Here is a 108527-nt window from a genome sequence, read left to right on the forward strand (position 1 = left end):
CTCCTTCCTCAGCCTCCTGAGCTGCTGGATTACAGATGGTCACCACTGCACCCAGCTCAGGGACACAATTTTGATGTGTATCTTGATACATTTTTTTCTATATTCATATTGAAAATGAAAATATATAAATAGTATATAAGGATAATTTTTTATTATAAAATGTTTAATATTATTCAGCCACTGCATTTTTAAACTTAACTATCATGTGGAGTTTCCTTTAAGACACTAATTTATATCTTATCCAGTGATTCTCAACTCTTGCCATACATTAGAGTCAAGCAGAGAGCTTAAAAAAAAAAAAAAAAAAAAAAAAAAGAAAGCAAGAAGTTGCCAGAGCCCCATCCCTGGAGATTCCAGTTTAATTGGTTTGGGTGGGGCTTTGGCATCAGACTCTGAAGTTGACTGTGATGTGTAGCTACTTAGAACCACTGATTGAAGCAATCCAAACAGGATGCAAATAGCTACAAGCCTGAATTGTCCCGGTATACACTTTCCCAGAAAGGCCTTCCAAGAGGTTACATCCCTGCTGATTAGGGAGCTTAAGGAGGCCCATTAGAAGTTTTAAGTTGCTCTGGAAGATTGCCTAGCAGAAAGGAAATTTGTTTCATCTCAATTCATGTTGAAGATAGTCACATGACTGCTACTAGGACCAGGACTTTCCTAGGCCATATAAGTGGCAGTGTGTTGTACCAAGGCTGGAATTATTCCAGAGTTGACTAAACTCTAGCAATTTGCCCTTCCTTGCAGAAGGAGGTTACCTTAATCAAGCATCACAGGATACCACACCCAGACCTTGTTCCTCCTCATTTGGCACAACTACCTTCTAGGTGGGTGCAAAAACTTGTTTGGCCTCTCCTGTTCTGAGAGTTTTCAAACCTCCCAACCAAGCTCCTGTATCTGTCCTGGTGATAGCTCCACTAATGCCCAAACATTTGCATGATTGTTTAGTTTTCTTCACACTGCTACACATTTGAGAAATATTTGAGAGAACAGTAGATAGAGGCAAAAGATAGGCGAGCTGTGGAGGTTTTTGGTCTACATTTAATATTTGTTTTGGTGAGGAAAAACAATTGGCAGGCAGTGATTATTATGAATTCTTCTGAAAGTTCTGCCTTCTTTAAATGGTCTCTCCTCTTCCCAAAGCATTTAGTTCATCAGAAGTTATGAATGACCAGAGAGACCATTGAAATTTTTTTAGAAGTTTATTTATTTATTAAGTTTTTTAAAGTTTTAAGTCAACAGACCCTGTCAGGTGTATGATTAATATAGCTGCCATATCCTGAGTAAAGAAATAGAAAGGTAGGCAGTAAGAAAAAAACGCAGTATCAGAACTGTGGTCTTTTTCTTTTCTAGCTATAAAACTGCAATATTTATTTTTTAGATTAAATATTTTTCCCACCCAGAAAATAATTGTCGAGTGTTTCGAGTCCTGGTAAATGACTCAATTGTTCAACCAAATTATAAAACAAGAAAAAACGAAACCCTCAACCACGGGCAATCTGTAATGCAAGGTGAAAGTCAGAGGTGGGACTGTACCAGCTCTGGGTCACTGGGGCATCTGCCAAGGGAGACCGGCAGCTCTGTCCAACAGCTGGAGCTTGGAGCCTTGCAGCTGCCAGGCTCCTCCCGCTCGACGTCACGGGAGGCGGGACAGCAGGCAATTGGCGTTGCACGGAAGCTTGAGCTGCTCCAGAGTCCGGGCCGCGGAGGGGAGGAGGGGGAGAGGGAGAAATTGGTCGTGGATTTTGCTCCGGCTCCAGCTGCTGCTCTAGCGCTGAGAGATTGCCACTAACCCCATACCCCAAGGCAAATGGCTGGCTCGGAGGCGTAACTCGCCTTCACTCTTCGGATCTGTACTTGGTTCTTTTCTTGCACCTTGAAATTCATTGATCATCATGCTGTGATGTGTGCCCGGGGAGAAATTGGTAAGAGTGAAAGAGCAAACCTTTCTATTTCGCAGCTTTCTGCCTCACTGCTCTCTTTCTTTAAGTCAGTCTCAGTCTCTCTCTCTCTCTCTCTCTCTCTCTCTCTCTCTCTCTCTCTCTCTCCTCTTCCCCTTCCCTCTCTCTCCCTCTCTCCCTCTTCCATTCTCTCTCTCTCTCTCCCTCTCCCTCTCCCTCTCCCCATCCAATCATGTTTAGGTTTGATGACAGGGCTCAAAACTAGAGTTCTGGACTTAAAAATGGAGGAGTGATTGCACCATTTTCAGTTATTGGATTTCTCTAGGGAAATTATTTGACTTATACTGAAAACTGGTTTTGGTAAGAAGGTAAATCATGCAGACACACCCGTTCACACACATTCTTTTCGAAATCGAGCCCTTTAAAGTCATTTTGGCTACTTGCCCCAAAAGGTGATGAAGAGGAAAAGTGTTTAGCAATTTAGAACAATACATAAACCATGGACTGATTGTTACTTGGGAAGAAAAAGGTGTTTGCGTTGCAACTTGCTCAGAAATAGTTTTGAAACCATATTCTTTCCTGCTAACACTAACTTTAAGAACTCAGTTGTTATCTGGGGCGCCCTTCATTTTACATTATAGAACATATTCTTATATTTTTACTATAAACAGCAGAGAGATGGGTTGCACAGTGAATTCCTGAGGTGGTAGTGACTTGGGACCATGTGCCTTTGGAAAGAATATATTTAAACTACACATATTCATTAAGGCATGCTGACTCAGGTATTTAGAATGTGATCTAAATAAAACCAAAGTTTCTTCTTGCTTCTTTTCACAAGAAGATAGTTCTTTTCAATTTTATAGGGTCTGGGCAGTTCTCTAACTCTAATCAACCTTGAAAAATGTACCAACAAAGGTAGGGATTCCACCAGTATTATTGTATCAGTCTAAATTAGATGAGGCCAAATTTAATTTTTACCAACATAAAAAAAGTCTTTGTTGATTTGTGAAGAGTGAGAATTGTAACACATGATCATCTTAACAGGATAACTAATTCAGTGACCCAGGCGAGCCCACACTTCAGTCTATTTCCAAAGGTAATAACAGCTTTTTCCAGACTGTTTTTTTTTTCTCATTATAAATGTATCTTACAAATCTACATTAAGATAGTTTGTTTTTATCAAGGTGAGATTATACTATACCTGTTGAAAAACATGGTAACAGCATTGGAACAATCTATTTAGGAAAAAAAAACATTGTAACGGTTGTCACTTGTTACATTTTATGCAAAACAAATGAAGAGTTTAAACAGTTTGAAACAGGATGTGGGAAATGTTTGACCTTGGCTAACCAAAAATGAATACTTTTCATACTTACTGACTAAACAATTGAATAGCATATTATTTTGATATTGTCAGTAAAATGAAGGGAAATGCTCAGAATTGGGTTATAATTGAACAGAATGATTCATTTGTTAAACAAATGTACCTTTTAGAATCAATTTTAAAAATTAATACTTACAAAATGTCCACATGCTGTGTTTTATTTATTGTCTACTTTAGTTGGAAATTGTATTTTTTTTAATGAAGACAAAGAAAAATGCTGTAAGCAAGACCATTTGGGGACTCTCAAAACAAAACACATTGATGAAGATAAATTTAAGAGATTATCATGCTTAAGAAAAGGAGAATCTATTAACTTCAGGAACAATAATATGTATGCTGGATGCTATCACCATACCCAGTTAATTATTACAGCAACTGAACAGCTTTCCTTATCATTTAGCAGAGGATTATTGTATTCTCTTGAAAACATTATTGGCTCCTTATTCTCTTTATTTCATTTCAGAAAAAAAGTCTTTAGCCATAGAAACAATACTATTCTTTGATCTGTGAAGTAAGAAGTAGTAGTGATACTAATTTTGTAAAAGTTGTGGCCTTAATGGAATAACATTTAAGGTGTTTAATGAAGGGTATATTAATACAACTATATGAGGCAATAATATGGTAATAGGTTTTAAAACCTGAGACTATTCATAGGCTTTGACTCAATGACCCTGGTTCTAGGAATATACATAAGAAAATTATGTGAATTCCATTTGAAGATTTATAATTAGATCATTACAGTGTTACTTACCTATAGCTTGAAAAAAAATCAGAAACAGCCTATAGCAAAATATTTAAATAAATTAAGTTTTATCTCTTTATATACATAAAATGCAGATACCAAAATAATTTTGAAAAAAAAGTTATGACTTGGAAACATGTTACAGTATATTGAGTGGCAAGATCAAATACCATATATCTTGAATGTATAAAGTATGCCTTTTAAAGAATTATATATAAGATTCAATTAGTCAATAAATATTTATTAAGCTCTTAAATATCATGGTTATAAATTAAAACATTGAGTAAGTTCCTGTTTGAATATAGTTTCTCTTGCATTAATAGGTATATTCATTAATATGTCATGTACTAAAATACACACATACACATTTCTAGGGGGTAGAGTTATAGATTTCATTTTCTTTTTTTATATTTTTCCTGATATTCCCAAGTCTTCTATAGCAACTATTACTTTTATAATCACAAAAATACCATTTTCAAAAGTATCTCCAGAAATACCGTAAGCAAAATCAAAAGACAAAGGCTAGGCTCTATACTTAACCGCCAGCATACCCTTTTTAAAAGACATTAAGCAGTGCTTTATAATATTGCTGTGGTTTGGAAAGTGTGTGTACTCCGACCCAAGTTCATTTATTGATTCCTAATCACTAATTTGATAGTCTTGAGAGGGGGGGTCTTTAGAAGATGTTTAGATAATAGGGCAGAAGGCCTCATAAATGGGATTAGTGCCCTTCCGAAAGAGGCATAGAAAGCTGCCTTGGCCATTCCCTCATGGGAGGATATAGCAAGAAGGTGCCATCTAAGTACCAGACAATGAGCCCTCACCAGACACCAGATATATTCACACTTTGATCTTGGGCTTTCCAGCCTTTTTTTTAATTATAAGAAACAAGTCTCTGTTTTTTTTTTTTTTTTTTTATAAGCCACCTAGTAATTTGTTATAGCAACCCTAAATGGACTAAGACAGACAGATGAACCCCCTTGTAGAATTGACCCCCAATGAGAAATAGACATAATTTGGCAATTCACAAAGGAAAATAAACTGAAAATTTTCAAGGTTGAGGGAGGGGCAATGTTAACCTCTCAATCATCAAAGAATATCAGAATAGCAATAATTGTGTCCCCACATTTGCACACATCATGTTAGTAAACATCGAAAGCAAATCGAATTGTATGAGGTTATTAGGAAGACTATTCAATGATATAGAAAACTATTCTGATAGGGAATATGAGAAATGAAAAAAAAAAGAAAAGAAAAAACAAATTGCAAAATGATATTGTAGTGTTAGAAAAACAAAATCAACCTATGCACAGAAGCTACTTTAATGGAGAGGAGCAAATGAAATATTAACAGTACTTTCGTTTGGGTGGTGAGATTTTAGGAAATTTATATTTTTCTCATGGTATTAATCTATAGTTTCTAAGATTTTTGCAGTGAATATATTTAGTTAACAGAGGGGAGAAAAAGCCAATCTCCTAATAAAACAATCTGTCCTGATATGAAGAGCACATAAATAAATATCCAGCCCCTTTTATAGAGTTCCCACAATCTCCCTCATTACATTGTAATTTTATGTCAAGTATTATTATTTCTGAACTATATTTGCTGGTGAGAACATTTGGACTAGAGGGAAAGCCACAGGCAAAGCTTGATTCTACTCACATTTGCTCTTCTGCTCCCAGCTATTTTCTGAAATAATAAGCAGGGTTAGATTAACTAGAGTTTAACTTCCCCTTCATTTCCTGTTGATCACATCTGCTGGGATCTGATGCTGATAGGCCTTAATTAAATACTTCTTAGTTGATCTTCCTGAAGTTTATTTATTCAGTTTAAGGCCTTTCTGAATGAAGATGGTAAATACAACTACATTTCTGTTAGTAAAACAAACTTAGAAGTTTTCAACTCCTTAACATGTAAGATGGATTGTAAAAATCTTAATCTCCTTGGTTATAAGAAGGAAAGTGAAAATCAAGTTTGAACCATCCTGAATGTTGTGAAATCCTTTCTTTAGTTTATAGTATTCATAATTACTTAGCATGATTTCACAACATTCTAATTTACTTTAATTAGACTATAAAGTATTATAGAAAGTTATAGTTAAACATCATAATTATAACACCCTCCCCCCTTTTTTCTTTTGGTACTGGGGAATGAATTTAGGGACATTATATTGCTGAGCTACACTCACAGCCCTTTTATTATTTTTTTTGAGACAGGATCTCACCAAGTTGCCCAGGCTGACCTCAAAATTGAGATCCTCCTGCCTCAGCCTTCCTAGTCACTGGGGTTTCAATTATCTGCCACTGTGCCCTGCTATCCTTCTTTTCTTTACTAAAAACTGTGCTAAAAAGATGCTCTCAGATGTTTTTGTCAGAAGTTCAACTTTCCTGTGATATCCTTTAGTTAAGAAATCAATGATTCTACCTTACCCAGGTAAAAAATTCCTAAATCTAAAGCATTATTACACTTTTAAGATCCCTAAAACAAGGACTAAAAGGAAAGGGAAATGCTCTCAATGGCATAAGGGAACTTTGAAAAAGCAATCGTCCCATACTAGCTTTCTTCTCCCAAATTGTCACATTTCATTTGAGCAGTGCCAGGAGGGACCATGATGATCCCAAATGTCCAGTCAGTCACATATTATTTTGTATGCTTCATATTTTGGGTCATGGTCAGGATAGGTGTGTTAATGATAGGAATATATGGATGAGGTATATAGGCTTAATGATGTAGGGCGATAACAGGCAGAGATCAGAAATGGCACCAACACAGGAGGCACCCGACCACGTGAGGAACATGAGAAGGTGGCTCATGCTGAGGCAGAAGGATCATGAGTTCAAATTTAGCCTCAGCAACTTGGTGAGGCCCTAAGCAACTTAGTGAGACCTTGTCTCAAATAAAAAATTTAAAAATGGGCCAGGGATGTGACTCAGTGGTTAACCTCTGGGTTTAATCCTTGATACTAAAAAAAAAAACGAAAAGAAAAAAAATCCACATTATATTCTCAAAATATCTCCAATGATTCCCTGTTTCTTCTAAACTAAGTATAAATTCTTCATCTAACAATTGAAGACTTTAAGATGGTTCTAATATAGATTCCCACTGTAATCTCCTATTAGTCCTTAATTTATATTTGAATTTCCAGCAATATAAAACTACTCACAGTTGCTTACAAAACAGTTTCCAGCCACCTTCCTTTTCATAATATTACTTTTTCAAAAATCTACAAGTAGTCTCTTCTATAGGGAATTTGGGTTTTTGCCAAGGCTCATTTAGATGCTCTCTCTGTCTCATGAGAAGCAGTCCTCTTTTCCCTTTCCAACCTCTGACTCCATACTGTGCCTTCTGGTAGGATTTTCTATTTCCCTAAATTCATGACTGCATGATTATCCAATTTTATCTTTTTAAATTGAATTGAGAATTTTAATCTCTTTCTGGGTATTTTTTATTCATCCCCTAAGTACCCAGCATTGAATGTAGGGCAAGGTAAAATAAACGAATGCTAAAAAGTAAACTTCTAAAACATAGAAGTTTTCACCTGCATTGTTCTCTGGTTTATTTCCTGTATCTATAACAATTCCCCACACAGCGAGGGAGCACAGTAAACTCCATTTAAAGGAAGGCACTGAGCATCTTCTGTGTGTCAGGTACTACATATTCCTTAATAAACCTCCATACAAAACTCTGTGACATAGGTGATATTTCATTTTACAATTTGGAAACAGGCTTAGAGAGGCTAAGGGTTTATGGTGAGTGGTCAATTATTGTGAATCTGTTTGCTGTTTTGAAAACAGCTAAATATAGTATCAGTACTTACTCAAAATGAATATATTTGGGGAGTTGAGTAGCATTGAATAAGTTGACTATTTATTTACCATAAATTCATTTTATAATTCCAGTAAAAATGATCAACTTCTTTTAATTACCATTAATAGTTTGACCTGTCCATTACTGACATTTATATACTAGTCATTCTTAATGTTCCGATCTCAGGGACAATTTAAATATGTATGTTGTGATAATTTAGTGATTGGCATATGTAATCTATACTTCCATTACGTTAAGTCATGAGATGAAGTAATTTTTAGCCATTGAGAAATAATACTTACCTATGTAATATTTATAACATATTTAAAGTTACTCCGTAATTTCCAAAAGCAAATTATTAGGTTTTAGAGGTTAAACTCTTCATCCATTATCTTGAAATAACTTTTCTACAGTTCAAACAAAATAAAGGAAGTAATGCCTGTCTTTTTCACTTATCCAGCAATGACATATACCTTAAAGAGAAGACATACTTCAAAACTTTAGTCTTGTCCTATTTATATGATTCATATTTATAGATCTGGGTAATATGTGAGAGACATTTAGAAAACATTTGATTTAGTCTATTGATATAAACTTTTAGTTTTAAAAGTCCATTTGGTCTTTCAATGACTGAGTTCTTTCCACTTTAGCTACAAGTAAGTCCACTTTCCTATTTCTTTTCATTTATCATTTCTTAACCATGTTATTATTTTAAAAAATTTTTAGAAATTTCAGTGGTTATTTATACAGAAAATAATTGTCCTATTTCTTCAGTATCAGAAAAGCAGTTTCATTGATTACTTAAATAGTAATACATACACATGGGTGGAAATGATTAACTGCATAAAGATAATGTTGAGTGATTATGAATTCATGGGGCAATATATTTATAAATTAAAAGAAAGACGTTCCAGGGTAGCTTTGGGTTGTTTAGGTTGATGGTTTTCAAAGTGTGGTCCCCAGACTAGAAGCATCAGTTTCATTTGAGCTTGTTAGAAATGCAAACCCTCAGGTCCCACTGCAGGCCTGCTGAGTCAGAAAGTGGGCAGGTCCTGTGCTTGGCAGAAAAGAGGTAGATACTGTGCTCTTACAAGCTTTCCTTTTGATTCTGATCTGTGGTAAGTTTGAGAACATAGACTTCCCGCAGGATCCTCAGGTGAGAAAGCCAGCGTATTCACTGGCCCACTTTTAAAGAACTGGTTTCTCATACTTCTGTATTATCCCTGGGCTGGCTGAAAAAGATGTTGTTTTAAAAAGTTAAACTCGTGAAGAAGCCAAAAGTGCAATGTTCGATATTTAAAGATTTGTGTTGCCTAGCTTTATGTTATTTACTTGGTGGCGAAAGATCTCCTTTAAAAGCAAAATTAAACTAAATACATTTTGTGTTTCATAGGAGAAAAGAGGGCGCTGTGTGTGTGCCCCTCTCCTTTGATCTTGGGTATATTTTTGGACAATGATTAAAAGAAGCAAATGTGACTCTTAAGACTCTCAGATTGTGCATGAGGAATCAAGTTTTCTTAGAGAAACTGTGCATGTTTATAGAGGTAGGGAATGATCTAGATTCCCTATGGGAATGACTGATAACTCTATATAAAATTAGAGCAGGGGTTAGGTGGTGTACACCCGTAAACCCAGGGACTGAGCATGCTGAGACAGGAGAAAAACAAATTCAAGGCCAGCCTCAGCAATTTAGGGAGGCCTTGTCTCAAAATAAAAAATAAAAAGGACTGGAAATGTACTGTAAAGTGTCCCTGTGTTAAATCCCTAGTACCCCCCAAAATAATAAATAAGCAAATAAAATTAGAATCCAATCATAAAAGTATTTTCATAGTGCATCTGTACATAGCATAGGCTATATTCTTTGAATACACATTGGATTTAATCAAATTGGATTAAATTCTTTATGTATCACTGGAAATTTTGGTTGTCTGTTTTCTTTACCTTAACAGTGCATGTGACGCTGAATGTGGTAATTTCAGAATATTATATATTGGTCATATTATGAAGATACTAGGAATCAGCAGGAGTCTTGAAGTGGGTTTTAAATTACAATTTGAAAATATGACCAATAAATTCTGACCCCCACTGACTTTAATGTTCTAAAGTAAAGAGCAATCAAGGTAATATTAAAATGTAAAATGGTCTTATTTATGAGACTTTGTGATTTTTTTGATATCTAGTATTGTATATGTCTTTCATAAGTATAAACATGTTTTACTGAAATAATTATCTGAGCTTTCTTTTATGCAATATCCTTTTAATTCTACTCTTAATTAATTTTCATGAATAAGACTGTGTCCCAGAAGTATCTAGGCATTTAAATACACTGACTTTTAAAGTGTAATGAGCTGTATCTATGAGATATCTTTTAGTGATTATCTTTTTGGCTAAAAGAATACTTTAATTGGCTTTACACCATTTATAATTACATTCAATACTTCTTGGAAAGAGCATACATATTTGCCTTTATGAAGGCCAAATTATCACTAATTTAGTATACATCAGTGTTCAATATTAATCTGATATAATATTAGAAACTACACATGCTACTTGTGGACTTTAGCATGAACATTTTTGGTGTTGCAGTAGGCTTGTCTTGCATAATGTAAAGTTGTTCTTGACAAACAAAAAAAAAATCAAAGAATTGCCTCCTCTTCTTGCTTCTTGAATGTAAAAGCAATACATTAGCCCCTGTATATGCTTTCTTCACCATAAGTATAGGTTTCATGATTATACACAGTAATAATCTTTTGATTGACTTTAGTATTCTTGATTAAAATGAATAACTGTTTTTGGATCCAGAGTAAGTTTATAAGCTGATGGTGAAAAATATAGATAAAATATGGATAGTCATTAAAAATATACTTAACATAGAAATCAGCTATTGATATACTTTCTCAAAAAACAAGTGTTGGGCTGGGTTGTAGCTCAGTGGTAGAGTGCTTGCCTAGCATGTATGAGACATTAAGTTCAATCCTCAGCACCACATAAAAATAAATGAATAAAAATAAAGATATTGTGTTCATCTACATCTAAAAAAAATTTTAAAAATGTTAATGTTTTTAAAATTATTTTATTCTAGATTTTCCATGTTAGCATGTTGTACATTCATAGTTGAGATCTGAATCATTCTTTAAATCTTTATAAACTTAATGCATTTTTGCACTCATTAAACATTCTCTTAAACATCACTTTTTAACAGCTATCTTATATCCCCATTATTTAGATGTATCACAATTGAATAGTTTCACTATTTTTAAACATTTGGGTTTTGTACCTTTTGTAACTCTGAGTTGAGCATCTTTCTCTTCAGGGCAAACAAGAATGAACATTTTAAAGGCATATTGTCTTATGGCTTTAGAAAAGTAAGAAAGGTTAGATTTCCCCCAGAACTATATGAATGCTAGTTTTCAGTAGATTTATGAAGTTTAAAGAAGTTTTTTTGCTACAATCAGAAACAAAAATTCTAACTCTGCCTAAATTACTTTTTTTAGGTTACTACTGAAGATAAATATTATTTTTGCCTATTTATTTGTACTATCTCAAATTCTGGATGTTTGTTCAGGCTCTTTTCCAAAGTATATTTTTTATTTAAATATTTAAGCCAGAAGTGAATAATTTCTAATATTGATTTTTATAAAATATTAACTCAAAAAGCTGACCATCATCATGGTAATAGGACTTGTTACAATGATACTGAAACAATAGGTCAGTTCCACAAATGAGCTTAACAGACTGAGAATTTTAAGATAGATGCGTAGTATCTGAATAATTTTTATTTTATAGGCTAATTATACTATCACATATGATTTTAGGAGGCATAAAAACTTGTATTCAAATGGAATAAATAATTTAAGACATATTTGTAAATTGTGTTTAGGAATAATAAAAGCCTACCTATATATGCATAAGGAATAAAATGGTAGTAGAGAAGGTAGGGAGCTATTTTATGTGAGCTGACATTATCTTGCTATTTAATCATAAACAAGCCAATCTCTCTGAACCTCATTTTTCTTATATAAAAAGTTACATATTTAAGGTTTTCAACAGGTTTAAATTTTTGAATTTTCTTTCTTTGTTTGTTTTTTATTTTTTGAATTGTCAGTTTTGCTTTTTTAGTAATTGCTTTAATCCCAGGGCCTTATGCATGCTAGGAAAGAGATCAACCACTGAGTTTATGTCCTTAGTCCTAAAATTCTGGTTTTCCTGAGCTTTATCATTTTAAAAATGATTTTCCTACTTAGCAGAAATCTTTTTTTATATTTTATGAGTTATTTTTATTTATATGTGATAGTATGTATTTTGCCATATTATACATACATGAAGTATAACTTCCCATTCTTGTGGTTGTTCAGGATGTGGAGTTACACTAGTCATGTATTCAAATATGAACATAGGAAAGTAATGTCCAATTCATTCTACTCTCTTTCCTATTTCCCTACCTGTGTGTTAGCATCTGTGTATTAGAGAGAACATTTGGCCTTTGTTTTTTTGTGATTGGTTTATTTCACTTAGCATGATATCCTCTAGTTCCCTCCATTTACTGGCAAATGCTATAATTTTATTCTTCTTTATGGATGAGTAATATTCCATTGTGTATATATACCATATTTTCTTTATCTGTTCATCTGTTGAAGGGCACCTAGGTTGGTTCTATGGTTTAGCTAATGAGAATTGAGGGGCTATGAACATTGATGTGGCTACATCAGTATAGTATGATGATTTTAAGTCCTTTGAGATATGCTAAGGAGTGGGATAACAGGGTCAAACTGTGGTTCCATTCCAAGTTTTCTGAGGACTCTCCATACTGCTTTCCAGAGTGGTTGTACCAATTTGCAGTCCCATTTATGAGTATACCTTTTTCCCTAAGTCATCGCCAACATTTATTGTTACTTATATTCTTGATAATTGCTATTTTGTCTGGAGTGAAATAAAATCTCAGTGTAGTTTTAATTTGCATTTCTATAATAGCTAGAGATGTTGAACTTTTTTTTTAATGTATTTGTTGACCATCGTATTTCTTCTGTGCTTGTTCAGTTCCTTTGCCCATTTATTGATTGTTTTTTTTTTGTTGTTGTTGTTGTTGTGTTATTTGTTTGTTTGTTTTTGGTATTAAGTTTTTTGAGTTCTTTATTTATCCTGGAGACTAATGTTCTATCTGAGATGCAGGTGGCAAAGATGTTCTCCCATTCTGTAGGCTCTCTCTTCATGTTCTTGATTGTTTCCTTTGCTGTGAAGAAGCTTTTTAGTTTGATATCATCCCATTTATTGATTCTTGATTTTACTTTTTGTGTTTTACGAGTCTTGTTGAGGAACTGGGTTCCTAAGCCAACATGAATGAGATTTGGGCCTATTTTTTTCTTCTAATAAGCACAGGGTCTCTGGTCTAATGCCTAAGTCCTTGATCCACTTTGAATTGAATTTTGTGCAGAGTGAGAGATAGGGGTTTAATTTCATTTTGTTACATACAGAATTCTGGTTTTCCCAGCACCATTTACTGAAGAGGCTATCTCTTCTCCAATGTATGTTTATGGCACCTATGTCTAGTGTGAGATAACTGTATTTATGTGGGCTTGTCCCTGTGTCTTCTGTTCTGTACCACTGACCTTCATGTCTGTTTTGGTGCTAACACCATGCAGTTTCTGTTACTGCAGCTCTGTAGTATAGTTTAAAGTCTAGTATTGTGATGCCTCCTGCTTCACTTTTCTCACCGAGGATTTGCAGAAATCTTATACTCAAACAATTAATAAGTGCACTTGTAATAGTAGACTAGCTAGATTTTTGGGTCTATTATATGTCTGATACCTTACATAAATTATCATGAACTCCTCGCAACAACCCTACAATGTGGATACTATTATTGTATTTTCCTGATGGGGAAACTGAAGGTTATAAGTCTCATTGGAACTCAAGACCCACCTGTCTCTTAAGAAAATGGAATGACTTGCTCTAACCCAGGGTATCTCAACAGCAGCATTTTTGACATTTGGGGCTAGATAATTCTTTATTGTGAGGGACTATTTTTTGCAGTCTAAAATTTAGCAGCATATCTCACCTATTGCACCACAATCAAAAGTATCTCCAGATATTGCCAAAACTAGTTTCACTTGAGGACCATTGGTTTAAATATAACCTTAGTCATCAACAGTCTAAGGGCAAATATAATTGTCATCTTTGGCAAAGGCGAGGTGGCTTTAGGTCATTGAAAGGATCAAGATGAAGTTGACCAAATAGACCTTAGCAGAGGACCCTGCTCATTCATTCAACAATACTGGTTGTAAATTGATTATCCTTTATTCTCAATATCTGTGATATTTGAAGAGCATTCATTCCCAAGGTGCATGTTATACCACCAAGAACCTGATTGACATTAATTAATTCATTTAACAATATTCCTGGTATGCCTGCTATGTGCCAAACATTGTTCAGTTACTGGTTGAAATAGTGAGTAAGATGGTCTTGTAGGTGATGCTGATATTAAATAATTTCAACTCATTTCCCTCTGTCTTCCTAATAATCTTTTAAAAGCTGTCTTTATAACTACATTCCAGTGTGTTTATCATGTTTTACACACACACACACACACACACACACAGTGCTTACCACACAGAGCTATAGTAAACATACATAGCACACCAGGAAATTTGTGTTCTACTATTTAAAAATATATTTGACTCTAGTTTTGGAAATTAGCACTTATCTGTGTGCTGGCTTGGTTTCGGATGTTACTTGTTTCTTCAGTGGGTCGTATCTTAAGCTCTTTCTGTGTTCTGCCTAAAACCTGGCTACACACACAGCAATGTTTATGCCATGGCAATTAATCTCTGAAGTATTTCAGGTAATGAGGGAACCCCATGAGTCAGCTCAGGGCGGATCCCTTTACCATGTGCTCATGTAGGGCAAGAATCGTGGGGTCAGTACAGGAACTTTGTATCACTTTGGTTTCAGTGCCTGGGAAAGGGCCTGACTGGCACATGGTAGCCTTTCAATACTTATTTATTAAACAAATCTAAGGATAAGAGGTCTCTGAACGGTGAAAATGATTTCACTAAGTCAATCTTGCTGAGTTTTTATCTTCTACTCCCGGAAGACCATTGAGGTCATTTAAGTCACTTTATTTACATTTATTAACCTCTCTGTGGGAGTTGGAAGTAAGAGTTAAATATTTATGAAAGCAGATATTTGAACAGATATTTGGAGGAAAAAGCCTGTCAAACCATATATGTGCATTCAAAACAAGGAGGTTTTCAACTACTGAAGAGAAGCTTCTGGCAATTTTTTGGAAGATCCTGAACTCATCACTGCTGGAACTGCTCTGGTGCTCAGAGTACTCATGCTAAATTCTCAAAATTTAAATTTATTTAAAATGCTACAGCAAGAACAGGAAAATTGAGACATGTCGTATAACGATTTCCATTCCAGATAAAATTGTTTTGGTACTTAAAGGGATAAGCATCTTTAAGCTGCAGAAAAACTATGTTACTGAGAAGAACGACTTCCCTGAGAGTTTTAGAACAACTAAATTTACATACCTCAGCTATTTTTAAAAAGAAGTTCTACTTGTTTTATTTCCTCTTATGTCTTCATGTGGTGGAGGCTGATTAGTGTCCCTTTTAGGGTTGCATGCTCTAGACCTTTCTGTGAACTAAAATAACATTAGCATACTTAATGAAAGCTGTAGTGAGATACCAGGAAATGCCTAAGTGAATTGTGTCACATCTAGAGCCAGTGTGTCCAAGATTGTTAAAGGTAACAGTCTCTACTGCATTTATGAGGGATGTTATTTTACTCTTTCATTCATATGCTCATCCAGCAAATATTCATCAAAAGTCTACTGCATGCCGGATACTGCTGTAGGCAGAGGCAGTATCAGTGGGGGGAAAAACACACACAGAAATTCCTATACAGATGAAGGAGGGAGACAGACAAAAGCCAAAACACAAAAGTTAATCATCTATTGTTAAGAAATGACATAAAAGCCATATGAGAAATAAAGCAGGGAAGGAGAATCATGGGAGGAAGGTCATAATCAACTGGAGGCTGTTACTACAATTAATGTGGAAACCCTGAGAGAGTTTAATTGGGAAAATGTCAGGGTCTAAATTTTGGTTTTAACAGGACAAGGCCAATAGCAGTCAACTAGGGAGGAAGCGGTTAGCTTCTCAGTGTATTTTTGAGGGAGAGCCAAGAGAATTGCTGATTGGATGGGGGTCATGAGAGGAAGAAGGACCCAAGGAGGGCTCAAAGGCTTTGGGGCTGAGCATCTAGAAGGGTGGAGCTGCCATCAACTGACAGGACTAACCTGAAGGGGAGCAGGTTTGGGGAGAGAATGGGGAGCTCAGTTTGATGTGTAGCTCTCTGGACATGAGCTGCCTCCTTGGCAGTTTCTGAGATGAGGTTTATACTGACTGGGGAAGGTTGGGTGAGGGCACTTGTTCAAGCTTTCTTTTGATGACTTGACTTCTTCAATAAAATGAAAACAAAGTCATCTGATGGAAGAAAGTTAGGTGCATTTCTCAAGCACTGTGGGCCTCGGTTTTCTCATCAGTAAATGAGGAAACAGAATATCCTTTTCGACAAAGACTAAAGTTAATGTATATTTATTCCCAGCAAGAACTTAGCATATCTCTGTAAGTGGTAGATATTGTTATGATCTTAGTTGTGTTGAATTAATAGTATCTTGTTAATATTGAATAACCAAATATGAAAAACAATTCTATCATTTTCATAATATACTATTTTAGGACTATCTAGTATTAACAAGGTCAAAACATAGTGGTAAAGATTGCTATCATCAAAATTTTAATAAATGTTTATTTTCATTTAGCTTTAAGAATAGATTAAGGTAACTAGGAACTCACTCATAAGAATGGGTGAGTTTTTTTTTTTATTATTAACACAGAGACATGTTTATTTATTTGTACATTTATTTGCCTTTTTACTGCCTTAAGTCAATTTAGAGCATAGACATCCACAAAAGGTGATTCATTTAGAGATGTGGTTCCTTCAAGAAAATATGAGATATGTTGAAAGAGACACATTAAATGCTTTCAGTATTGGAGTAAACCATCCAAAGACTGTATACATAAATCTGTATATAATTTATAAGTGTGAATATACTGACAGTTCCTAACTTCAAGTAGTTCAACTTCATGATTTTTTTTTTTTTTTTTTTTACTTTTTGGTGGTGCAAAAAGCAATAAGCATTCAGTAGAGACTGTGCTATTCTTCAAATTTTGAACTTTAAGTCTTTTCTTGGGCTATAGATACGTGATATAATCCTCCCTTGTGATGCTGGGCTATCAGGGAATAGTAGTAGTGAGCAGTGGCTCCAAGTCAGCCACAGAGTCATGAAGGTTAACAACCAATACTGCACAGTGTTCTGGATGGTCAGCCTTTCTTGGATGCAGGTATTCAATAAATTACACAAGGTATCTGTTACGGTTTAGATATGAGGTGTCTCCCCAAAGCTCCTGTGTTTTAATGGGAGGACTGTTCAGAGGTGAAATGACTGGATTGTGGGAGGTGTAACCTAATGAGTCCATCCAAGTTTGAGTGAGCTGACTGGGTGGTAACTGAAGAAGGCAGGGATGGCTGGATTAGGAAGGTCACTAGGGGCTTGTCCTGTAAGAGTTCGCCTTCCCTTCAGCATCTCCCTGCTTCTCTCTCTCTCTGCTTTCTAATTGCCAGAAATGGAGCAGTGTTTCTCTGTCATGCCCTTTCTCCATGATGTTCTGCCTCACCTTAGGCTCAGAACAGTGGACTGTCACTGTCTGTCACTGTGAGCCAAAATCAACTTTTCCCTCCTCCTGCATTGTTCTTGTTGGGTATTTTGGTCAGTGTTGCAAAGCTAACTAACCTGATATCCAACGCTTTATTATAAAATAGGCTTTGAGTTAGATGAACCTGTCCAACTGCAGGCTAGTATAAACTTATTGAGCACATTTAAGGTAGGCTAAACAAAGCTATGATTTTCAGTACGTTAGGTGTATTAAATTCATTTTCAACCTCAATGTTTTAAACTTGTGATGGGTTTATGCAGACATAACCCCACTGTAAGTTAAGGAGTATTTATATATATAATATATATATATATATATATAGATAGATAGATAGATAGATCTAATATTATTATATTATATAATTTATGATATCTATCATGAAATGTATAGTGTATTTAGCTATATTATATATGCATTTTTTATAGAAGCTTTATTCTCACATGAGGGGGAATTGAATAAGCTATTTATGTATGGAAATAGTAAGAAGAGAAAACTTTCCTAGTATAAAACAATGCATCTAGATGCCACAGTCATATTTGATTCCTCTGCTCTCTCTCAAAATAAACATGTTGTAAGTGAAAATTCTAATTTGATCCTTCATCATAAATTATATAAAGCATCTCATTCATGCTGTGGAGGGTTCCTTCCTTCAGTCTGAGGCTGGTTCTGTGATATTGAAAAGTATCTTTTCTTTTTATCTAGCGAACATCAACTATGGGGTCTGGCAAATGGTTAAGTTTTTCAATTCATGTTTGTGGAATGGATTAGGAATGAAATGAACTTGGCCTAAGCATTCTTTCTTTTTTGGCACGGTATTGAACCCAGGGCCCCTTAACTACTGAGCCACATCTCCAGTCCTTTTTAATATTTTATTTAGAGACAAGGTCTCATTGAGTTGCTTGGGGCTTCGCTAGGTTGCTGAAGCTGGCTTTGAACTCATGATCTCCTACCTCAGCCTCTGGAGCTGCTGGGATTACAATTGTGTGCCAACACACCCAACTCTAAGCATTCTTTTCTAAAGATGCATAGGTTCAATGTGCTTGAATCAAGTTGACCTTTTCCCAGTTAGGACCCTTAAAAATGACAAAAGTATAACAAATCTTTCATCAGTGGTAAAAGTATGACTTAGCTTTTTACAACCTTACATAACACTTCCTCTCATGATAACAATCACCAGTTAAAGTAGTTATCAAAGTAACTACCTTAATTCACGTTTTGGGTAATATATTACCCTTTCCTAGCCTCTTGAATATATCAAAAATATAAAATATACAAACTTATTGGTGTTTAATCCAAGAAGTTCAATTAACTGAAAATATTAAATAGCACTCAGAACTCCAGGGTGACTTTATTTGCAAATTTGATTCATCCCACCCAATGGAGAATACTGAGGAACATACAACTTGATTATTCAAGACCCGTGGTTTCCCATAAAATAAACTGGCCCTTGTCATCACCAAAACCCATAGTAAGTACATCACATATACTGTTTAAACATCTTATTTTCCAAAGCTTATGTGAGGTGAAGAAAAAATCTTTTGTAGCTAACAGGATATTCCTTATTAGAGGAGCCATCCAAATAAGCTACGTTAGCACCTGACATAGAAAAGAAACCAACGAAGCTATCAAACCATCAGTGAGACATCGTCCTTGCTGGTCAGATAAAGAATCAGTCTCTCTGAAGTAATAAAGTCTCTTAAAAAGAATGTTGGTCAGTGAGTCACTGATGACAAGATCAGAGAAAATCCAAGTTTTATCAAGGCTCATCTCTGATGGTCAGTCAAGGAGACTTTCATATCACGAATTTGCTATGAAAGAATTTCTATCCTGTACTCAGAAATGAGTTGCTATGAATTTCTCTATACTTCTTATTGACCTTGATAAGTAACTTCTCTGTCTCCCAAGGTTTTGAGCATATAAGAAATGAAATTTTGTCAGTGTTCTTTCATGTTGGTTGAGAAGGTAATAAGTTTGTCTAGGTCAGGATTTTGTTTTTCTTTGCTGAGATTTTGTGAATGTTGGTTGAGACTTGTACCTGTATTAAATCTACAAAATGATTTCAAACTGGACTTTCCCTTGTAGTTTATTCCAACCTTGGACATGATGGTCTGCTTGTATCAGCTGTTAAGCTGTTGGTCATAGCCTTTATTTATATATTCAAAAGAGTTAGGCTTCCCAACAATATGAGTAATATCTGATAAACTGTTCACTCTAAATACAACTTTATGTTTTGAAATAAAGCTATTTTTCCTAGAGACATGTTTATCAAAATGTGCTCCCAGGACCAAAAGCATCAGCACTGCCTGAAAACATGTTAAATAGGTGGGTTCTTGAGCTTCGTCCCTCACCTGCTGAATCAGAAACTGAAGGGGTAAGGTTCCAGAGATTCTGATGCAAGTTAAGTCTGAAAGACACAAAATAGAACATCTTGAAACAACTGTACATATGAATGTTTTTGACTTAGATAAGTAAACTCATGTGTATATTTTAAGTTGTTTGTTGGCTGGTGATGACCTCAGAAATTTTTAAATGCTAACTGGGCCTAAGAGAATTCATTATGCTGTATTTACCTTTGGTAATCTTCCCTGCTTCGAAGTTCTCATTAAGCATTCATAAGGGAAACAGTGTTTGAGAAATAAGTCTTCTTTGAAGCGATTTATGTACTGTAAGGAACTGATATTGTACTATATTTTGGGTACATTTTACTAGTGAGTGATTTTATTCTTAATATCTTCTAGAAAATATGTACTATAATTAAAAATAATCTAGTCTTGAATGATATTTGGTTCTATTAAATTTTATGTTTAGTTAGCATTGTATTATATATATATATATATTTTATAAAGATATAATTTGGAATCAATTGTATGCTTTGAGAAAGTTATAAAACCTTTTGGACCTTTTGTTTCTTCCTTTGAAAAAAATGGAAATCAAATGTTACACCAAATTGTAAAGATGAAATTAGATGACATGTAGAAAGTTTTGTAAACACTGATCATTGTAGAAGCATTGGTACTTGTTTACTAAGCAATGCTTAACTGATTTTATGCCTAAAATTGGTAGGTTATAGATTGTAGAATTTTAATTATAGCTTTCTCAGCATCTATAAATGAGTGAATAGAATATTGGGTGAAAAATTAATATCCAGCATCATGCAGACCTACTTTAGGGCAGCTGTTGATTATTTCATAGCTATTAATTATAACTTCTTCCTTCAAAAAAAAAAAAACTTTTAACTTAGTTTTTTTTTTTTTTTTTTTTTTTTTTTTTTTTTTTTTGCAGTGCTGGGGATTGAACTCAGGGCTTTGTGCATGTGAGGCATGCACTCTACCTGGCCCCTTAACTTAGTTATTAAGAATGACAAATTAACACATGTTCATTGTGCCAAAGGAAAGAAAAGCTAACGATTTGCTTTTATTACTTTTTTATTCTCACCATGAGGTAACAGATATTCATAGCCTGGTGTGACCTGTTGCATACCCGTGCTCTTACAGCTGCCTGCTCCCTGCTCTCCCAAGGGTATGGAAATGTATACACACCCAGGCAGTTTGTGTTATTGAGTGAAGCAAGCTAAGATCAGGCCAGTTCTAGACCCAACAAGGCAATAAGAAATAAAAATAAAGCATATGAAAGTGCAGTGCAATGAGAAATTCTTTGGCAACCAGTTGGCCTTTAGGTGCCAATGTGTTCCCTTTTCCAGCCAAAGAAGAGGCCCATGTCCCAGGGCTATTTTGACCTGGCAGGAATGAGGACATTTCTCACAACTGACAAAATTACTAAATGTTTTGATTTCCATCAGGATGGAGATGTTGAGATCAACATTCACTCATGAGAATCATAGGTCTTGTTTCTATCTTGGCAAATTTTATTCCCTAGTTAGGTTGTGACTTAAACTGTGACCTGTCCAAGTTGTCATTCTCACAGTCTTTGAACCAGATCAGTCATTTTGGTCATTTTGTCATTCAGTGTCATGAAAATTAACTCATTCTATTTAAAACTCTCTGTTATTTACTTTTTAACTTATGATTTCTAACAGTTATCAGTTTAGGTCAGTGGATGGCGATATGCCCTCTTTAATAGATGTATAATATTTCTCTAATGTGGATATATGCAACATGGTCAACTATTCTCCAATTAAAGGACTTTAATATTTTCATGGTTTCATTGTTGATACTACAAAAAAGAAAAGCTACAACATATATTGTACATATGTCCAAAGCTTATAGAAAATAAAGTTAAATTATTATGTTAATAGTTATATGTACTTTCAATTGATTACATATTATCAAATTTCTTTGGGAAAACATAGCAATTCACATTTCTATTGATAGAGGATTTGTTTCTCTCTATATCAGCCCTGGCTATAACTGTTCATTTTAATTTTTGTTAGTCAAATTAATAAAAGCAGCACCTTCTTTTTTTTTTTTTTTCAAAATCTTCAGAAACTTTATTTCACAGAATTGAAGCATTTCACTATGTCAGATTAAAAAATCAGGCAAACAGCTTGCATTTTTAAAATAGATCAGTTTCATTCCTTTTGTTCCATTAAAAACAATGTAAATACAAGCAGTCAGTACATCTTGCTGGTGATTGCTTGGTTTCCCTGATCCTTTGACCTTGTTCTCTCTCTCTCTCTCTCTCTCTTTTCTTTTTTTGTCTTGGCCACATGAGTAGAATGGGATTGGGGGTGAGGAAGTGATATGGCTATTTGTTATGATTTGTATTATTGCTTGTTTTTTCCATTCCCATTACTGGCAGATTTAAACCCTTAGTCCTGTAAGGCTTTTGACTAGTGTTTTTTTTGGGGGGGGCAGTACTGGTGATTGAACCCAGGAGTGCTCTATTTGAGCTGCACACCCAGGCCTTTTTTAAATTGTGAGACAGGGTCTCACTAAGTTGCCAAGGCTTGCCTTGAGCTTTTGATTTTCTGCCTCACTCTCTCAAGTAGCAGGGATGATAGTGCAACACCTCAAGCAGCAAGGTCAGCTTTTTGCATAGGCATTGCTAGGTATCTAGGAGACTGGTGCATATGGGGGTTAGGAGCCCAAGGCTGACAGATCACTGTTTAATGGCTGTCTAGACCATAAGAGAAATTAGCACTGGGGTCGGGCTTCTTGCTCAGTTGTGGAGATATCCTTTGGAATTAGGTTCCAGTTTTAAATCAGTGCTTTTGGAAGTGGACTAACAATTTTAAAGTGGGAAAAATATATAGTTCCACTATAAAGTGATATTGCAAATGGATGTCTGTCCCATAGAAATTCTTTTAAATATTAACAGATACTGATTGGCCTGGGCAGCTATGGGTTAACTAGGAAAGTGTCAACAGCCAGACTCAGTAAAACCAATGTAGTCACTTAATAGTTCCTTTAGCCTTAAAAAAAAGGAATGGTGAGTCAGAAAGATAAATGCAACCTTCAAACATGCAGCAGAGTAACTGTTAAAACCAGGTTCCCAGAGTGTGGAGCAAGACCCTGTATCAGAGCACAGCCCCCAGGAAGCAGCACCTTCTTGATAATTTTAATTTGCAACCTTCTAGTTAACGAGTGAGATTCAATGTCTTTAAATTCATTTGCTCTGTGGATTTCCTCTTTTGAAAATTACTTATTCATATTCTCTGCTCCAGTTTATTGGGTTCTTTATTTTTCGTTTAACTTTGAATACTTTATATATAAGGAATATTAAAACTTTGCTATTTATTATGTGCTGCCATTGTCTCTTGATTATTATGACTTTTGCTGTGATAGAAAGATAGATATATGATTGAGAGCTAAATTATATGTCCTTTATAAATTTCCTCTTAAAATAAGTTTGGCCCAGCTAACAATAATAAAAATATCATTATAAAATTTCTTCTAGTAATTTTACTATAATTTTTACATTTAAGTTGTTAATTTCTCTGGAGTTTATTAAATGTGCTATAAAATAGAAATTTAGTTTTCTTACTTTCAAGGTAAATGACTATATCAATTGTTAATTAAACAAATTACCATTTTCCCTTTTGAATTGAAATCTCACTTTTGCCATATATTGTATTTCCATTTATATGTAGATCTACCTCTGAACCTTCAGTATCAGTTTCTATTGCTGTATAACAAATTACCACAAGTTCAGTAGCCTTACTGATTGGTGCAAGTTCTGTGGTCAGAAGTCTGGTCACAGTGTGACTGAGTTCTTTTGCTCAGGTTCTCAAAGACTTAAATTTTCTCATCAAGAGGCTGTAGGAAGAATCCACTTTCAGTCTCTTTCAGGTTGTTGGCTTAATTCAGTACCCTTTAGCAGTAGGAATGAGGTCTCCATTGGAAGCCGCCCCCCCCCGCCCCCAATTCATAAGTATCACCAGCATCTGTTTTTTGAGTTGTATTTAATTTGCTAAATTTTGTTTTTGAGTCAATATTCATAAGAGAAATTGATCTAAAATTTTTGTGACAATTATAAACAAGTTTGCAAATTTATATTTTAGTAGTACATATAGGTATTTGTATGTTGGTGATAAATTATTGCTTTCAATGAGATATTTTTTTCTACCTTATTGTTGCCTTGCTGTGAAACTGTATTGTAAATTGGATGTACATAACATTTGATTTTTATTAATCACATACCTACTCTCTCTCTCTCTCTCGCATTTATTGAGTATCTTGGTCTTTAGCAACTATGAGATATCAGTAGTTATTTAAATTCTATATAATGTCATGGTAATAAAATGCTAACATCAACAAACTAAAGCAAGATATCCAATAAAAGGCATTCTGATTCTGCATTTCTGGGTTATGTTGAACTTCAAGTTACCAAACTCAGCCCAGGAGCACGTGGATCTTTTTGAACAGTTAATCTTTAATGGTGTTTTCCCATCATTAATCAGCAGCAAGTTTATTGGTAATCCAAATTTGCATATGATTTGTTTTCAACCTAAAAATGAAATTGGGTAATAATTAAAAGGTAGCTTTGTTTTCAGTAGTTTTAAGTAGTCATCACTGCATTTTAGTCATTGGTTCTCTGTATGACTTTGAAACCTGCTTCTATTAATTCTCAAGGCAAAACTCTATCAGTGGCAGAGTTTTATTGACCTGATGGTCAATAAAGCATGGGCTCATTTGGTTTATTAGCAGAAAATGGTAACAAGTCAGCTTTTAAGGACTTTGTCTAAATTTTAGAATTATGAATTATGTTCTTGAAAAATAAATCTTAAAAGGGCTTCACATTAAGTTGTTCTTTAGAGCTTTTTTATTCCAGGTTGCTAGATGTGCTCCTGGGAACAGCTGACAGAGAAGAGAAGGGCATTCTGTGCTTAGCTAGTTGGGTCCCTGGAAGCCTCTCCAGTTCACTGAAGAGCAGTTACCTACAACATGAGTTTGCCTAGGTGGTTGAATGTGAGTTAGAGTCTAAGAAATTAAACATAGTTTAGTATTTGAGTATAGTTGTATCAAGTATGCACAAATTCTCAGTTAATACTTATAAATAAATATTGCAGCTGAGAGAACATTTTTCAGATGATTTCGATAGTACTTAACTTTTACTTAGCACTCATTATGGATTGCACATTGTTCTAAGGGATTTAGGTATATTAATTCACTTGGTCTTTACAACAAGCCTTTGAGCAAGGTTAGCTAGTAAATGGAGGTGCCAGGAATTGACATTGGCATCTGGCCCCAGTGCCCTGGTTCTTAATCTCTACTACACAGCTTACTGATCTTATAAATCCACTAGCAGAGAAAACAGTGCTGTTCTTAAATAATCTTTCAGGCCAGGAGAAGAAAGTTCCTTTTTTTTAATAATTGCAGAATGATGCAATCATAAGTCCAAAGTGATTATTACTTCTCATATTTAGATCCTGTATTCCTATTTCTAAGAGAATGAAAGCCAGGCATGAAAGAAAAACTGGGGTGTTTTTATTTCCTTTTCCCACATTACCCCTTTTCTATAAAAATTCAATGATCAACAGACATTTGTTGATCATCTAATTTTGACCAAGTAATAGATACATGTAGAGGAATTGCCTGTTTCCTGACTTTGAAGAACAAAACTACCTGTGACAGTGTGCCTAGGGCAGTGGCTGAGCCATGCTCAGGGTTGTAATGAGGCAGAGCAGAGAATACCCCATGGTGTCTCCTGTGTGGACCCTTCCCAGTTTCCCTTACTTCAAGGTTAAACTAAAAATAGTCTAGAAGATGAACTGAGGCTAATGTGCCAAGTGGATATGGTTGACCAGCCTTCTGGAAAGAGACAGTAGCATTTGAAGAATTACAGACTGTGCTTGCAACATCCCTGATAAGACATTGGGGTACTAATTAAATTACATGTTCTTGGGTCCTGCTCTAGATCCTGTGAATCAGAATCCCTAGGGAAAAGGCCTGAGATACTATGATTCACAGGGGCCCCAAGGGAATTTTTAATGAAGGGAACTTGGGAAACAGAATGAATGGAATGAATATGTTTGTTCATGAACATAGTTGGAATGAGTTTTGGAGAGAATGGTGGAGGATGAGACTGGGTACAAAGGTCATGTCATGTCTTTGCTGTCTTTTGTGATTATTTTTCTACCTAATGGTAGTTACTTCTCAGGTATTAACAGGTACATTAAACTGAGTGTTTACTTAGACTTGAACAACTGCATTTAAATTGAAAGCAAAATTTTTAAAGTTTGTACTTCAGTCCAATGTATAGGACTCCACTCTACTTATCTATGACTTGAGAAATGCTGAGGAGGTGAGCAAAGAATAGAAGGAACATTGTTCACCTCCAGTGTGTTCTGTCTCCAAGTATGGTCTCATTTTATTCCTCAGTAGATGAAGTTCAGAGGCTAATTATATCATTCATAGCTAGTTAGTAATTATAACTAACAAGTGGTACAGCTAATATTTGAGCCTGGATCTATAGAACAGGAGGAATTTGATGTGTCCAAATGGGGTGAGCCTGATCTCATGCATGTGTGGAATATAAAGAAGCTGATTTCATAGAAGAGAGTAGAAGAGCAGTTACCCCAGTCTGGCTAAAGTGGGAGAGGAGGGTGCAGGGAGAGAGTGGTTAAATAGATAACAAAGTTACAGGTAGAGAGGGTGGAATGAGTTCTGATGTCCTTTTGCTCAGAAGAGTGACTATGCTTAACAATTTTGTATTGAATATTTCAGAATAGCCAAAAGAAGGGATTTTGAATATTCTCACCACAAAGAAATCATAAATGTATAAAGTGAAAGACATGCTAATTAGCCTGACTTGATTAATATACCTGTATCAAAACATCATATTGTACCCCTTAAGTATGTATAATAATTATATGTCAATCAAAATCAATTTTTTTTTGTTTTGGTACCAGGGATTGAACCCAGGGATGCTTGGTGCCATATCCCTACCCTGTTTTGTATTTTATTTAGAGACAGGGCCTTGCTAAGTTGCTGAGGCTGGCTTTGAACTTGTGATCCTCCTGCCTCAGCCTCTTGAACCGCTGAGATTACAGGTATGTGCCACTGCACCGGCCAAAATAAAAAGTTTTTAAAAATGAGTAAAATAGGGGCTGGGGTTGTGGCTCAACAGTACAGCCTTATCATCATCCAAAGAACATGTATGAAGACAGGAATTGGTGTCAACATACTTTATATACAACCAGAGATAGGAAAAAACTGTGCTGTATACATGTAATAAGAATTGTAATACATTCCACTGTCATTTATTTTTTAAAATAATCAATTAAGGGCTGGGGATGTGGCTCAAGTGGTGGCGCGCTCGCCTGGCGTGCATGCGGCCCGGGTTCGATCCTCAGCACCACGTGCAGATGGAGATGTTGTGTCTGCCGAGAACTAAAAAATAAATATTAAAAAAAAATTCTCTCTCTCTCTCTCTCTCTCTCTCTCTCTCCCCCTCTCAAAAAAATCAATTAAAATATATATAAAAAAAGATGAATGAAAAGCAAAAATAAATAAATAAATAAGCAAAAGAAAGGTTTTGTGTCCATCTACAACCTAAAAAAAAAAAAAAAAAAGTAAAGTACTCATTCCCTCAATTAAAATGCATAACTATGAAATTTAGAATTACAATCAGAGGTCATAGGAAAGAGTCTCTGTCATTTGTTACCATGTCAATTGTGCCCAGTATTTTGTTGATTTTTTCTTTTAAAAGAAGCTAATTGTCAGTATTTTATGTGAGTTTATGTCCATTTTAAAATGTTGGTTCTCTCTATACTTAAAAAAAATTAAAACAACATCTTTACCAACACCCTGACCAAATACATCATTGTATAGAATTACATATTTGTGCACTCTAGATTACATAATTTCCCAAGTCTAAACTTTAAAATAACATGAGTCTTAATGATTCTTAAGGAGGTATATCTTACTCTGGTTTGCTTTTCTTTTTCTTAGAGAAACTTTCCTGAATATTTACATGAAACAATATTAATAAGAGATTCTTTTCTCAGTACTGGCATACTTTTAACTTTGCTGGTTAGATGGAGAAAGAAGAAAAGACCACGTGTTCCAGGCTCTGGTGGGAAAGGTACAGGCCTCGATTGTATCTGGGAGGCTTGGTGGTGTCTTTTGGTGCCTTTTGACCATAAGTGTCTGTTTTCTGCACCTGTTGGGGCTGGAAACATGCATCTTTCCACTTCCTAGTACACTTTCACTTCAATGAGGTACCAGATGCAATTAGTGGCATACAAAGTATATAGAGAAAAATGTTAGTGGACCTTGAAACCAATTCCAGGTATCTTATGAATACGGGACAGAAAGAACAGAAAATATTTGTATGCATGGCAAATGGTAAGGGTCAGAACTATTTTGCAGAATCTTTGTTTTAGTTACAAGTATGTATGTAATATAGGTTGAAAGCCACTGATTTAGGGTAGCTATGGACCCTTGTATTTCTGCCCAATATAAAAGGATTTAATTAAACTGGAAATTTGGGAAGACTCTCATTATTTGTTAATTACCTTCAAACCAGATTTTTTCTTTCCAGTCCCATGAAAGCGCAGATTCTCTGTTTTGCTTCAATTCATCCTCTGATCCAATTATCAGTTTTCAAGAATGAGCAGCAGTGCTGATGGGAAAGAGTTCTTACAAGAGGCTGAGCTGTTGGGCCAGCTGTGGAGGGTAGGAAAAGGACTATTGGCAGCTGAGGGAGATACCGAGATGCTGGGGGTGGGAGAGTGAGCCAGCCCCAATTCTGTTTCCTCTAAACTTCCTTGAGAATGAAAAGGAGGAAGGAAAGGTCACCTAATTTTAAGGACATTGAAAAGGCTCAGAGGAAAGCAGACCTAGAAATAGTTCAGCAATTAAATGTTTTTCAGGCATCATGAAATTATTTCTTGGAAATCAAATGACTTAAGGAAAAACGTGGTTCTTGCCTGGGTCTGTGGAATGAGAAGCTAATTGGCTCTGTGAGTCAGTAATTTTGTAAGGGTGAGGTTATTAGTCATACACACCAGGAATTACCAGAAGTTAACTCTTCCCATATTTAATTAATCTTATGTTTGCAGTCTCAAAAAATCATGTTCTGAACTCTACAGAACCAAGTAGAATTTAGATTGTTGTATGAGACCGTGGACACTAGAGGGATACATATCCTTGTGTCTTAATAAGAATTTACTTTCAAATGAAAACTGTCCTCTAAAGTTTCCAGAAATAATAGCAAATTATGCTAACCTCAATCTTGTAAAAATCGTAACTTTTGTCCTAATGATCACCTAGTGAGTATGGTGTGAAATGCATGAAAAGCACTTAGTATTTATATCAACTACTTTCCTCTGCTACATGTTGATTAATTTAATGACATTATCTTATATCTCTATGCCAGAGGGGATTTTTGGATATGTTCTGAACTACTGTAATAACTCAAGTTGTCATTACAAGTTATAGCCAAAGGACTACACTATTTTTATATACTGAAGTGGAAAACAGGTTTTTCAAATATATTTCAGAGGTCAATCAGCATTTTACAAATTATAATGAAAAGATAGTGAGCATTAATTTGGCGAGTCAGTGGTCATTGATTTAGTTCTCTTTGTAAAAGTATTTTTGAGAATAAACGCCAAAGGACAGAGATATGATGGGGATAGAACTTTTTCTTCTTGGTCCTATCATTTGTTTAAGATTGCTAAGACTGATTTGATGATACAAGCTAGCTAAGACTAACTTTCTAGCAGGGGCACATATCGTGGGTTAAATATTCAGATACAATTACAAGCACTCAGAGACTGTTGTCTTCTGCCATTAAAAATGACTTTCTATTCTTATTTATTTTTATTATTTTGCTTCCAATTCATGCAGTTTTTAAAGATCTGATGGATGTTTGAAAGGTTATGATTCAGTTTTTCTTTCTGTAAATGCAAGGATAAAGATAACTGTAATCTCTTAGATTGCTTAAGGCCCAATGTATAATAAAAAGTTATACTAACAAGAATGGATTTAAAAAATATTGATTCACGAGAATCACTGGAATACTTGGATTAAATCTTCCGTTGCTGCTAGGTAATGATTTAGTGTATCAGATCCATGAAAGCTGGATGTAATTTCAATGCCCTATGGGGGAAACTATTAAATTCCTGGTTGGTATAAAACTTTAGGGAAAAGAATACTTAGGTTATAAACTTAGAATGAAGCTTATGAAGGAAGCAGGTTTAAATAATTTTCCCAAACTACTTCAGTGCCTTCAGTTCTGTTTTGCACCTGGGATTGCATTTTGATATTTCCAGGCCATCACCTCACCTAGACCCTGGGCTGCTGGAGAATGGGAGCTAAGTCTTAATCATCTCTGTATTCCTAATGTAGTGTGGCATGAAGCACATAGCCTAGATTTTCTCTAGGTGAAGTCTGTGGACACCTAAATCAGATTCCCACCTGTAAAGTTTTGTTAATTCAAATGCTCAGGACATACCCACAGATTTACTAGATAAGAATCTCCAGAGATGAATTTCAATCCAAGATAAGTAAATGCAATGGCATTGATAAAGCAAAGATGGAAACCAAGGCCCCGGACCCTGCCCTGCACATACTTTTATGATGTGCTCATTATCTGCTGGATGAACTTTTAGGGACGTGTGCTAAGTGCCAGACACTCTAGATACACAGATGAATGAAACACATTAATGGTCAAAACTTTTGAGTCAGAAAGATGTGGTTGAATCAACCTTAGCTACCTGTGTCACAGGATTGGCCCAAATATTAGGTAAGATAATATATGTAAAGGACTTTGTAAAGTGCTTGGAATATAGTGTCCTATGTTCATAAATGTTAGCCTCCCCTCACTTTTTTTTTTTTTTTTTTTCTGGCTAAAGAGCTTCTAGATGGCGCTGAATTTCCTGGAAAATAAGGAAAACTTGAAAATAAGGAAGGGACTATGGATCAGTTAGATTTTGTTTTATAATACACCATCCCCAGTTTGGGTGATATAGCATTTAGTGACTCAAGATTTGGTGGATTGGCAGTTTAGGCTGAGCTCAGCTGGAACAGCTCATCTGTGTTCCCAGTGTGTCAGCTGGACACATTCATGTGCTGGTGGTCTGCTGGAAGCCAGTGGCTCACCCACATATCAGCAGGAGTAAAGGTGGTAAACGAGCTGTGTGTTCTTCTCCAGCAGACTAGTCCAGGCAGGCCAGGCTCATGGAAGTGGCAAAAGGGTTCCCAAGAGCAGTGAGAGAGAGCAAGTCCTGTTAAGCAAGCACCTTTCAAGCCCCTGCTTGTGGCCTGGGTGTTGTCTTTCTTTAGACAAAGCAAAGATTATGGCCAGGGGATAGAAACAATTTTCAACAGGTAGGGTAAGAATTCACCTCCTGATGGACAAAAGGATGTGCAAAGGAAAACTTTGTGACCATTGTGGTAATCTACACAGAATGGATTGTATTGACTGCTCACTAGCCATTGGGCTTTAGGCTGGGTGATTTACATATTGTTCTTTTAATCCTTGTGGCAATTTCCTGGAATACATGGCATTGTTCTCATTTTATAGATGAAAAAACTGACAAGAAGTGTCAAGACTTAACATGAGCACACATTAAGGCCAAAGTGTTTGCTTCAAGTTATAAAGAATGGTCTTTTAGGTGCTATCTTTTGTTGCTTAGGTGATCAGATGATCTGGTCTATAAGGCAGACGGTGTGTGCTTTTTTTAAATAAAGACTTGTTTAAAATAAAGCTCCAAAGATGTGGTTTATTTTCCCAATTATATGTTGAAATATTGGATCATGTATTTATTTGGGATAGAAAAAGTTTAAAAGTTTGCTCTCCTTTAAGACTTCCAACCAGGCATGGTGGCACACGCCTGTAATCCCAGGTTTTTAGGAAGCTGAGACAGGAGGATTGAGAATTCAAAGCCAGTCTGAGCACAAGTGAGGTGCTTAGCAACTCAGTGAGACCCTGTCTTTAAATAAAATACAAAATAGGGCTGGGGATGTGGCTCAGTGGTCAAGTCTTCCTGAGTTCAAGCCCTGGTTACACCCCTCAAAAAAAGACTTCCCAGAAGCTTATTGGATGTGTGTTTTGTTTGCTTTTTGCCAGATCACCTACCCAACCTGGATCTCACTGCATCCTGGACATGACTGAGGTTTTCCAATGGGCCAGATATCACTGGCAGCAACTGATGGGTCACCGAAACAGGGATGATGACGAGAGGTCGTACAACTATTCCTCGCTACTTGTTTGTGGGTCCAAGTCCTCCCAGACCCCCAAACTGGCAGGAAAGCACCGGGTCGTTATTCCCCATCTCTGGCCCTTCAAGGATGAGTATGAAAAGTTCTCTGGAACCTACGTGAATAATCGAATACGAACAACAAAGTACACACTTCTGAATTTTGTGCCAAGAAATTTATTTGAACAGTTTCACAGGTACTGTTTTCTTTTTGAGAAAAAAAGAACAAAAAACTTAGAATGCTGTTCATTTTAGTTGACACATTTTTATTTTCATTTTCACCACACTGTGTGTTATTTAAGCCTAAGGCTTGTGACATCCTCCTTGGAAATTTGGGTTCAAGTCTGCTATTGGCATGATGGCCCCTCACATTCACCTAGCACTTTACAGTTGGTAAGATGCCTCTCTCTACCAGAGAAGGCACTGTTATTCTAAAATTATTATAGAATTAGGCAACTCCTTGTGGTGTAGCCAGTGTCCTGCCAGTGATAAATAGCTGACCAACGGCTACAGCCTTGTCATTTTCTCTCCCTTGCTTTAGTGTTCTTTCCATTAAACCATACTCCATTTTCATTTCACATTTTTCTTACTTCACAACATGGGGAAATAGAGTCCTGAAGCAAATGCGGTGTACGATGTTGCTATCTGAAGCAGTGACATAATTTAGTTTAATATGCATTTAAGAAGAGCTTCTGAGTTTACGCACCTAAGGAAATGCAGGTAAAAGCATTGCTCCTTTTCGTGTGGAGTTTTCAGATTAGCCAGGGACACAAGAATTATATACAAATGAAGAAAGATAGGGGAATGTGATGAGTGTTATCCAGTGCCATCATGTAGAATGGGAACCTCACAGAGAATCATAATACCAGTGTGAGCAATGGAAGGCAAAGTGGCATGTGACCTACTTCTAAGGGTGGGTGAGACATTCTAGCCTTAAGAGTGGTCTTCTCTGATAACACATAGGATCTATTCTGGGGAGCATTAAGAAATAGTGTTGGAAAGATAAGTCTAATCCACCAGAAGGGCCTTGATGTCAGGATAAAGAGGTGAGACCAAAAACTGCAGGCACATTTCTGAGCAGAGTAACATTCTCATGCCTGTATTTCAGTGTAATGTATAGATGGAGGGACTTAGGCAGAGAGTTCATTTAGGAAGCTGATGTATATAGCCAGGTGAGTTGTCATGGCAACCTGAACCTAGAACAATGTGGGACTGTTACTCTAACCTATTACAGTTATGGTGGGTTAGATGTGAGGAATCCATGAAAGGAGGAAAAAGTTGATGGGAACATATTGAGCTATTATGACAAGAAAGATTAACCAAAAAAGGAAAGACAGTTGTAAAAAGAAGCTTGGCTGGAATTTTTTTTTTTTTTTTTTGTAAATGTATTTGAAGTGGTATTGTGAGTGTAGAGGTTCTTAACATTTATGATTCATTCTACATACTTTATTCCCATATTTCATTCTATATATACTTCATATGCACTTATTCAACAGTGGTTGTGTTTGAAGTGCAGATGTGAATTTGTTGAATTACTGGCTTTAAGTATTATGGGTATTTATGTCTTCTATGGAGTTTGTAATCTAGTGTGTTTAATTGAAAACAAATCAGAAATTTGAAAAGTTCCTTGTAGATCTGGATATGGTCCACTTACAAATAATCAAAGTCACAGAAGAAAAAGAAAAAATATGAGTAGAGTATTCTTTTGAGTCATTTCATGGTCAATGGGAAAATATGTGATAAAAATTCAAGGGGCTATGCAAGATTGAGATTTTGGTTTTCTTTTAAACTTAAAATAAGGAACTAGTAGAGGAATATTTAAATATAAAACAGAGAAAGCAAAGAAGTTTCTGAATAATTAGGTTTTGAATAGCTTACAAAGAAATAGAAGGGTTACCCTCAAAGAGAAGACAAAAACCAAACAAACACCCTCAGGTTTTCCCACTTATTTGGGCCCTAGTTTGAATCTATTTGGTTATACAAAAGGCTAAAGAGTTAAAAACATGCTGACTCTGAATTTCTTCTATATTTAACTTTTAAAATAGAGAAAATAGTACTTCCTTGACACCTTCCTCTGCATATTTGGGTTGCAGGGCTGCCAATTTGTACTTCCTGTTCTTAGTCGTCCTGAACTGGGTGCCTTTGGTAGAAGCCTTCCAAAAGGAAATTACCATGCTGCCTCTGGTGGTGGTCCTTACAATTATCGCAATTAAGGATGGCTTGGAAGATTACCGAAAATACAAAATCGACAAACAGATCAACAATTTAGTCACTAAAGTTTACAGTAGGTAAGTGTAACTAGAGCTTCACTGAAGAATATATGTACATCTTTATATCATTTAGAAATGTGTTGGTTTTTTCCCTCCTAGGCGTGACCAGGACCTTTTTTTTTTTCCCTGTGTGGTTGTTATTGTTCTCTATGAATATTTCTTAAGATCCTACAGTGAACTTTAAGTCAGGTGTTGGAAGGAAAACAATAGCCTTTGTAGATCCAGGACTTCTATAACTTGTGCGCAGTGGAATTGAAAGAGACCTCAATCCATAAGAAGGAGAGCAAGCAAATTGTTTTTAGCATTAGATGTCATAATTTAGGATCAGAAATAAAATGAATTATGAAAAATAAGAGTAAACTTGAATGGATATGAAAAATAGGTTGGGATGTGAAGAGAAGAGAGGAGCTAGGAATTTTGGAGAAATGAAGAAAAGTGTTCCTTTTTATTCACAGAGTGGAGGCAGCCCATCACAGTAGCAGCAGCATCCACAGGAGGAAGTCCATTCAGGAGCATGGATATTATTAGAGACTTGCATTTTCAATATTTGTAAAATAAGTAGAAACTCTGTGTAATTAAACTCAGCTGAGGTGAGTTTGGTACCATGAGGTATCTTATATGCAGCTCCTGAGTTTTTATTTTTAGATTATAAGTCAATTTTTAGGGAACAATAAAGACATGGGTGTCTTGTCTGCAACCTTATAGGAGCCAGAGAGGAGTAGGCTAGGGAAGGCTTGTTGAAGAAGTGATATTTAAGCTGAAACTTGCAGAATTCTCAATATTGTTTATTATTAGACTTCAGTGGTTTTCACAACATTTGTTTTAAAGATCTATCAAGAAAACAAGAAAAGGAACATTTCTTTAAAAGATGATATGAGATTATGGGAATAATGAAAATTTAGTTCTACATTTTTCTTACACTTGTGTTTAATTAAAAGAGAACCAGGCCAGGAGCAACAGCGCACGCCTGTAATCTCAGTAGCTTGGGAGTCTGAGACAGGAGGATTGCGAGTTCAAAGCTAGCCTCAGCAACTTCGAGGCATTAAGCAACTCAGTGAGACCTTGTCTCTAAATGAAATACAAAAAAAAAAGAAAAGAAAAGAAAAAATAGGGCTGGGATGTGGCTAAGTGATTGTGTGCCTCTGAGTTCAATCCCTGGTCTCTGCCCCCCACCAAAAAAAGAAAAAAAATCTGATGTATTCTGTTAAACAATGGAATAGTAGTATAATGTAAGTTTGTAATTTGCATTTTAAAATCATAGAACATTTACAATAGTTCTATGAATCATTCATTAATATTTGATTACTTATAAAAATTCCAGGGATAAAGAGATGAAATGATTTTATAGGGAACAAAATCCACATTTTGACAAATTATAAGATTATCCAGCTAAAACCAAATTTGTCAAATGAAAAGAATACTTATCTATTTATATATATATTCTTACATATAAATAATTGCTGATTTTTTAAATTTAATTCTTTTTTTAGTTGTCAATGAACCTTTATTTTATTCATTTATAAGTGGTTCGAACCCAGTGTCTCACACATGGTAGGGGCAACCACTCTGCCTCTGAGCCACAACCCCAGCCCCAATTGCTGATTTTTAATATGAGTTTAGAGCTGATAATATGTGTTTAATTAACTTTCTAAGTTCTAAAAAGTTCTTTCTAATCTTGGTAAATGTGCAGCTTGGTGAAATTATATAAGCTTGCCAAATACCTACCTTCTTTGATTTTGAATGTAATGGTAAAACAGTAAGTATAGTACCTAGTACTTTGTAATGGCAAGAAAAGGTTAGCCATCAGGACTACCATTACAGATCATTCACAATTAGCTAGAGCTTTTGCATGCCACATCATCACGTCATTAAGCCACACTTGAGAACTTCTAATAACATCTTACTATTTTTTAGATATTCATATTGCCTAGTGGGAGACCTGGCATAACTAATTTTTTTTGTCCTTTTAGACATAGTCTAGATCTTTTGTAGATGATTTGTGCATAAACTGAATAATGAAATGCAATATTCTAGTCAATTATTTAAGGTCCATTCTAAGATTTTTCTTCATGATTGTATTTCATAAGAGACTTGGATGATTTTCTTTTCATCTATATTCTATGTAATTTACTTTTGTTTAGTGATATAGAAGAATATAGAGTGCTTATGTATTCTCAAATTGTTCTTTGAATAATTATTATAAGGCTATAAAGAAATAAAGGTAGGCTATAAAACCATGCATTGTTGATTTAAATATGCTTATATTCCTATGAAATGTAAAGAGTTCGTTTAGGAGAATAAATTATTTCTCAGAAAATTGAGTGTGAAAGTATAGAGCTATTAAACTTAGCAAGCTTTTGGAAGAAGCATATTAATATTTCTAGGCAGATAATTTGGTTCTTATTTGTAATATACAGTCTTTCACAAATGCTTAATTTTTATGGGTAAGGATCATTTGAAACAACCAACACCGCGGCAGAAATTAAACATTTAAACCTTATTACACTCCAGTTTCTAAAGGAAACCTCATTTTCTTAAGACTGCCTTTAAATTGGTAATCTTTATAAGGGTATAGGTCTGTTTCAAGTTAATAGAAATGTCTTGAAAATAACATTATTACTCATTTAACAAATTTGGGTGTCTTCTACATGGCAGGCAATGAGAAATTTAATTTGTGCTAGTCAGGTTTATGTTATCTAACAATGTCTGAGCTAATAAAAAAATTTTTAAAAAAGTGTTTATATAGGGACATAATTTTGAAAGTTTCAGTCCATGCTTGGTCAGCTCCATTGCTTTTGGGCCTGAAGTGAGGCAGCACATCATGGGAGGAACAAATGACAGAAGATACTGCTCACTTTCTGGCAGCCAGGAAGCAAAGAGAAAAAGAGAGAGACAGGGTCGAGGGTACAAGAAGTCGCTTCAAGGTGCACTCCAAATGAAGTATCTTCCTCCTACTAGGTCCCATCTCTCAAAGGTTCTACCACTTCCCAATAGTGCCGTGGGCTGAAGACCAATCCTTCAACACATAGACCTTTGCGGACACTTAATCCAAACAATAGCAAGATTTAAATAAAAAATAGATATATAAGGCCTACCCTCAAGGTACAGACACTATTTTCTGACCTTTAAAAATTACCGTATTGTTCATCATTAGTGATTAGGGAAATGCAAATCAAGCCTACACTGAGATTTTATCTCATGCTAGTCAGAATGACAATCATCAAGAGTACAAACAGTAAAGCCAGGTGCAGTGCTGCATACCTGTAATCCCAGTGACTCGGGAGGCTGATGTAGGAGGATTGCAAGTCTGAGATCAGCCTCAGCAATTTATCAAGGTTTTAAGCAACTTAGTGAGATCCTGTCTCAAAAATAAAAATTAAGGGCTGGGTTTATGGCTCAGTGGTAGAGCACTCGCCTCACAAGTCTGAGGCCCTAGGTTTGATCCTCAGCACCACATAAAAATGAATAAATAAAATAAAGATTTGTAAAAAATAAATAAAATAAAATATAAATAAAAATTAAAGGACTGGTGATGCAGTTAAATGGTAAAGTGCTCCTGGTTTAAATTCCCAGTATCTACATAAATAAATGTATTAATAAATACTGCAGAGGATGTGGAGAGAAAAATAACATTTTTACATTGTTTGTGGGACTGCAAATTAGTACAATCACTATGGAAATCAGTATGGAGCTTCCTCAAAAAATTAGGCATGGAACCACCATACAACCCAATGATACTATTCCTCTATATTTATCCAAAAGAATTAAAGTCATCATACTACAGTAATAATATATACCATGGTTATAGCAGCACAGTTCACAACAGCCAAACTATGGAACCAGCCTCGGAGTCCATCAACCAATCTATAGATAAAGAAAATGTGTGTGTGTGTGTGTATACACATACACAAGAAAATAAAATTGTTTTATTCAGCCATTGAAAAATAACTAAAACTATGTTATTTCCAAGAAAATGGATGGAACTTTAGAACATCATGTTAAGTGAAATAAGCCAAGCTCAGAAGGTCAAGGGTCATATATTTTCATCTCGTGTGAAAGTGAAAAGAAAGGAAAAGAAAGGTAGTGGTGGTGAATCTCAAGAAAATTGTAGGCAAATCAGTAGAATAGAGGAAAGGGACCAGGGAGGGAGGAGGAGAAGGAAAGGGGAAATAATAGGGAATAATATCAGCCAAGTTATATTGTTTTATTGTGTGCATGAATGACTATATAACAACGAATCCCACCATTATATACAACTATAATGTACCAATAAAAATGTTGAAAAATTTTTTTAAAATATAAAACCAGTATGTAAAATTTAAATTACTAATAATAAATTTAGTTTTAAAACATGAAAAAAATCATCATGTTGTTGATAGTACCTACTGTTAGCATTTTAGGATTATCTCATAAATCCATGGAATTCCATGATTCTTGAAATGAATGGAAATACCAGTGGCCTTCTATGTTAATTAACTTTATATGTGGCATTTTATAAAGTAGTGGTTCTTCACATTCACTTTATAGTGTAATTTAAACCACATTCTATTTGGTGTTCATCAGAAGTAATGGGAGCTGTCAGTGTACTATGGAGCCACATGCCTCGTTTCAAATACCAGGGTCACTTAGGAGCTGTGTAGCTTATGTCACTTAACACACCAGGGTCAATATTTTGTAAAAAGGGGGGGGGGAACCATAGTACATTCATAATACCTACCACAAACCACAGATAACAATTAAATGAGTAAAGGTATATAAAGCATCTCATAAAACCTAGCTGTTGTTGTGTCCAATGGTAACTTACTATATTAATTACTATTTGAGCCAGGCATGGTGGCTCATGCCTGTAATCCCAGCAACTCAGCAGGAGGATTGCAGTTCAAGGCCAACCTCAGCAATTTGTCAAAGCCCTAAGTAATTTAGCAAGACCCTACCTCAAAATAAAAAGAACTGGGGATTTGGCTCAGTGGTAAAGTGATCTTGAATTCAAACCCAAGTACAAAAAAAAAAAAAAAAGAGAATTTGAGATACATAGTTCATGCTCAATAGCTTCTACTTTCCCATATGAAAAAGTTAAATGGAAATTGGTTATATATCTTATATATTATAAATTATTTTTAGTATTTACTAGAAAAATACCTTAAAAATCAAAATGAGCTATTTGTTGAAAATCCCACCCTGTTCTATTTTTTTGTTTTAGAAAGTAAGAAGTAGAAACCCACATTTTCCTGTCTTTATCTCCCTCCCTCACTCCCCTTTACCAATTTCCTACCCAAGTGGAGTTACTGTTAAATGTCAATGGCATTGTCTTCTCAGCTTCTTCCAATGCTGATGTAGTAGAGCTGTTTAATATTGAACTCTTAAGAGGAAAATGGTCCTGGAAGCTTTCCTAAAGAAGGGATTGTGAGTGCCATGTTCTGACCAGTGAGAGTTACCCACAGCACAAAAAACTAAGTAGATGTAAGAAGCTCTAAATGCATATTTAGGCCCCAAGAGAAGACAATCATTATTCAGGAAAGAAACTTAGTCTTATTTCGCATGGACCAACATTTGTGAATGTTCAAAGTTAGTCAAACTTGCAGGAATTGTGGTTACTTAGTGTATAGTTGCCTCCATACTCTGCACTCTCTCATGCCTCCTGTCTTCGTTCCTCTGCCCAAGGATGGGCACCCTGACTGATGTGCTGTCCCTCCTCTCTTCACCTGATCATCCTTCAAAAAGGTGCAGGACCACTCTTCCAGGAGTAAATGCCTCCCCTATCTGCTTCCATAGTAGCTCTATTTACAACTCTCTTGTATGAAATTATTGTTTGTGTTTTCAATTTTTTGACTCTACATTTTTTATAGTGGGGACCATATCATTATCATTTTCATATCCTTAGCACCTTATATAATATACTAATGTCAGTATATGTTTATTGATCTAGCTATTAGGAAAATCAGCTATTTTTAAAAATTCAAAATGAATACCAAATAGGGAAAAATGACGTGAATTCATGAGAAAGTAGAAACTATTGAACATGAACTATGTATCTCAAATTCCTTTTTTTTTTTTTTTTTTTTTTTTGGTACTTGGGTTTGAATCCAAGGTTACTTTACCACTTTTATTTTGAGGCAGGGTCTGCTAAATTACTTAGGGCTTTGACAAATTGCTGAGGCTAGCCTTGAACTACAATGCTTTTGCCTCAGCCTGCTGAGTTGCTGGGATTACAGGCATGAGCCACCATGCCTGGCTCAAATTCCTTCATATTATAACATCCAAATCTTGACCTATTTTTTTCCAACCTTAGATTAAGAGGGAACTCACTTCCTTGTAATAGTAACCTGTCCATCTGTATTGTTAATGTCATTCCTTATTGTTTCTCTATAGTTTCGACCAACTTCCTCCATTCTGTCTTCAAATTTGTTTTAGTACTTTAATTTTTAAAAAATTTTAAAAATATTTTTATTTTTTAGTTGAAGGTGAACACAATACCTTTTATTTTATTTTTATGTGGTGCTGAGGATCAAACCCAGTGCCTCACACATGGTAGGTAAGTGCTCTACCACTGAGCCACAACCCCAGCCCCTCTGTCTTCAGTTTTATATCTTGACTTCTCTATCAGCTTCTTCCCTATATTCAAATTTGTGTTTGACTCACTTCCCTTACAGAGACTATTTTCACTCTTTATTCTTCTACAGCTAAACTCTAACAATGTTCTACTCTCCAACTTCAGATTGTTCCCTGATTTGCTGGAGGCCACACTTTCTCCTTCACTGCTCCCTAACAATAATTACATGTTATCAGCAGACCTTATAACCAGATCTGTAGGCACTTTGATTCTTTTTTTTTTTTTTAATATTGTTTAGTTGTCAATGAATCTTTATTTTATTTATTTATATGTGGTGCTGAGAATCGAACCCAATGCCTCACACATGCTAGGCAAGCGCTCTACCACTGAGCTACAACCCCAGCCCATGATTCTTATGCTACAAGATACCTCTGTTCATAGCAGCTCAATTCATATATAGCTAAACTGTGGAAGCAACCTAGATGCCCTTCAATAGATGAATGGATAAAGAAACTGTGGTATGTATACACAATGGAATATTATTCAGCGTTAGAAGAGAATAAAATCATGGCATTTGCATGTAAATGGATGGAGTTGGAGAATATCATGCTAAGTGAAGTAAACCAATGCCAAAAATCCAAAGACCAAATGTTCTCTCTGATAAGTTGATGCTAATCCAAAACGGGGACGGGGGGACATGGAAAAAATGGAGGAACTTTGGCAAAGGGGAGGGAGGGTAGGGAGGGTGCATGGGGGCAGGAAAGATGGTGGAATTATATGGACATCATTACTCTAGATATACGTAAGACTGAATATAGGGTATGATGCTACATCGTGTACAGCCAGAGAAGTAAAAATTTGTGCTGCAGTTGTGTACAATGAATCAAAATGCATTTTGCTGTCATATATACCTAATTAAAATTTAGAAAAGATACCTCTGTGGCCCTTAACTATGATTCCTTCCTAAAATTTTCTTCTCCCTTGATTTCTCTAGGATCACTTTCTCTTGGATCTTCTTTCACTTTTCTATCATCTTGAAATCTCTTTCCCTAAAGAACCTTTTATCCTTGTGTTCAACCCCAGGGCTGCAAAGACCCCATGCATACTGTGTACTAATCCCAAAGAGAGAACTTGGAGGACTCAATGGAGCGGTTTTGGACATTTTATTATTCACTTGTTCCTCTGCAGTGGCAGGCCAGGATGCAATGGAGGGCTGTACCCTGCCTACAAGCTGGGGAAATACGTAAGATAGGTTGCATGTCCACTGCAAGGTGGCTTTCTTAGATGTTTGTGAGTACATTTCTTTTCTTTACAACCTAGGTTACTTTGTTCAGATAATCTACCAAGGACTGGAGATAAGGGAAGTGGCAGCTCCCCATTTTCACCACATTGTTTTAGAGACCTTATCTCACTGCAAGCTTTCCTAGGCACTGATTTGTGGTTAACCCAACACCTTACCTGGTACCAGTTGTTCTCTGTATACTTCCAATTCTGAATCTATATTCGTGGGCATTAAATCAGAATGTTCAAACTGGTAGACATTTTTAAACTGCATATCCCTCTTCAAATAAAAACTTCTCAGAATGAATTTATTCCCTCTGTGATGCAGTTTCTTCCAAAATCTGAAACATGTTGGAAGGCAACATCAACCCATTATACAAATTAGAAACCATAGTGTCATTCTTGGTAACTCCTTTTCATGTACTAAGAGAACTTGGCTGTCTCTAGTACCTAAATATGTTCTGATTTTGTCTCTTGCTCATTTCTGTTGCTACTGCTTTCATTCTGATTGTCTTCATCCTTCTCTTGAATTATTTCCATGATTTTCCATTGGTCTCTTGGTCATTCCTACCGCTAATTCAGCTGCCACCAATAAAATGTGCAGTACTCCATTGCAGGAGTGAGTGAACAGAAGTAGCATCATACCCTTCCTGTTAACCTTTGGTGACTCTTTTTTTTCTATGGAACAGAATGCCTACACACAAGTATGGCATATAGGACTGAACCTTCAAATATGATTACTTTTCATATTCTATTAATTTTTTCCATGGAAGAATGAACTGGTATGCACATACTTTTAGGTAAAGTTTGATAAAGATGAACTAAGTCATTTATTTGCTTTTCTCCATAAACTAGCAAATTCTAGAGTCAAGGATTTCCTTTATTTGGATCAACCTGGTGGATTAGGTATTTAGGGAGGCTAGGTCATGAAAACATACTTCTTCATATTTATTTTGCCCATTGAGGTGATATTTCTTTAAATATCTAGTATAATTTGTAGAGCAGAAACATTAAAATATTTCTCTAAGATGGCATTTCCATTTAACCTCACAAATCCATAATTTGTAACATATAGGTTATATAGCTTAAAATATAACTATCTACCAGGATTTTTACATTGAATATGAATATTTAACCTCATAAATGTAATAGAAAACAAATAACTTTGCTTTTAAAATAAGTATAATTTTATGTCAAATACCAGTTCTTCATATATATCTAAGAGACAGTGAGGGAATGAGACAGACCTTTGAAACTATTGTTACTGGCATTTTATGTGAAAGGCCAGTAACAATAGTTTCATTAGCTGATTTGACATTCTACATTAGCTATTTCATTAGCTGATTTGACATTCTACTATATGATGTCCTCATTTTATACTAAGGAAAATGCTTTATGGAGCATAAAAAATGTCATTGGCCAGAAAGGTGTAAGAAGTTTGTACAAAGCTTTAATATAAATAGAGTATTTAAGGCAAGTAAACCTCAAAAGATGTGTCTTTCATCGGAAAAAAAAAAAAAAACAAGTACAGCATGAGAAAACTATACTTTGGCAAAGGATCAAATTTGCCATTCTCCTTTCTCAGAATCAGCTGTGTAAAATCAGGACTGGATCACTTTAAGCTGTACAGCCATCCCTCAGTGTCTGTGAAGGGAGGGAGGGGATGCTCAAATCCCTTATTTAAAATGGTATTATATTTGCATGTAGCCTAGGTACATCCTCCTGCATACATTAAGTCATCTCTAGATTACTTATAATACCTAATACAATCTAAATGCTGTATAAATTGTTGTCATGCTACATTTATTATAGAATAATGACAAGAAAAAAGTTGTATATGTTCAGCACAACTTTTTATTTCTAGCAGTTTTGATGTGTGGTTGGTCGAATCCACTGAAATAGAAGGCTGATTTTGGATCTATTCAGTGATAATTAGAGATGTTAATATGGTGGCATAATTATTTTTTTTAAATATTGTGTTTTATTTAATTATACACCCTATCTGCCAGATGGGCAGCTCTCTGAGAGCAGATAATATGCCTTTGTACCCTGTTAGGTTCCTGACCAGAGCAGCATGCAGGAATTGCTCTGCATGTAAATAAATGCATCTACTGTTAACTGTGATTTTATTAGAATTGCACTCAAAAGATGTAAAATTTCAAAATCTCACATGAATAAAGCACTGAAAACTATGTTTTAGTGGCTTAAGTAAACTTTCAGGTGAATCATTTGGGGAATTTAGGTTTTACCAATTGTGTAACTCCCCTTTTAGTATTTATTATGCTAAAATTCATCTTGATACTTTGAACATAATTTAAACTATAAAGTAAAATTTTAAGAAACAATTATATATATTTTTGGTTTAATATTATTCTTAAACTTTGTTTTTTTTTTTTTTTCAATTTTAGGAAAGAGAAAACGTATGTTGACCATTGCTGGAAAGATGTCACCGTTGGGGACTTTATTCGTCTCTCTTGTAATGAGATCATTCCTGCTGATATGGTATTACTGTTTTCCACTGATCCTGATGGAATATGTCACATTGAGACTTCTGGTCTTGATGGAGAAAGCAATTTAAAACAGAGGCAGGTGGTTCGGGGATATGCAGAGCAGGTAAATAATGTTTCTCAGCTGGCAATTTTAACTTTTTTTCCCCCAGAAAATAACTGAGCTCATTTCCACAGTACAACGAAGAGATTTTTAAATTCATTCTTACCTAGAGAAAATAGAATCCCTGATGATTTAATCCAGTTCCAGATATCAATGGACATTTACTATATTTTGTAGATAATAAGATAAAATGACTTTGGAGTTCAAACACTTCAATATGGCAATCATTTTTTTTTTGAACTTAATTAGAGGAACTTGAAAGACTTAATTTGCAACTTGGAAAATTACTTTGCAATAGAAATATGCACCTGCTAATTTGTTTTTCTTAATCTTAGATAAAGAAATCTTAGATTAATATCATATGCTTTGTTGATCATTGTTCCTAAGATCTATAATTACTTATATAACAAAGCCTTTCAAAATTTTTGGAGTTTCTCATACCATATAACTTCTAGACCATTCACTGCACTGTGTTGAGGGTAGCAAGAACTTAAAGAAGTTATATAGACGTTATATAGAACTTATATAAATTTTCTAATTGACATAGAAGTTATAGTAACATGAATTTGAATGAATCTCAGCTCTCCCATTAATAATTTGACTTTGAGCAAATCACTTAAAGACTTTATCCATCAGTTTGTTATCTTCAAATGGAAAAAATAAAAAACATGCACCACAGATCAGTTTCCCATCTCTTTTTCTAGAAGCAATTGAGATGAAGGATTTTAAAATTTTATGTTTTTTTTTAAATCTGAAATACTGTCATTGAGATTCCTTCATCTTATACCTATAAATTTGAAATGGTTTTAGTTTCCTAATACCCTTATCTTTGGTAATTTTCTTCTTATCACATTAAGTCCATCTTTCCACCTAGGAATTCCATTTAAATAATCTATTATTGATATGCCTCTGAGATTAGTGTTACTGTCATTTTTGTAAGCAGTCCTGCAACTTAGGCATTGGTAAAAGTTGTGCACAACTCAGAATTTTATTAAACTCCCAAATAGCTATTTTGAGGTCAATATCAGTTGATTAATCAGCACAATTTGGGTTCAATTAAGGATGAGTTGCTCTGGAATCCAGTGATCTCAATTGTAATTTTGATCTAAACATTTCTTTTGAGTACTTTCATAAATCAATGATCCTCATTGTGTTTCTTTTCTCATCTGATAATTAGGCTTAATTATAGTGCCTTCCTCTTGCAGTTAGAAAAAAGAAATTAGTTCAAATATTTAAAGTGCCTGATATAGATTCTAGTATATCAAAAGAACTCAAAAGATATTATTAGCATGTTAAATCATATAATCATAATTCAGTTTCCATGTTTGCTGTAATATAGACATTAGTATTTTGAGCTACATCAATATCTATACTATTCCTCTTATTAGCCAAACATCTATATAAAATAAAAGAAGTAAGATAAGGTTGATGTCGCTTGTCCTTAATGAATTATGCCTCATAACTGCTGTGCTTTATAAAGGCATTTTGCTTGTGTATCCATTTTGCTTGTGTATCCATTTATAAGGCATTTAAAAATTATCTGTTTGATCCATTAAAAATTTTGTGAGATGTTGATGCCCTGCTTATTTTTAATTTTTAATTTATAAAACTTGGCTGAGATTGAATGCATATTTGCTCAAAGTGTCCCCATTCACATTTACTCTCAGAAACTAGCTATATAGTTAAAGACCACACCGAAAGTATTTCCAGTGCCTTGTTGATTAGAGTATTTATAATTTCTAGTAGGGTACTGCATGGATTTCAGTATATGATTTCATTATCTGCAGATGCTTTTTAGTAGTCTGGAATCATTAATTATGGATTCCATAATTATGTCTATACTGTCCTTTATTTGGGAATTTTTTTTTTTTTTTGTACTGGGAATTGAACTCGGAGCACTCAACTACTGAGCCACATCCCCAGCCCTATTTTGTATTTTATTTAGAGACAGGGTCTCATTAGTTGCTTAGTGCCTCACTTTTGCTGAGGCTGACTTTGAACTCATGATCCTCCTGCCTCAGCCTCCCAAGTCGCTGGGATTACAGGCGTGCACCTCTGCACCCAGCCATCCAAGAAATTTATCCCAAAAATTTCATGTCACAAAAAGCCTTAGTCCTATTTTAAGAATTGGTGAAAATGATAAAATACTTACCTGTTTTGGGTTTCATCTTCAATTCTTGTTTTGTGATTTCTAAAAAATATTTTAGGACTCTGAAGTCGATCCTGAGAAGTTCTCCAGTAGGATAGAATGTGAAAGTCCAAACAATGACCTCAACAGATTCCGAGGCTTCCTGTGAGTGACACATGACTTACCTTTGTGAGTGTGAATGGAATTGTACTTGGCTCAATAAAACTATTGTGTGTTTACATCCTAGTTGAATCATTAAAGGCTGTAAATTTAACTACCTATAAAATTGGCTTATCTTAATAATTTGATAAATATGTACTTCTATTCATATATATTTTAAACAGCAGAAACAACAAAACCTTGTTGTTAAAATCACCCTAGAATTGCTTGCATTGGTGTAAGAATATATCACATGAGCTCCTATGATATGCTAAAGTTTGGAAAGAAATATTTGGACAGAAGTGGTAGTTAAATGAAATGCTAGGATGGTGTCCTTCTTCAGATTTAGAATAATAGGTAGACTTTTCTTGTTGATAAAATGATTCGGAACACGACTAACAAAGAATATGGGAATCCATGGGGACTTCCTGTGACGGTCACACCCCTTTGACAAAGGCAGCTAGAATTGGGGTTTAGAGAAATTTCAAGGTTGGCTTCTGCCACTTAAATTCTTCCGACTCCAAGCTAAATTATTTACTCTCTTTGATCCAGGTTTCCTAATTTTTCAAGGAGACAATGAGAACTATATCACAGTCATAAATTACAGGAAGAGAAACATTTCATACTCTGTTTTGAGACCAGAATTATACTCATCTCATTACCCTGACAACAAAAGCATGTAAAGACACTGAAGGGCAAACCAATAACCCTCACGAATATAGATGCAAACATTCTACACACATCCCCAGCACCTCCCCCACTTTTTTTATATATAGAAAATGAGGGGATTGAATTGTGTACAAATCATACTCCAATAAAGTTAATTATTTTTAAATAATAAAAGACCTCATATAATACATCAGTTTTAGAAATTCACCATCACTACAACAGAGAAGTTTAGAAGGTGAGTGGAATTAAAGTGGATTTTTAAGTGTGTTTTTCTTTTTTTATTTTATTTTTTAAATTTGTTCTAATTAGTTATACATGACAGTGGAATGCATTTTGACGCGTTATACACAGATGGAGCACAACTTCTTCCTCTGGCTGAACATAATGTAGAGTCATACTAGTAGTGTAATCATACATGTATATAGGGAAATAATGTCCATTTCATTCCACCGTCCTTCCTATCTCTACTCCCTCTCCCCTTCCTTCACTCCCCTCTGCACAATCCAGTTCCTTTGTTCTCCCCATCTGCTCAGCCCTTTTTAATATTTTTATTTAGAGACAGAGTCTCACTGAGTTGCTCAGGCTGGGCTTTGAATTCCTATCCTCCCACCTCAGCTGGGATTACAGGTGTGCATCACCTCGCCCTGCTCTCTCACAGGTTTTATTTGAGATTACACTGGAGATTCTAACTAGTAGATTCTAACTAGAAAAGAAAAAAGGCCTCAAATAAGAAAGAAAGAAGTAAAACTGTCTTTTCTTCATAGATGAAGTAATGTTCTGATAAATTTGACAAAATACGAAAGAGCTGTACACTAGAAAACACTAAACACTGCTGAGGACGATAAGACCTAAGTGAATAGAGAGATATATATTGTTCATGGGTCAGGACTCAACATTGTTATGAGTTTTTCACCAAAATTGATCAATAAACTTAGTGTAATCTCAATCAAAATCTCAGCAAACTTTTTTAGAAATTAACAAGGTTATTTTAAAACTTATGCAGAGATTCAAAGAACTTATAATCAATAAAGCAATATTGAAAGAGGCAAAAAAGTTAAAGCTACCACTGCCTGATTTCAAGACTTATTATAAAGGTACGGTAAGCAAACCAGTGTCACTTGGCATAAAGATAAAATAAACAGATCAATGGAAAAGATAATGGAGTTTACAAATAGACCCACATGTTTACAAACAACTTGTTTTTCACAATAGTGCAAAGACAATTTAATGGAGAAAAATTATCTTTTTGCACAATTGTATAGCTCTATATTTTTAAAATGAACCTCAATCTATACCTTTCATCAGTTACAAAAATTAATGAAACATGTATCCCCAGACTTAAATGTAAACTAAAATCATAATTAAACCATAAATGTGTTATTTGACATATAAGTTTCTAGAAAACAAAAACGAGCCTACATTGTCAGAAAGCACAGTAGTGGGTTCTTTGGATGGGAAAGTTGGAAGGAGAGATTACAAACAGGCATGAGAAAATTTTGGGAAATGATAGACATGTTTACCATCTTGGCTCTGGTGATGCTTTTACTCTTTAAATATGTGTATTTGACTCTCATGAATTATTCTCCAATGAAATTGTTTAAAAATTTTAGAAAAAGAGTTACCATACAAGGAAGTATAGAATATAATAGTAGCCTCTGCACACGATAGTGGCATCTACACACACACACACACAAAAACACAACGCACACTGATGTTATTGTGGTTAGTGTTACTGGAATTCTTCTGTGGTTGTATTTTAGATGGTCTTGTGAATTGAATTTGGACAGCTTCACTTCTTTATCAGAAACATACTCATGAACCATCTCTCAGGATGAGACTTTTTCTAGGATCATTTCCTCAGGCTCGACCTGAGGTGAGCTAAGTCTTTGGGTATGCTCAGACAAGCTCAGACTTGCCCATAGCAAGGATACCCAGTTTAGCAATCTGGTCTGGAGCCTAGCACTCTGCACAGAGTCTGGTCCAGAGCATGTATTTAGATTTTTTTTCTTTTTAATTTATAGGGCACTGTTGCCACACTGATTCTGATCCTCTGTCTCAAGTCTGACAGCTGTAACTCTAGTCTGAACTCAACAAGTAACTCCAGCTTTCCTGGATTGGAGGCTGGCCTCCCTTTGTCAACCTCCTTTTTTCTTCCTTTGAATGTGGTGCTTCCTTAACAGAAACACTTGAGCTTCCTCTGCTGCACTGGACCCTGTCTTGCCCCAGAGCCCTTACCTCGTTCCAAGACCCTGACCTGACTGTACAAATTGTCACTTGCCTCTATATTCCTAGGCACTACATTTACCCACACTTTGGTGTTTGCCTTTGTGACAGGCTCCTCTGATGTCAGTTTGCTTCAATGTTTGCCATCTTGCTTTCTGATTACCTGACTGTTGAAATGGACTTTCTCTTAGAACACCTAGATTCTGTCTTCCCCAGTGATTGAAATGAACGTCGTCCGCTCTGTTGATGTCTATCCTGGTGACTGACCCAACAATTTCTAGGGAAACATATAATAAGAGAATCAAGCCTAGTTGAATGCAGTGATTTTTCTGAGATTCACTGAGGTAGCTATTTATTGTAATCTTGCTTTGTGGCCTGTTTTCAGAATCAACCAAAATTGAGAAGCTCAAGCTTATTGCCTATGTGACACCTTCTTTAACCTTCTATGAGGCAAAACTGGTATCTTTCTTCCTATTTGTGCCCACAGAAATCTCTGAGCTAAATATCAGATTACCACCATCAGAGCTATCACATTTTCATTACTCTTAAATATTTATGAACCATACAACTCCTCTTCATAGAAGAGGATAAATTTGATCATAGAAGTCAAAACTATGTTTATTTGCTGGGCACTTAGTCCATAATGTCACCATAATGTCACCGGTTCCTTGAATGGGATAAGCATTGTTTTAGCTTTTTCACTACTGTGACTAAAAGACATGACAAGAACAATTTTAACAGAGGAAAGAGTTATTGGGGGACTTAGGGTTTTAGAGGTCTCAGCTGATGCCATTCCTTGGCTGAGCCTTAAGGTGAGATGGAACATCATGGCAGAAGAGTGTGGTAGAGGGAAGGGGCTCACATGATAAATAGGAAGCAGAGAGAGACTCCACTCACCAGATAGAAAATACATACCCCAAATGCAGACCCCCAATGACCGATCAGTTAATCCCATCAGGGGACTAATACATTGGTTGAGTTAAGGCTCTCATAACCCAATCATTTCTCCTCTAAACCTTTTTGCATTGTCTCATGTATGGCTTTGAGGGGACACCTCACATCCAAACCATAACAAGCACTCTATGTGACCATTTGTGCTTCACGTTGAAGCCTGAAGGTTTCACACCTTTAGTGTGCCACATCATAAACCTGAAAAATAAGGATTCCAGGGGGAATGACTAATCCCTTATTAAGGAACTTTGGAAATGATGGTTTGATGGATTAAATCTGTTCCTATAAGGATTGCTGAGGGAAAAATTGCCACACTGATGAGGAGTGGCCTGGGCTTGCCTGGACCTGCATGCCACATGGAGATGTGAATGTTGGGACTTTTGTAAGACCAGGGAGCTAAAGTAGACTAAACTCAAAGGTACTTCTAACTCTGTCTCTTTGTACATAAGCTTGTACTTGTAGAGAAATGTAGACAGATTCCTGATGGATTTTACAAATATGAGAGTAAAATCTGTTTTCCTCTTTCTTTGTAGTACGAAGATTTCTTGGAAGAGTTGCTATTTACTTTTCTTTCTAATTCCAGAGAGCAAGGAGTACAGACATATGACAATGTTTACATATGTAAGAAAAAGAAGCAACACGTATATACTGGAGTTTACTGCTTAGAAAACAATATAACTTTAACGCTGAAATTGAGAGGACATTTTCAAAATATGTGAAAAATAGTACTGTTTTATATGCTTGTTTAAATGTTCCAATAATTTTGATATATTTCTGTCACTATAGTAGTTTAGTTAAGCAATCACTTTGATAAATTTATGCACTGTTTATTACAGAAATTTTCAAGTATGCTAAAATAGAAAGGAGATTGTAATGTACACCCAAGCACCATCATCCCACCTTACCTACTTCACAGTTTTTCCAACTTTGTTTCAATTGTCCTCTCACTTCCTTCACCATTTCTGCATCACATCAGTTTACTGTAAATACTTCATTAAGCACTTATAGTATAGTAGAAAAGGATTTAAAAATAACCATAACCACGAACCCATTAACAAACCTAAAAAAAAAAAAAAAAAAAAAAAAAGAACCGGCCTTAATCTCATCTAACACCAGGACTTTGTTCAAATTCCTCCACTATTCTCAAAAATGGTTCTTAATAGTTGTTTTGGTTTAGTTTTTTTTTTTTTTTTTTCATTGTTGGGGATTGAATCCAGGGCCTTGTGCATGCTAAGGAAACACTCTACCACTGATCTACATCCTCAGCCCTAAATGATTATTTTATCCCAAATAGGATCTAGACAAGGTCTGAACCAGGCATGGTGGTGCACACCTGTAATCCTAGCAGTTTGGGAGGCTGAGGCAGGAGGATCACAAGTTCAAAGCCAGCCTGGGCAACTTGGCAAAATCTTGTCTTAAAATTAAATAAAAAAGGACTAGGGAAGAGGCTCAGCAGTAGAGTACCCCTGGGCTCAATCCCCGTCCGCCCCCATATGTGCTCTACATATTGTGTTTGGTATGTAAGTTTCGGAATTTCCTCTCTCAAAAAATTGAGTTATACAGCTTATAGAATTAATGACATGCTAGATTGAGCTGATTGCCTCCTCATGTTGAGTTCCCTCTCCCCCCTCCATTTTCCCTTCATGTCATTTACTTCTTGCATAAACTAGGTCATTTTGCCTGCAGAATTTACTAAATTCATGGCCAACTACATTCTTGTAGTGATGTTTATTTAACATCTTTCTCTGTCCCACTTATGAAAAAAATGGCTCCTCTCCCTAGAAAATATCAGAAAATAAAAGAAAAGAGAAAAGAAACACACACATACACAATATTGCATGTAATTTCAGAGGCTTCATAGATCCTTGGAAGCCCCAAGGTTAAGTGCTCTGATAGGAATCCATGGAGCCATAACTTCCTTTCCCATAAATCAGAGAACCATAATGTGTTCCCACTGTCAAATGAGTATTGTCAGCCTTATATTTTCATTACAAAGTTCCCAGTCTTTTGCCTCAGTTTAAGCAGCCACTACTTATCATTGCCTAGAATGAATCTTGATTTTATCCACGTTGAAAACTGTGATTTTCTAATCTTATCAGTGATTTTTCACTCATCAAGTACAAAGTTATCCTACATACAGTTTGTACTAGGAAAGTAAGGACCTTCATTGGAATATGCCTGAGTTCTTATAGTAATAGGTGATGAACGAGAGAAAACAGTGAGAGTTAGAAACCCACTGCAGCTTTCTCATAGGCACAACAGGGAACTGAAATCACAAATGCAAATCTGCCAGAGATTTGAAATCTTTCCTGTGAACTGCCTAACTTACTATTCTATGAGGACCATGATTTTATTTTTATATCCCCACTTTTGCCATTTTAAAATAAAATTGTATGATGTCTTTCTTATAGAGAACATTCCAACAAAGAACGTGTGGGTCTCAGCAAGGAAAATTTATTGCTTAGAGGATGCACCATTAGAAACACAGAGGCTGTTGTGGGCATTGTGGTTTATGCAGGTTGGTTGTGCTCCTAATTTTCATCACTGTCCCTTCTGTGTTTTTCTATAAGTTTGCATTTTTCATTTACTCACAATGCTCGGTATGGAAGCAGAAAGTCAACTTTGTCTTGATAAGCTCATCAGTGGTCTGATCCATTATTCTAAATGGATCTTAAATGCAGACTAAACTGCCAAAATGTATTATGTAACTATGTTTTATCACACTGTCTTCCAGGGAGATTTTCAAGTGGGATACTTGCTACCTGGTTTCATTTATGCATTTTCTGACATACCATGTTTCCTTCACAGGCCATGAAACCAAAGCAATGCTGAACAACAGTGGGCCACGGTATAAACGCAGCAAATTAGAAAGAAGAGCAAATACAGATGTCCTCTGGTGTGTCCTGCTTCTGGTTATAATGTGTTTAACTGGGGCAGTGGGTAGGTAAAATTCAATTATGTACTAACATCTTTTCAGCAAGATATCAAGTACTTTTATTTCCCCCCAAAGTGTTACTTATGAATGTGTCTTCTGTTAGGGAGTTTTTATTTGTCAATAATTTTTTCCTCATATGTTCATCTCTCTCAACCTTTGTCATGAAAAACATTATTGTTAACTATATTCACTTACCTTTTGCTGTAGTATTGAAGACTCCTGGGACAAGATTTAGAGAGAAGAAAACAGAGACAGCAGTTTGTGTAGCCCTTTGAATTTGACCTTTTTTCCAAAAACAAACAAATGGTATTAGCCACAAGGAATACTCTCACCCCTCCTTCTTGAGGAATAGAGTTCTATATTTGTATAATATTTATGTTGCATTCTTCTGATTTCTGTGTTCTTTTGAAAGGTCATGGAATCTGGCTGAACAAATATGAAAACATGCCCTTTTTTAACATCCCAGAGCCTGACGGTCATATCATATCACCAGTGTTGGCAGGATTCTATATGTTTTGGACCATGATCATTTTGCTACAGGTAATTTACATCAGGCTCATCAAGGAATTTTAAGGTCTTTGCTTCTAATCCAGCTATGCTCAGCTGTCTTTACTTTCTTTAAACAACTTTAACATTTTTAAAATTTTTGGGTCTTCTTAGGTCTTGATTCCCATTTCTCTCTACGTTTCCATTGAAATTGTGAAGCTCGGACAAATATATTTTATTCAAAGTGATGTGGATTTCTACAATGAGAAAATAGATTCTACTGTTCAGTGTCGAACTCTGAACATCACTGAGGATCTTGGACAGATTCAGTACCTGTTTTCTGATAAGACTGGAACCCTCACTGAGAACAAGATGGTTTTTCGAAGGTGTAGTGTGGCAGGATTTGATTACTGCCATGAAGAAAATGGTGAGTGTAGGTTTTTTACAAAAAACACCTGTAAAATTTGTCTCCCCCGCCCCAAGTCATTTAAATGATTGATAATTCTGGCATATATTTAAGAATGGGTACTTAAACTCATCCATACTTAACTGTACACTACATTCTTGTTCCTTTAAAATTTACTAAGTACTGAGAGATATACTATTAAGTGACACAGTAATATAAACACTAAATGATAAACTGATAAAATAAGTGAAATGATGGAAAAATACACTCAACATATGTTTTGATTATCACTGTATCACTTAGTATTTATATCATTTGCTTTCATTAAGTATTTCTATCATGTTATAGTATTTGTATTATATATTTAGTATCTTTATCATTTTGAAAATCTTTATATTTTTACAAATGTATAGTAGTTATATCATTTAGTATTTGTACCATAGTAACATTCAGTATTTGTTTCGTCATTGGTAAAATCTAATAAATATAAAGTAAGCACTTTACAATAAAGTAAACTACTAGCAGAGGTGGAAGGTAGGGCTTGGGAGAATGATAATGATATTACATTGTAGATATTTTTGAATGTCTGACGAAGCTATGGACCATCCCTCTAACAAATATCTTGAAAATAATTCTAAATGGTCTCCAGTTTCCTCCTTGCCCCATCTTTTGAAGCATAAGAAGAAAACACAGAAACAAAACACCTGAAAGTAGAAGAGGGAATGTTGGGGACTGGCTTCCTAGAATGAGTTGGGAAGGATTCCAAGGATTCCTTCCCCTTCTATTTAATCGAAATGGGCTTTTCTTTGTTAGGAGATTTTTTTTTTTTTTCTGCTCAATTCTCATTGCTTATTATTCATATATTTAGGTTTTGTATATCATCTGGGTTCAGTTTTGATAGGTCATATGTATCTAAAAACTTGCTCATTTCTTCTGGATTTTCCAACTTATTGGCAAATAGCTTTTGGAAATATTCCCTAGTGATTCTTTAAGTTGCAGTTGTCTTTGTTTTCACCTCTAATTTTTTTTTATTTGTGTCTTCACTCTCTCTCTCTCTCTCTTTTAGTTAGTTTAGCTAAAGTTTTGTCTATTGTGTTTTGTCTTTTCAAGGCATCAACTCTTTGTTTCATCAGTACCTTATATTGTTCTTTTAGCCTCTACTTTTTTCAACTCTTAACTTTATTATTTCTCTCTTTCAACTAATTTTGGTCTTGTTTGTTCTTGTTTTTCTAAGATCTTGGGATATGTCATTAGGTTCTTTATTTGAGATCTTTCTGAGATTTGGTATTTTTTTCTTCTTTTTAATGTGTGCACTCATTGCTATAAATTTCCCTCTTAGTAGTGCATTTACTATATCCTAGAGGTTCTGGTATGTTCTATTTTCATTTTCATACTATTTTAGAAATTTAGATGTGCCCTTTAATTTCTTCAGTGACCCACTGTTCATTCAAAACTGTATTGCTCAATCTTCATGTTTGTATAATTTCTGTAATTATTTTTGCCATTGATTTCTAGTTTCATTCCATTTTAATATGATAGGATGCAAGAAATTATTTAATTTTTAAAATTTTGTTAACATTTGTTTTGCAATGTATGTTTTATTTTGGAAAAAAATTTCACATGCTGACAAAAAGAATGTTTATTCTGCACCTGTTGGATGGAATATTTTTGTAGGTGTCTGTTCAAAGTTCATTTGATCTGAATTGAGATTAAACTCTGATACTGTTTTTGTTGTTGTTTTATTTGAGATGATCTATCTATTGGTGAGAGTGGGATATTGAAGTTACCCACTATTATTATGCTAGGGTCTATCTTTCTTTTACCTTTAGTAGTGTTTGTTTTATATAATTGGATGCTTGGTATTCAGTGTATACATTTATAATTATTACAACTTCTTGATGAATTTTCCCTTGTTAGTGACCTTCTTTGTCATTTCTAATTGATTTATACTATTTTTTCAGAGATGATTATACCCATTCCTGCCTGTTTTCAGGTTCTGTTTACTTGGAATATCATTTTTCTTCCTTTTACTTCAGTGTGTGTGTGATTTTGCAGGTGAGGGAAGTTACTTACAGGCTGCATATTGTTGGGTCTTGTTTCTTAATTCAGTCAGCAATTGCTCTCTTTTAATTGGATATTTTAGACAATCTGCATTCATCATTATTATTAAAAGATATGTTATTGTTCTTGTTATTTTGTGAATTTTCTTCTGGTTGTTTTGAATATTACATGTTCATTCCTTCCTATTATTCACCTTAACATTTGATTATTTACTATATTAATTATGTTTCTTTCACATTTTTAATTTTCATTTTCTACTCTTCTAATGAGATTTATTCATTCTTGTTGTCTCATGATTGTTAATCTTTTTTTTTTTTTCCTTCTGGGAGTAGAATTCCCTTAAATATCTTCTGTAACATTGATCAAATAGTCATGAATTCCTTTAGTTGATCCTTGTCTTGGAAAATCTTTATTTCTGTTTTATTCTGAAGGAGAACCACATTGAATATAGTAATCTAGCTTTCAGGACTTGAAATATGTCATTTCATGCCCTACCGATATTTAGAGTTTTTGCTGAGAAATCTGCTATTTATTCCAATGCATTTGCCTTTAAATCTGAGTTGGCACTTCTCTGTTACAGCATTTAATAATTTTTCTTTTTCCTGTACTTTTGAAAATTAAATGTGTTACTAAGAGGTTCTTTTCTGGTCCTGTGTAGTCTGTTTCTAAATGCCTGCTATTTCTGAATATTCATGTCTTTCCCAAGACTTGTAAATTTTTCTACTATTTTGCTGAATATGTTTTTTATACCCTTAGCATGTATCTCTTCTTCCTTTAAATATGCTGATAATTCAGACTTTTGGTCTTTTAATGGTGTCCCAGATATCTTTATGTTCTCTTCATTCTTCTCTAGTTTTTTCTTTATTGCTGTCTGAAGGTACTATACTGATAGAGTTATTAAGATTCAATATTCTTACTTCTGATTAATCTAGCCATTGTGGAGGATTTCAACTGATTGTTGTTGTTGTTTTTTGTTTTTTTTAAAGAGAGAGTGAGTGAGAGAGAGAGAGAGAGAGAGAGAGAGAGTTTTTTTAATATTTATTTTTTAGTCTCGGCGTACACAACATCTTTGTTTGTATGTGGTGCTGAGAATCGAACCCGGGCTGCACGCATGCCAGGCGAGTGCGCTACCGCTTGAGCCACATCCCCAGCCCTTTTTTTTTGTTTTTCAATCTGACTTATTGAGCTTCTTATTTCCAAGATTTCTACTTGGTTCTTTTTTAAAATCTCTATTTCTTCATTGAATTCATATCCTGAATTCTTTTTTACTTTTTCAACTGTATGTATGTATTTTCTTGGATTTCATTGAATGTTTTTAAAATCATTCTTTTGAATTCTTGGCATTTTTATCCACATCGATGTCTTTGCCATCAGTTACTTGACAATTATAAACTATGGGAGGGGTCTTGTTCCCTTTTTTTTTAAATTTCTTAAATTTCTGTGTTGAGATTTGCATGTCTGTTGTGATGGATATCTCTTTTACTTTTATGTGAATGCCTTCCAAGTAAGCAGCTTCTCCTGATGATACATCCTGAGATATTGGTTTCTTGTGTAATGTAGAGTTTAATTCCAATTGGACTTCTTAGTGTAGTGTCCCTGTGGCTTCTTTGACTAACATTAATGGATTTTAGCACAATGTATACCATGGCAGAGTCTAAGAAAGCTGCTTTCTTTGTAGGTCTTCCAAGAGTGTGGTAAAGGAGAGTATATGAAGTGTACCCTCTGTGGTTACTTCTATAATGGGAATGGAACCTCTGTCTGGTATGGGGGGTTTCCTCTGGCTCTGTTGACATTGGCTGTTATTTTAAAACAATTCTGCTAGTTGCTGTTCAGTTGTGATGATGGCCTGGAGCTTTTATTCTCTTTTAGACACTGGTGTAGCTCTGGCTGTCACACAAGGAGAGGCGGAGTCAGGATCAAACTCCCCTCCATGTCTTTTTAGGCTCTGTATCTGTTGGACAGAGTAAGGGCTGGAGATTCTTCACACACACACTCTCTCTTTATTCCATTGGGGTATTTGTCAGGTGACTAGCAGGAGTGATTTGGGATGAGGTTAGTGAGAATACCTCTTAGCAGCTCTGCACACTGGAACTAACTTGGATGGAATACAGAACTCTGTCTAGATGACGATTGTCTCTAGGACTGTTTAGGCCATATACCCTGAGAGCATTGTATGACCTTCATGAGTCACTGAGCTAAAGCAGAATGAAGAACTCCCCAAAGATTCCCTCGGGATCCTTTTGTGCTGTGCATGCAGAGGGCAGAAATAAAACTGGCTTTACAGCATGACCCCATATGCCTCCAAGGGTGGAGAGAGCCTATGGGGTCTCAAAGATCTGCACTGGTGAGTATGGTGGCAGGGTCTGGGAGATCCACTGCCCACTATTCTGTATATAGATTTCATAGACAGTACTATATAGCTACATAGGTGCTATGTACCTCTATAGTGCATTTGTGAGGTTACCATTTCCTAGAATTATTTAACTAGAGTCTCTTTACAGAAGGGGTTTTGCATCTTGCAGCAGTAATGTTTCATAAAGTACACAATGGGAAGCACTGCACTATTTTTTGTATGTATAACATTTAAATATTTGTATTTGTAACATTTAAAAGGGCTAATACTAGCCATCTTCCATCTTAGTCCCTGAACATACACTTTCTTGCCCAAGGAAGTACTTCTTTTATATGTTTCCTCAATGCAGAAAAGATACCAAGTGACTAGAATTAAGTGTTATCATTACTGAAGTGTAAAGGATGAGATATTTGTTTGAGAACCATAGAGTCTCACACTACCTCTAAAAGGTGCCGACTTTGCCTATCATCACTTTATTACTGTCAAAGCATCCAGAGCTTCTGATCTCTTTTATGCAACGGTTTAAAAAACAAGCACATGTGCCCGTGTGTGTACACTGGGGGTATGGTAATGATAAGAACCAGTTTTTCTTTCCCCCAGAACTTAATTCTAAGATAATATTTTCATTGAAATGTATACCTGTGTTTTTGTGGTCAACACTTCTGGTTTTTTGAGCAAAAGTATCACTAGAAAATAGTCTATAAGGAACATTCCTGCTTGGAAATAACCTTTTATACACATGCAACTGACTAAACACATCTGACAACAGCATGACATATTTTTAGACCTTTTAACCTGAAGTGTGGTTGTGAACTGGCAGCATCAGCAACACCTGGCATGTATTAGGAATGCAGAACATCAGCCCCTCTTCAGAGCTTCAGTTAAAATCTGCATTTTAATAATATCCAGATAATTCATGCTGGCATACATATTAAAATTTAAAAAAAAACCACTCCTTTGAAGAACAACTGAAAAAGAATGTCATTTTAAACTATAAGCTTCATTTTAGGAGAGTTTTAGATTTAAAGAAAAGTTATAAGAACATTAAAGAGGGTCTAATATACCCTGGTTGTTAACACTCGTCATACAATATGTCTGTGATAAGTAATGAACCAATATCGATACATAATGATTCACTGAAATTCACACTTTATTAGTTTTCTTAGTTTTTACATAATGTCCTTTTTTTCTGTCCTTGAATCATATCCAAGATGCCATATATCTTAGGCTTGACAGCTGCTCAAATTTTCCTTCTTTTCGATGGACGTAACAGTTTTGAGGGGCACTATTCTGACATTTTTTTAGAATGTCTCTCAGTTTGGGCTTGTCTGGAGAGTGCCTTCATAAGGTACACTTTGTGAATCTGTTGTACATGGAGGCAGCATCGAGCATTTACCAAGAAAAGGATTTTAGAGTCAGATCTCCTAAGCTTGAATTCCATTTCTATTACCTACAATCTGTGTGACCCTGGGCAAATTATCTAATTTCTATGAAATTTAACGAAAATTATCAATGAGGGTATCTACTTCATTGAGTAAAAGGATGAGATGAGATAAGGATAGTTGAGTGAATTGAACATTATTACTCTATGTACAAAAGTGATTATGTACCAGTGTGATTGTACATCACGTACAACCAGAAGAATGAGAAGTTATACTCTATTTATGTATGATGTGTCAAAATGCATTCTACTGTCATGTATGACTAATCAGTACCAATAAAAAAAATCTTAAAAAGAAGAACAGAACATGGTGTAGAATAAGCTCCCCATCAGTATTAGCTGCTATGATTATTATTCTTATGATACCAAAAGCTTGATCCTTGTCCCTGATGCTGACCCAATAAAAAGGACAAAATTTTGAGATAAAGGAAAAAGAAGTTTTATTGCTTTGCTAAAAAATTGAGAAGCACAGGGGACTCTTGTCCCAAAGGCTGTGACTCTCCCTGTTAGGGGGAACAGAGGACTTTTTAAAGAGGTGATTCAAAGTCTACACTCTAGCTGTGCCCTCTCGGGAGTCATAATTCATTTGTAGCCCTGAGAGATAGCTGTTTTTTAGATCTGTAAGTGCCAAGTCTGGAGTCGCAACTTCTTCATTTCTGTGATCTGTGAGTCAAAGGACAGATAACTCAGCCTAGGCTGGGAAGAAGGTTAATTCTACTTCCACCCTGATTAAGGAGCAAGAGAGAGAAAACAGGAAGAAGAAAACATGTCAGTTTTAAAATAAGCCACAGTGGTGGAAAAGCAAGTGTTATAGTCAAAGCATGAAGTGGACCCTTGTTATATAATTACTGATTATTAAAGCAAGAAATTCATCTGTCTCTTAAGGAGCTAATGGCCCAATGTGGGAAGAAGTTGTGTAAATATAAATTTATCATGCTAATTATAAGGTTAAAGTTGGTATTCTTATTCCATATCGTTTTGATTTTTCAGGCGGTCAATTTTGGAGGTGGCTTTTATACTGATTAAGATTTGTTGTCCTATGGAGTATTACTCTGCATTAAAAAATGACAAAATCATAGAATTTGGAGGGAAATGGATGGCATTAGAGCAGATTATGCTAAGTGAAGCTAGCCAATCCCTTAAAAACAAATGCCAAATGTCTTCTTTGATATAAGGAGGGTAACTAAGAACAGAGTAGGGAGGAAGAGCATGAGAAGAAGATTAACATTAAACAGGGATGAGAGGTGGGAGGGAAAGGGAGAGAGAAGGGAAATTGCATGGAAATGGAAGGAGACCCTCACGGGTATACAAAATTACATACAAGAGGAAGTGAGGGGAAAGGGAAAAAAATACAAGGGGGAGAAATGAATTACAGTAGAGGGGGTAGAGAGAGAAAAGGGGAGGGGAGGTGAGAGGGGGGATAGTAGAGGATAGGAAAGGCAGCAGAATACAACAGACACTAGTATGGCAATATGTAAATCAATGAATGTGTAACCGATGTGATTCTGCAATCTGTATACGGGGTAAAAATGGGAGTTCATATCCCACTTGAATCAAAGTGTGAAATATGATATATCAAGAACTATGTAATGTTTTGAACAACCAACAATAAAAATTAAAAAAAAAAAGATTTGTTGTCTTGAGGCAGAATATCCTAAATTTTTGAAATGCTAAAAATGTATGGAGAATTGGTTTAGAACAAGAGGTTTGGGTATCAATGATAGGTCGATGATATGGTTTGGTGGAGATTGTCTACAGCAAGTGAACATTGGAATGTGGGAGATGTTTGGGAAATTAGTTAATAGAGGAAGATTTGATGGAGGATGTGCAGATGATACAGTTGAATGGAGTTTATTTGAGAGTGCTGGTTTTGGTTCCATGAAATGCACGTTGAAAAGTATGGTAAACTTTTTGCTTATAGTCTCTTAACCATTTCTTCAAGATATGAAATTAATGCAAGTTATAAGCCATAAATAAGTTTTATGGTATTAGTATGGTCTTAGGGAGAATGGGAAAAGAAGATAGACCAGGGTTTAAAACAATAAAGAAGTAGATCATTTGATACCTAACCAAGGACCTACCTCAGACACAGAATAGATTACACACATGAATGTTTCCTCTGATGAATCAGAATGCAAGAATTCCTGGCCTGTTTTGAAGCATTTGTGGAACTAAATAGTACCTACTTTAAGAGAAAGATTAAAAGTCTTCATTACCATTTAGACAGTTTTCATTTTGTCAATATGATAATGAATCTTTGCTTCTCATACCCAACTTTTGTAAAATTTTCACTGGACCCTGAAGTATAGCTCCAGTAGCTTTGTTTTCTGAATCACACTGTAAGTTTCCAGCTCTGTGGACGTCTCATAGCTTTTTACAAAATGATTCAAGATCGAGTCATTCTTTGTCTTCCAAGTTCTACTCCTTCATTTGTTCTGGTTGAACAAGTTTATCTTACAGTACTAGCTGAGCTGCCTGACATCATACTACACAGTGCATGATACTGATTTCCCTAATGATGGCCAGGAGAAGGTACATGATCATGAAGTATAGCTTTTAGTTTTTTTAGATTTTGAAGCATTCTATTTATTTTTAAAATGACTTTGCATCATCAGTACATCTTTTGAGCTACTCAAGGATTTGTTAATCTCAAAACTGTTGACATTTGGGCTGGGTTACTTTGTGGTGGGGTGTTGTCCTAGGCATTGTAAATGTTTATAAGGATCCTTAGCCTATACCTACTAAACACCAGCAACCTGCCTTTCTCAGTGAGGGCAACCAAATGTGTGGACAGCAACTGTGAAAAGTCTGCCAGGAGACAAATTTAGCCCATTTTAAGAAACACTGAGCAAACCTATTAAATACAAGTCAAAACTAAGGGGCTATGATGTGTGAATACTTGTACTGACTTTGGAATTAGAAAGATCTAAATTCAAATATCAGCCCTATCTTTAATCAGTGGATTAACCATAGTTGGGCAACTCTAATCCGTATGGATTATTATTATTATTATTATTATTATTATTATTATTATTTTAGTTGTAGATAGACACAGTATTTTTATTTTACTTATTTATTTTTATGTGGTGCTGAAGATCAAACCTGGTGCCTCACACTTGCTAGACAAGTGCTCTACCACTGAGCCACAATCCCCCCCACCCCACTTTTTGGCATTTTATATATACATGGAATATAACTTATTCTAATTAGGATCCTATTCTTATGGTTGTACATGATGTGGATTTACCCTGGTCGTGTATTCACATACAAGGGTAGAAAAGTTATGTCTGATTAATTCTTTCCTATTCCCTCCCCCATCCTTTCCCTTCAGTCTCATCCAATGGACTTTGATTCTTCCCCTCTCCACCCTCCCTTGTTGTGGGTTAGCATCCACATAACAGAGAGAACATTAGGCCTTTGGTTTTATGGGACTGGCTTATTAAGCAGTGATAGTTCATATCAGATGATATTATTTTGAAAATTAAAAAAAGAAAAATATATACATACTATACATGCCCATGCATATTTATGACCTAGTCAAATGCTTGATCAAAGAAAATCTTCAATACATGTTCCTACCCCACAACTTTCCATTGATGCTAGTGATATTTTATTCATATATTTATTTATTATCTTATTAAGAAATATTGGATTAAAAAACATGGAGTCATTGAAGTCAAACAGGGGAGATTGGCCATGTAAAAAAAAGGGATGTTGGCTGTATTAAAATTGGCCATATTAACATATATGGCTAGACTTTTTAGAAACAGTATAGTGTTAGGGCTCATGGATTGGCTATGGAGTTCAGTAGACCTGGTTTTAAGACTAACCCATACCACTTCTAAAATGGGGATACTAATGGTACTTACTATTATAATGATTAAATGAAACCATCTCCTGGTACATAGTAACTTTCTGTTCATGAAAAGTAAACATGCCCAGCAGTGGCTTGGCTAAGAGTTGATACAATTACAGACTTCTTTATTGAGAAGCTGGTATTTGAATCAAGTCTCTGAAGGTGTTTAGGATTTCCATCAGTCAACAAGACAAAAACAGGTATTCTAAATAAGGGCATTGATGAGGATGGAGGAGATCAGAATCTTTGGGACACAATTAGTGGATTGGTTTTACAAGCTGAAAGATCATATAAAGAAACATTCTGTAACATTTAGGCAGAACATACAATAATTTGAATAGATATTAAAGTCATCAAACTGCAGTGGTTCATTCCAAAATGTTTGATTTTGAAAACAGAAGCCAAGAAAGAGTGGGTGTTTTGCTGAAAGCCACTTTGTCATTAGAAGAGTTGATACTAGGGCTGGGGATGTGGCTCAAGCGGTAGCAGGCTCGCCTGGCATAAGTGCGGCCTAGGTTCGATCCTCAGCACCACATACAAACAAAGATGTTGTGTCCACCGAAAACTAAAAAATAAATGTTAAAATTCTTTCTCTCTCTCTCTCTCTCTCTCTCTCTCAAAAAAAAAAAAAAAAAAGAAGAGTTTATACTAGAATCTAAGATCACCATTTGCCTCTTAGCTACCTCTTCTTACCCTTTAAAAATATACACAGAATTATTACAATAAGTATAATATGAAAACATTCTTAATTTTATAAAATAAATTTCCCCAAATCGTACTTTGTTTACTTAGTGAACTTAGGCTGAAGAGAGACAGTCAGCAATCCCCAAAGCATGAATTTATTGATTATGTACTCTATATTCCAGACACTGGTTGCAATGATAAATAATGCAAAAGAGACATTCTCTCACAAGGCTTCTACTGGAGAAAATAGTCACAAATACATGAACTTTTTAATCAAAAACATTAAATAGTATTAAGAACTTTGCAGAAAATTAAAATAGGTTTCTATGACATAGGATAACTGAATGGATATTTTTAATTGGATGGCCAGGCTAGAGCTCTGTAAATGGGATGTTAGAGTCTAGATCTGAATGACATAACCCTGAAGTTCAGGAGCAAGAGATTTCTAGTCAGTGGGAGCAACTAGCATATGGCCCCTCAGGCTGTTTGCAAACTTTCAAAATAAAGAAAAAAGGAGTGAGTCTAGATTTTAGTAGAAAAGTAGAAGGAAGTTCAAGAAAGAGAAGTCAGAAGAGGTCAGATCATTTTAAGTAGGCCAGTATATGAAGTCCAGATTTTAATCTAAGTAAATCATGAAGTTTTATCAGGAAGTGATTGAAGTGATTGATCTGCTTTATCTTATAGAAAGGTTACTTTAGCTACTATTTGGGGAGTAGATTGCAGAGGGGCAGGGAGACCACCTCTGAAACTATAGCACTAGTCCAATTGAGCGGTAACCGTGGCTTGGACTAAGGTATGGAAATGGAAAAAAGTCTAAATATTCAGGATGCATTTTGGATATAGAGTGGACAAGTGTATCTGGGGAAGAGGGGAAGAATCCAGGAGACTCCTAGAATTTTGGCTTCGGTTACCAGACAGAACGTTAGGTACCATTAACAAGAATGGAAAAGACCAGAGGAAAGTTTGGAGAGGAAAGAAAGGAGTTCTATTTTAACCACATTAAATTAAAATGATTATTTTTCATTATTCAATAAGTATCTATTGAATATTTGTAAGATGCTGCTTTGGACTCTAATATATTAACAAAATACAAAATTCTCTGCCCTGTTGTAGTTTATATTATACTGGATGATTCAAAAGATTAAGATAGAAAGATATATAATGTGTCAATGATGGTGAATGTTGGGGTAGGATCTGTAATCAATACTGTGGTCTGATATAGAAAGTTTTTACTGACGGGGTTGTGTGATGGGAGACTTGAAGGAGGTGAGGCAGTGAGCCATGCTGATAATCTGCTGGAAAAGACTTGTAGACATCCAAGTAGAGGCCAGAGCTGAAGGTATGGGCTTAGAGGTTATACGTGCAGAGATTCTTTTTCAAATATGGAAACAGATGAGATTCTCAAGAAAGAGTGTCTCAGTGGATAAGAGAAGGAGCTTCTGCAGCTTGTTAATATTTGAGAAGAAAGATGGCAGGAAAAACTAAACAGGACTAGCCAGTAAAGTGAGAGGGAAAACAGATAAGTGTGGTGTCAGAAAAGCCGAAAGGAACATTTCAAAAAGAAAAAGTGATCAATTCTGGTAGTTATTACTGAGGGCTCAAATGAGACAAGGATAGACATATATGACCTTTTTTTTTTAATTTATTTATCAATGGATAGATGGGAACAGAAAGTCCTGAAATTAATTGGTTGAGGAGATAGGTGTAAATAAAAGAGGAAGAGTTGCAAAGATGAAAGGTGAAGACCTTGAGGTCAGAGGGAGGATCAAGAACACAGGTGGAGGGTATCTCATGTGAACATGAAGAGATGCTTCCTCCATAGCAGTAGGAAGAAAGGCAAAGAGTATGGATACAGATGCAGATAAGTTGTCAGATCTGATGATGAAAAAAGAAGGGAGTTCCTATCTGATTGTTCCTACTTCTCCTGTAAGGCATGAAGTAAGTTTATTAACTAAGGATACAAAGTGGGAGATTTGGAGGCCAGTTTGAAAGGGTAAATGGTGTGAAATAGCTATTTAAGTAACTGCCTGACATAGTCAACTCATAAGTTTGTTCTCAGATGATGACCCAGTCTGCTTTTTATCCCTCAGCCAAGAGGTTGGAGTCCTATCAGGAAGTGGTCTCTGAAGAAGAAGAGTATGCAGACACCCTCAGCAGCTCAGTCAGCAATATGGCAAGACTGAGAGCCCACAGCTTCAGGACAGTTCATAATGGGCCTTTGGGAAGCAAACCCTCAAATCGTCTTTCTGGAAGTACTTTTGCTGTAGGAAGTGGAGAAGGAGCCAGTGAAGTGCCTCATTCCAGACAAGCTGCCTTCAGTAGCCCCATTGTAAGTGTGAACTCATGATTAGAATTACACATGCACAGTGTTTAAGGGAAGAACAGCCTTGTATTGACAATTCAGCCAAAGATTGTTCTACTTTCTACTGAAGAAGAGACTACATCATTATAGTTCTGTGTGATTGTGACACATAATAAGTATAAACAAATAATATTACAACTTCCTGAGTTTTGAAATAATTCAGTGTTGAGAAGTTATATACTGTTTCAGAAAAATGTAATATTTTTGATCCAGGAATGAACTTGTCTGAGCCTGGAGGGCTGCCTTTACTTAAAAATCAGAGTTCACTCTTGGGTCCAACAAAGCTTACTTATCTCACAGATAGGTGAATATGTCTAGTTGACAGGGAAATTCATAGGCCTTTTGGTGACCTTGAGGACCTTTTTATCTTTCTGTAATCTTCCTCTCTATTCCAACAAACTTGAGCCTTCTCCTTCATTCCTAGCCTTCAAAAGAGCATTTTCTAATATTTCCATCAAACAGATCATCAGGGTTTGTTTTTAGTTTCCTTAGAAACTGTTAGAAACTGATTGATTACACCCATTAACAAACTCATTTTTCTGCAGAAAAAAAAAATTAGAGGGAAACAGAGGAAAGATGCTTATGTAAAAAACTTAGACATTAAATGTTTTACTATTTAAAAGTACTTCTTTAAAATACTTGTTTTCTTTTTGTCTTTCACACTGCATAAATATTTGCGTTTTACCAAGAAGGATGAGACCTCCAATGAGGTGAAATCTCCAATGATGAGACTAGTAATAACTCCCAAATTGGTGACATAACAAGAATAAATCATCTATGGGATACCTTATGTTGCTACAGTGTTGTAAGATTTTCCTAGTGGATACATTATGTGAATCCACCCCAGGGATCTCCTTTGACCTGGAAGGGCCTTGAAAATACCTACTGTCTCTTTTACAAATGTCAACAAGTGCACAAGTGCAGCAAGTAGTGTGACCCTTACAGTTAAACTCATTTCTGTGGCACTAAGAATAGAATACCTGTTACATTGTGTCTTGATCATATGGTAAGCTGTTTCAAACATCTCAATTTTTCTCCAACTTTGAAAGAAATAAGGAAGTAATACACATAACCTTTTCTCTACACTCATTTTAAGTCTGTATTAGAAATTCATATGTATATATGCATTTATTTTCTTCTATGCTATTTGTTAACTTATCCCTCTACTGAACTGTGTTAGCCTTTCATTGCTGTGACCAAAATACCTGATAAGAACAATCTAAAGAAGAAAGTTTATGTTGGCTCACAATTTCAGAGGTTTAGTCCATGATTAGCTGAGTTCATTGATTGGACCCAAGGTGAAGCAGAACATCATGGCTGAAGAATGGGATGGGAGAACACTGGCTCCACTCTTGGAAGCCAGGAGAGAGAGCAGGGGAGGGAAGGAGAAAGGGACCACAGAGATGATAAAGTCTTTGAGGGCATGCCCCCCAGGGACCCTTCTGCTAGTTAAGAAGTATTATTGAGTTGTTTTTGAAGGTTGTAACCTGACTAGTTACCGACTATTTGATCATTCAAGCTAGGATGTTTTGTTTTTTTATTTAGAGAGAGAATTTTTAATATTTATTATTTTTTAGTTTTCGGCAGACACAACATCTTTCTTTGTATGTGGTGCTGAGGATTGAACCCTGGCCGCACGCATGCCAGGCGAGCGCGCTACCGCTTGAGCCACATCCCCAGCCCCCAAGCTAGGATGTTTTGAGTAGGTTGCAGCTCTCATAAACTAATCATTTCACTTCTGAATATTCCTTCATTAACACAGGCGCTTTGGAGAGACACGGTATCCAAACCATACCATAACATGAACTTTTACATTTTCCACGCACCTGAAAGGAAGCACTCATGGGCTCATGTTCAGTTGGAGTAGCACAGTACTGACAGCCTGCTGGGCCTGTTCTGTACCTCCTCACTATTTCCTGATCAAACCACACTCTGCTATTGGTACAAATGAGTACTACTTAAAGTTTTTTTTGTTTTTTTTTTTTTCTGCCTTTATCTACAGTATTTTCCCTGCCTAAAATATGTTCTCCCTTCATATCCCACTTCTATTCACCAAATCTGATGGAATGTTAATTTTAAGAAAGACCTTTCTTATCAGCTTTCTGAAGACTTTTCAGATGCTTTTTTTTTTCAGCTTCTAAGCTGTTTACCGTTCCCTCTGTCCCTTGACCCATGTTACATTGGTCTTATTTTTACATCTGACTTTAATTTCTTGAGAGCAACAACTGTTTCATCTTGACTCCTCAACATGGTTTCTAGCTCATTCATTCTCAATGCAATATTTTTGAAGGTTCTTGAATGAAGCTGCTTAATAACCTCAGTCTTTTCAGTGCCATGTGTCACTCTAATTATGTGAATGTTGTGGGGAGGGGTGTCTTGTTTTTGTGTTTTGCAAAATCATACTCCTGTATAGGATAAAGAGATCATGTTCTTCCTAGAAACATAACACCATCTCTCACTCTGGGTCTGCACAAATCGATTTTATCCTTTTCGGTGACTAAAGATTATTTTAAGAAAGCTATATAATCATTGACCTGAAAAAATGGCCTCTATAAAAATTTCGCATATGATTCTTAAATTCCACTCATCCATGGAGTCAAGATGAAGAACACCTGCTTGAGAACACTGAGAGATGAGTTTCCTAGAAGAAGATGCTTATAAAATGGCACCTTCATGGGAAGCAAATTAAGAGCTGGCATAGCAATGTCAATCTTTGAAACTTATGACATTAAGTCATTGAGGCCTTTGGACCCTGGGTTTATATTACCTATTCTAGAAATAGAAGCCTTTATGTTTATGCTTCTGTAATCCCCTAGTGTTTCTCTTTCAATCAGCGTGATGTTCATTCAGGCTGGGATGTTCTTCTCCCAGGTCTTTCTATGGCAATCTCTTTCCCATGATTGAGGTCTCAACTCAGGTGTCACCTGCGCAATGGAGTCTACCTGGTCACCTGATCCCAAATACTTTCCATCTCTCCCGTCACAATCTAGAAGTATCTTATTTACTTATGGGATACTTTTGGATTACCTGTCTCCTCCAGGTAAAATTGGAGTTTCATGCAAGACAGGATCTTGCTTGTCTTATGCACTCTACTTTCTTTGAGAGATGCCTGGCACCACTGACCAACAAAAATATTATGGGAAAATTGAATTAATCAATTAGTAGAAGACATAGCATAATACTGACCCAGGGATATAAAAGGAATAAGACATTTTTTGCTCCTAGCATTTGGTTATGTTCTAGGCAGCAAGCTGGGCAGACAGCCCAGAACACATGCAGACACCCGACACTCATGGGAGAGCCTGAGCAGAGAAGTTGTCAGTATGTGTCGCTATTGGCCTTTGTCGTTTACCTTCAGGTCTGTGGTGTTTAGGAATCAGAAGGGACCAAGAGAAGGCATTTGGAGCTATACTCAAGCGAAAGTTGCAGATGGGGAGCAGTGAGCCCCTAAAATGGGAGATAAGTAGTAGCAGAAAAGGAAACAAAACCCTTAGGTACACGTAGAAACAGAGGAGGAGTAGGAAACAGCCTTATAGCTGCTTGGTCAACTCATCTCCCATTTTTGTCCATTTGTAACTGTGGGCATTTGGGATTTTATATAATTGCCACTCAGTATAATTGAGTGTCCTGTCACTTAGTTTTAAAACAAATGTAAATTTAAATTATATTAAAGTCATCTAAAAGCTTCAGCAAGCATATAGGACAGAAAAGAGGAGCCCTGGTCAGTTTTTTGCTTGTTTAATTTGTATTTACATAGGAGGTAGGAGGGGAAAGGAAGGAAGGGAAGAAATGAATGTGGAATCTGCAATCTGATAGGAAGGGTTAATATGAATCAAGAGGATAAATCTAGAATTTCTAATGGTCAAATATATCATCTCACAAGATTTAGACAAAGTTTTGGAACTCCCACTAAGAAACCAGATAAAGAAAGCTTTGTTTACATGATGGGACGCTGTCCACATCTGGCTGTCTGCTCTGTGCTCTAATTGGGAATATAAATTTTTTCTGAATTTTAATAAGATGTCTATTTTAGGCCCAGTAAGAGCTAATATGGTTTATTTTCCAAAGAGTAACATCTTTTTGTTTCTCCATCTCTTTCCTTATGGAGTATAAGGCTATCGAGTGTTTGGTAGTAATGTAAGACAATAAACTTTGCAATGTGTTGGATACTGAGTTAGGGATCAGTAGATACAGTCCTTACTTCAAAGGAACTTCCAAGCTCTCTGGGGAGAGAAATGCAAGGGCATGGAATCATTTAAGTCAAGATACTGTGGGCCTGATTCTCAATTTCATAGTATTCAGAGAGGATAGAGCTGTCTGTCTAGGAAAAAAGAACAAATGTCATTAAAAAAAAAAAAATACAGGATTCTAATGAAAAAGATCCGGATCTTGGGGAAAACATCTATAGATAAAGTCATAGATAAAAAAAATTGCATGTGGTATCTTGATACCTTCTTCATTCATCAACTACCTTACTAAAGATTATTTTGTCACAAACAAGTAAAGTGAAGAAATACTTTTTATCTGTAGCTTCATTTCCATGTGGCCTTTTCCTTAAATCTCCTTCTGGATTCTTCTTTTATTTGTATTATGTTAGGGTGCTTCAAGGTTCTCTATGTCCCGAGTTTCTAGATTTTTTCCCACTTTATTTTTCTAATTCTTATCTACACAATTTATACACACACACACACACACACACACACACACACACGGTTTGGGTAGGCTTTGGTATTACTTTTATTCTCATGACTATGGCACAGTCTGGCATCTAAGAATGCTTTGTGAAAGCTGATAATGGCCCTTTTAAACCTGTTGTGATCCTGTAACATGCCTGAGGGTGAGTGCTTGCCATTTAAGAAGGAAGGAAAAGAAATGTTAAATTACTTGGGTTGCTGTTGTACTGGTCTCCTCTCAGTCACTATCCCATTTACCTTGAACATCCACTCTATTAGGTATGAGTTCTCAAAAAGTGATGTAAGTAGCCACCAATTTGGATACAATGGAGATAACACCTGATCCCAAATCCACATGATTTTCAGTGCAAACTCTTTTCCTATTAAACTTATGCAACTCTTGCCAAATTCTGAAGCATAAAATGCAAGCCATGCTCTTCTGCGTCCAAGATCCCACCCACCATTTCCATGTTTCACTCTTTGCTCTAAATCATCTCTCTTGGCTTCCTTAAGTCAGTGTGTTTTGCTGGCCAGAATTCAGGACTCCTCTACCGTTCAGTAGTGTATTTGTAAACCTTGATTCTGAATGCTCTGTCCCCCTTTGACTCAGCTCAAAAATTCTTAAACAGTTGGCTATATGTTCTTGGATTATAATCAGATTTCTAATACAATATTCTTCTGTTAAAACTCTCAAATAAGTGTGAGAAGCACTATGTGAAATAAAATGGCATACTTTCCTCCAATAATAAAACTTCATAGAGCAAATCTTTACTAAGAGCTTTTCAGAGGAGGGCATATTTGCCATACATATTTGGTGATCAGAAATCTCTTAGAAAAAAACCTACTAATCTGTTTCTTACAGGATATTGCTGAGATGTGCTGATTAAATCTGTTAGCCTGCTTGCGGTAAATTCTATTTTGGGGAGTTGGTTTTTACAATAGTAATAAATTGAGCAATTAAATATTTTTGCTAAAGTAATGTGATATGAATAACAAACTCATTTTAAGAAGAATTCATACTCATCAGTTATTCTTGGGTCAATCAATAGCCAAGGTAGAATTCTAGGCACAATAAAATAATATCTGCCTGGCACAATGCATTTCAAAATGAGAAATACAAATTTAACTAGATTTTAGTAGAATATCACTGTTGCTATCTGCTGTTTAGTTTTAAGTGCATAGTCAAGTTTGTCTCCATTAATAATGTAGAGTCTGTATTTGGGGTAAAAAATGAGAGTTCATAACCCAATTGAGTCAAATGTATGAAAGATGATATATCGTGAGCTCTGTAATGTTTTGAACAATCAATAAAAAAATAGTGTAGAGTCTGGATTTCTATATATTTTATGTGTTTTCTATTGTCACTTTCATGATTCCATCCATATGCATTAACTTTTTGTTTGTTTTCTGCTTTTTTTTTTTTAAAAAAAAAAGAAAGTTTCCCATTTCATGCTTCATTTAGATCCTGGTTATGAAATTTATTTCTTCTGTTGATTGTATTTTGTCTTATTGTCTTATCAAATCTTCAGGAAACCGATGTGGTGCCTGATACCAGGCTTTTGGACAAATTTAGTCAGATTACGCCTCAGCTGTTTACCCCAGGAGACGGAACCATCCCAAGTCCTGCCCTGGAGATTTCGTACATCATGGACTTCTTTATTGCCCTAGCAATTTGCAACACAGTGGTGGTTTCTGCTCCTAACCAACCTCGACAAAAGGTAAAGCCTCCTTTGCAACCAAGGGTCATCTCTGCAGAGGAGAATTTGGGATTTATATGTATCTATACTGTCTTGTTATATGATAATAACAATAAATAATAATAATAGTATCTAATAGTAGCAGGAATATGACATGTTTTTAGGACTGAGTCTCTACCCTGCATTTAACCATGGTCTAAGTGATTTACTTAGTGTATTAATGTGTTTAACCCTCCCAACAGTCCTCTGAATTAGATATTCTTACTCTACTATTTCCCATTTTATAGATGACATAGAGTAATTTGCCCAGGCTCCCAAAACCAGTTTGTAAGGGATTACTGATGAGAATGTGTTCATTTTGTTTTAGTTTACTTACCAAATTAAAACTTGCTTTGAAACTTTTGAGACCTCCAACATCATCTCTACTTTATCAAACACAATAAGAATTATTGGGTTCATCATCATGCTTACTGATAATGTGCTCTCTCAGGTACTAGTTGGGTCAATTTTAACTGAATCTAAAATCTAGTATGTGTATAACATAACAAGATTCTGTTGTTTTTATGGAAACTCCATTTTTAGAGTCTTTTTATAGCCTGGAATTCATGGAGAATTCATTTTTCAATTAAGAAGAAAAACTTGTGTTAAGGGCTGGTGATTCACCACTTGGCTGTGCTAGCTTCTTTTGTGTATAACTATCTCCCCTTTCCGTACATCCACTTAAAATTCAATTTTGCACCCTAACCCAATTAAATTTTAATTTTCTATTAGATCATTTTCTTTTGGCAACTTCAGAGATGGTCAACCTTAACATAAAAGTAATTTATTTCCAATTAAGCTGCATTTGATTAGAAACTATATATTTGCAAGGTTTTCCTAGGAAGTTGCTCTTTGAAAAGTGATTATGTGGTTAGAGAATAAATCACTGGGTGCTTTGTGTTTTCCTTACAGAACATTTTTTTCTTCTTAAATATGTTTCAAGTTGGAATCTTTTGGTGTTTTCTGTTTAAGAAATATTGTTGTTCGTTGTCTCAAGGTGATGTTGGAAAACAGTGAACAGGAGATAATCAGAACTTAAATGGAACATGAAAACCTCATCTGTGATTAGGGTTAATTTTTCTGATTTTTGAGTTGTTGATAACTTCAAAAGTTGATCAACATGAGACCCTCAAACCATTATAAAGTTAGTAATTTTTCAGAAAAAAAAGTTTTAATCCACCAGGCATTTCTGAATGAGAAAATTTTAGAATTCAATTAATTGATCTTCTATGTATTAGTATTAAATTCTAAATTTTATCACTGATAAAAAGAGATCTAACAGAAATTAGGGCACAAATAATAGAATGCTCTGTAAAAATAGAAATTTGTATTCATATTCTGATGCTTCTTCCTTAAATTATTTTGTTTACGGTTCTGATTATTTTTTAAAAAGTCAAAGTAATCTTTTATAGAATCTGGAAAGTTAAAGGAAAAAAATGTTGTTCATTTACTCTCTTAAGGTATTTTTACTATGTATATTGTTACTCATTTGTCCTCACATTTTCATAGCTTTGTCAATACTACCCCATGGTCTTTATAAATTATATTCTTAATTATTTTATAATATTGCAAGAAGGTGTTTCTGTTTTGTTACTATTGAATACTTAATTTGCTTATAACTTTGAAATTTTTTTTGCTAGGATGTACCCAATAAAGATTATAGATTTTGCAAACCTCAAAATTATTTCTCTAGGAAAAATTACTCTATTTCTAATGTTAGCATTTTGTAACTTTTGGAAAAGTTGCTGTAAGTATTCCCGATGTTATCATTTGATATCTTTTGCTATCAGTGGTCCTATTTCTTCCCAAAAGATTATAGAGTTTTATTATATCATCACCCTCAACACACTGTTTTCCATGGTGGCTTTTATTTTTATTCATGTTTTCCACTCAGGTTGTAAGTAAGAAGCAGGCTGCTAATCATTTAAAGGAGCAGTAACTCTTTGATATCTCACATCTTCCTAGTTGGAAGATACCTTTGACTGTACCAGTAAGACCTTCCTAAATTGCCTTTTCTAGATCAGACTCTCTTCCCTGAGTGGAATGCCCATCAAGTCCTTGGAAGAATTTAAAAATCTCTTCCAGAGATTGTCCGTCCGAAGATCAAGTCTACCATCCCTTACCAGTGGGAAAGAGCCATCTTCTGGGGTTCCAAGCACCTTTGTGGGAAGACTGTCTCTCTTCAGTCGAATAAAACCAGCTTCCCCCGTGGAGGAAGAGGTCTCCCAGATAAGTGAAAGTCCCCAGCACTTCAGTAATTCAGCTTGCTGTTTGGCACTTGAAAAACGGAACAGTGATGCAGGGCTTGCAAATGGCAAAGTGGAATCCCTCCCTGAACAGCCCTCGGCCTCCAACCTGTGTTATGAGGCTGAGAGTCCAGATGAAGCAGCCTTGGTGTATGCTGCCAGGGCTTACCGATGCACTTTACAGTCACGGACACCAGAGCAGGTTATGGTGGACTTTGCTGCTTTGGGATCATTAACATTTCAACTCCTCCATATCCTGCCTTTTGACTCAGTCAGAAAAAGAATGTCTGTTGTGGTCCGACACCCTCTTTCCAACCAAGTTGTGGTATATACTAAGGGTGCTGATTCTGTGATTATGGAGTTGCTCTCAGCAGCTTCCCCAGGTAGGTGCACACAGAGCTGGGTTGGTAATGGGATGATAATGATATACCATGCATATCACTCTCATTTGAATCTCATGAATCATTTCATGTGGTAATATATTTATAAAGCAAAGTAGTAGATATTTGGGGATCACTCCTACTTGGAAAAGTAGAGGAAAGTTTCTCACTATTTGGTGGGAAAGCAAATAAGTTTGGGAGCTGCATAGACCTGGGTTTGAATCTGAACCATCCATCATTAACTGTGTCCATATAAGGTTACCTAACGATTCTGCACCTGAGTCTTCAATAAAGTGAGCATTATGATACCTCCGTAATAGGTTCCTGAGAAACTTAATGACATACTACCCATGACGTTTGTGTTAATACGGGTACTATGGTAGCAGTGTTTGTATTAAGGTCTTGGTATTTTCCTCTGATAAAAAAGAAAGAAAGAATCAAGGGAAACTTTTTTTTTCTGAAGGGTTCAGTTTATGGATATACATGTGGGATTTAAAACTGGAACGCCTTTGGTTTATTGTGGATTAAGCATCATTGTGTTTTAAAGTCTGTCTGTAATTGGGCAGACTGGTGGGAACACTAGTGTTTTGTTCATTATTTCAGATGGAGCAGATGTGGAAAAACAACAGACAATAATAAGGGAGAAAACCCAGAAACACTTGGATGACTATGCCAAACGAGGGCTACGCACTTTATGTATAGCAAAGAAGGTGAGACTGCTGAGCACACTCCATCTTTTTTTTGCTCTTTCCCTAGTTTAGCCATCATTTGCTGAAAACTTGGATTATAACCCCATTCCAGGTGCTGGAGAAAGTTCTCAGACCACTTATTCTCTTTATGTAGCCTCTCCATTCCATACATTAGCTGGTTGGATTTTGTTCCCAAAGTATTTTGCAGGAGGTACCTAAAAGTTATATTCTCTGAGTTCTCACATGTTTCAATGTATCTTCAAGTGCCTTTGTGTGTAAATAGTTCTCTGGGAATAAAATTCCCTGTGTCCTACATTTTTTCCCTCAAGATTTCATAAATATTGTCCCCTTTGTCTGATAGCATTAAATGTGCTTGGAAAAGAATGAAGCCAGAGACCAGTCTTAATTTTTCCCTTATTAGGTTCTTGGTGGTTTTTTTTTTTTTTTTTAAAGAGAGAGTGAGAGAGGGAGAGAATTTTAATATTTATTTTTCAGTTATCGGCGGACACAACATCTTTGCTTTGTATGTGGTGCTGAGGATTGAACCCGGGCCGCATGCGTGCCAGGCGAGCGCGCTACCACTTGAGCCACATCCCCAGTCCGGTGGTTTTTATTTTATTTTTCTTCTGTGCTCATAAGCCTTTATCTGTAAGGCCAAGTAAATTTATGAAATTTTATGTCAGTATTGATTTTTCTCAATTGGGAATAATCTTGGAGCACAATGTATACTTGCTAAAAATAAATTTAAGTAATAAGAAGACAGAGTTCCAAGAAATTATTTGAAGGAGTTTGTTACCAGAATCTTTCATTCCATACTCAAATTCTAGTTCTTGGAAGTTCTGTTAGAAAAAGTAGGATCATTTTAGACTCAAGTCAGTCAACTAACTGCATAACAAATCAAAAGCCTATCTTACATACAGCTGTAGGAAGAATGAAGAATTCAAGGTCAAACTAATCCTTGCTTCATCAGTTGAACAGCCCTTCATGTGGTAAAAATGTAGCTCAATCGGTGTCAGATTCTCCCAAATCAAGTTACTTTTTTTAAGAAAAATATTTTTTTAGTTGTTGATAGACCTTTATTTTTATTTATTTATATGTGGTGCTGAGAATCAAACCCAGCGCCTCACACATGCCAGGCAAGTGCGTTACTGCTGAGCCCTAGCCCCAGCCCCCCAAGTCAAATTACTTTTTGGGCAAAAATAAGCAGCTAGAGAACCTGCCTCAGCCCGCTCCCGCCCCCACTCTATCCTGCTCTGTAAGAACTGAAAAATGGATTTATCCCTGATGACAACTCCAAGAATTCCACTTAATCTTTGTCAGGAATAAGACTTTCTTGCTACACTCAAGTGGCCCCTCTTTTTTTTTTCTCTCTTTACCATTGTAAACGATTACCCGCAGAAATTAGCCAATTAGCCATCATTATGTTAAGTGAAATAAGCCAGACTCAGAAATTCAAGGGTCATATGTTTTTTCTCATATGTGTAAGCTAGAGAGAGAAAAAAAAAGGAGACACAAAAAAGAATGGGAGGATCTTATGAAAATAGAAGGGAGACCAGCAGAGCAGAGGAAGAGGACCAGAGATGGGGAGGAGGGGAGAGAAAAGGGATCCACTTGGGTAATGAAATTGCCCAAATTATGTTACAAATATGTGGCAGCATATTATTGATATGATAATCATGCACCAATATCAAGGTGGGGACCCAGTGTGTCTGTACCCAGTGGTGGGGGGGGCACCTAGAACAAGCTGATGGTTTGATACTTTGCCAGAGCTGAGACCTGATGGGATTCTACAAGATCATAGGGCCTGACACCTAGCCCACTTTTTCTTCCCCTCGCAGGTTATGAGTGACACTGAATATGCAGAGTGGCTAAGAAATCATTTTTTAGCTGAAACCAGTATTGACAACAGGGAAGAATTACTAATTGAATCTGCTATGAGGCTGGAGAACAAACTAACATTACTTGGTAGGTAGACCACGCTGTGTTGCCTGCAGAGGATTTTGAAAAACATGGATTGTCTCTCAAAACATTATTCACCAGTGCCTTTTTTTTCACTTTAATCTAATAAATGTATATGGCTCTGCTTCTCTTGTGCAGTTAAATATATACCCAGCTTCCGAGCCATTCCATTCTATTTTCCACTACAACAATCTAGACCTTGTGTTTGATTAGGGTGGTTATTCTTAAGAAGGTCATTTAAACTCCAACACCTAACAGAAAAAGCCAAATAAATACCCTGGCTCAAGAAAAGATGGGGAAAGTTTTTTGTCTGGCATCGGTTAAGGTGCTTAATATGTGTTGTCTTTTTAAATTCTCACCTGAATTTGTATCTTATTTAGAAAAAATGGGGCATAGAGCAAGCAGTTCAATGATTTGTTCAAGGTCACATGTTGTTTACTGACAGTTAGTTACTAACTAACCAAACATGAAACTCAGGTCTGCCTGGCTTCAGGGTCTATGTTCTTTATTCTGTGCCTATACCTGTAACAGATCTAATAAAATCTATTTCTCTTCTCTAACTTCCTTATTTCAAACAAAATTGCACAAAAGACAATACGTCTTCTGTCAGGTTGAGCTGTATCTTGGAATAAGCTGAAGAGCTTTAAATAGTGCTGATGCCTGCTCTTATCCCCAGGGATTCCGACTGCATTGGTCTGGTGTGTGACCTGGGCACTGGAACTTTTAATATCTTCCTAGCTGATTCTAAGGGACAGTCAGGTTTGAGAACCACTCCCGTAGAGTATGGAGATCCACTGTCTAATGAAATCACTAACACAGTAAAAGACCAGCTTCTGAGTTCCATTCCTTTGTTTAGGAGTAAACAACAATTTCCATATCTATCAAAAAGAATAATGATACCAATTCCTAAGTAATTTCTCTATGACACTGTAAGTAGCATAGGTCCATATTTCCTCATCTGCAATTCCACAATAAAAAATGCTCTGAGGGTTTCATGCCAAAACTCATTTGACAGCAAAATCAGGCCTGATTTGATGTAAGACTATTTATAGTATTTATTATCCTAATTAGCATGAAAACCTGTAAGTTTTCCTGTAGAAATATTAATCTGCTTGATTACCAGGTATCACAAAGTAGGGTATATGTGCTATATTACCTTTATAAAATCTAAAAGCTTCTGAAATCCAAAACACAAATGGCCCCAATTATTTCAGAAAAGAAAATCTTGGACTTACATAATGAAACTGCATTGCAAATAGACATTACATTTTATTGGAAAAAGCGTTTTTAAACGCCTGTCTTTATAATTTGCAGAACAAGATTATGTAAATAATTAAATCAAATCCTTAAATGTATGGATAAGAAAGCTAGCCAAAAGGAGAACAAAACATTGGTCTGGTGTTTGATAAACTCATCCATCCCCTAAGTTTCCCTCCCCAAAATATTCCTTTGTATATATGACTTTCATCTGGCTTTTCACACCCCATTTGGATCTCTGGACAGTCTGAATAGTTAGGGATTGACTTAGTTAATGGTAGATAGGATTCCATTATAGACAAGTTAAGCTTCTTCTGGCCTTGGTTTCTTATAAGCCTTGTACTTTGACTATTTTTAGGTGCTACTGGCATTGAAGACCGCCTGCAAGAGGGAGTCCCTGAGGCCATAGAGGCCCTTCATAATGCTGGCATCAAGATCTGGATGCTGACAGGGGACAAGCAGGAGACAGCTATCAACATAGCTTATGCATGCAAACTGCTGGAGCCAGATGACAAGCTCTTTATCCTTAATACCCAAAGCAAAGTATGTATGATGAGATTAAACTAATCCTATTCTTTTCAAAACCAGTGGAGCATTTGGAATTTGATGTACATAAGGAGAAAGAAAAGCTGATAACTTTTAACTTCTTGATATTTATTCTATCCAGAGACCTAACTTGTATTTGGGTAGGATGTTATTGTTTTTTCTAAAAGATTGGTGGAAAATCATAATGATTCAGAGGAATCATTGCTGGATAAAGGCATTAGGAATATCCTATTTATTTTTATTTTATTTTTTCCCACTCCCTACTGAATTGCCAGGGATTCAATAAGACGTCCAAAAATAAAAAAAATACATCAAGTCCTTGGATAGGAATCTATTTCCCTTTTAAGTGGAGGGGAAGTGATAATTTCTGTTAGAATCAGGTAAATAAATATTTTAGGATCATTCTAAAAATAGATGCTCAGTGTAACCGTGCCCTCTAGTGGTAGTTCTTAGGTAGTGCTCCTCAGAATATTACCAATGAACTGTTGAAGGGAAAAAAGTTGTTTTTGAAGTAATTTAACAGATTTAGACCCAGTCTTTTCTTTATTTCTTTTTTCCTTTCTTTCTTTCTTTCTTTATTTTTTGGTCCCCAGTTTTGTTCAGAAGAATCATAGTATAGTATCTTCCAAGATCTGTGGCTATTATTTATTTGGCTTGGGAAATCCTCTTCCCTCCCTCCTTCCTAATTGAGTCTTAGCCATTAGCAACATTCCATGACAGCAGCCTCTTCCCTGACGTTGTCCAGAGCTTCACTTGGAATCACATCTGAATCCTGTGTCACAGGATGCCACAAATGGTCAGCCATGTTTTTATGGTAGGCCTCCATTAGTCCTTGGCTGCATCATACATTTTGAGGAGAGAGAATTCTCCTTGTTCAACACCGAGTGGAATCTCTGCAGGCAGTGGACCCACAACCACAACCACCAGCCAGGGCCCTGTACAGTCAGGAGGCTGAGTCTAAGAAAGTGCTAGTCATTTTAGTAACTAAAAATGGATGTGGCCTAAGTGGCTGGTGAGACTGGGGGTCAAATGCTTGCCTGCACTGATCAGTTATCTTTGGGAGTGACTTACTGTCCCAAGCTGCTTTTTCCTCACATGTAAGATGAGACAATGCCTATGTCATAAGGTTGTTATGGGCGTTAAATAAGAAAATATGGATTGCTGAGAGGTTTAGTGAATGTGAGAGAAATCAATTATTGCTGTTTGATCTTGAAGTAGAAATTTTTTAAACATGAAGAAATTTATTTTATCTTGATTTTAAGTATAATGCATAGATGTTATTAAACATTAAAATAATATAGAAAACTATAAGAAGAGGTTAAAACAGTAGAATTCTCCCTCAGAGAAAACTTCTGTTGACACTGGGAACATCCTTCCAGAAAGTTCCTGAGTCTGCAGACATGAAACTGCACATGGTGTCACATGCCTGATGGGCCTGGGGTTTCTCGTGGAAATTTGTCGGGGGAAGTGTTTTCTATGTCTATGACAATGGACTTGTGGAACCATGTCATGAGAGGCAAGGTATAACATGGCTTAGCTAGCTCTATAAGATCACCCTTCTCAACCAAGGATGAATTGTGCCCTCAGGGATACTTGGCAGTGTATGGAGACATTTGGTTCATCACAACTGGGGGAAGGAGGGGTGCTACTGTATCCAGAGGGCAGAGGCCAAAGGTATTACTAAATATCTTACAATGGACAGAATAGCCCCCCCCCCCACACACACACACACAACCAAGAATTATGTAGCCCAAATGTCAGTAGTGCCAAGATTGAAAATGCTTTCTTAAGTGGTATCATTTTTTGGAAGTGATACATATAACCAAGAGAATCAGTCAGCTAGTGTACACTGGCATGGTTGTGCCTGCAAAACTTCTAAAATACTTCTGTGCTGATTTTCTTTCTTTTCCTTTTATTTATTTATTATTATTTTTGGTACTTTTACAGATTCTTAAAAAATAACTAAACTTATTTTTAAACAGATACCTAAAAACATAAAAATTATATATAGTAATGGAGTGTTTCATGTATATATTATGTACATGTTACGTAATATATACATATTACATATGTATATATACATAATATGTATATTAAATATTACCTAATATATACATAAAGCATGTATATTTTTGGTAATGTTTAAATAAGGCTAAATATATCTATACAAATATTTATCATTTGTGGTGAAAATATTCAAAATCTTATAACTTTTTGAGATGCATAGTATAAGATTGTTATCTTAGTGACTTCGTTTTATGAACTGTGAAAAAGTAGGATTATGAAATTGACTTATTTATAAATATATAACTTTCATCAGAAGGCTTTTAGACTACCAATTTAAGAAATATTCAGTGAATATCTACTGTAGCTAGTATTATTTGCTACTGATAGCTATTCCACATGTGTGGATTTTCCAGATAACTAAATAGAACACAATGAACATGATTTATATTTTTATGAGCAGAGGCACAGTCACTAGTATTTAATTTCCTTCCCTTTTCCCTACCCCCACCCCTCAGGAATTCCTAATAGTTAAAAAAGATTTGAGGGTTATGCAATCTAATTTATCATTTAGTGGAAGAATTACTTCTGTAACATTCCATGTGCCCACCTGCCACTCAATGAATGGATGTCTGAAGTTATTTCTGTGGCTAAGTTTTACAAATTCCCATCAACTTTGCTCCTCAGTTTTCAAAAGCATAGTCTCTCAAAAACCTTACTTAGTTTCCATTTTTATAAAAGTTTTTTTTCTTTATTTGTTCTCATATAATTATGTTCTGGATTATTTTCTGCATTAGGATCTATAAAGAACTTTCAAGAGTCTTTGTTTAATTTTTTAAGTTTTAAGTTTGTAATTTCATTTCAGTTTTTTTACCCTAATAATAGTAACTTTTTATCTTTGTAATGTTTATTAAAAACTATAAACAGATTTACATACATGATCTCATTTGACAATTATAACAAATAGACAAAACAGATGAATTGTCTCATTTTATATAAAGCCAGAGACTTCAAAAATTGTGATTTCTCTGAGTACCCCCAACTGATTGCTCATCAAGCACGGACTATATGTTAAATTTCCAGATTCCCATTTCAGTATGCTTTCCTATTCTTTTATAGATCACACATTATATGTATAGAATTAGTTCTCATTATTAGTGGAAGTATGTTTTATAGAGTTATGACAAACTCTGAATTAGGGGAAACTGACTTGTTCCTTGAGGGAATATAAAGTTCGCTTCCTGTAGGCCTCTGGTCATGACATTTTATTAGCTGATGAATACACAACTTTGTTTTGTGTATGTTTCTGTTTAGTGACAGGCTATTTCATATATTGTATTAATTTATTAACATTAGATGCTTGGGCAGCAGCACTAGACTTCACGCCTGGACAAAGCTTAGCTGATACACGTACGTAATTTCTCAATAAAGCACATCACAGCCTTTGCGTGCTAAGGAGCGGGATAGCACTATAGTACTGATTGAGAGCCATTTAAATAGCAAAATCAGCAACAAAAAGAAGAACAATTTAAAAGAAAACAACAACAACATGCCATGAGAAGCATCAACTTGTTCAGCTTCATCTGGGGATGTACACATCACATGATTCAAACGTCACTCTGTGCAGGTCAACATCTGACTACAAAGCACTGAAAGTATTAAATGTGGGATTACAGATAAATTTGAAGTAGGAGGTTCAAATTTATCACAAATGTGAATCCACAAATAATGAAGGTTATATGTGTGTTTCTGTATTATTTTTATCATAAAAATAGTTAATTTGTAAAAACATACACCCAAATAAAAGAGGATAAAACATCCATAATCAGTTTATAACCATATTTTGATAAATATTCACCTAGATTCTATTCTATGTGCTACAAGCATATACTTTTATAATATTGTGTCTATTTTTTTAGTTATAAACATCATATCTGATTCTTTATTGTATACTTTTTCTTAATAGCTTTGGAAGTACATGGAATCAAATTTGTTTTAAGATAAAGGTTGCAAGGGAGCTCCATTTCATACTTGAATCTTGTCTTAGTGCATTTAGGGTTCTTATAACAGAATACCCAAGGCTGGTACTTTATAAAGAAAAAGAAGGTTTATTTAGCTCACGGTTCTGGAAGTCCAAGAGCATGGTACCATCTGCAGCTTCTGGTGAAAACTTCATGCCAGATAGCGTCAGACAGTAGGAGTGCATATGAAAGCAGTGAGTGTGGAAGAGTTCACCTGGCAAAAAAGAAAAACAAACGTGTAAGGATGGGCCAGGCTGGCTCTTACAACAACCTGTTCTTGAGGGAACTAATCTGTTTCTACTAGACCTAAGCCATTCAGAAAGACCAGCATAAATCTCCTCACAAGGATAGTAATGACCAGATCACCTCCCACTGGGCCTCACCTCTTGGAGGTCCTATCACCATTCAGAACAATTACATGGGGAAATAAGACTCCGTGTGAGTTTGGGTGGTGACAAACTATATTCAAAACGGCAAATCCCTTCTTTATAATTTATGTGGTTATTAAATCTTTGCTGTGTCATCCCTACATATCCATATATATTTCTTTCTTCCTCCTCTTATTTTGTTCTGAATTGAGAAATGTTTGGTAGAACATTTAGAATCAGAGAAAATAAGCACTAAATGAAGGACTTTTTCATTAATAAACTATCTTGGGATTAATGTATACATTTAAATATATCACTGGATTTGGGCTCTGTCCTTTGTGGTCATTTAACACACTAATTTCCAGATAAGTTTATTGTTAGTCTTCTTGGCTTCAGAAGAACTTCTTCACTAGTGTAGAATATAAGCTCCATGAGGGTAGGAACTATTGTGTTCATTGACGCATCCCCAGAGCCTAGAATGTTTTCAAATATGCAATTGCTCAATAAATACCAACCGAGTGAATGAATGTGTTGAATAAAAAAAAAAAAACAACTTTCTATTTCATGTATAACTGATTAGAACTAATTTTAAAAAAAGAAAAGAAAAATGATTACGTTTTAAATGTCTGCTGCATTGTACCTTATACTAGGAATTTTTCATGTGTTATTCATTGAGTTCTCAAAGCAGTATTAAGATAGATATAACACTTGCATTTTTCAAATGAGAAAGTAGAGGCTCAGAGAGGCATGCCTAAGATCAAGCAGCTAATAAGTGGCAGAATGAGACCAAAGGACTCTTGTGATTAACTGAGAAATTAAATTATTAACCACATTAATAATTTTGCATTTTATATAGACACTGCAACTGTAGAATTGTGGGTGAGATGCTCCCCCGCATCCTTTAACTCATCCCCACATACACACAGACTTCTGTGGAAGAGCTGTGAAGTCTCTGAAAATACCCAAGGTTGCCTTGATTCTGCAATTGCCAAAGAATGACAATGGAAAATGTAGCTAGCTCTCCAACAGAGCCCCCAGGTTAATTATCTTTGTCTCTTGGTTCAAGGATGCCTGTGAGATGCTGATTGGCACAATTTTGAAAGAACTTCAGAAGAAACATTCAGTCCTTCCAGAGCAAGCATGTTTAAGGGAGGACTTCCGTCAGACTCCTGTCCCTCAAGACTCAGGGTCACGGGCTGGACTCGTTATCACTGGGAAGACCCTCGAGTTTGCCCTGCAAGAGAGTCTGCAGAGACAGTTCCTGGAGCTGACTGCTTGGTGCCAAGCTGTGGTCTGCTGCAGAGCCACACCGCTGCAGAAAAGCGAGGTGGTGAAATTGGTACGCAACCATCTCCGGGTGATGACCCTGGCCATTGGTGAGTGGAGCAGATGGAGCTCAGCACATTCCTCTTTCACGCACATCAGAGGCTGATCTTCCTGCCTGTCCGTTGTTATGTATGCCTGCCCTTCTGTCTGTCCTTTTTCTTCCACACTTTCTCTCCTCTTCCTCACCATATCCCTTCATCCCCTCCATCTCCTCTATCTGTCCCTTCATCTCTTATTTGACCACCTGCTCTGAACCAGATGTTAGGCATATGACACAGAAAACAATATAATAGTCAGGACTCCTTGGGATCCATGGCAGACCCCCAACTCAACAGTTAAGCAGAGTGGAACGTTGACTCCTAGAACTGAAAAATCTAGTTCTACCTTCAGGAAAGTTAACTTCAGGATCATGAACAACTCATTTATTTAAACATCCAACAAATATCTATTGAATATCTTCTTTATTCCAAGCTTTTTTTTCCCCAGACAGTGGAGAAATAACAGTATATAAAATTGACCAAGTTCCTTTTCTTAAATAGGAGGATGTACAGAAGAATAAACGAACAAAAGACACAAATGTGGAAGCGATGAGATAGGGACAAATGCTACTGGGGGGAACAAAAACGGGGAATGTGGATCATTAGAGAAGGTGAAAGGAGTTAAAATTTCAGAGAAGGTCTCACTGCTAAGATTGTCTGTGAGCAGACGTGAGGGAATGATAAGGGAGCAGGTTAGCAAAGGGAGGAGATTTCTGAAAGTTACTAAAGGGTAGAGAAGTCTCATAAAGGGCAGGTGGCCAGATCTCAAGGGTCAAAATGGCCATTATAAAATTTTGGCTCTACTCTGAAGAGATGAAAAGCAAGCAGAATATTTCAAGCAAAGATGGGACCTGATCTACCTTAAATTTGAACAATCATGTTGCCTGCTATGTGAGAATAATTGTTAGGTTACAAAGGTAAGGAAAATGGGAGGTTACTGAAATAATTCAGGGAAGAGCGATGGCGTGGGCCTAAATGGGAGCAAACCAACAAGGTTTAAAGAAAAAGCTGGTGACGTATGCTGATGAATTGGTTGTGTTACATGAGGGAAAGAGTTGCCAAAGGGAATACCAAGTCTCAGTCTAAGAGTAGAAAGAATAGAGCCACCATTTACTGAGATGGAGGCGGAGGGAATTAGGAGTTGGGTCTTAACACTTGTGAAGTTTGAAAAGTCCATTAGGTATGTGAGCAAAAATGTGAAGTATGCAGCTAGAGTAAAGGTCTGGAATTGAGCAGTGAGGAATTGAATAGAGATATAAATTGGTCAATCTGAAGTCTGGTAAATATCAGAGCGCTTGGTATTTACTGTAAGACCAGCAAAGAATGAGCATAAATGGAGAGAAGTGGTATGAGGTGAAGTTGTAAGATACTTAAGTATTTAGATGAGGAAGGGTGAAGTTCTGCTGGTTATCTTGTTGAACAAAGATATAAATAAATGAATTATTCAAGGTACCCCTGAAGCTAGAATCCCTGGACTTTATAATTATATTAATTAGGTTGAATCATATGCCCATGACTGAACAATCACTAAGGCCAGGTAATAAAATATGTTGATTTCCAAATCTGGGTCAGTTTCCCACCCATAAATATGAGTATTTGGATTCACTCTAACAAATCACATAAATACAGAGTTCCCAAAGAACATCAGGATGCTATTACCAGAAAACAGATGAATGATTAGCAAGCTGATATTTGGGAACAATATCAGTTCATTACCAGCAGGAGTGTAATACCTCTTTCTATAAAGAAAGCTTCCCATGTTGGAGAAGACCAAAAAAAAAAAAAAAAAAAAAATCTACACTTAACCATAATGTCATGTGATAGGTATGATAGAGATGTACAGGGTGTTACTAAAGCCTAAGGAAGGGGCTTCTTATCTCTGGTTTTTCCCAGAGAAAATCATGTCTAATCTGAGATTAAGAACAAGTGGAATTCATCAAGAGGATGTGGTGATGATGAAGACAGTATTATAAAAAAAAAAAAAATAGAGAGAGAGAGAGAGAGATGTCACCTGTGTAGAAGGAGCAGATAAAGCTGGAGAATTGAAAGCAGTATGGGTGGCATGGAAATAAGGGATATTTAGTTGAGGTAGGTGTATGCCATAACATGAAGGACCTTAAGACACTATTGAGTTCCAAATTCTTCAGTGGGATGCCACATTTAATTTCTGCTTAATTAGTGTCCAGGTAACTTGGGGAAATGGAATAAACCTTGAAAGCTATTTTTTTTTTCACATGCATAGCCTCTACTGAATTGCAAAGTATGCATCTTTATTCCTCATGTGTTTCTCACCTTTTCTCCTGTCTCATGAAGGTGATGGTGCCAATGATGTTAGCATGATACAAGTGGCAGACATCGGGGTTGGGGTCTCAGGTCAAGAAGGCATGCAAGTGAGTAGATGTTGTGCATCCAAAGACCATGACCTTGACCTGCCTATCTGAGGGCAACCTTCTCCATGGTAAAATGAGGCTATGTGGTTAGCTAAGAGTTGGAAACTGGAAATGTATGGATTCATTCACGGATTATTTACAAGATGAATGTTACAGTATTTTCCTGGGGAATTTTAGTTGTATGGGTCGTTGTTCTGTTTTAAAAGTAGAGCATATTTAAATCATGGGATTTTATTTTTTAGCCCTACAATAGCTTTGTAAATTCTGACACTGAGGAAAACCATAAGAATTTGAATAAATATATATAAAGATCTTGAGGATGAGTATGGGGAGGGAAGGGAAAAGGGAGAATGTGAGAGGGTTAGCAAGAGGGAGGTGGGAGTATCCTATTTGCCTGTGTGTATGTGTGTGTGTATGTGTGTGTGTGTGTGTGTGTATGTGTGTATGTGTGTATGTGTGTGTTCCTTTGTATTTTAGGCACAAACTTCAGATAAAAGAGTGTAATCTGAAAGACTATATTTAATGTATGGATCAAGGGCTGTCAGCAGAAAGTGAAATAGTAGAGCAGGGTTTCCCAAGAATTATATGTGACAACATCTCCATGAAAGATGAGAGCTTTGAATTCTTCTTTGCTTGATCCATTATACAAAAGTATAAGAAGTCCTGACTGCAAGAGTTTTTAATATTTTCTTCACTCAAGAGAAGCAAAAACATGGGCTGGGGTTGTGACTCAGCGGGAGAGAGCTTGCTTAGCACGTGCGACACCCTGGATTCGATCCTCAGCACCACATAAAAATAAATAAATAAAGATATTGTGTCCAACTACAACTAAAAAATAAATATTTAAAAAGAGAGAGAGAGAGAGAGAGAGAGAAGCAAAATCATATTGTAATGCAGAAGACAAAGTTCTTGCTAAGGGACCTGATTTCTATTGCATACTAGGAACCAAAGTCTTATTTCATGTGACCATTTCAGAAAGTGGAGTATTAGCTTTGTATATGGTTTTGTTTTGTTATTGCTGCTGCTGTGTGTGTGAGTGTGTGTGTGTGTGTGTGTTCTCTTTTTATTTACTTGCAGTGTAGATTTGGTTAGTTGGAGTGTAATGGGGGTCAGGCAGTCCGTGCCAGGCTGTGGCTGTTGTAACAGGTTCTGTTGCTCAGGGTGGCCTTCTCTCCCCATCACGTCTGCAGGCTGTGATGGCCAGTGACTTCGCCATTTCTCAGTTCAGACATCTGAGCAAGCTCCTTCTTGTCCATGGACACTGGTGTTACACACGACTTTCCAACATGATCCTCTATTTTTTCTACAAAAATGTGGTATGTAAGAATTTGTCCCCTCCCCATCCCCCTGTTTAATCCTGGTTGTATCAAGGACAATGGAAGTGTCCCAGGCTAAGCTCACATTGTTGGTGTTTGGGGAACAAGCAGAAGCAGTCCTGCTGTCTTACCAGAAATAATCTGGGAGCATGTGTGTCTGAACTGCTGACAGCAAATTGCAAGACCTGTCCCTGGTACTCCCTATGCATTTGAATTCAATTAAGTCCTGTCTGGTTCATTTAAAATCCAATTTTTGGCCTTCTATAAAAAGATTCTGACAAACAGAATTATGAAACATTCAATGCTGACAGTATAAAATGAAAAGGTTTGCTTCCATTTGACTGGAGATAAAAAAAATATCTGCTGTCCCCAATCGATGTTTCCTGTGGTGTACTAGAGACAGATACAGATGAAATCCTATATCATGTCCAGCCTGGAGCAGGCCACACTCACAGCCTTGGGAATTTTCTATTCAGCTTGTGTAGTCTGTTTGGGCTTGGTAGTTACTTAATAGTAATGGACCTTTCTGTTGATTATGTAACTCCCAAAGGGGCAGAATTTGACTGGAAGTTCTAACTTCTGTTCTTCAGCATCTCATTTATATTTCCTTTCCTTCTCATAAAATCAGGTTGACTTCACATTGATTCACTTAAATATCTTGTTAGTGGGCTGATTATATAAATATATCATGATTTTTAGGCCAATTCCATGTTTAAAGTCCACATGTAGCATGTAGGTAGTAGACTAGTTTATATCACTCTATTGAAATACCATCTTTAGAGAAAAATAATGGGTCATTTTTAAGATATCCCAATATATAAATGGATAATTTAGATTTCTCTCTCTCTCTCTCTCTCTCTCTCTCTCTCTCTCTGTATGTATGTATGTGTGTGTGAGAAAGAGAGGAGAAAGCAAGGGCAAGAACATTTTTTTTCATATGGCACAATGAACTTTTTAGGAAGTTCTTTACTAAGTCACATTAGCACATTTAGTCAAAGTTTAATTATACTCAGACACTTTATAAAAATATTTGAACATGTAAGACTTTACATGCCTCAGTTTATGATTCTGGGAAAAGTTGTGACTTATAATTTAAAAATTTGACTTAAATGTTCCATGATTTTCAGAAAGGAGTTCCTCTCCCAAGTTTTTATTTTTTAAAATACTTTGCTTATTTCTACCTTTTTCCTATTGTGATGCAAGCCACTCCCACCTCCCTGCTTTTATCCTGAGATTAAACCCAAGGGTTAATAAGCAGAAATAATAGGAAAAGAAACTACATGTTCTTGGAGACGAAGGGCACTTTAGTTAGTGGAGTGCACCTCCAGGGAATTAGGACCTGCCATTTAGGCTTTGTAACCCTTAGATACTCATTTATACTGATAGCCTATAGACTTGATTTCTACTTCTTACTTACCTAGCTAATCAGCGGATATTTTGTAAGCTATGGAGAAATGAACCAGGAGTAGAAGCCATTAAAATAGCTTATCTTTTTGAGATTGTATTTCTTGGGTGTCAGGCTTTTGAGATATTAATGAAGACTATGGATCCATATCCCAGGGTAATATGTCAAGCCATGTTTATCTACTATGTTTATCTTTTTGGGATCCAAGCATAGTACATGTCCACACGCAACAATGAAAGTCTATTCTAAGAATTGTGGCCCTCGATATAAGGTGTTCTCGTGTATTCGTGATGCCAATCTCATCTTAACATTTGTAAGACACTTCACAAGGCCTGAATACTTTCTAACTTGATCTTGATGTTAAGTCCTGGTTTGATGTAATCCTCATTTTACACAAGAGGAAACCAAAATTTAGAAAGATTGGGAAAATGGCCTAAAGCTAATCAATAGGCAGTATCGTTAGGCCTTGAAACAAAACCCTCTGAACCTAAGCCCAGTGTCTTTTCCTTTGCCCTACTCAGTTTGAGAGCTAAGAGCTCTTGGTACCGTGGGCTTGATTTGTCTGAGAGGAAGTACTGATAAAACCACGTAGGTTGCATGTGCCTGGCTTCTAGAGCACCTTATTGGTCAGGTTTGCCTGGGACTTTCCAGTTTTAGCATGAGGGTCTCACTGCCTGGGAATCCTTCAGTCCCAAGTGTACTGGGATGGTTGGCCACTCTGCTGGTACCATCCCACCACTGAGAAATAACTATGAAAGCAGAAAACAAGGAAATGAACATTTGTGTAGTGCCTGCTCTGTGCCAGGCACTGGGGTAGGTTCTCTCCATCTAGAACAAAAATGTCTCAGTTGATCACTGACTGTCATCATCAGTTGGGTGACTTTGGGTAAATTTTTTAGCCTCACTGTGCCTCAGTGTCTGTCTGTTCAGGCAGCTGTAACAGAACACCAAAGATGGATGGCTTATAAACAACAGAACTTTACTTCTCACAGTTTCTGGAGGCTGGAAATCTGAGATCAGGGTGCCAGCATGGTTGATTTCTGGTGAGGGCTCCCTTCTGGGTTGTAGACTCCTCATGGTGTCCTCACATTGTAAAGGAGAGTAAGAGCTCTCTGGGGTCCATTTTATATGGGCACTGATTCCATTCATGGGGCTCTACCATCACGACCTACTTATTTCTCCTGATACCATCACACTGGGGATTAAGATTTGAATATATGAATTTGGGAGTGCACAAACATTTAGTTCTTTGCATTCAATTTACTCATCTGTAAAATGGAATAAATGAATTCCCAAGTTGTTATGAAGATTAAATGAATTATTTGTAAAGCATTTGGAATAGTGTCACCAACATATACTAAGTGGTGTTGTGTGTATATGTGTGTGTATGTGTGTGTGTGTGTGTATCTTTATTTTAGCTTAATAACGCATTTACAAAAAAAAAAAAAAAAAAAAAACCTGCCAGGCAAGTTGTGGCCTTGCCTTTCTGCAGAGCAGCTGAGGTTACACAGCTCAAAATTGTAACACATAAAATGTGTGGTGGGCTTGGACTGTGGCTCAGTGGTAGAGCGCTCGCCTAGCACAGGCAGGACCCGGGTTCGATCCTCAGCACCACATAAAAATAGAGGAATTGTGTTGTGTCCATCTACATCTAAAAATAAATAAATAAATAAATATTAAAATTAAAAAAAAGAATGTGTGGTTACAGTATGTACTACCGTTTCTAAGATCATGTTTCTCTTTGTGTCCATAGGCCTATGTGAACCTCCTTTTCTGGTACCAGTTTTTTTGTGGGTTTTCAGGAACATCCATGACTGACTATTGGGTTTTGATCTTCTTCAACCTCCTCTTCACATCTGCTCCTCCAGTCATTTATGGTGTATTGGAGAAGGATGTGTCTGCAGAGACTCTCATGCAATTGCCTGAACTTTATCAGAGTGGTCAGAAATCAGAGGTAGGTGCCAAGGCAAAAAGGCTTAGAGGCACCTCATGGTCAAAGCCAGTGTATTTGTCAATCAACCCAGTCCAAATATTGCAGTCTACTCAGAACTATTTTAAATGTCTGATTGTTTTAAAGGATCTCTACTCCAGGGCAGATACTAAATTACTCATCTCTGATATGAACATCGATAAATCAATTAAAGACCTTGGTACTCATAAGAAGAAACCCCATGTTTGCAACCTCACAACTAATAATGCTAATACTATTTAGCATTTATTAGACCCTACTGTATCATTTATTCTGCTAACTATTAAATATTCTAGGCCTTATTTATCTTAAAGAAAACCTTTTGAGATAGAACCCAGTATTGTTTTTATTTTTAAATAGGGAATCTGAACTTCAAAGAGGTTAATTTTCCAAAAATCAGACAGCTAATCCCTTGCTTCTATCATTCCCTCATTATCTCTTACATAGAGGACTGTAATTACCTATTAAGGGGTAGAGGTCTGTCTAAAAAGTCTTTTCTCTCTAGTTCTTCTTTTATAAAATTAATAGTAGCCAACTTTAATATTGAATTTAAGAACATTTATGCAATGTCAGGTACTATTCTAAATGCTTAACATGCATAAATTTAATTCTCAAAATATCCCTACAAGATAGGTGCTGTTGTAATCTGTACTTTGCAGATGAGGAAAGTCAAGTACAAGGAATTGCCTTTGCTAATCTGGTCAAGTCACAGAGCTAATGAGTGGCATAGTTGAAGGCTGGTCCCTAAGCCCCTGCTGTCTACTTTTGTGTTAAGTGGCAGAAAGAACTCTGATGCTTCTGATGTGCTCTTTAGACCTTGAGTTTCCCACCCATGGTCAGAAATCCAAAGTGTTGTCACAAAAACATTGTTAGGATTTCAGGGACTGAGCTGAACCAGGAGCTTTAGACACCTGTAAGTGGACAAAGCCAAGTGGTTTACCTGGTCCAATGTTCCAGGGTTGAGAAGAGAACTCTGTTAGCCAGAGTTCTGAGTAACATTTGTAAATAACCCCCCCATCATACATATATACATATATAAAACATATATGTAAAATACATATGACTATATAAATATTTATATTATCTAAGTATATATGTGTGTACACATATATATGTATATCCCATTATATTAGCTCAGATTAGCTTGATGGAAAAGGGAAATGGATTGGCTCACAAAATCCAGGAGTAATGATGATAGAACATTGTTATTCTTCAAGCAACTGTAAATTTCCTGGCTCTGACTCTTGGCCTAGCTTGTCACATGCATTTCCCTGTGTTTATCACTGTGCTTAGAAGGATCAGTTTCTTTTTGACCATGTCTGGGATATCCATCACTCCCCAGGACAGAGATGGACTCAATGGATTAAGATGAAGGGTTTGCTGTAGAAGTAGTGGACAGAATAAGTGACACATATCATAGGAAATCTGTGTGTTGGCTCCACTTGACATTGACATGGATCAGCATGTGTGAGATGTAATGGGTTCTATTTAACCGTATTTAGCCAGACCTCTCATTCTGGGTCTGTGGCATGTGACCAAGTTATTTAACTTGCCTGTGTTTCAGTTTATTTACTATATGGACATGATATGAAGATTAAGGAAAAGAATACATGTAAAATTTCTAACCACATTCAGCTTTTCATATTTTTACTTTATTCCCCAGAATTAACAGAAACTTGAGGAAATGTGAAATTTGTAAAATGATGCATTTATTTTCATCAGTCTAACTTCATTTTTACTTGAACAGCCTTTCATGGAAGGGAAAATTACCTAGTATCTTTAGCTGTCTGGAAGAGTTATCACAGGGAAGTCAGGCTTCAGGAAGATCATCCAGCTCATTCAAATCAAGAAACTATATGGCATTTCCCTAAAGAAGTCCAGTGTGACTTAAAGTTCAAGGACAGGATAACAGGATTTTGTGGTTGATATTGTTAAGGGTAACACCTTAGGCCTAAGTTAAATTAAAGTCAATTGGGCAAAGAAGAGGGGCTTTCAAACTTTCTATAGCTAGTGTTTTAGAAGCCCATTTGTACAGACTGAAGATTGTAACTGGTTCTTACTCTTGGGAAAATTGAACTCATTGTTTCCTGCTGTTGGACCCTGTTATCATTTCTCTGTCCACATTATTCTACTGAACTAGCCTATTTTATAAAACACAATAATAGCAGACAGATTCCCAGCATTTGGCTATCAACAACAGGTGATTTCATTGACTTTCCTTCCAGAATGTGTCCTCTCTTTGAACTCGGCCTCTAAGCAAATTCAGCTTTATGTTTAGATCATTTTCTGTCTTTGGTGTCACAAAATGTACACTCCAGGGCTGCAGTATCTCCTCAACCAGATGAGTCTGGAAGTCTACAGTCAGAGGATCCCCTTCCAAGAAGCTATCACCTCTTCCCTTTCTCTTATCACACACAGAGTCCTCTTTCCTTTTACTTCGTGTTCAGATTTTCCATTTCTTTTTCCAGAAGATCCCATGAGTGAGTCCCTCCAGTCTTGGATTTACCTTACACTCGTCTCTTCTCTGTTTACTCCTGTTATAAGTCCTCTTCTTCATGTGGCCATGGGAAAGTTGTGCTTTTTACCTTTTCAATCTCGGTTTTTTTGAACAACCTCTCTTCCCCCAAAATGTATGAAGTCATACCTTAACTTATCCCTAGATCTTTCTCTCTTGTCCAGTGGCATTTTGGTTATCCCTTTTTGTCCCTTTGTCTCTAACACACTCTCTTCCTCTATTGAACTGTGCTGCTTCTGGTCTAGGAGCAATGGACATGTGAAGAAGGACAGAGTATCCCATCATTTCCCATGAGGAAATAGTAAGAGATGCTGGGGAAAAATGGAGTGGAGAATGAACCTCAGTGCTTTGATTTTCTAAAGAACAAAGAAGTATAATTTTTTGAAGAATGGAAGGATGCATATGGGGAATTTGTATATATAAGGCTTTATTCTTCAAGAAGCAATAGACATTTCAAGGAGGTTTCAGATTCTGTTTGCACTGAAAGAAAACAAAGCTAAGAAAAACATATCAAGAAAAGAAGAACTAGTTCAGGAATATGACACAGGTTTCCATTTTTTTCCATGGCATCTGTCAATAACACACACCCAACTCTCTTCCATGCTGGGTCTGAATGTAGCCTCAATCCATTTTCACACACATTAACTTACAATAAGAATTGGCTCTTCTTTGAGGACCCATTTTCAATTATTTGACTAGTGTCTCTACTTGATCTTTCTCTCTTTTTACAAGCTTTGGGTAGGAAGCAGTTTAGTACATGAGCTGTTATAGAATAGCTTATTATCCCAATAAATATTTGTTTAGTACCTACTCTGTACCAAACACTGTTTTGATTACTTGAAATAAGAGTCATAGTCCTACTCTACAAAATTTGCATTCAATAGAGATAACCAGGATTTCACTAAGTAAACAAATAAGATGATCTGTGATACTAATGAGCAATGGCTAAGGATGCCATGGTAGTAAGGGATGAGTGGGCATGATGTTTAGACTGGTGTGTTGTGCCTTTCTGGGGAGGTGGTATTTACAATAGGATATGGATAATGAGGAACCAATCATTCGAGAAGAGGATAGAGAGAGAGAGAAGAGCACAGGAAGGAATGGATCTGGCATTAAAGTCCGTGCTGTGGGATAATAATATAACAAGTGATTTTGGAGACCTATTGTGTGGACAGACCATGCAGGACCCTATAGGTCCTGAGAAGGAACTAAAGATTGTATTGTAAACACAGCAGGAAGGCACTGGACTGACTGAAAGGAGTCAGTTTAATTAGTTAGGGAGATAACATGAATTAATTTACATTTTTAGAAAGCCATCTGTCTGGTATAGGACCACTGGATGAGGGTAGGAAAGAGAGTAAAGGAGGCATTTAGATTGCTTTCCAGGCTTGTAGATGGCAAAGTGGGTGGAAGATATAGAGAAGTAGATGGATCTGGAGAAGTTTTCAGAATAGTACTTTCTGATCAATAGGAAATGAAAAGTTAGGATTACTCACCCTGCTTCAGGTAGATTTAAAATCAATCCAAAAGGGATTGGGGATATAGCTCAGAGGTAGAGCACATACTTAGCATGCAGAAGACCCCAGGTTTGACCCCTAGCACCAAAAGGAAATTGATCCAGTAACAAAATTAGATTTTAAATAAATTCAGTGAGCTTCATAATATTCTCTTTAAGAACTTTTTTTTAATCACATTCAACTGCCCTCATTTTTCTGCTACTGTTGACAAGTCCTCCCCACCCCCGTTTTATGAGTGAAAGAATGAAGGAATAGAATTTTCTCTCAGAGAAGCAAAAGCAAGCACTGGTTTGTGTTGTTTCTTGACTCTGTTTGACCCTTGACCCTTGTCAGTTTTACTCCCTCCCTAACACACTGTTTCTTTCCCAGGCGTACTTGCCCCTCACCTTCTGGATCACTTTGTTGGATGCATTTTATCAAAGCCTGGTCTGCTTCTTTGTGCCTTATTTTGTAAGTATTTGATTAATGAGTCATTCTTCCTTGTACTCTGGCTCCAGGATTAGCCTGTAGAAGTGTAAATTGCTCATAAAATCAGGTTGATTGTTAATTGACTAAATTCTAACCACCTCCTAAATAGTATGTTAGGTTATGGATTAAATGAAATACCTCGTTGAATTCTCTTGGTTCTCTTGTTTTCTTCTTGTTGTTAGTTTTTGTGATAATAGGATGCTAGTAAGTGGTCTACCCCTGAGCTACATTCCCAACTTCTTGGTTCTTGTTAGCCTGAACTGCTTAATAATATGTATCAATTACTTGAATAAAATTGAAGGTCTGACTATCTAATTAGATTAGTCAAATATCAGAGAGGCAAAGTTAGAATATGAAAGTTTTTATTAGTGTTAGGCTAATTATACCAGTATGACATCCAGAGTGTTAAAATTTAAGTTCCCATAAGTAGTCTCTTCAAAACTAAAAGACCCAATTTTACAGATAAAGAAATATTACTAAGCACAGAAACATAAAATTAATGTTAAAAATTTAGCCTAACACCAAACACAAAGCAGCATAGATTAGCTGCCTATCTGCATACACCTCTTCCCAGAGGAAAACATTTACTCCATCATGGATGGTGTTAACAAAGTATTGGAAGTAAGAAAAATGGTGATCTCTAAGGTAGAAATTCTCATTCACTCCTCAAATTAAGTCACTTGAATCAGCCTAACTAGAATAGTCTGGCTATTCTATTCTTCAAGAGGAACTTGAAGAATAGAATATTCACTCTTCTGAATACACTACAGGTGGGTGTGGTGAAGATAAGATTGTTCATTTGAGGACTGGATGAAGGACTTGAGGACATACAGGTAGGACAGGGGGATATTTGCCTAGGAGAGGCACAGGCAGCCATAATAGCTGCTTCAGAGATGTATTAAGTGGAACAAATTTAATATTTGTCTATACCTTAAAGAACTATAAATGTGTGTAAGAGTTTCCAGGAAAATAAATTATGATTCAAATTACAAAGGAATCCCAACTGAAAAATTTAAAACTTAGATGACCTGAGAGGGAATCAGTCTCTCTTCTGGAAATGTTCATTTATCCTAAAAGACAGTTACTAGGAACATTGTAGAAAGGACTCAAGCCTGTGTTGAACTGTACTCGAGTGGTGTTGCTCACACCTTGGAGGTCTGCTTTGTTCACCTGCTGCTGTCTTCTCCTGCAGACCTACCAGGGCTCAGACATTGACATCTTTACATTTGGAAACCCCCTAAACACAGCGGCTTTGTTCATCATTCTCCTCCATCTGGTCATTGAAAGCAAGAGTTTGGTGAGTGACTTTCCCGCTCCTGAGGTAGCCTGAAGCTCTTTATGCTTAGGGATGTGTCTTCTTTTAGCAGTGAACCTGCTAAACCCATCATGCCTAGAAGATTACGTGCTCATGAGAAGAGAGTGATTCCACAGCAGAAGCGTGATTCACAGTTACTCTTGGTGATCATAGAGTTCCATTATGCTGAGGTTGAAGTGTTGCTACCGGAAGTAGAAAACACCTGCCTGGTCCTCTTGGTAATATCAGTGATGGATGGTTCCTGGAGGTGTGAGTCAAGCTGAGAAAATAATTACACTTCTATGGCCAACATTCTTCAAGACCAAGCTGACGTCTTTCAACTAAAATAAAAACATATGTTGTGCCATAACCCTGATACATTGACTCTAGTAAGCAGTGATTTTATGCCTTTATCATAATATTTTTAAAAAAGAAAACAACTATTTTTGCTCTTCCTTGTGTAAAACTCCTCAGTGGCTTCCTATTGCACCTGAAATATACTCTGAAAGCCCTGGAATAGCCTGTAAGGCCTCATGCAGTGGCGTCCTTACTTCTGTCCCCAGCCTCATTTTCACTTATTTGAGGGCTGGAACCATATTATCTCCTTTTTCAACTTCTCAGCTTCCTGGAGCTTCTTATCATATCAGGGCCCTGGCACTCACTGTATATTTCAATGGAAATATTCTTAATTCCCCCTTGTATCCATAAATTTTACCTAATTTGAATGTTATTTTAGGTCACTTTAGGTCTCAGCAAAAATGCTTTTTCTAAGCATCCATTCTCTAATTTTCAGACCTGTAGTAATAATTTATAATTATTCATTTAATTTTGATTATCTGACTCATGTTTATTTTCTGCGTTAGAGTATAATTTTTGTGAGGCAAGATTCATGCCTATTTTATTCACCACTATATACCAGTATCAGGGACAAAACTGGCACAGAATAGATGTTCAGAAAATATTTGAATGGACAAATGAATGATGAATGAGGATTGGGGGTATATTCACCATCCTGATAATGAATGGATTTCAAACAGAAAATAGCTGAATGAGGTTATGGTTTAAAATACACAAGGTTATATTTATCAAATTACTTTTAGCAGTTTTTCTAAGTATAGTTGAATATTTGTGGCATCACTTGCTTTGCTTATACATAATCATCTATAAGCAAATCTTACAAGTCCAAAATGTAATAAAGGTTAATATATGCAAATATCAGATGAGGTAAAGGGAATTCTAGAATTGAAATACTTGGAGTTATTTTAATATCTACTTCATTTTCAAGCAATTGCAGAGGAACTTTTAGCTACTGCCTAAGGTCATCTCACAGGCTCTGGCATTTGTAGTGTTTTTGAGAGACTAATACTTGACATGTATCAGCTGGGGTCCACTGATTATGAGCAACGACAAACTAATTAACCTGAGAAAATAAAACTTTCATTAAACCACTTAGATGGTTTTATGTTCATATAATATAAAGCAAGGCAAAGCAAAACCTGGAAAAGCCAGAGTGACTCTGGAGAGCCAGGGAATAGAAACCAGTGGGCACGCTTGTCAAGATGGCTCTGTGGTCTGAATTGGCTCCAGTCACTTCTGTTCTGCTCTTGCCTTACTGGGCTAGTCGCTGGTGATGGAATCCTGACTCCCTAGCTTCATTCGCAGGTTTTGGCTGGGGAGAAAGAAATAGCTTGCCAGGACCACACAATGCTGGGTGCCCTCTCCAAGAAGAGGAGTGAACGCTAAAAAAACAGCAACCTTCCTATGGAGAATGCATCATCAGAGAATTGTTTCTTATGCCAAGCTCCTGGACTCCAAGGTCTTTTGTCATCAGTAGTCAGCCGTTCTGAGTGTGAAGCTCTTACTCCCTGTCTATGGCCACCCTCACCTCCTGATTTGTTTTTACCACTGTTCCTTGACATGAACTTCCTTCTGTCAATTAATTTAAATGTGTTAGTTCTATGAAGTCACTACCTCATTTGTCAAAAGCTCATCTTAAAAGAAAAAGTTGAGGAAATAGGGCTCAAATAGGGGGTAGGAAAGAAGGGAGGCATGGAAGGAGGGAGGGAATCAAGCTAAACATTTTAACTCTGGAGTGAGTCATCAGTTCCTGAGCAGACTGTACATTTTACAGAAATGAGCAGTCACTGTGACTCTTGTGATGATATTTACCATGGGGAAATACTTCGCATGTTTAGGAGAAGAAAGAAAAAAATATTGGACCTCGTTTGAAAATTATAGTCCTAGAAAATATTGAAAAAAAGATAGTGACAGAATCATTTCCTTGAAAAGCATGACATAGCCACCAATAGTATACCCTATGATTTTAGACATTTCTGCACACTGCATTAAATAACATTGAATACCTATATAATATGAAAGTGATTGTCCATCCATACTTAGGATTATGTTTAAAGAAAGAAGTCTGTTTGATGCTGTTATGTTTTATCATGTTTAGCTATTATCCCTTTGTAACAAAGGCCCCAGACTCAGCACCATAATAGATGATGCTGATAGTATATATTACATTTCAAGTAGTGAACTACCTTTCTGCCTAAATTAAGATACTTGATTAATTAGTGAGCCTAGTTTAAAGAAACAGTGAGAAAAATGATATTGCAAGTTGCCGTGAATACAAAGATAACTAGATTGTAGTGGGACACAGATTTAGTTCTTGATAATATAACATTGGCTGATGTTCCAGAAAGCCCCAGCGGCAATAGTCTCTGAAGGGTGGCTCTGAGGCTAAGGCTGCATCTCATAGCTGTACTACCTGGAATTGTTGCTAGAGGGAATTCATGGAAGGAAAGGAGATAACATGGAAAAATGTACATCAGCTCTCAAATGCTTCTAACCTGAACACTTCATATATCCCTTCCTGTTCTCATTACACTGGTCAAAGTAATTCCCACGGCCATGCTTAATGTCATGGGAGAAGGGAGGTAGAATCCACTTGGATGCCTAGTGGTGGGCAACTGTAATGTCTACCACATGTGTAAATGACTGCAATTTGCAGAACACTAGATTAAGGTATTACCTTAATGAAGTAATAGACCCACAAGTGACAATATGAAAAAAAAAACTAAAAGAAAAATCCAAATATCTTCAGGTGCATGGACTATAACAAATAAACTGTCAATACGATAATCTTTGGCTCTTGATTTAGTTTTTACCAGTTTTAACAGTGATAGAAGCCATTTGTGAGTAAGGATCTTCTTGTATCTCGTCAGTATTTTGTGTTTTGTTTGCTAAGGTCCATTGAACCCTTTCTCCCAGTGCTTAAAGATGCTGTTTCTTTAGTGTCATAGATTTTGAGAGCTATGACACCTTGCATTTCCCCTGCCTTCTTTTCTTGCAGACTTGGATTCACCTGCTGGTGATCGTTGGTAGCATCTTGTCCTATTTTTTCTTTGCTTTGGCTTTTGGAGCCATATGTGTAACTTGCAACCCACCATCCAACCCCTACTGGATTATGCAGGAGCACATGCTGGATCCAGTGTTCTACTTAGTTTGTATCCTCACAATCTGCGTTGCTCTTCTGCCCAGGTATTGTATTTGTTTTACCAGCAAGAAGACATGTGGACTCATGGGGTTGGAATCCTTGAAACAACTAGTAAGAATGGATGGTAGCCCACTCTGTTAAATAGAGGGAAGTCATTCTGTGTGCTACTTAAAGTATTGTTTTCAAGTGTTTTGCTAGAGAACAAAAGTAGCTTAGGCAAACAACTGGGAGGTTTATTTTTCTCTTTTGGAAAATCTGATATGGTTGACAGTCCACAAAGACAGGGCAGCTTTACTTCATGAGCTTATCCAACAACCTAGATCCCATCCTCTACCTACCTTTCCTGCTGTTCTATCTCCCAAATCCTTGTCTTGGTTTGTTTTTTTGTTTTGTTTCCTGCTATAACAGAACACCACAGTCTGGGTAACTTGTAAACCAAACTGTATTGGCTCACAGTTCTGGAGACTGTGAAGTACAACATCAAGGCACTGGCACATTTGGGGACTCCAGTTCCAAGATGACACCTTGAATGCTATATCTTCCCATGGCAGAGGTGGAAGGGCGAATCCACTCATGAGGGTGGAGCCCTCAAGGCTTAATCACATCATAAAGGTCCCACCTCTTAATATTGCTACAATTGCAATTAAATTTCAAAATGAGTTTTGAAGGAGACAAACATTCAACCCATTGCACAATTGATCCATGATATTGAAGAGGATTCCTTATCAGCATATCCACATCTTTGCCCACCCCTGCCCCCAAGAAGGGGAAAGTGAAAGGCTAGCAGCATTTTTCCATTTTCTTTTTTGGTGTTACCCAGTTGTTGTATGTTATTGCTCATATCCAAAATGTAAATCTATAGACTCTCAGCGGCTAAAATCCAGAGGTTCTAAAAGGAAAAAGGGGAGAATGTACTGAAGGGCAGGTAGCAGTCTCTCTTTTTATTTTTATACCAAGATTGAACTTAGGGGTGCCTGTCTACTAGCTACTGAGCCACATTCCCAGCCCGTTTTATATTTTATTTTGAGACAGAGTCTCACTAAGTTGCTCAGGGCCTTGCTGAGTTGCTGAGGCTGGCTTTGAACTTGCAATCCTCCTGCCTCTACCTCCTGAACCACTGGGATTACAGGCATACACCACTGCACCCTGGCATGGATAACATTTTTACTAGTTCTGTGGGGATTAGGTATGTGATTCATGGGTCCACTCAATCATTTCAATAGCATACAGAAAAGATATAAGAAGGGCTTCTTGCCTAATGGTATAAATCTCAATAACATACATCAAAGACTCACAAGAGTTTTGAGAATGTTTTATCTGTATACTCATGGCCAATTTGTTCTGCAAGAAACAAAGTTGTGATAAGTTTTTACAATTGCCCTATAAAACTAATGCAAAAATGTAACTTTTTTTTCAGTACTTATTGCATGCCAACACTTTGCCTGATTCTTCTCATTTAACTAAACCTATAATGTAGCAACTATGAATATCTCTACTTTCACAGACTTTATTTACCAAATGTTTATATAGCATTTAACTATTTTCTAATTGCTTCACAAATATTAATTCATTTTACTATTATTTTTGATCTCTATTTTATGATTCACTTAACATCCCCCTATACCTCTAAAGCCACATAGACACCAGACTCTTTTACTTTTTCTAACTGGTTAGTATTTTTTTGTGGATACCATGATGACTTTGAGGTGAAAATAACTCTGTGATGTTCTTTGCCACCTAGGTTTACATACCGAGTTCTTCAGGGCTCCCTGTTTCCATCTCCAATTCTGAGAGCTAAGCACTTTGACAGACTAACTCCAGAGGAGAGGACAGAAGCTCTCAAGAAGTGGAGAAGGACTGGAAAGATGAAGGAAGTGACATCTAAGTATGACCAATCAGCTGCCATATCAGGAAGAAGACCCACATCTGACCCTCCTGTTACCTTTTCAATGAAGTCAGCAACTTCTTATGCTGTTGAGCAAGGAAACATATCTATCTGTGAAACTGCTGTAGATAGAAGCTACACTGAAACTGAGGCCTCAGAGATGACTGGACTCTCAAAACATTAAGAATGCAGGGTACCCTCTTTGGAGCTGCAAGTAGTTTTTCAGGTTTGGCAGGGAGATTTTAAAGAGGCACCTCTATGAAGCAAGGAGCATTTGTGTTTTTCTATAAGGGATATCAGCATTTTACTAGGCTTAGAATTCAATAATGACATGATGACCATTATTGTATGTATATACATTTGTAAAAGAGAGACAAGATTTGCCCTAGATGGAGTTTAGGAAAGTCAAATACATAATTCAGAATCAAATGCTTTTATGAAACTTTTTGGATTTTGTAAAAGTATTTTAATTGCCTTAGAAATGCAGACATTATCATGGGGTTCATTTGTGACTTATTTATTTCACTGGGAAATCTCATATTCTTGGGAAATGCTTCAAATAAGCAGGTACCAATCTGGAAAAATTTTTTAATTAAGCAAAAAATTTTAGATATATTAGTTAAGACAAGGAGGAGTTTTTCCATATTGAAAAAAAAACCCTTTATTGTGAGTTTTTTATAATTAATATTAATTAATTATAGATTAATTCCCACAAACCTTTTAAGCAACCATGTATGTAAAATACAGTAATAATCGTACTGTTTAAAATATAGTTAGTGAATATTAATAGCTTTTTATTTCCTATGGGAAGATGCCTTTGGTCTTCTGACTATAGATGTTAGGCATACCTCTCTGCTCATCTCAGTGTTTTCCTTTTGTGGAGCCTTTACAGGAGATGGGTAGGAGAGATGCTAGCATTCCACTGGGTACCAGGGGTATGTTCCTCTCTTAGCTTTCAGTCAAGAGAAGAGCTCTCATGAGATCTCCCTCTGTGTAGATGTTGTCAGTTGGATACAGAAGCCATAGGTCAGGCAAACAGAATCAGCTGAGCCTATTTGGCAATTTCTAAATTCTAAAAATGTCAATAGCCTCATCAAAATGAGACAATTTCAAAACAATGTTCCAGAGACCATTTAAGGGTTCCTACTTTTTTACGATTTCCAACAACTCTTGTGGTTTTGTAGACTGTAAAACATGAGCTATTGATTTAGACTCATCCAGATTATTCTCCAGGAATTTCCCTGAAGTTCTTAGAAAAACTTCTTTTTCAACACACTTGAGGATAGGAATGTCTATAGAAAAGTTTACTGCTATGACAAATCATTTATGTTGACTTTAGTTGGGACCAAGAGACTAGTTTAAACCAAGTCAAGCCAGGTGATGTTATTGTAAGATCATATATTCTTGTTGAAGTTCTTTTAAAATTCTATCTCTATGCATCTGAACATCATCAGTTAACAATAATCTAGAATTTCCTTCATGAAACACCATGCTCATGTACAATGTCTACATCAAGTTCTTGTTAATGACTATAAAACTATTATTCTCAGGGCTTAATCTACCTACTGCCTACTATCCTGGTCCTATATTTTTTTTGTAACCTTCTGTTATTATTGTTCTGTTGTTTTTTATATAGACTGATTTCTAAAACTTGTAAAATTTCATATAGCTAATGAAAGTCGCTTTCTGCTTTCTTAAGATTTTTAAAATAAACTATTTATACAACATGTACCAAAAAACTGTTGTCTCTCTTGTACGCATACAGTAAATCCAACTGTAACTGGTACCAGAACTTAGAAGGAAAATCCCAGAATATACCTTTTTGCCAGAAAATTGTTTGGGCCTTTTCTTATGTTAAAAAACAAAAAACAAAACAAAACAAAAAACATATGATAGGGGAAAATACTGAATACTCATATTATGGAGTTACGATATTATACCTGAAATTCCAAAATTCCAAAGACTGAAAACTGAAAAAATTTTCATAAATTAAACATAGACTCAATGCTCTGAACAAATGTGAGGCTATTTTGTATATTTAATATAATCATTCAAATATTTTATTTATAAAATTAGTGTATTTTATTACTGGGTGTTAAATTATATATATATATATATATATATATATATATATATATATATATATATATTTTTTTTTTAATTTATAAAATTCTGAGTTTTGAAACACATCTGGCCCCTAAGATGAAAATATTTTGGGTCTACAGTAAGTTTTAAAGGCTTACATTTATAAGAAAATAACTCCTTTATATAGTCACCCACTGATGAGATCTTTGTGTTTTGGTATTTCACTATATTCCACCAAATTTGGAGGCAGGGGTGTCAAGCATTGTATCATTGTTCCTTGTAGCCCCCCCGCAAAAAAAAATTAATAATATTCATTTGGGGATTTAATTTTATTACAAAATATTTATAAAAAGAATTGGATCAGGTTCCCAAAATGTACTCTAGACATTAAAGATCTGTGTGCTCTTCCCAGGTCTGATGTTCTCAGTGGACATTCCATGAGTGACTTGAGACTACTAGCAACCTTCAATTTTAGACTAATAGGAATCACTGGGGTTTTCTAACAGGGCAGGTAGCTGTGAGAATGAAATATAAAACAGGTACATTTTGGTTGATGAAAAACTGGGCCAACAATGTGCTGTTAAAGAGCTAAAAACAATTTCCTGGGACTTGCTATTTTTGTTTCATAATCATCCAAAACGAAAACAAAAAAAAGATAATACCATTTTATTTGTATTCATAATTATTTAAAATAAGTACAATATGTACATGTCACTGAACATAAGTTGAGCAAAGCTAAAAGTTGTTACATTAAGTAGGTACCTACAACCCTAATAAAACTGACAAGTTCTTAAACTTTCATATAATTGTGTCCGCAAATCAATTGCTGGATTTCACCCACTCTCTAGATTTATGACAAACTACAAAGCAGGAGATAAATGACATGAAAAATAAATGTCAAAAGAACTTCTTGAATTTCAAATGTGTTTACATGTAGAAAAGAGTACAAAAGTACACATATAAAATCGTAGGTAGTCTCTATTAGGAATGCTGCGGCAGTCCAGGTGCTAGTGGAGGTTAGTTGCAAATCCTACTTGTTTGAAAAGGCATTTGGATATTGCAAAATGGATGGCTAACTAATTAAATTAGGTATATGTGAAGATTTCTGTTTTGAAGCTTTTTAGTGAAGAAAAATACTTTAAACCTTTAATGGCTTTGAAAATTCATTTGCGTAATGTGGCCTAGTGCTTAAAAGCATACTTCAATTTTTGTTTAATTATTAATGAGAAGAAATGGCAACACCAGATGTTAGACATCATTGGGGGAAATTACAAAATGTTTTATTGCATGCA

The 108527-nt window shown here is 36.0% G+C and overlaps 1 protein-coding gene across 1 annotated transcript; it reads left to right on the forward strand.

Annotated features, from left to right (window-relative positions):
• Positions 1 to 1706: 1706 nt before the first annotated feature.
• Positions 1707 to 106806, forward strand: Atp10d (ATPase phospholipid transporting 10D (putative)). Its single transcript, XM_076864614.2, has 23 exons — positions 1707 to 1925; positions 32095 to 32421; positions 34318 to 34512; positions 44734 to 44938; positions 47143 to 47228; positions 53477 to 53583; positions 53874 to 54005; positions 54413 to 54540; positions 54661 to 54913; positions 67378 to 67616; positions 73852 to 74040; positions 76078 to 76687; positions 77288 to 77394; positions 79212 to 79338; positions 80948 to 81132; positions 86595 to 86904; positions 89206 to 89282; positions 90473 to 90598; positions 93757 to 93957; positions 98374 to 98454; positions 99665 to 99769; positions 103122 to 103309; positions 105007 to 106806. The coding sequence occupies exons 2-23, from the start codon at positions 32132 to 32134 to the stop codon at positions 105332 to 105334; spliced, it is 4269 nt and encodes a 1422-aa protein (XP_076720729.2). The 5' UTR covers positions 1707 to 1925; positions 32095 to 32131; the 3' UTR covers positions 105335 to 106806.
• The last annotated feature ends 1721 nt before the right edge of the window (positions 106807 to 108527 follow it).

This window comes from Callospermophilus lateralis, chromosome 8 (genome assembly GCF_048772815.1).
Source record: "Callospermophilus lateralis isolate mCalLat2 chromosome 8, mCalLat2.hap1, whole genome shotgun sequence".
NCBI classification, from domain to species: Eukaryota; Metazoa; Chordata; class Mammalia; order Rodentia; family Sciuridae; genus Callospermophilus; species Callospermophilus lateralis.

Coding starts and splice junctions, on each gene's coding strand:
- Atp10d (XM_076864614.2), top strand. CDS start 32,132: ATGACTGAGGTTTTCCAATGGGCCAGATATCACTGGCAGCAACTGATG. Junction 67,617..73,851: donor CTGCCTTCAGTAGCCCCATT/GTAAGTGTGAAC, acceptor TCAAATCTTCAG/GAAACCGATGTGGTGCCTGA. Junction 81,133..86,594: donor TCCTTAATACCCAAAGCAAA/GTATGTATGATG, acceptor TCTTGGTTCAAG/GATGCCTGTGAGATGCTGAT.